Source organism: Dromiciops gliroides, chromosome 1 (genome assembly GCF_019393635.1).
Source record: "Dromiciops gliroides isolate mDroGli1 chromosome 1, mDroGli1.pri, whole genome shotgun sequence".
NCBI classification, from domain to species: Eukaryota; Metazoa; Chordata; class Mammalia; order Microbiotheria; family Microbiotheriidae; genus Dromiciops; species Dromiciops gliroides.
The window spans coordinates 60,538,508-60,682,686 of NC_057861.1; the positions used below are offsets into that span (position 1 = coordinate 60,538,508).

Here is a 144,179-nt window from a genome sequence, read left to right on the forward strand (position 1 = left end):
AGTGCTCTATCTACTGTGCCACCTAGCTGCCCCAGGATTAGGGCATCTTTAAGGGCTGTAGGGACAACCAGAGGTTGGAGATAAGAGAGGGAATGATTAGGAATACAATCTGCTGGTGAAAATGGGAAGGGAGGCAATGAATTATGGATGTTTGTAAAAGGGGTTGGCTTTTACTCTTAAGTACTTGGGCCCTCCATTACTAGAGATTTGGGGGGTGATATAAAGCAGTTTTTAGATTAAGATCATTTTTTTTCCTTTTTTCCCCGGGCAATGGGGGTTAAGTGACTTGCCCAAGGTCACACAGCTAGTAAGTGTCAAGTGTCTGAGGCCAGATTTGAACTCAGGAACTCCTGAATCCAGGGCCGGTGCTCTATCCACTGCGCCACCTAGCTGCCCCCCAAGATAATTTTTTAAAAACAAATAGAAGAAATTAGGGAGCCCAGTAATAGAACCCTTAAATATGAATGAATTAAACAATCCGGTAAAGCAAGCAAATTGCCAAATGAGTAAGAAAACAAAACCTAATAACAAGCTTTATATAAGAAACAAATCTAAAAGACAGACACATACAAAACGAAAATAGAACATAATATGCTATGCATACATTAGGTGATTTCAAAAAAGGAGGATTAAAATTATGCCATCAAAGAATTTAGACTGGAGAGTCAAAGTGCTTGAGTTTTCTTCAATTTTCTGTTGTCCTTTCTGGTCAGCAAACTAAGAAAATATAAAGAATTTCTTGGTTACCCCTTAACATCCAGAGTTACCCCAAGGAAGCAATCTAATTGTCTGTTAATCTATGAGTAAATGACATTTCACATAAAATTGCCTTGTACAGAATTGAGGGGGGAAATTTTTTGTGAATTAGTGTATGCCCATGATGAATGTTTACTTTTAAGTTCCCATGGAAAATGGAAGCATCTTGAAGACCTGTCCATAGTTGTCATATCATTCACATGACTACAGAAATTTAGATGATTCAATATGTGCAGACTGGTCTAATGTTTTATTGAAGTTTTTTGTTTTTGTTTTTGGTTTGGGTTTTCTTTGCAGGGCAATGGGGGTTAAGTGACTTGCCCAGGGTCACACAGCTAGTAAGTGTTAAGTGTCTGAAGCCGGATTTGAACTCAGGTACTCCTGAATCCAGGATCGGTGCTTTATCCACTGCACCACCTAGCTGCCCCTTTATTGAAGTTTTAAAAAGTGTAGTCATTGCCTATATAGCCAAATGAAAATTGTATTAGCCATAAATCAGTCTTATGCTGAGATTTCTTTACCCCTTTGAATCTGGAGGGTGTTTTTTGTTTGTTGTTTTGTTTGTGTTTTTTGTTTTTAGCACATAGCATGGAAAACAAATCTTGTGTTCCCCTAAAGCTTGTTTGCTAGTTCTGTTGCTTAATCTATTTTCTGGCATTCGTTTTAAGGCATGGGACATGTCTGTTTTCTTGTAGAAATGAATGTCCTTGTTCTCTTTTGTTTAATAATAATTAAATCTTTGGATATTTTACATGATATGGGTTTCGTTTGTTTTCAGCATCTGTTGTTTATTTCTCACCTGAAAATGCAAGTCGTTTTGATATAACAATCATTTCTATGACAACCAGTGAACTCTGGGGAAACCAAAATCCTATTTTCATGTGAATCTCTTTGGTAACAAGATTGGTGGAGGAATATAGGAAATTCAGTAAGTCATTACTGGTACTGGTGAGGAGATTTCACATTATACAGGTCAGGAATTTTATTCCTTATTCTCTAATATACTTTTTAATATGCATATTTTCAATTTCTAGGCACAGCCATAAAACTTCCATCTTAAAAACAATACCTAGTTTTCAGGCACTGCAGATTTTTTAAAAGAGTATATCTTGCTTAGGCACATTTCGGCATAACTAGAAATCAGAACTGTCGACCTGAATCATCTTGTTTCCTCTATGGGAATCTTTCTGGCCATTGTTGACAAGATTGGTCTTTGTTACCACTAGATGTACCTTAGACTTGCCTGGATACTCATTGCTCTTCTGATTAGAATACCCTCCCTCTTCTTCCCTGCTGAACCAGATCTTATCCATCTCAAATCATCTGCCATTAATCTTTCCTTGATCTATTTGGTTCAAAATCCTCATTTGGACCTCTGTCCTAAATATCAATACCTTTATAGGAAATAGATAATTAAAGATAGATATGACATTAAGCATAGTTTTCATTTGAGAGTTTCTCAGTTATAGAAGCATGGGAATTATATTCTAATCCCTTTAAAAATTTGGTTTTTTTCCACCTCTATATGATTTATTACATTGAAGCTACTTTATCCCAACTTAGATGGAAATTTTTTTTCTGGCACTCTGAAAGGAGAATATGTGGAATTGGTCTTGGTTTCCTTGATGCCGCGCCCCCCCCCCCCCCCCCCTGCGCAAATGGTACTATTTAATTTTTTTTCTCTTGCTAAATGAAAGATCCTATTCATGCTATTCATTGACTAGGGCACTCTGAGAGGTCTGCCCTTTTCCATCTTACTAAGGATTCTTATAGGCCCTCCTTGATTAATGTTCACTGTGCCTTTAGTTACCTTTTCAGATGTCAAAAACACATGAATGACAGCCTCTGGATGTTAGAGGTAACCAAGAAATTCATTATGGATTTTTAGTTTGCTGACCAGAAAAGGACAAGAGAAAACTTCAGAAAATCGAGGTATTTTGACCTTTCAGAGTGATCTTTGTTAAATTAGTAAGCCCCTATGATTGTTTATGTAAATCATGAGACATTGAAAATAATGTTCTGTTCATTTTTCCTAGCCAGAGAACTATTTCCTTTATCATTTCCTGCCACTTAAGTATTATATATATATATATATATATATATATATATACACACACACACACACACACACATACATACATTTGCCTCTTCCAACTCAACCACACTCTTTTCTAATCATCTTCTACCAATACCATCCATTGTGCCTTAAACTTCATGTGGAACCAGGGTTATAGTTACATTCTTGGTGCTGAAAGGGACCTTAGAATTCATCCAGGGGAACCTTCCAGGTGCTGCTTGAACATGTCCCATGACAGAATTCACTACCTTACAAGGTAGGACGTTTCATTTTCAGACTACTACTTAATAAACTACTTAACCTAAATCTGCCTCCCTGTAATTTCCCCTTTGTTAAGGTTCTACTCTACAGAAAAGGTCTGATCCCGTTTCCATATATAACAGCCTTTCAAATGCTGGAAGACAATTATTAGAGCCTCCTAAATTGTCACTTAACCAGGTTAAACTCAGTTCTTCCATAGTTTTGAATCCCATTGAAAACCTGGATATACTGTATTCCAGTTTGTCAGTGTCCTCTTCAAAGTGTCATTTCTAGAAATGGGATCTTTTCCAATTGCCATCTGACTTGTTTGGAATACAGTTAACTATCACTTCTGTTATTCTGCCTTCAAGCTCAATGATCTGTAGCTTACTTAATCCTTTCCTTCCTTTTTGGAAAATTGGATGATTTTTGCCCGACTCAATTTATACAGTACCTCTCTTGTTTTGGATAATTCTTCTGATATTACTGACTACAGTTGATAAAATCTGCAGTGATTTGAGCTTATACAGGGAAACTAGGCATTCCTTCATCTTGGATTTCTTTTTTAGCTTTTTCTTTTCTTTTTTGGGGGTGGGGGGCAGGGTAATGAGGGTTAAGTGACTTCCCCAGGATCACACAGCTAGTAAGTGTCAAGTATCTGAGGTTGGATTTGAACTCAGGTCCTCCTTAATCCAGGTTTGGTGCTTTATCCACTGCACTATCTAGCTGCCCCCTTTTTATTTTCTTAGTCTAAAAATTATTCTTCTTGATGGAGAAAATATTGCTTAAGAGTTTAATTCAGCTTTATATGATACATTAGACTTTTACTTCATTATTTTGTTCCCAGTATTGTTGTAAACTAAAATTAGCAAAAAAAAAAAAAAAAGGATTGTTCAGATATATTCTTTAAGATGTTTTTACCCTTTTCCAGCACCTGTTATGGCCCCTACCTGAAAGATAAATATAGTATACATATCCCTTCCATGTCATGACTTTCCCCATTGCGGTTTCAATATATTGTAGGTCAGTCAGCATAAAAAATAACTGTAATTGGGAACTTTTGGGGAGTTCTATGGAAGCTGTATTATTTTTACTTAACTTTGACCTACACATAGCCTATGACCAAATATTTAACCCAAATTTTACACTAAGGTACTGTAAACACCCCATTAAAAAAAAAAAAGAAAAAATCAGAGTTCTTCTCTGGTAAATAGGGAAGGCCAGAAAATTTTACATGCATTTTCCAGATTATAGGGAAGCACACCCCATCCTACAATGTGGAAGGGATAACTACGTTCTCTGTTCAATGGAAGTTTCTGACCTCAAGTCTGCAATTCTTTATGGTTTTAGTCACAAGTACTTATAATATCATACTTACTCATTCCTTTGTCAACTTCCTTAGACTGTTTAGCCTAAGTTCAACCAGTTATTTAGACCAGTGGTTTTTCAACTTTTGGGCAGGTACCCCCACTACATTTATGCACTATATATACTGGTTGAAAAATTATATGTATATGTTATTATACTATTGATTATGTACCTTATGAAACTTACCTAAATCAGAACTTAAAAGTATGAAATGCTTGATCCTGACACAAATAGGGAGTCATTAGAGTTCTTAGAGTTAGGAGAGTGACATGTTTAGACCTGTTCTTTAGAAAACCACCTGGACAGATGTATACTTACAGGAGGATGGATTGAAGGAGAAGAGTATTAAGGCAGGGAGAATAAATTAGGAGGCTGTTTTGTACCAGGTGATAGGGAATGAGTTTCTGAATGAGTAATGTAGGGACCAACTTTTAATTGGGGAGTGTTAGCTAAGCGGCTCACTGCAATATTGGGCCAAGGAAGGAGATAGACAGCCTCCCTCAAAACAGAACAGGATTTATTTAACAAGAATTGGGGTTAAGTGATTTTCCCAGGGTCACACAGCTAGTAAGTATTAAGTGTCTGAGATTTGAACTCATGTCGTCCTGAATCCAGGGCTGGTGCTCTATCCACTGTGCCACCTAGCTGCCCCCATTCCCTTCTTTTTACTCATGGCAACATTGATGCAGCTAGTTTGAATTCTATCCCTGGGAGTTTTCCAAAGGTGTTTTTTTTTTACCACTAAGAGTCATTAAAATGTCATGACTTTTGGGCCACTCTATGTTTGGCATCTTCTCTCCTTAATCAAAAATCTGACTTGAATTGTTGAATAGTTCTGAAGTAAAAGTTAAAGATAGTGTCCTGCTTTGTCCCATAATAACCAATTTGATTCTGATGCTTTAGGCAGCTTTTAAATAAATCTTTCAACTCTCAGATGCAGCATCCCTGTCTTCCAGCCCATGTGTTGTGGTAAGTCTACTGGCTGATGAAAGGAAGATAATTTTCCTTCAGTAGGGAATGGGATGCATAAACAGCACTGGGTTTAGAGTCAGAATGACTTGAATTCAAATCTGCTCTCATATGCTTAAGAAACTAGCTGTGTGACCCTGGGCAAGTTACTGCTAAATCTTGTTTGCCTCAGTGTGGTCCTCTTCTGTAAAATGGAGATAATAACACCTCCCCAGGTTTGTTCTAAGGATCAAATGAGATAATATAAAGTACTTATAACAGTTACTGGCAGAGTATGCACTATATGCGTGTTAGCTTTTATCTTTTTATTAGCACAAATGTTTCCATTTTGATCAAGACAACAGAAGTTCATTTGCATCTTGTCTTATTGGGCAGATTTATTTAATTTTGTATATTAGGATTAGTACTGGGTAAGAGGTCATGCCTTCATCTGAGAATTATGACATTCAATTTATCTCAGTTCTGGCTCTGGTCTTGTCACCAAGCTAGCTATGTGATGTTGATCACATCATTTTACCTCTCTAGACTTAAGTTTTTAATTTTGGGGCCTTTTGGTATTATCAGATTTAGAGTTTAAAGGGGACCTTTGAAATCATGTAATCTAAGGGTCCATGAATTTTTGGGTTTTTAAAAATTGTTTTAATAGCTATTTTAATTTTAACTATTTCCTTTGTGAACCTATGTATTTTATTTTATGAATTTAAAAATAATATTCTGAGGAAGGGCCCCATAGGCCTAGTCCCCCTTTTCTTCTATGTAAGAAGACAGAAACTCATAGGTTCAATGACTATGCAAAGTCATTAATTTAAACTCATTAATTTAGTAAGTAGTAGAGCTAGGATTTGAACCCAGATCCTAATTTTCTTCCCACTTATCATTCACTATGCTGTCTCATTTTCCTTATCTGTTAGATGATAAGATTTAGAGTATAGAAGTATTAAACCATGTTGCTATAAGGGACAATAGTGAGGTCTACACCAGACCCCTTACTTTACAGATTATGAAGACTGTTATCAATAAGGGAAAGTAACCCACAGTTGTATTTAATTACTAGCAAAACTGGAACTAGAATCCATATTCTCTGAAACTCATTCCACTGTACTCCGCTATTTGAATTCTATTTCAGTGTTACTTTTGTAAAACTGTCTTCCCAATTAATTTAGGGAATCCCCATCTCCTATGTCAGTATTACCAAAAAAACAAATTTCCCAGATTTGAAAACCCACAGTTCAGTTTTCTACTTTACCCTACACTTTTTACTTTACTTGAGATAATAAAAATAAAGTTTCCCAGAATTAACAAACTCTTCAGTTTTTCTGTACTCACAAATTAGCAGTTATTCATCAAACTTATTTCCCCTATTATCAGAATGAATATGATTTATATTTATAAATCTTTTATAAGTAAACCCAATTTTATTTTCCAATATATTAATCACAAACTGAATGATCAATCTCAATATTTGAAGCAAAGCAGGAATAGCTAATTAAGAGAACGTTGGTGGAAGGAGCATTAACTTTTAGAATGATTGATCTCCAAACATCCCTTCCCACTCTGTATTTGTCACTGCTTATGTCTGCTATAATTTCGAACTTGGCCAGGGTATATAAATTGTTAGGAGGGATGATGAATTAAATAGGTCTCATATTTTTGGTTAAAGCACTCCTAGTTTATACTGACTAGTATAATTTTTCAGTTCACCTTGCAATTTATTAAGTCTTTTATTGATAAAGTATACTTGGAATACATATATGCATTTAAAAACATTATTGAGAGAAGAGGTTCAGTGACTTGATTAGACTATCAAATTTGTCCATAAAACAAAAAAGGGTAAGAACCTGTGTTCCAGTAGATCAAGGGTTATTTATTGTAAGGTTGTTTCCAGTATGGTAGTACTTTATAACATGAGATTTGGAGCTAAAGGGGCCCATAATTGTCATCTTTTAAACTCCCTGTTTTATTTTGTTTTTTTTTAATAATAAAAGTATTTTATTATTTTCTAGTTACATGTAGAGATAGTTTTCAACATTTGTTTTTATAATATTTCTAGTTGCAAATTTTTCTCCCTCCCTCCCCCCTCCCCAAGACAGCAAGCAGTCTGATATAGGTTATATATGTACAGTCACATTAAACATATTTCTACATTAGTCATGCTGTGAAAGAAGAATCAGAACAAAAAAGGAAAACCTCAAAAAAAGAAAAGCAAAAAAATAGAGACAGTATGGTTCAAACTGCATCTAGATTCCACAGTTCTTTTTTCCTGGATTTTGAGAACATTTTCCATCATGAGTCCTTTGGAATTGAATTATCTTGGACCATTATATTGCTGAGAAGAGTTAAGTCTATCACAGTTGATCAGCACACAGTGTTGTTCATATTGTATACAATGTTCTCCCGGTTCTGCTCATCTCACTCAGCATCACTTCATGTCAGTCTTTCAGGTTTCTCTGAAATCCTGTTCATTGTTTCTTATAGCACAGTAATATTCCATTATGTTAATATACCACAAGTTGTTCAGCCATTCTCCAATTGATGGGCATCCCCTCAATTTCCAATTCCGTGCCACCACAAGAAGAGTAGCTATAAATATTTTTGTGCATGTGGATCCTTTTCCCTTTTTTATGATCTCTTTGCGATAAAGACATTATAGTGGTATTGCTGGGTCAAAAGGTATGCACAGTTTTATAGCTCTTCTGGCATAGTTCCAGATTGCTCTCCCGAATGGTTGGATTAGTTCATAGCTCCACCAATAATGCATCAGTGTTCCAGTTTTTCCACAGCTTCTCCAACTGGTGGTATTTATTTTCATGTTTTGCCATATTAGCCAATCTGATAGGTGTGAGGTAGTACCTCAGAATTGTTTTAATTTGCATTTCTCTAATCAGTAGTGATTTAGAGTGTGGCCTGTGTGTGTGTGTGGGGGGGGCGCCTGCCCCCATGAGGGTTAAGTGACTTACCCAGGGTCACACAGATAGTAAATGTCAGGTGTCTGAGGCCAGATTTGAACTCATGTCCTCCTGAATCCAGGGCCGGTGCTTTGTCCACTGTGCCATCTAGCTGCCCCTAGAACATTTTTTCATATGGCAATAGAGAGCTTTGATTTCTTCATCTGAAAACTACCTGTTCATATCCTTTGACCATTTATTTCTTAATTTGTAAACTCCTCTATTTTAAAGGTGAGGAAACTAAGACTCATTGTGGTTAAATGGCCTGCCCTAAATAACTCAGAAAGTGATAGCTTAGCCAGGAGTCAAAAACTCTGGTACTTTGATGGCAAACCCTGTGTTCTTTCTTTTGTATTACACTATCTCCCCAAATAGATCTTTTGTCTACTAAAATTAGCTCAAGAGAATGAGACTTTGGAATAGAAAAACTTTGGGTTCAAATTTTGATTTTGCTACTTAACTATGTGACCTTGGGCAAGTCCTTTAATCTCTATGCCTCACTTTGTTCTTTAATGTACAGTTGAAGTCAAGATTAAAACAACAGAACCGTTCCTAGTCCCCTTTTCCATTTGCTAGATCTGTTCAGACAAAACATCGAAACATTTTAAATCCATAAGGAACAAGTTTTATGAAAGCTGCATGTGCAATGTTCTCAGTTGATTTTAATCATTTATTTCTAATACTCCACATTCTCCATCTCTTCTTAGTCACAGTGAAGGTTAGTTATAAATATTAAATCAGAAGAACCCAACATAGTAAGTTGGATTTAAGTGCTTAATGCAGAAATCAGATAGGTAATTAGCTTCTCAGCTTTGTTCTTTTTAGAAGTCTCAATACTGTCATGCAGTCTCTTTCTTCATTCCTTGCCATGCCTCTCCCATCCCCTTTTTTTAAATTAAGCTTCAAAATAAAGGAAAGGACCAAGGGTCACAGTAATGAAGAAAAGTAAACTAAAACTAAATTGGGACTGCTAGGTGGCACAGTGGATAAAGCACTGGCCCTGGATTCAGGAGGACCTGAGTTCAAATTCAGCCTCAGACATTTGACATTTACTAGCTGTGTGACCCTGGGCAAGTCACTTAACCCCCATTGCCCAGGTGGCCCCCCCCCTCCCCAAAGTAAACTGAATAAATAAATAAGGTCAGTGATTCATCAAGGTGGGAAAAAAAAAGCCTCTTAAATCTTAATTTTTGCACCAAACTGAATTTTTTGGTTTTACCAGAATAGGTGTTTGGGAGTGAATATTGTTCTTCATTTCTCCAGAGGCTCACCTTTTCAGATGTTGTGGAACAGATTGCTTTTGTTAAAGAACCTGCTATTTTGTGAGTTATTATCAGTGAAGGATAGAATTGAGTTTTGACTAAGACATTTCCAACTTGTTACTTTTGTGCTAGCAATATTCTCTGAATTAAAGCTCCACTTTATCATTAGCATGACTACAGGAGGAGATTGAAGTGGAAGAAGTAGCAGTAGTAGAAGTAGTATAATTTTCAGTAGAAACCAGAAAAAAATTGACCTCCATATTGATGTGAATAAATGATTTTCCTTTGTTCTGTTTAAGGCAGTCTCACATGCCTAAGAAGTATCAGGCCTAGGTTTTTTAATTCAGAGTTTTACATTTAGTCCACTGCTTTTCAGTATAAAATGTATGTAATGTATGTGTGTGTAAGTATATACTAATACATACCTCCATCCTGACTTCACTTTCTTACCTTCCCAGTAGCATAATACAATGTCACAGTCTCCTAGTCTCAAATCTCTGTACCCCTTTGTCTTTTGGCAAACCTCACCTTCTGTCTCCTCTACTTTTGCTCATGTGCTACAGGAAAGAGCTGAGGCAAGCCACATAACTGCACTAACTGGTCACATTATAAAGTCATGTAACCCACCTTCAGTTGCAGCAAGATTTTATTCTTACATCATGGATTCCCTATATCATTCCCCACAGAAACTTTCCCAAGCCTTCTTTTTCCTCTTTAAGTTGTTCCATTTCTCCCACCACCATAATTAAGGATATTGCCTCTTATTTTGCGGAGAAAATGGAAGTTAGTCTATATGATGTAGGTCACTTTGTCTTTTTATGATAATCTCTTGACATCGCTCACCCATCCTCATCCCTCACCCTGTTCTTTCCTCCTTTCCTCCACATTATGACACAGATTTGACCCTTCTTGTCAAGGCCAACTTCTCTACATCCCCTTCAGTCTTCTCTAACATTACATCCCCAATCTCCCCCATTCTCCCAACCTATTCCTTCTTTCCCTTCTCTCATACTCTATCTCCTCTTTAATCTCTCCCTATCTTTTGTGATCTGAGTTCAAATCCAGAAGCAGACACTTACTTAACTGTGTGACTCTAGGCAGATCACTTAACCCTGTTTGCCTCCGTTTCCTTATCTGTAAAATGAGCTGGAGAAGGAAATGGCAGACCATTCCAGTATCTTTACCAAGACCCAAATGGGGTCACAAGATTTGGACACGACTTAACAGTAACAAAATAAACAATATAAAGGAAATAAGTAGGGTGAACTAGAGAGCCTAATACAAGCAGTAAAATGTAAACTCATTCCTATTATTGAAGTATGTCAAGATGCAAATCCATATGTGCCTCAAAAGAGGGTCTTGTCTTGTTTTTGTTTTTGTTTTTGTTTTTTTGCAGGGCAATGAGGGTTAAGTGACTTGCTCAGAGTCACTTAGCTGCCCCTAAAAGAGGTTATTTTCAAAAGGAAATAGGTAAAAATACGGGGGTGCAAGCTACTATAAATTAAGAAGAAATGAGGAGCAAGTCACTTAACCCTCATTGCCCCACACACAAAAAAAGAAGACGACATGTCAGAACCAGAAGTCAGAATGTTGTAGTAGTAGAAAACTTGGAAGAAAATCAGCAATCAGAAATGAAAGCGATATTATCCACATTCAGTCCAGTTGGATTAGGAGATAAAATAGATGAGTTTAAGAAGCAGGTCATGATGCTGACTTTGAGACATGATATTTGTATAACACGGTTTCCCAAGTATTCTAGCCATCCTTATCCTTCACCCACAGGAATTTGGACTCTGTCCCTTGAACACCTTGATATAGGTGTTCTTTTCACCTTATTTCACTGCAACCAAGCCATTTCCCAGCCATTTCTAAACCATGCCTTTACATTTGTCCATAACCACTACTCCCCTCCTTGAAGACAGTGACTATCTTGCTTAGTTGTATTTATATCCTCAGTAGTGTTGAACAGAATATTCATTATGGAGTAAAGCACTTAGTAAAATCTTCTTCATTCATTCATCTAGAAAAGCAAACTACAGGGAGCCAGCACAGCTTCATCATAAACATGCCATGCCATATTAAGCTCATTTCATCTTTTTTCCCCCATTCTTATACGGTAATGACACTGGGAACCTAGCAGAATGTCATCATTGTTACACTAGTAGCTATTATTTATGTAGCACTTCAATGTTTCCAAAATGCTTTGCAAATTATGTTACAAAAAGTGTCTCCTTTGACCATTACATTCCTAGGTGGTCGGTGCCCTTACTGTCCTCATTTTACAGATGAAGAAATTTAGACATATGAAATTAAGTGTATACAGTGTGTTCAGCTAGCAAGTGTGTGAAAGCACATTTGAACTCATGTCTTCTAGACTCCATGTCAAGCCCTCTTATCTACTAGTTGATTCTGTGAAAATAGAAAAGGCAGTCTTTCTTTTCTTTTTTTTTCTTTTTCTTTTTCCTTTCCTTTCCTTTCCTTTCCTTTCCTTTCCTTTCCTTTCCTTTCCTTTCCTTTCCTTTCCTTTCCTTTCCTTCCCTTCCCTTCCCCTTCCCTTCCCTTCCCTTCCCTTCCCTTCCCTTCCCTTCCCTTCCCTTCCCTTCCCTTCCCTTCCCTTCCCTTCCCTTCCCTTCCCTTCCCTTCCCTTCCCTTCCCTTCCCTTCCCTTCCCTTCCCTTCCCTTCCCTTCCCTTCCCTTCCCTTCCCTTCCCTTCCCTTCCCTTCCCTTCCCTTCCCTTCCCTTCCCTTCCCTTCCCTTCCCTTCCCTTCCCTTCCCTTCCCTTCCCTTCCCTCCCCTCCCCTCCCCTCCCCTCCCCTCCCCTCCCCTCCCCTCCCCTCCCCTCCCCTCCCCTCCCCTCCCCTCCCCTCCCCTCCCCTCCCCTCCCCTCCCCTCCCCTCCCCTCCCCTCCCCTCCCCTCCCCTCCCCTCCCCTCCCCTCCCCTCCCCTCCCCTCCCCTCCCCTCCCCTCCCCTCCCCTCCCCTCCCCTCCCCTCCCCTCCCCTCCCCTCCCCTCCCTCCCTCCCTCCCTCCCTCCCTTCCTTCCTTCCTTCCTTCCTTCCTTCCTTCCTGTGACTTGTCCCAGCATCACACAGCTAGTAAGTGTCAAATGTCTGAGTTTAGATTTGAGCTCAGGTCCTCCTGAATCCAGGGCTGATGCTTTATCCACTGCACCACCTAGCTGCCCAAAGGCAGTATTTCTGTAGAAATAATTTGCTTAAATTTTAGCAAAGCATTTTATAAAGTCTCTTACTCCATTCATATGCAAAATTTATTGACCAGATAATTGTATAGTTAGGTGAATTTCGAGGTAGTTTAATGGCCACATACAAAGTAATGATTAATGTTTCACCTTGGAAGGATTTACCTCATAGATCAGAACTTAAACCTGTGCTGTGTTTTTCTTTTTCTTTGGGGGGGGGGCAATGAGGGTTAAGTGACTTGTCCAGGGTCACACAACTAGTAAGTGTCAAGTGTCTGGAACTGGATATCCACTGTGCCATCTAGCTGGCCCCTGTGCTGTGTTTTTTATCAATAAGACATAGATTATGGGCATGTGACTCCACTCTGTGAGGGATAATTAACTTTGGCTATTACGAGATTCCAAAAAGATCCAGGCAGCCTAGAATGTTAGACCAAATCTAATAAGATGAAATTAAATAGGTATAAATATAAAGTCTTACACTTGGGTTCATGTACATAAGATGAAAGTGAGGGTGCTAGACTGTTGATCTGGTTTTAGAGGATTATAAACGAAGGATGAGTCAACAATTTGTTGTGGTAGCCATGAAAACTAATGCAATCTAAAATTACTTAAAGAGACTCCTAGTCCAGAACTAGGGAGATATTAGTTCTCCTATACTTTGTCATTACACCACATGTAACATATAGTGTTCAGTTCTGGATACCATGGTTTAGGAAGGAGAAACTATAAGCTGAGAGTGTGTAAAAAACAGCTGGAATGGGGGCAGCTAGGTGGCGCAGTGGATAAAGCACCAGCCCTGGAGTCAGGAGGACCTCCTGAGTTCAAATCTGGCCTCAGACACTTTACACTTACTAGGTGTGTGACTCTGGGCAAGTCACTCCAAAACAAAACAAAAACAAACAAAACTCACAACTGGAATGGATAAGGACCTTGAAATCATGTGAGGATAAATTGAAGGAACTTGGTATTTTAGCTTTGAGAAAAAGAAGACTCGGTAGTGGGATGGAATATACTGATTGAGTGCTATGAAGAGGGGCTAAACTTGTTTAATTTGGCCCCAGAGGGCAAGATTCAGTTTTTGTAGAGACAGATGCAGGTTAAAAAAGAAACTGTAAAAACAGTTACTTATGTTAAGTTGTATTTGGGTGCCTCAGTAAATAGTTCTTCCACATTGGGTTTCTTCTTCCAAGATGGGATGATCATTTGTCTTGTAAGTGTCAGAGGGATATTTCCATTAGTGGCCTGTTTGTTGTATTTAAGATCATCAAGTTCAGATTTCTGCTGGATATTGCAAGCTTGCCCTTTTAGGTAATTAGGGGTTTCCAAAAGAGATGTTGAAACAATTTGTATGGCAAATTTAAACCAGAGAAATGGGCCTATTCATTGTATGGTAAAATTGACTGAAAAAAACTTGTTGCTTTTAGAGTTCCATTTATTGGCTGAAAACTGAAGTGACTTTTGCATGTCTCTTTTTTGAAAAACTATCTTGATGGGACTCTGTACTGGGGGAAATACAGCTAATAGAGGTCAGAACATGTACAGCCTTCTGTGAATAAGGATTAAGGTTTCTAATTGCAGAATCTTGCATTATGATCATTGGATTGGATCCAGACAATGCAGCCTGGCTGATGACATGAATACTATTCTCACCAGTGGCCTGAAGCGGTCAGATGGAAATGTAATTCCATTTGTGCTTCCCTACTGACACATATTACACAATTAAAGTGGGGAAGATCTACTAAGAATATGAATTAGTTGTTTGTTTTTGTGCTCCTGCTTGGTTGAACTCTGAGAGCAGAATAGTTCAGGATAATTGGCATTATAAGCAGTGCATTGAGCATTTGAACAAGCATGTTGACTATGTAGCAATGTCATTGAGGAATTATTAGCCTGTAATCCTAGAGCCAGGGAATCCTAAACTTTCTTGTAGGTAGATATCTATTTTTTAAAAACATAAGGTAGTGGAATGTAGTGGAAAGTGCCATTAAACTTGGATTCAAGTAAACTTGGAGTTCAAATATTGTCTGCATTGCTTACTAAATCCTGTGCTTCATCTGTAAAATGGGCCTAGTAAGGCTTGTAATATATCACAAGGTTGTCCTCAGGTTGGAGACAGAAGATTATGTAGGAATCCTATTCCGGTCTAACAGGTTAAGTCTTTCTCATCAGATCACAGTGGTCTGTTATAGCTGGTTTTCTTTAAGTTTTATTTGGGTGTGTGTGTTTGTTTTTGTGGGGCAATGGGGGTTAAGTGACTTGCCCAGGGTCACACAGCTAGTGTCAAGTATCTGAGGTCAAATTTGAACTCAGGTCCTCCTGAATCCAGGGCCGGTGCTGCCCCCCTGAGGACTCTTTTAAGTAACAATTCCATTTATTCTCTTGCTTCTTTTTCTGTTTACTGGGGAAAGAACAGAATTAAATGGTATTATTGTATGTGGCATTTACATTCAGTTTTAAAATGTGTATTAGATGTACACTGCTTTCATTAAAGGCCAAGAAGCTTTGATAATAGCATCATTTTGTATAACATACATGTTTTTGCAAATATAAGGCATGATTGCAAGTCTGATCCCATTAACCACCAGAACGAAAGGAACTTGTTACAAGACTCTTTCATGATTAGACTTGTGACACAGTCGCTATTTGTCTCTGAAATTTTAGGATGAACTGTGCCCTGTACAGGTTGTTTCAACCTAAAAATACTATCCAAACTTCTCATTAGAGGGGAAAGCACCAGTAGCTAGGGAGACCAGGAAAGATGGACAGTGAGGTGTCTTAGTAGATAGAGCACTGGACTTGGAGTCAAGACCTTGCCTCATAAACTTACTAGCTGTGTGAACTCTGGGCATGTCACTTAACCAATCTCTGCCTTTTCTTCCATCATAACATGAGAATAATAATCTGCACCTACCTCCAGGGTTGTTGTTGGGATCAAATGAGATACTATTTGCAAAGTGCATGGCGCAGAATAGGCACTTGATGAATGCTTGCTTGTTCCTTCCATCTTTTCCTTCAGAAAATCGTGATGTGGGCAGCATATTGAATGATTTTTCCTCAGGAATGATGTTTAGTCATTGTATTGATTATGTTTCCCAAGTCTTTGAAAGTTTGAGTTTAATTTTTGAAGAAATGTAAGTGGAGATGAGGACAAGCCTTCAAAGGAACAGATGGGAGATATAGCATCTAATATGATGAAGACTAAATAGATTGTAGGACTGTTGAATAATGTGTAAGAAACTGGAAAATTAGGAGGAGATACACGCTGTGAATAGCTACTGGAGTTTAATGGGTAGTGATGTGATCAGACAGTCACTATTATGTAGATGATGGACTGAGGTGAGAAAAGTGTATGGGGCTAAAATTCTAGCTATACTGTCTGAAATATCTAACGAGTGGTCGCCAATAAATTATAAGCTTTAGCAAGAGTTAGACTTTTAAGCATTTATTAAGGAGAACAAGAATTTGGTAAAGAGAGAGAGAAAGGCCTGATTCATCTATCTATTAATGGGAGAGATCATTCCTAGCTCTGCTCTCTGCCAGAGTCCACAGGAAAGAGAGAGTCAGAGCACCAGCCTCCCCGTTCATCCTCCCACAAACGCCAAAGAAAAGATGCATGGTCTTGCCCTCAGAGGCCCTCTCCTCATGTTGGAGCTTTCCTACAGTAAGTCTCCAGCAGGTGGCATCATTCCAATCGTTACAAAAGGAAAGGAGACCGATTAGAAGGCTATTGCAGTAGTCCAGGTGAAAGGTGTTGAGTATTTGAACTAAAATGGTGACTTTGAGTGAAGAGATGTTGTGATGATAAAAAATGGATATGATTTGATATGTGAGATGAGTGAGAACTTGAGGGTGATACTAAAGTGTTCTGAACCTGGGTGACCATAAGGATGTTCATGCCCTTTGAGGGGTTTGTTTGGGGTGGAAAGCAGTTAAGTGTTTTTGTACAAACAAAATCAATGTTACCAAGATAAGAAAGAAGTGTCAACAGGAGAAAAATTGCAACAAATACCTCTAATGAGAGTCTAATATATAAGATATAGAAATATTGAAGTAGAAGAGGAATAACTGACAGCCTGTTCATGTATTGGAATACTTGGTATTCTTGGAATGTCAGAAGAACTTGAGGAACATTCCCCTCATGTGGGGTGGATCCTTTGGGGCAAACGTGTAAGTTTGTTTATAGATGATGCAAAAATCATATATAGGATAGACAGACGTGAATGTGTTATGATCTGAATCCTGGGAGAGAATACTGGTATTGAGGAGGTTACATTCATTTCAGCATAAGAGATGACCTCTTAAGTTAGTTTCAGGTTATCCATTGGGCCCTGCCCAGAGCTGGGCTTCTTTACAGAATGAGTCAGCACTTTGGTGTGAATGAGTCATAGTAATCACATGCCCTTACAGTAAGGGACAGCATAAAAGTAATTTGAAACTAGAGTTGTTTGTTTGGAAAGATAAAGTTCCAATGGACATTTAAGCACTTTGTTTTCTTATTCTTTTTAAAATTTCAATTTTATTTTTCAGTTCCAAATTCTCTCCTTTCCTCCACCTCTCCCCCCACCCATTGAGAAAACTTAGGCAAGTCATGCATAATGCATTTTCATATTAACCATGTTGTGCACACACACAACACAAATCACCCACACACACACACACAAATCACCCAAGAAAATAAAGCTGTTTCATTACGTTTTCATCATGAGTTCTTTAGAATTGTCATGGATCATTGTATTGATCAGAGTAGCTAAGTCTTTCACAGTTGATTATCATTATGATATTGTTGTTACCTTGTACTATGGTCTCCTTGTTTCTACTCAATTGACTTTGCATCACGTATTGGGGAAGGAGGTAAGTTGAAGGATGATTTCAGTATTTCAGAGAAATAAGACTTTGTTTTTCTAGCCCACTGTCCTCTAAGCCAGTGAGTAGCCTCCAAACTTTTGATCACATTCCTATTAACAAAAAGTATTTGAGCATGCAGCCTCAATATGTATATATTTATTTATAAATTATAAACCTGCCAATTCATAACTGCTATAAAATAACAAGTAGAAATTAATAAGGATGAGAAAAATAAAATACTCTTCAACCTTAAAGTTAATGAGTCACTGAAATTTGTTTAAAGTTAATGACACACCTATGCTTTACAAAAAATAAAGGCAGCTAATGTATTAGACAAAAGAGACAATTGAAGCAGGGAGGCTTTTGGAATAGTTCAGGTAATAGACAGGAGATGAGGTTTGAAACTATACTGAAGCCCGTGTGAGTAGAGAGAAAGGCGCAGATATGAGAGAGAAGTTGAGTTAGAAATGATAAGATTTGGCAAATGATTGGGTATCTGTGGTGAAGGAGAATAGTGGAAGAGAACACTGAGGTTGTTGTAAGAAACCCCATTTAAAAATTTCTGGGACTCTGGATTGGAGAAGTATCAAAGGTCTTTATTTATATTCTCATGAGAATGGGACTGTTCCCTAATGGAATGGCATTGAGATGTGGGCCCCTGAGCCCTTTTATCCTTTAACACAGCAGGCCCCTCCCTTCTTCCCCAGTTACAATTTGTGGGCCTTGGTGCCAAAAACTAGCCAGTCTGAACACAGTGTAGCCAATGGGGGGAGGTGACACAGAGACAGCCCTCTAAACTCCTCCCCTATGTGACCAGCCTTGGGTCTCCCTCGTGTGATTTGATTCGCTGGTGAGGCAGCCCCTTTCTAGACCGGGAGGTGCCTGGCCCCTTTGTGGATATTAGCATTTTCAACTTTTGAGGAGGGCCCCACATTTCCCACAATGGTGAATCAGGGTGCCTGGAAAGAGGCTGATGGCCTCAACAACAGTCTAAAAGTTTGACAATGAGATGGGTTTGGGTATAAGCATCTGTGATGCTGTAGGATAGTCTTAGTGTTGGATTTAAAGTCCAGGAGACCTTGTTTCCAATTGTGCTTCAGACATTTATACGCTGTATGACTCTGGGGATGTCTTTTAATTTCTATAATCCTCTTCCCTCATCTGTAAAATGAGGGCTCTGTACTAGTCCACTTCTAAGAACCTTTTTACCACTAAATCTATGGTTCTCTTATCCATCTATCCCTTCTTCTTTGTGACTTACTTTGAGCCACACTAAATGAAAAAGACACATGAGCTGTAACTTATTAGTCAATCATTGCTCTACAGTAAAATGAGCAGCTCACCCCTCCACCTGCTATAACCATTAAATGATGAGAAAGATAGTTTGTTTCCCAGTGCCACCTATGTAGTTGCTGTTTTAGGTCCCTGGGTTTCAACTTCCCTGATGTGCTATTAGCCAGACCCAGAAGAAAGAAATACACACAGCTAGGGGGGGCGAGGCGGCGGTGGTGGTGGTGGTGGTGGTGGTGGTGGTGGTGGTGGTGGTGGTGGTGGTGGTGGTGGTATGGGAGTGTGTGGATTTGGTTGTGTTGATGACAAGCCCTGCAACTGAGCTATTTCAGGGAAGGTGGGATTTGACTCATCTTACTACACTATGACTGGTTGATCCTAATGTATATAATCTTTGGGAGCAGGCCTAACACCTATTATATACAAAAGTCCCAATAGACACTACTTTGATTTGTTTGTTTTTTTTTGGTGAGGCAATTGGGGTTAAGTGACTTGCCCAGGGTCACACAGCTAGTAAGTGTTAAGTGTCTGAGGCCAGATTTGAACTCAGGTACTCCTGACTCCAGGACCGGTGCTCTATCCACTGCACCACCTAGCTGCCCCTACTGCTTTGATATTTTAAGGATCTGTGCTTAGTGTGGATACTCCCTCCATGAATTCACATAAACATTTCAATTTTGACAAACAAGAACGCTGTTTTAGCATTGTTTCTGTCAATAAAAGATCTGGTATGCATACTATATGGCTTTTTTGTACACATGTTTAAATGCCTACTGTGTTCTGTTACCTATCTTTGCTCTCTCCTTATTTTCCTTGCTATCTTACTGCTTCTTTGCTAGTCACTCAGACTAACCCTGGGTATCTCTCAGGGCTTTATCCTGGGCCCTATTCTCTACTCCCTCTATACTAGGGATCAGCAATATGACCTGTTGCCTGTTTTTGTACAGTTCAGAAGATAATTTTTTCTTTGTCTTTGCGGGGCAATGGGGGTTAAGTGACTTGCTCAGGGTCACACAGCTAGTGTCAAATGTCTGAGGCCAGATTTGAACTCATGTACTCCTGAATGCAGGGCTGGTGCTTTATCCACTGCACCACCTAGCCGCCCCCGATAATTTTTTAAAAAACAACTTTAATAATGTTTGGGGGGAGAAATCCAAGAATAATACGTCATGACATTTGAGAGCTATGTGAAATACAAATTTCAGTGTCTGTAAATAAAAAGTTTTATTGGAACACAGCCATACTTTTTCATTTAAATATTTCTATGTCTGCCATTGCACTACAATGGCAGAATTGAATGCATGAGACAGTAACTGAATATGACACTGGCATCCCTTCACACTACTTCTTGGTACACTACAAATCACAATGACACAGTTATACCTTGTCACTGTTATGTGAATTGCTATTCTGCAACATTTTATTTTTTTTATTACCAGTGCATACCCATCATGTCAAAACAGAAGAAGGGGGTAACATTTTTATTACTCCTTTTTTATCTCAAGGGCAAGATTGAAATTTTCCTAATAGAAAAGAACTATTATCAAACATGAATGCCTTTAGAAGTTAGCTTTCACTACATATTTGATAGTGTTTCCTTAATTTAATTTAAAATTACAACACAGAACAGCACTTATATGTAACACTTATACTATGGTAAACTCAATTCCTTAGCTACTAACATTTGGATTACAGTATGAATGTTTTATACAGTTATTGTGCCATCAGAAATTAAAACAGGAAGCCAGGTCTCCATTCCCACATAAAATTGCAGGGATTGTTTTCCAGCTCAAATTACAGTGCCAGCAGTATTTTTTGGACTTTGAGGCAAGTACAAAAGAAATTTCCGTATTTTAAAATCCATTTAACTGTGTAATTGAGGAGTTTTTGCCTAACCTTCCAACTGTTTACAATCAGTTTTGATGATAGGGAAAGTTAAGTAAAATGTACTGCCCAAAAAAGAATTCCATTTTCATTAGGAGAGCTATATTTAATAAAATTTTGTGGAAATTTGTTTTTTCTTGTCATTTAAGTATGAACATAATATTCTTGATTTTTGCCTCTTGATCCACAAAGCCTAAAATATTGACTGTTTGCCACTTTACAGAAAAAGTTTGCTGTCCCCTTCTTTAGAACTTTATTTCCCTTGCTGATTTTATCAACTCTCAGAGGTTTAAATATCATGCATTTGCAGATCATTCTCAGAACTATATCCTGCCCTGACCTCTCTCCTGATTTTTGTCTTGCCTTTTTTTTTTTTTTTTTTGTGAGGCAATTGGGGTTAAATGACTTGGCCAGGGTCACACAGCTAGTAAGTGTTAAGTGTCTGAGGCTGGATTTGAACTCAGGTACTCCTGAATCCAGGGCCGGTGCTCTTTCTACTGCGCCACCTAGCTGCCCCTTGCATTTTTTCTTATATAGTGGACATCTTAATCTGGATGTCACTTAGATATCTTAAACTCAACATGTCCAAAATTGAACTTAATATATATTTCCCCTCAAACCCTCCCTTCTTTGTAATTTTTCTATCACTATCAAGAGTACCACCATCCTTCCAGTCACATACTTGAAACCTAAATGTGATCCTTAAATCCTTACTCTCACCCAACATAGATAATTAATGGTCATGTCCTGTCTATTTTACCTTCATAACATCTTTTGTATATGTCTTCTCTCAGACTGCCATTACTCTGCATACCCTCATCACCTCAATTCTAGGCTATTGTTGGTCTCCCTGCCTAGTCTTTTTCCCACTTAGCTATCAAATTGATCTTTCTAAAATAAAGGTCTGATTATATCACCAGTCCTCATTCCCCTGTCAATAAACTCCAGTGATTTCCTGCTACTTCCAGGATCAAATAAAGTCTGGTTTGGCTTTTATAGTCCATCATCATCTTACCCTTCCTGTTTTTTCCAGCCTTCTTCCATCTAACTCTCCCATACCCTTATGAGAAAAATCACTCCAATAACTTCTGGAACTCAGTGTTGGTGATGTGTCAGAGGCTCGTTTATTGTCATTCTCGTGAGAATGGGCCCCCTTTGTCTATCTTGTGGAGTGACCACCAAAATGGAGGCTCAAAGGCCTTTTATCTCCTAAGTCCCTAACACAACTGGCCCCTCTTTCAAGGGTCATAATCTATGTGCAGAAAACTAGCTAATTGGAATGCAGCACTTCTTGGCCAATGGGGGAGGTGATATAGGGACAACTCTTCAATTCCTCCAGCACATGGACACAGCTCAGGAGCAGATCTAATTGCAACCAGCCTAGGGTTTCCCCCAATCATGTGACCTTGTTTGTTGGAGGTAGGGGGGAGGAGAAGCAGACCGCTCTCCTCAAACAGGTCAGGATTGAGAGGAGACCAGTACCCATTTCCTCACACCCTCAAGTGTATATACTCTGTGATCCAGTGACACTAGCTTCTTTGTTTTCAATTTCACATTACACTTATTCTCTACAATGGACATTTCTATTGGGCTAGAACTCTCCCATTTCATCTTTGCTTCCTGGCTTTCCTGGCTTCTTAAATCCCCAGCTAAAATCTCCCCTAATGCAAGAAGACTTTACCAATCCCCCTTAATTCTGGTAGTACCTGCTCTCTGTGATTATTTCCAGTTTGTCCTGTATATTTTGTTTGTGTATAGTTGTTTTCATGTCTCCTCCCCATTAGAATGTAAGCTTGAGTAGACCTCTTTTTTGCACATTGCACAGTGCCTGGCACATATTAAATATACTTGATAAATGGTGAACCAGAACCCTGGGTTCTCAGAGGTTGTGGAAGATCCCATCAACCTGAAAATTTTCACATTCAGGATTGTTAGGATAGTTAAAAGTAGAGGGTTATAATCAATAAACATTTGTTTAGTGCCTACTATGTACCAGGTACTGTGTTAAGCTCTAGGGATACAAAAAAAAAATGTTTAAAAATGATACTCTCTGGTTTTCAAGGAGCTTATTATTTAAAGGGGGAGACAACATGCTGACAAATATATATAGGCTATAACATCAAAGGGAAAGCACTAGAATTTAGAAGAGTTGAAAAAGGTTTCCTTTAAAAGATAAGATTTAGTGACAGGACTTAGAGGAAGCCAGCAGGCAGAGTGGAGGAGGGAGAGCATAGGGTATAGCCAGAGAAAATGTGCAGACTTGAGAGATGCAATGTCTTGTTTGTGGAACAGCCAGTGTCATGGAATTGTAGAGGATTTGATGGGAAGTAAGGTGTAAGAAGACTGGGAAAAGGTATGTATAAGGGGAGGGAGGTGTGTCTTAAATTATGAAGAGATTTGAATGCCAAACAGAGGGTTTGTATTGGCTCCTGGAGTCAATAGGTTGCTCCTGGAGTTTATGGAATATGGTTGGAGGCTAGGGGTTGGGGTGGTGGTAGGGTGTGTGTGACATGGTTGGACCTGTGTCAGCCACTTTTGTGGCTGAATAGAGGATAGATGGAGTTTGGAGAGACTTGAAGTAGACAGAGCCACCAACCGCCTAATGCATTAGAGTAATGTCAGTGTCAAAGGAGTAAAGGTACCTTATCTTAGGGAAGAGGTCAAATCAACAGGCAAAGATCCCTTGCCTGTGCAGAGTAAAATTTTTAGCACAAATAAATGTTACACATTGTTACACCTTTCCTGATTTATTGATATGTTGTCCAATTTTTAACTTTTATTACTTATTTTTAACATTCTTAAATATTTTTTTTGAGTTCTAAGTTTTCTCCGAATCATTGAGAAGGCAAGAAATATTACGTCAGTTATACATCTGAAATCATGCAAAACATTTCCATACTAGTCATGTTGTCTAAAAGGGGCGGGGGGAGACAAAAATAAAGTGGAAAAAATTACACTTCACTTTGCACTCAAAGTTCATCATTTCTCTTCTGGAGGTAGTTAGCATTTTTCATCATGAGTCCTTTGGAATCATCTTAGATTGTTGTATTGATCAGAGTACTCTAAGTCTTCCACAGTTGATCATTGTTAAGAACATTTCTCTCACTTTGTACAGTATGTGGTTTTTAATTCTTTTGCTTTAATATGTTTCAGTTGTTTTCCTAATATTGAATTGTCCTTGTATCCCTGGTAAAAGTCAGCTTGATTATAGTGAATTATTTTTGGAATAAGATTTTATTTATTTAAATTGATTTCTTTCCATTATTTGGTTCTCTTTCTTTGCTTTATCCTTCCCTGTTTTAAATATTGGAACTATGTTTGTTAGGGTGGTTTTCTTCTAGAGTAATTTGTGAAATGTAGATATTATATTTTTTACTTGAATTGTGATTTGAAGAAAGCTAAAGATTCTTTGGATTGCAAGAAAGGAAGGAATAAATTTCAGAGCATTCTCCCTCCCTTCTCTCCCCCCCCCCCCCCCGCCATTCTTTTTAAGAATGTGTATTGGCAGGAGATGAAATGCTCTGTACTAGATGTAGCTTGTAGCAGAAAATTTTGTCTAAAAGGGACAATGTGGAAATGGGAGTAATTTGGAATTGGACTGAAATAGGATAGATGGCAGCCAAATTGTAAAGGACTTTTTATGCCAGGCTGATATATTTGTATTCTGTCCCAGAAGTAGTAGGCACTAGGAAACTTGAAAATTTTTGAAAAGGGTAGTGACATGGTGATTACATATATTTTCAGAATTTGGTGACTGGTTTGATATAGAAGAATGAGAGAAGAGTCAAGAATGACCTCAGTTTTGAGTCTTGGTGACTAAAAGGATTATTGTGTCCTTACCAGAAATAGAGAAATTTCTAGTGGGTAAAATTTAATGAGTTAGTTCTGTTTTAGAACGTGTTTAATCTGAGCTATCATGGAACATGCTGGAAATTTATCAGAGCCTGGATTCACATTCCTGACTCATTTTTTTCACTCTTCCAGTGTGTCCTAAGGACAATAATTTAAATTGTATGTGTGTATATTAACTTAAATGAGTTATAATGTCACTGAGATTCTATTTCCTGGTCTGTAAAATGAGAATAATGCTTTTTTCTATGGCATCTCATGGGTATATTTGTGAGGATCAAATAAGATAATATACAAGAAACCACCATACAAATATACATATCTTACTCTGCCTCTGAATATCTTCTTATAGTAGCTACTCATCTGACATTTTTTTAGTTGAGTTAAGCGTTTTATTTAATGTTTCAAGGAAAAAAAAACCATTCAGTTAAACAGACCAAAGCCCATGTCACCATCAGACTTCTTGGATTTTTCTCTTTTTGCTGCTTCTTTCTTCTCAGCTGGAGCAGCACCTCCAGCAGGGGCAGCATCACCAGTTGCTGGGACAGGTCCACCAACTCCTACATTGCAGATGAGACTTGCAGTGTTTACGGTTGTTCAGGGCCTTTGCAAGTAATCCAGGCCAGAACAATTCAACATTTACACCTGCTGCTTTAATGAGGGCATTAATTTTATCCTCCCTGACTGTAACCTCATCATCGTGAAGGATGAGAGCAGAGTAGATGCACACGAGCTCGGAGACAGCCATTTTGGGAGATGGATGAGGAGAGACTTGTTTGTAGTGGTGCTAGTCACTGGCTGAAGTGAGGATTCACCCCAATGCAGCCTTAGCTTCCAAGGGAAGAACCGAGCACCTTACTGACAAAGACAACTCTGTTTTTTGGTTTTTGTTTTGCAGGGCAATTAGAGTTAAGTGACATGTCCAGGGTCACACAGCTAGCATGTGTCTGAAGCTGGATTAGAACTCAGGTCTTCCTGAATCCAGGACCGGTGCTCTATCCACTGCACCACCTAACTGCACCAGATGTTTATTTTTAGTATTCTGTTTTATAGAACAACACCTTGCCTTTCCTACCAATTGTGTATGCTCTAGGTGGCCAAGAACCTCTTGGTTATCTTTGTATTTCTCAAAATGACTTTCATGGGAATGTGTTCAGTAAATATTCATTTTAAATAAATATGGAATTAAGTTCTTTCTTTCCTTTCTTTCTTCTTCCTCCCTCCCTTCCTTCCTCCCTTCCTTCCTTCCTTCCTTCCTGGCATTTCTATTTTGAAGTAACAAAAGGCAATTGTATAACAGTAATAGTGGTACAAGGCTTTGATTTGGCCCCACACAACTATGAAGACCAGAAGCATGAATATACAGCCCAAAAAGTATAATCAGTAGTGTTGATGGCTTTCACAGGTTTCTTTATTTCCTAGTAATCTGTCCCCTTACTGACTTAGTACATTTCTGTAAATAATATATAGTCCCTCTCCCCACCCACTCCCCCTTTTCAGATTTTTTGATGAGAGAAAATGTATCAGAATTATTCTAAAGAACCTGTGAATGACACAATATAATGATTGTCAATGTCAACATTTCCTCCATTCATGTGATTCTCATCCTTGTGTTTATTTTACTCTTCCAAGAAAGATCTGCCAGCATACAGAAGGGTTTATTCTTCTTATTCTTTTAGCATTTGGGGTATGTTACTACGATATCTTTTTTCTGTCATCACATTGGCTGTGTTTAAAAATATACATATCATTCTCTACCTCAAGTTCATTTTCTTTGTACCAGGAGGTAGATAGTAGGATGTTTCTTTATCAGTACTCTGGAATTGGCAGTTAATCATTGCATGAACTCCTTCAAGCTTTCTTTAAAATGTTGCTGTATAAATTTTTATTGGGGTTCTGCTCACATCACCGTTTCAGTTCATATTAACGTCCTCAGGTTTTTCTGAAATCATCTCTATCATAATTTCTTAATGTTCAATATCATGTTACTTGTTAGCCTAATTTGTCTAGCCATTCCACAATCTTGGGTACCCTCTCAGATTCCAGTTTTTGGCTGTAAGAAAAAGATCCACTGCTATAAAAATTTCTGTATGAATGAAACCTTTCCTACTCCTTTGATCTAGTGGTGGTCAAAACTTAGCTTTTGAGGCTAAGATCAGTTATTTCACTCATCAGATTTGTAAAGTCATTTAGAATTTTGCTCACTTTGCTTTGTTATTGTGAATATTATGTAAATTGTTCTCCATTTCATACAGGTCCTCAAGATTTTCTCTGCATTCTTCATGGTTGTCGTTTTTATGACACAAAACATATAATTACATTTATATGATACAGTTTGCTCAGCCATTCTGTATTCTGTGCATCCATATCTTTCCCTGTAAAGTACAACACACATGTGATTCAGCCTGTTCTTGTAGTCATTTCTACTGAGTTTATTGCCTATCTATAAGTGTTCAGTACTGTCACAAAATCTATGAAAATTTCTGCTTTTCCTAAGCTACATTTATTAGTTAAATATGGAGCAATTTGATCATTACCGTAGAGGCATAGCCCTATAGATTTGGGGGAGGGGCAGGGCAATGAGGGTTAAGTGACTTGCCCAGGGTCACACAGCTAGTAAGTGTCAAGTGTCTGAGGCTGGATTTGAACTCAGGTCCTCCTGAATCCAAGGCCAGTGCTTTATCCATTGCGCCACCTAGCTGCCCCTTGTATTTTTTTTAATATATTATTATTATTTTTTTAGCCCTATAGATTTTAAGGTTGTTCCGTCTGTATGATAAAATTATTGCTTAATGTAGATGGACCTCTAAGGTCCCTTCTGACTCAAGTTAAACTTTAATTACTAGAGTCATAGAATCTCAAGCTGTTTACATATGGTGATAAGCCTTCTTTTCTTTTACAGAGTTCCTAGTGAAGAATGCAATGGGATCAATAGCATGTCTGTGGAGAGTGGCCCTGGGACAAGACTGAGAAATTTACCAGTAATGGGGGATGGACTAGAAACTACACAAATGTCTACAACGCAGGCCCAGGCCCAACCCCAGCAAGGCAGCACTGCAGGCAGTAATCCCCCACCCCCAGAGACTTCCAACCCTAACAAACCCAAGAGACAAACCAACCAACTGCAATATCTGCTCAAAAATGTGCTTAAGACGTTATGGAAACATCAGTTTGCGTGGCCTTTCCAACAGCCTGTGGATGCAGTCAAGCTGAACCTCCCTGTAAGTACTCTGACCTGAACATTTTCAGCTTGCCACATTTTGGCCAGTTAAAACAACTAGATTGGTTATTCTGTATTTATTCCTTGGCTCTTTCTCAGAGAAACACTTGATGTTGTCTAAGAATTTAGAAGTTTGGCCCTATTTATCTGAGTGGTTTTAGGGTGGCTTTCAAGGCGCTGTATTAATCAACAAACATTTACTCCTCTATGTCAGACATTTTTCTAGGCATCAGAGATAAGAAACAGGTGTTATACAAAATGATGCTATTATCAAAGCTTCTTGGACTTTAATGGTGCTTACAATTCTAATTGGAGAGTCAAAATGTATTTACAAAGTAAAATACAAAGTAACAATGAGTTAGTTTGGGAGGGAATCTATTAGCAGTTGTTTGTAAGAGTTCATATAGAAGCTGTCACTAGAACTGTATCTCAATTGAAAAGAGGTATTCTATGAAATGCAGGTGAAGAGGGAGTTCAAACCTGGAATAGCTAACAACCACTGTAAATCCAGAGATGGGAGATTGTATGAGGAACCAGTGAAAAGGCCAGTTGGCTGGAGTACAGTGTGCCCAGTGAGCCTAGAAGGATGGTTGAGGCATTGTTATGAAGGGCATTCGCAGACAAACAAAGGAGTTTATATTTTAATTTAGAAGCAATAGGGGAACTTCTAGAATTGATTGAGTAAGAGGATAACATGGTCAGATTTGTGCACAGTAAAAATAACTTTTTCAGCAATATGCCCAGTGGTCTAGAATGGTTAAAGATGCTGAGAACAATTAGGAGGCTGTTGCAGCAATCTAAGCAAGAGGTGATTAGGATGTGAACTAAAGTAGTAACTATTTTAGTTGAGAAGGGGATGGATGTGAGAAGATGTTGGTAGAAACAGCAAGATTTATCAACTAATTAGATGTATGGGGTGAAGATGGGTGAGAAGATGGTTCCATGCTTATGAACCTAGGATATTGGAAGGGTGATGTTGCCTTCAACAGAAATACTGAAGTTTTGAAAAGGGGAGACTCTGCTGGAAAGAAGTTAATTAGTTTTAATTTTAGACATATTTGCTTTGCTTGGGGGATACATCTATCCTGAAATGTGAAGTTCTTGGGGAGAGACTGGAGCTTGAATCCTCTCTATAGTGATAATAGTTAAATGTGAACTCATGAGTAAATTAAGAAAGAACCCGAGACAAGACAAGGCCTAGGACAGAACCTTGGCTAGCATCCACAATTAGTATCTGTACATGAATGATGAGCCAGAAAAGGGATGGAGAAGGAGCATACAGGTAGGAGAATAAGGAAAACATTTGTTTCATGTATACCTAGATAGGAGATAGTGGTCATACCTAAGAAGAGAGGGAGAGGTGGTCAGCAGTCTCAAATGCAGCAAATAGATTGAAAAGGACATGGCCTGAGAAAAGACCATCCAATTTTGCAATTTGGTGCATCATTGCTAATTTTAGAAAGAGCAGTATCAGTTGAATGTTGAGCTTAGAAACCAAATTTCAAAATAAGGAGTGAGAGGAGGGGGTTGGAAGCAGCAACTATAAATAGCCTTTTCTTAGGAGTAAGAAAGGGAGGAGAGATGATAACTTGTAAGGGTGGTAGAATCGAACAAAGGTTTTTAAGGTTAGAGAGGACTTGGACATATTTGAAAGGCAGTAGGGAAAGAAATAGGAAACAGGAAAGGGGTAGATTAAGGTTCCAGTCTCTTGGAGAAAGTGGGAGGGTATGGAGAGTGAATTCTTGAGAATATTGTTATCAATAGCACCGAGGCATGAAAATGAAAACAGAAAAAAATGAAAAGAGACAGTGTTCTGTTAGAATTGTAAATAATCTTTTTTATGTTTTCCTATGACTGTTGCTTTGGTTTATATTGTGTGATTTGCTGAGAACTCTTATGGTTTTACTACATTTTCCTCGTTTACATCCATGCAGATGTTTCCTGGCAGTGATAAGCAGGAACAAAAAAAGCCCAGGCAGGAAAGCTTTTCTTTGTATTTTAGGTCAAGGTGTTTTCCCTTCCTGGTTATTGTATGATCTCTTTTTTCAGGATACAGAGAAGTAGGATCCTAAGAGCTTGTGTTCTGTGTTAGCAACTCTGACAACCCAGAGAGGATAGGACTCTTTCTTTTTTAGTTGTATTGAAATCTTTTAGTTTAACAACAGCCATTGTTGAATATTTCTCACTCTACCTTTCATTGTATTTTCATCTTTTCTTTGAGGTCAGGGTCATTAATAGTATACAGTATTCATTTATTTTCCTTCATATTATTGTAGTAACTGCAAATTCAGGTTTGTTAGTCTGCGTATTTAATACTAATCTTAATATATTCCTCTGAGTTCTTCATTTTTATATCATATTTCATCATTCTTATAATACAATATGTTTTGCCATTCTACAGTTCTTAAGCACCCACTTGTTCCACAAAATTTGTACTTATGCAGACATATACACACATGCACATGCACACACATGTATGACTTTTTGTATTGGAGATCTTTAAAATGTATAACCAGCAGTAGAATCACATGATTGAAGGGTGTGAAGAGTTTAAACACTTTTTTTTTAACCTAATTCCATATTTTATGGAATGATCACCATCAGTATGTAACACCATAAAGTCTGTAAGAGTTTATGTTTTCTCAGCCTGAGAGCCATTCTTAATTGAAAAGGAAAAGCTAAAATTATCAGGCAGTAAAAAAGGAGAAGGAGGTAGTCAATGGAAATTGTTTACTTGGGGGCAAGCTTCAAGTAAGAGAATATATGACACTATGAGAAAGACTTTGGGAGAAATCTATTGGGACAAAAGTTGTGGGTGTTTGTTTTTTGTTTGTTTGTTTGTTTTGGTGAGGCATTTGGGGTTAAGTGACTTGCCCTGGGTCACACAGCTAGTAAGTGTTAAGTGTCTGAGGCCATATTTGAACTCTGGTCCTCCTGAATCCAGGGCCAGTGCTCTATCCACTGCGCCACCTAGCTGCCCCATGGGTGTATTTTTAACCCCCTAATGGGTAAAAGTTTTTTTCCCCCCTCCATATAGGAATTTGTTTATGGTACCAGAGGGTGCTGTTCCTTCATTCACTTTCGTATTGCCGGTCTATTATTTTTTAAAGCATTTTGTGTAACAGTTTTCCCTATAAAAGATACTTAACTATAGGTTCCATAAGCAGTTCTGTAAAACATAATCTTCCCTCTGTTTATTATCTCCAACTTTATATAACTTGTTTGTATATGGTTGTTGTTTTTTTACCCCCTCCATTAGATTATGAGTAGAAGGTACAACCTATTTTTGCTTTTTTATCCCTAGTACTTCCTAGCACACAGTAGGCACTTAATAAATCCTTATTAACTTGACTTCTCTACTGTTAGCTATCCCAAAGAGGTCATAGGTGAGGGAAAAGATATGTACAAGAATATTTATAGCAGCTCTTTTTGTTAATTTGAATAACTAGAAACAGTTGGTGCCTGTTGATTGGTAGATGACTGAACAAATTGGTATATTAATACCCTGGAATTCTGGTGCTATGAGAAATGAGGAATATGACAGATTGAGAGAAATATGGAAAAATTTATATGACCTAATAAAGTGAATTTACTAGAACAGGAGATTATGTTTCATGATGATCAGAGTAATATAAAGGTTATGACTAAATTAGAGCAACAGAGAGTTAGTGTAACTTCAGCAAATTTTATAATGAAGTATGCTGTCTACCTTGAAAAAAGCAAATGTGGACAGAGGGGCAGAAACAGACCACTAGAATACATATCCAAATATATTGGTTCATTGTTTTCTTATACACAGAACAAATAATTTTCTTATAGGAGATGGTTTCTACTTTGAATTTTAGATGGAGGCTGGGGGGTGGGGGGTTGGTGGTGCACCAGTAAAGCATTTTAAAACTTTCACAGTACGGAAGGTAGTGTAGAAGGGATTAAAAATAGAGCAGGTTTCTTAACTAGCTGTGTAACCTTAAATTTTATATATTAATTAAATACTCAAGACATTGTTGGGTTGTCATTGGACATGCACAGAGCAGGGAAAAATCGGAGTCAACTGACTACATGTTCCTTACCATGTTCAAATAAGATGACACTCTGCCTTCTGGTTTTAGCTCTTTAATTTTGTAAACAAATCTCTTTTTTTTGCCATCTATTTAGTTTTAAATCTTCCACCTTTTTTGCTTTTTGTTGGGATTTTCCTGTCTAAATGGCCCCCAGTTGTAGTGCTGAAGTGCTGTCTAGTGTTCTTCAACACAAGAAGGCTGTGATGTGCCTTATGGATAAAATATGTGTTAGTTAAGTTTCATTCAAGCATGAGTTATAGTGCTATTGACTTGAGTTCAGTGTTAATGAATAAACAGTATAGTACATACAGAAAAAGGAAGCTGGAATTCATCAATCTACATGTGAAGATGTGTGTACTAAGGTAAATATGACCAGAGGCTTGCAGGAATCAAACGCTTTGTTTTCCTTAGGAGCAATGATTCGGTTTTCCCTAATTTAATGTTTAGAGTCATTTCAGAACATAGCTAATAACAATTTTGAGAATTGACTATATATACATACCAAAAAACAAAACAAAAAACCACTAAAATCATTATTTGATAAGAAGTTTGCAGTTTCTTGAATGTTCTTCATGTCCTGAGAGGTTTGTGATTGTTGATAATTACATTTGGGGGCAGGGGCAGGGCAATGAGGGTTAAGTCAGTTGCCCAGGGTCACACAGCTAGTGTCTGAGGTCGGATTTGAACTCAGGTCCTCCTGAATCCAGGGCCAGTGCTTTATCCACTGCACTACCTAGCTGCCCCCATAATTACTTTTTTTTTTTTTTTTTTTTGCTGCAGGGGAATGAGAGTTAAGTGACTTGCCCAGGGTCACACAGTTAAGTGTCAAGTGTCTGAGGCCGTATTTGAACTCAGGTCCTCCTGAATCCAGGGTCCGTCCTTTATCCACTGTGCCACCTAGCTGCCCCTGATAATGACATTTTAAAAGACATAAATTCTAGGAAAATTTATGACAAGGATAGCACCAGGAATGGGGGCCTTCTGGGAAAGATATCACTTCAGCAGAATTTTGAAGGAAACAAGGATTTTTAAAACGGGCCGGGGGTGGGAGTGGGATTCCAAACATGGGAAAATTCAGTTCAATAGCATGGAGAGAGGGGATGAAATAGCGTAGGTGAGGAACAGCAACAAGTCAGTTTGGCTAGACTATAAGAGTGTGAGAAGAGAAGTGAAACAAAGACTGGAAAAGCAGTTTGGGGCCAGGTTGTGAAAGGCTATTTGGATATAGGGATAATAGGGAGGTGTTGGAGTTTTTTGTGTGGGGAAGTGACAGTGGTCAGACTTGGGCCTTAACAAAATTATGTTTGACAGCTGTACAGAGGATGAATTAGGGAAAAGTTTTAAGACTGAAGAAGCTCTTACCATAGTCTAGGTGAGAGGTGATAAGGCTTGAACATGGGTGCTGGATTTGTGACTAGAGAAGAAAATAAGATGGGGTTGGGGGAATATAGGTAGAATGTGACAAGATTTAGTGATCAATTGAATATATGTGGTGAGGAAGAATGAAGAGTTAAGGATAATGTGAAGGTTGTGTGTGTAGGGTAAATGAAAGGTGGTGGTTCTCTATCAAAACAGCAGATTTTGGAAGGATGGGTTTGTGTTGGTGGAAAGAAAGATGTTTGAATTTGAGATGCCATGGGGATATCAAGGTTTAAATATCTAGTTCGGGGAATAGGGATGAGCAGACAAGCAGTTATTAAGTGCCTACTTTGTAGGCTAAAGCTAAGCACTTTATAAATATCATCTCATTTTAGCTTCACAAAAACCCTAGTAAATAGATGCTATTATTGTCTCCATTTTACAGTTGATAAAAGTTAAGTCATTTGTACAGGGGCTGGATTTGAATTTGTTACCTAACTTTACTCATCTATTAAAAATTTGAGTTGGTGAGTGAATTTCCTGTATATCAAATTGGCCCCTTTTTTCCTAATTCATCATTGTTTTTCTTTATGACTTCAGATTTCATTTCCTCTTTCAAGATTGTGCCCTTAACTGACTTTCCCTGTAAAATTACTGAGTTTTAGATATTAGATCTTTTTTCTTTTTCTTTTTCTTTTTTTATAGTTAGGCAATTGGGGTTAAGTGACTTGCCCAGGGTCACACAGCTACTAAGCATTAAGTGTCTGAGGCGGGATTTGAACTCAGGTTCTCCTGACTCCAGGGCCAGTGCTCTATCTACTGTGCCACCTAGCTGCCCCCCAGGTCATTAAATCTTACTTGTACTCTTTTCTATGAAACCTATCCTAAAAACTAGCATGCGTTGTCAGATAACTGGACTTTCTTCCGTATCACAGATTCTAAGATAGAGTTGTCAACCTCAAGGTTCCCATTATTTCCTTCCTGGCAACCATTTCATTGTTGGTCAGAATCTGATCTAAGATAACTGTTCTCCTTCCTCCATTTTTGAAGAAATAAATAATCATTAAAACAAATTAAGAAATAGTAGCTCCTTTGCTTTCGTACAGAGAGTTCCAGCAGCCGTCTTGATAATTGAAATAACCCTGTCACTACTATAACATGCTTCCATGACAGGTTTGTAATCTGTTTCCTGAACTCCTATTTCTTTCTTCTTTCTGGGTGTTACTCTGACAGTAACATTGTTTCTACTTCCATTAATCTTTACCTCAGTTTTTTCTATCATGCTTCCCTACTCCTGTTTCTGGATTTATTGAAAGGAGCATAACTTAACTCTGTAGTCTATAGTGCTACTCGTGATCCCCTCCCCTTTCCCACCTCCATTCCTGCTCCCTCCTGGCCCTCCTCTCATTTCTTTCTTTCTCTAGCCAAACTCCATTTGTGGGTTAAATTTTAGCAATACCCAATGAAGTTTTGTTTTGTTTTGTTTTGTTTTGTTTTGCTTTGCTGGGCGATGAGGGTTAAATGACTTGCCCCTGGGTCACACAGCTATTAAGTGTCAAGTGTCTGAGGCTGGATTTGAACTCAGGGCCTCCTGAATCCAGGGCTGATGCCTTATCCACTGTGCCATCTAGCTGTCCCACCCAATGAAGTTAAATTCAGTTCTTTGCAATAGGATTTATTTCACCTTGTTTGTTACAATTAATTATGTGCATTTGTGTATAGTATGAGGCCATGGATTTTATTTAGACTTTATTTCTTTACCTTTATTGCTTACACTTTAGTTCCCTTTCTCCCTCCTTTTAAGTTCAAAGTTCCTTTAATTATATTTGTACTGCTTCAGTTAGGTGGTCTATTCTTCCATACAATAATTCTATCTTTCCAGTATTTTAAGCCATGGTCCAGAAATTCAAATCCAATTTTCAGTTATCATCTTTTTATTTAATTTGGGGGGGGGTAGTGGGGGTTAAGTGACTTGGCCAGGGTCCCACAGCTAGTAAGTGTTAAGTATCTGAGGTCAGATTACTCAGGTCTTCCTGAATCCAGGGCCAGTGCTTTATCCACTGCACCACCTAGCTGTCCCCTAGATATCATCTTTTTTTTTTTTTTTAAAGCAGGGCAATGGGGGTTAAGTGACTTGCCCAGGGTCACACAGCTAGTAAGTGTCTGAGGCCGGATTTGAACTCAGGTACTCCTGAATCCAGGGCCGGTGCTTTATCCACTGCGCCACCTAGCTGCCCCAAGATATCATCTTAAATAGCTCTTCACTTATACCAAATCTACCATCCTTTGATTGGAACTATAGCTGTCATTGAGCAACATAACAATTTTGATTTTCACATCTTCGTTCGCAGTGGGGAGGGGGGGGAAACTTAATTAACTTTGCTATCTATACTTTATACATGTAGCTCCTTGCTACAATAAAAAGGACTTCTAATTACAATTATGTTTTCCAGAATGGTTGTACCAATTACCAAAATGCATTAGTGTACTTATCTTTCCATATCCCTTTCTAGCACCTGACTTCTTTTTTGTTATATCTGTCAATTAGATAAGTATGGGGTGGTTTTGATTTACATTTCTCTTATTGTTAGTGATTTTTGGAGCATTCTGTCATGGTTGTTAATAGATTGTGCTTCTTTTGCTGATCATATCCTTTGATCATTTCTATTGGGGAAATGACTTTTGATCTTATATTTCTGGGTGTGTGTGTTTAAAGCCAGACCACCTTCTTTTTTTTTGTGAGGGGTAAGTGACTTGCCCAGGGTCACACAGCTAGTAAGTGTTAAGTGTATGAGGCCGTATTTGAACTCGGGTACTCCTGACTCCAGGGCCAGTGCTCTATCCACTGGGCCACCTAGCTGTCCCTAGACCACCTATTTTTGATGCAAAATAATTTTTCCTAGTTGACCTCTTCCCTTCTTATCCTAGTTACTTATTTTGGTTCTACAAAAGCTCTTGAATTTCATGTACTCTAAAGCAGGACATAAACTTTTCCCACTTGCAACCCCTTTTCACCTGAGAAATTTTTATGCAACTCTGGGTATATAGGTATATATAACCTTTTACTGTTGCCCCTATCCCCTAAGGGGTTAAGAATTCTTCCCTAACAGTTTCTGCTTTTCTCATTTTTAAAAAAGTTATCATCTTTACTATTTATTCTAGCTTACCCAACCCTTATCTAACCTCTCTTCTCTTTATATTTATATTCTCTTTGTCTCTCTCTGTCTCTGTCTCTGTCTCTCTAACACACGCATGCATGCATGAACAGACTCAACTACAGTTGAGTTAGTTCATAGTTAGAAGGGAACTCAGATGTCATCTTGTACAAATGAAATCCTCTGGGTAAAATCTCCAGCTAAGTGAATGTTTAGTACGTCTAACATAACCAAATTCTGTTGTGAGCTAAATTCTACTGGAGTGAGGTTCTAATATAATTGAGGTTAGTTTACTCTGTGTTTGTGTGTGTGTGTGTGTGTGTGTGGTTTGTACATGTATCATCATAGAATGCTAAAACTAAAGTTCCTGTGATAGATGATTTAGATTAGATGCCAAGAGAGTTAAGTTACTGGAACATCTGGAATTATAGAGTCTTAGACTTATTCAGATCTTGGTTTCACTTGTAGCTTTACCATGTTAAAGCCATGCATTCTTTTTTTTTTTTTTTTTTTGTGAGGCAATTGGGATTTTAAGTGACTTGCCCAGGGTCACTCAGCTAGTACATGCTAAGTGTCTGAGGCCGGATTTGAACTCAGGTCCTCCTGACTCCAGGGCCGGTGCTCTATCCACTGCCCCACCTAGCTGCCCCAAGCCATGCATCCTTTAACAAGTCACTTCCCCTGTTTAGGCCTCTGTTATGTTACCTATAAGATGTTAATTATAACACTACTTACTTTATGGTTTCTGTAAGAAAAATATGTAATATTTTTGATGCTTCACTTATAAACATGATGCTGTGCGGTATTTTGGAAAGAACACTAGATTTGGGGTCAGAAGACTCGGATTTCAATTCTGCTTCTTAATACCTTGAGAAAGCCAGTTTGCTCTTTTAGATACCAGTTTTCATATTAATAAAATTAGGAAACTGAACTTGTTGACCTCCAAACCATATATGAATAACCTTCCTGTTCCAATTCTCTCAGCAAGTAATTCGTTGTCTTCAATTCTCTGTAGGCTTTCCATTGTTGGTCTCTATCAGATTCTAGAAAGCGTTAAGTAAAGCATTCTATAACTTTAATATTTCATGTGTTCCCAAAGGTAGGAGAGTACTTTTTAATGCATTTTAAAGCAGTTAGTCACATTCTCTAGCTTCCCTTTTCTTATAAAATTAGAAATAAAGCCCAACTTCTAATAGTTGCCTATAATCTTTATTATTTATCTAAACTTTTCTGTTGCTAACCAACATGTAGACTGAACTGCAGTCAAGCCGGGTTTCTCACCATCCTACAAATACTCACTCCTTGTGTCTCCTTACTTGAAATTCCTGTCCCTTTTATCTCCAAATATCTCCATCTCTGTAACAACACTCTCCGTGCGATCTAAAAATTATTTTATTCATACTTTTATAAAAGAAATGACTTTAACTTTCTACCACTTCTCTAGTCTCTAGTAATAAGTAATTATAGTCAAGCAAAACAAATGAATACATGGGTCATTGATATCTGAGAGGGGCAGCTAGCTAGGTGGCAAGTTGGTAGAGCACCCTGCAGTCAGGAAGTTTGGCCTCAGACACTAGCCATGTGATGCTGAGCAAGTCACTTACCCATGTTTACCTCAGTTTCTTCATTTGTAAAATAACCTGGAGAAGGAAATGACAAACCACTCTAAACTAGAGTTGAAGTGACCTATCAAACTAGTAAATATTGGAGATGAAATTCAAACTAAGGCTTCTCTTAGAGTTCAGATGTCATGCTCTTTTCACTCTACTTGACTGCTGGTTTGGAGTAGTTTCTGTGTTTTCCTACAGAGACATGTATAATCATTAAAGGGTTCCTTTAGGAAAAAAATGATTGTGGAAAGTCAGCATTAGGTAGTACCATTATTTTCAAAGTGGAGTCAGCAAAGATCTAATCTCCCTTCAAGTTAGCTGTATTTGAGTCAAAAACACAGGAGAAGCATTCTTCATTCTTGAATATGCTGAAATGTTATAAAAATAAACATAGAGGACAGCTAGGAGGCATAGTGAATAAAGCACCAGCCCTGGATTCAGGAGGACCTGAGTTCAAATGTGATCTCAGACACTTGACACTTAGTAGGTATGTGACCTTGGGCAAGTCACTTAACTCTCATTGCCCCACAAAACAGACAAACAGAAACAAAACAAACATAGAATCTGTCCTCATAATTTCTCCCACCCAAACTATTCTTTCCTCCCCTCCTTTTCCTAGGGATTTCAACATAGGCCACTCAGAATGGGCATCGATAGACTAGGAAGTATAACCAGAATAACCTGTACTTTATGTTGCATTGACATTTATATCTTTTTATATCCACCAGGATTATTATAAAATTATCAAAACGCCTATGGACATGGGAACAATCAAGAAGCGCCTGGAGAATAACTACTACTGGAATGCTCATGAATGTATCCAGGACTTTAACACGATGTTTACAAATTGTTACATCTACAATAAGGTAGGATCTCCATGGCTATTTTCTGATGGAATCTCTGGGTCCATTGTCACTTCCATTTCATCCTATAGAGAGGTTTGTTCCTTGGGTTTCTTTGTGGGTTCATTTTCTTTATTATATCAGGAGACAGGATTACTAAGGGCTTAACCACTGATCTCACAGGTTCATTCAAATCGTCCTTCTTAGCACAATAGGCAGAAAGATGTTAAGTATTTAAAATAAATTTTAATGTGATTCCTTTGATTTTGGGTATCTTCTAGGGTAGGGTTATATTTGGTATGTTTTAATTATAGTCTGTGTGTATGTTCTGATGCCCTTTCAGTTCTGATTCCACCCCATTACTGTTAGGCTGATGCTAAGAGGAATACTGATAAAACTTTAAAATGATAGAATCTAAGATTTAGAACTGGAAGTAAGCTTAGAGATGCCCTAGTTCAACTCCTTCATTTAACAAGTTAATAAAGTTAATCTCAGAAAAGTGAAATGATTTGCCCATGGCCACATAAGCTTGTAAATGACAGGGAGAGGATTGGAACCTAGGCTGTCTGACTCCTTATCTAGTGTTCTTTGAAATATATTTCATTTAGACAATGTAATGTATCCAGAATTGCTCTTTAAAATGCTGTCTTTCTAATAAGTGATTTAACAGAAAAGAGCTTAAGCAGAGAAAGAGCAGGGGTGCTGAAGCAGAATTTCTAGCAGTCTTTGAGATGAATCTTTCCTACAGATTATTACAATTCCTATAGAACTGACCATTTTTTAATAATTTACTTGTCAGTGTAGTCCATCAATAAAGCAGGAAACTCAATTCCTTCCTGCCAGAGAAATGAAACTGCCCATTTAAATTTCATTTCATTTCAGGATTTATTGGGGAAAACTCCTGCACTCTACTTTTGGTAGTCTCCTTTTCAAGAAGAGTTAGGGAGGTGGGTTTGCTTGATCTATGGTATTTGAAAATAGTCCCCACTGAAAATCTTTCTCTACACTGGTAAATAGTCATGTTCTCCTACCCCTCTCCCCCCTCCCCCCCACACACACCCCAGTATTATTTTTAAACTCTGTGAGAGACATAAAGTAAGTGCCTCTTAGTTTTTTCAGAACTGCTTGTTACAGATTTAAAGTCATATGATTGCAAAATTACCAGATTGAGAACCATAGACTTTGGTATCTGTGCTAAGATAGTAAATATATACCAGAGAAACATTACTGTTTAGCACTTATCACTGAAGTTGAAAGAGACATTGAAACTCATATGGTCCAATCCCTTGTTATACAGAAGAGGAACCCGAGCCTTCTAAAAAGGGAAGTGACTTTCCTAAGGTTCTACACTAGCAAATGTTAGTGGTAGAACTTGAACCCAGATCTTGAAACTGCAAGTTCATTTCTCAGTTATACCAAGTGAGTTACATCTTCTCATCTAGAACCACTCTTCAGAGTCACAGATGAAGAAAGGGCACAGACATGAACTACAATGATAGGCTGATGGCCTTAGTAAGAACCCTAAATAGGACAATTAAGAAAAGAAAAAGAGTTTCTTAACTTGGGGTTCCTATTTGAAAAATGTTACTGCACAATGTTTAGAAAAGCAGCAGTGTAGGGTGCTGGATATTGGGGCTGTACACATTGGAGTGCTGGGTACGGAGCTGTCACTTGGTTTGCTATGGTGTGGACAGTGCTGCCTGACTCACTCACCATATGTGTCTCGTTAATCCAGCCAGGAGATGACATAGTCTTAATGGCAGAAGCTCTAGAGAAGCTCTTCTTGCAGAAAATCTCTGAATTGCCCCCAGAAGAAACTGAAATCGTAATAGTCCAGGCAAAAGGAAGAGGACGTGGGAGGAAAGAAGCAGGTAGAGTAACTGGTGCTGACCACCTCAGACACTCCCTTCTTTGCTCCAGGAGCGACCTCACATTACACATCTAACAGTCATTCCAATAATGCCCCTTGTTCTATGTGGAAAACTGGAAAGTCTAGTGCTTTTGGCAATCTGTGACCCATTTCAGTCATAAGAATTGGAAAAATAGCCCATCTGTTTCCTCTATCTTTTTTTTTCTATTATGCTTTACACAGTTAAATGGGGGGGGTGGGGGAGGGTTAGGAGGGATTCTTTGAAGGAGTTCTGGAGTATTTTCAGTGCCAAACGCTTGAGGGAAATTTGTTACCCCAAAATAAACATAATTATTGCCCTTGAAATCTTCTCTCTTTTTAAAATTCTTGGGACTGAACAATGATTTTGGTGCTCTCATTGCACCTACAAATTTTTTTCAAAAAATATATTATTGTCCAATAAAGAAAAAGGAAAAAATATATATATATTATTGTTAAATTGAGAGATTGGCCAAATTTGTGTCACTTTCCACCATTAATTTTTTTTTTTTTTAGTGAGGCAATTGGTGTTAAGCGACTTGCCCAGGGTCACACAGCTAGTAAGTGTTAAGTGTCTGAGGCCAGATTTGAACTCAGGTACTCCTGACTCCAGGGCCGGTGCTCTATCTACTGCGCCACCTAGCTGCCCCCACCATTAACATTTAATCTACTTATCAATCTTTGGTTGGTATTATGCTATTTTTGACAGACTGCTAGAATCTCCTACGACCAAATAATGAGCTACAGGTCAAAATAAAATTGGAGCTCCCTAATTTATTAAACCTAGTTTTATGGGGGTTTTGTTTTGTTTTTAAATTTGTAAATATGCACTCATGTATATTAATCTTTTCCCCTATTTGCTTTGGTACTCCATGCTGGCTTACCTCAAAACTCAAAAGTTCACCTGGAGGCAAAGAGTATTTTAAATTGTTGATTTTAGTTCTTGATTATATATGAAAGTTGTTTTTTAAATTGTTGCTTTTGTTTTGCCCCAACCAATAAAAAGTAACATTTTTGAAATTTTAAATCCAAGGGAGATTGGAATATATTTTATTCAACAATCATATGTTTTTCCCTTTTGAATTCAACTCTGTTCTTTGAAATATTTAGATGGAGGTGCATTAGAATGAACTGCATGGTTGAGGTGCAACTGGAACATCAAAAAACAGATTATAGGAATGACAAAAACAGACTCTTTTGCCATTATATGTTGACTTTATATGTGTATGTGCGCACATGGATACAGTTGATTCTGTATCCTACAATTCTAAAACTAGGGTAGCATAAGCTTGGGTAAAGGAGCATTTCATAATTTTCCAGGAGTTAGGAGAATTAGCCTTTTCTCCCTAGCATGACTAATGGAGAGTTTTATTCCATATGTCTACCTATGGAACTGGTTTACATAAATTGGAACTAAATTGTTTGTCGTGTCTTTTTTATTCAATATAAAAATGTGGATATTACCCATTTCCTTTCATTTTCCCCAGGTAAAGCTCTTAATTAAAAGCTTTTACCAACGTAAAGGGACATCATTACCTTTAAAGTTTTGCATTCAACAAACTTAATTACACAATTATTGTGTAGAAGATGCTGTAGTAGGTCCTTGCCATCAAGGAGCTTACTCTTCTGCCTACCAGGGAAGACAAGTATAAGTATAGATTCGTGAATAGACTCCTAATTAAGTTTTAATAACAAAAACTATGTTAATTGCCAGAGGAAACTCCATTCTTAATTGGGTTCTTTTGTTATAACCATCAAACTAAACTGAAATGAATGTTAAGTCTTTGAAATCAGGAATTGTTTGATTTTGTCTTTATACTCTCTTACTAGCCCAGTGCCTATAGTAAGTACTTAATAAATAGCTGTTGATTGATTCCTCCCAAAATTTTCTTTCTACCACAGTTTGTAGACAAGCACAGCCTTACAAAATTGTGACTTATCACTCTGCAGAAATTCCTGCAAAAGTTACTGGCTTTTTTATTTGGGACCTTTCATCATACAACTGATTCAGGAGTGTTTTTCAAAATGCCAACTTTGTGTGAAAGTATGCAGGATGTTTCTTTTTTTTTCTTTTTGGTGAGGCAATTGGGGTTAAGTGACTTGCCCAGGGTCATACAGCTAGTAAGTGTTAAGTGTCTGAGGCCTCATTTGAACTCAGGTACTCCTGACTCCAGGGCTGGTGCTCTATCTACTGTGCCACCTAGCTGCCCCAGGTTATTTCTTTATATACAAATCAAACATTTTTGGGCACAGTATACTCTGTGCTCTTACAGTCTAGATCTCAAGTAGCATGAAAGGATAATTCTATGAAATAACCTTAGGGAAAGTTACGATCATTGAGAAGTAGTGAATGTCCTGGAGGGGCAGTCACATACTTGGACATAAACTTTTGTAAAATCATGTATGATGCATTTTGTTGCTGTTTGGGGTATACTGAGAAAGTTAGAGGTGTAAGGCTGCATTTCAGTAATTTTTGTATAGTACCACCATATTAAGTACTGCTTATTTTTAGTATATTATTTGTTTATCTTTTTTTCCACACCTACAACCCAAAATTATATGTCCTGTCAATTGCATATGACCATTTTTTTTCCTTTATCTTTGACAGTGACATCAAAACCTGGAGCCTCAGTGGTACCAAACACAACTCAAGCATCAACCCCACCCCAAACACAGACCCCTCAGCAGAATCTTCCGCCTGTACAAACGACTCATTCCTTTCCTGCTGTAACCCCTGATCTTATCATCCAGACTCCAGTAATGACAGTGGTGCCTACCCAGACACTTCAAACTCCACCACCCCCACCCCCTCCCCCACCACCCCCACCACCCCAAGCTCCTCAGCCAATTCAGACACACCCTCCCATCATTGCAACTGCCCCACAGCCTGTGAAGGTGAGTGTGACTTGTTATTCAGTTATTAGAAAGTAAAATTAGGAAATTTAGAGATTGTGTTCTTATCATTTCAGGAACCTGTCTTGAAGTTTACAATGACAAATTTAGTAGATTGGGTTTATGCTGTCAAAGTTTTGTAATTCCAAAAATGTACAGATGATACCTAAATCTAGTAGAGAGACCTGGTCTGCTATAAATTCCAAAGAATTTGTAAAATCTTATTTTTGAGAGGTATACTTTTTAAAAGCTTTCATATGAAAGTGTATAAGGTAGCTGTAATTCAGTGCTTGCTTTGGAAATCATTTAAGTATATTAGGGATTTAACTCATTTTGTGGCCCATGTACTGAATCTCACATCTTATATTGAAAGAACTGTGCCCAGAGATGTGTCATACCATGCAGTGCTGTAGTAGGACTGATAAATGGAAAAGCATCTAGGAGGAGAGGGGCTTTTAACTGTAGGGTAAGAGTGACTCCTGTATTGACTATTTCTAACATTGTTACAGACAAAAAAGGGGGTGAAGAGGAAAGCAGATACCACCACACCCACCACCATTGACCCCATTCATGAATCACCTTCACTGCCCACGGAACCCAAATCTACAAAGCTAGGCCCCCGTCGGGAAAGCAGTCGCCCAGTGAAGCCTCCAAAGAAGGACGTCCCAGATTCCCAGCAGCATGCAGTAGAGAAGAATAATAAAGTGTCAGAGCAATTAAAATATTGCACTGGCATCATCAAGGAGATGTTTGCCAAGAAACATGCAGCCTATGCTTGGCCTTTCTATAAACCTGTGGATGTAGAAGCCTTAGGCTTACACGATTATTGTGATATCATCAAGCACCCAATGGATCTGAGCACAATCAAAGTGAGTAATTGTTTAGGTTATTAGAGTATATAGACTATTCGGGTGGGGAGAACTGGGAACTTGGAACGAAGGCATTTCATTGGTCCAGAATTATGTTTTTTACCTGTTGAGAAATTCTTTCTTAGTAGAGCTGCAATTACACAAATAATGTTGATCTATTACTTAAAGGTTTGCATATCTCTGGCCAAATTCTGCTATTACTTGAATTTTTTGTTCTCAGGAGCCTTCCTAGATTGGCCTAATTCAGTAATGTGGCAATAATGTTCACCAGTGACATTTTCTAGTCCTTGCAGTTATGCATAAAGTTGCTGAAATTTTCCACCTTGACATTTGTAGCTTGTTTGGCCCAGTTTCATTTATATTTTATTGTTATAACTGCCAGCTCCCCCTGCTGGCTATTTGGGATAGCTGATCTCTGTTTGAATACTGCACATTCAGAAAGGTGAAATTTTTTATTCTGATCTCTTCGTGAGATGAACTGACTTTGATAGTGCTTCAGTAATATGTCATAGATAGCTCACATTTCCTTAGTGCTTTTACAACATGTAAAGAGCTTCTAAAAAGCCCTGTAAGCTGGCCTAGCACTTCTCTTGCAATGTCCATTTTACAGTTAAGAAAAGAAGCGGTTTAATTTGCCCTGAATCATAAAAGTCAGTGTCAAAGCCAGGATTCAAACTTAGGTCCCTTGTAACTCCAAGTCTAGTCTACTATGTTAACCTCTTCAAAGTATATTTTCTTTTTACATACTGTGGCTCCTTTGACTTTGCCCATACTCGTAAATCCTTGCTGATTTGAGAGTTTTTGTTGCAACGAACAGCATTATTTCAGTTTTATAGGTGGAGAGACAGTCACAGCAAGATAAAGGAACTTGCCTTTAGTCAGATAGGTAGGTAATGGCCAATCCAGGATGTAGAGGTCATTTTCTAACTTCTAACCCAGTCGTTCTTGTGTAGTGCTCGCTATTCATCCATATTTCAGGAAGTAGCTAGCCAAAAGCATTACTGTGCTGGGCAGCTCAGAACAAAGTTTCGGAGTAAGTATATGGCAGATTATTGCCAATCTAGGTATCTTCTTCAAGTGATACTGCCTCTTCTGGAAATGCAAATGCAGACTACTAATATCAATTGTCAATATAACTTAATAGGCATTCCACATGCCTATATTAAATATGTGCTGGAAACTGACATACTCCCTCAAAGCTTTCCAGGGCGCATGTGATCTCGTGTGTGTGTGTGTGTGTGTGTGTGTGTGTGTGTGTGTGTGTGTGTGTGTGTGTGTCTGTCTTTCTGTCTGTGTTTGCATTCTATTAATTGTAACATTTTTCCTTCTAGTCTAAACTGGAGGCCCGGGAATACAGAGATGCTCTGGATTTTTCTGCAGATGTCCGATTGATGTTTTCCAATTGTTACAAGTACAACCCTCCTGACCATGAGGTAGTAGCCATGGCACGTAAACTACAGGTGAGGATTTTAGGGATTCTCACATTAATGATTTTTCCTGTTCAGTTTAAATATACAACTAAAAAACTCAGAAATTGAATTTTAATCACTCTATCCATACTCAAGAAGACTTCTTGTGAGTTTGATATTTCTTTTTTGCCTTATTGATTTAGAATAGAGAGAATACAGAATGAGAGGTAGCATGATGTAATGGGAAAGTGAATGAATTTTGAGAATGAGGTCATGGGTTCAAATATGAGCTCAGCTGCTTAACATTTGTGTGACTTTGAACAGAGCACTTCACTTTTCTGGGCCCCAGTTTCTTTATCTGTTAAGTGCGGGAGTTGTGCTAGATGGCTTCTGAGGTCCCTTCTCCAAAATCATGAGCCTATGAAATGGGAGAACTAGTAAAGATCAATATGTAATGAAATTCAACAGCAAACTTGCAGAGACGTGACCTAGCTTATATTTAATGTGTTTAGGTTTGGGAGTGGGAGGGTGGGCTTGAAGCATAATTGTTACTTAATATCAGACTCTTTGAATCATCTCTTCAAATTGGGTCTTCATAGAATGATTAAAAGTTTTTTAAGAAAGACAAAAAATAAGAGTTAGAACATTTATATCTTAAGTCTGGGTATCTTCTTTCCTGCTCATGTTTTAGGATGATATCTAGAAGAAGGGCCTGCTGGAGCACCTGAGTATTTGAAATTTTTACAGAGATTAAGCAGTGTTAGTCCACAGTCATTGCAGTGTTTTCTTACCACCACACTTCCTTTAGATGCATAAATCTTCCCAAGTAGAACCACTTTTAAAGTCCTTAAATGAATCCATGTAGATTTGCCATCTAGGTACATGCAGCCTTGGTGTCTAACTTCTCAGCATTTAGTTAAATTGGTTCTTCAGTGACAGGTACTTCATCTCTCCAGTGGTGTGAAACTCAAATAGAAATGGGCCACCAAACTGTACCTAAGGATCAGATCCTTGAGATCCTCATATTGACTAAGAAAACTATGTATTAACATTATCTATGTTCTGTTGCATTTTTATTTTTGTTAACTATTTACCAATTACGTTTTTAACTGGTTCAGCCACAGTCTGGGAGTGTTGTGGTTCACAGTTATGTGTTTGACATCTGAATCCTTCATAGAATCCTCTGCAGCTTAATAGACCTAGCCAAAGCTTAGATTGATTTAAACTTACTGAAAACACAGTGACCTTTGTTCTATCATAAAGCATTTTATATTACATACATACACATGCATATGTACATACTCACTGTTCTCAATTTTACATTACACAAATTGGACCTTATATAAAAGAATTCTGAAAGAAATCTTCATTTCCCCCCAAAATATTTAATGTTGGCTTTATTGTATCATACTGTGTGCTCTTGCGCTTGCGCACACTCTCTCTCTCTCCCTCTTCTTCTCCCTGCTCCTCAACTAAGTACTTCTCTTCTCCCCTCCCTCACCCCCCACCCCCCACCCACCCCCAAAAAAAAGTGAAAGCAGAAAAACCAGACAGATTAGATCCTTGGTTTGATACCTTTGGTACCAAGAGAAGAAACCTTTGTCTCACTACATCTACCTGCCCATGTGTCCAGGCACCTTCTCTCGTCTCTTCTAATCCTTCCTCGCCTGTGGGCCCCCCCCCCCCTCCCCAATGTCACCTGTTACTTTTTTGTCTGTGTCCATGTCTTCCTCCCACATGTATATTTACTCGACTGCATGTTCTTCCTTTAAGTTCCAGTCAGGCTCCAATGTGGCTGGCCTAGCCCTCACATGTTCCTCCTCCTGTTAGCATTTCTCTGTTCTTGGCCTCTTTATTTTCTTGAACCATGTGCCAGCCCCATCTCTCCATGAGCATATACCCTTCTTTCTGCCTATCTCCCCTACCTCCCTTCCATTTATGTCAAATGAGAACTGTGTGTGTGCCTGTCTGTGTGTCTGCCTGCCTGCCTCTGTAGAAGAGGACCTTTTATGCTCAGTGTTTTAAAATAACTAGGAATAAACAACTAACTCTTACCTGCCATCAAAGTTGCACATATACAGTGTTTTTCTCTTTTCCAGTTTGTTCAATACTTACTGGGTTTTTTTTTTTTTTTAAGGTATCTCATTCCTTTTTATTGTTAAAAGCACTGATTTTCAGTCTCTTTTTATTATGGTCAGGTGTGTCCACGGTCATAAAATGTATTCAGTGTCAGTTCTTGGCTATAGCCCATCCAGTCCTAAATCCACAAATTTCCTACTTATTTATACCAACACACAGAGCGAGATAGTGTCGTGTAATAAAAAGAATATTTGGAATCAGACTTAGATTGGAATCTCAGTTCTGCTTCTCAGGCTGAGGCACTGTCCAGGTGGTCTTCTAAGGTCCCTTCCAATTCTAATCATGTAAAATGGAACTTTATCTCAATGGAAGTTGACATAAAGAAAGGTAAGGCTTTGAAACTATTTTTTACAAGTAGAATTCCAGTGACTTGCATATTTTTTATCAGGCTTTCATTGATTTACATTGATTTTTCCTCTACTTATTTTATTTATTTATTTTTTTTTGAGGCAATTGGGGTTAAGTGACTTGCCCAGGGTCACACAGCTAGTAAGTGTTAAGTGTCTGAGGCTGGATTTGAATTTGGGTCCTCCTGAATCCAGGGCCGGTGCACCTAGCTGCCCCTCTACTTATTCTTTACAGGGAAAAAAAAAGCCAACCCATCCTGGACAATATCAAACCCTTAGAGTCCAAAGTAGCATTAATAACTTTCCTTAAGGTAGTAAGTCCTTCTAGATCACCTAGTTCAAAAACTCATTTTACAGTTTGGCAGAGCCCAGAGAAGTTAAGCGATTTGCTTATAACAGCCAGGGTTTAAACCTAGGTCTTCTGCTGCCAAAACCACCACCTTTTGATTAAATCCTGCTGCCTTCCAAAGGAAGGTGGGGGGGGGCAGACACCAGAACTAGGTAGCCCCCTGATTCTTGAAGCCCCTTCTTAGCAATGTACTAAGTACCTAGGACCAGTAGGAGAAAGGCTTCAGGTTTTTGCCACCATCTTCCAGCTTGCTCTGGGAATCTTCTTCCATCTAGGTAACAGTTTCTAGTAGTATGACCATTTTCCCACCTACTCCTGGCCCCATCCCCTCTTCAAAATCCCAAGCCTGCATAATGAAGCCTCTCTGGGCATGTAAGGAAAGCAGGAGAATGATTTAGACAGTAGTGGGCTTCCTTTCATGTCCTTGCAGTTGCAATGATTTTACTATTAGTCTTGTTTTTATTGACTTTGATTTAAACTTTGTTTTCAATTGGGGAAAAAGTAGTTATATTCAGGAATTATATTTGAAAATAGTAGATAATTCTAACATTCCTTCATCCCTTCACCCCACAGTTTGGAAAACTGCTTATGAAGGTTCATGTGTCTTTTCCTCTTCCTTATTTTTCCAAATTTCTCTATACAAACCAGTACCTAGCTTTTACTTTTTTAGAGAGACCAGTGTCCTTCATGTTATCCCCTACCTCCTCCTTTAAAAAAGTTATCAGGGTAAAAATTTAGCCACTGTTTTGTTTGCTTTTCCTAGGAGTAAAGAATTGCCCTTCCTCCTTGGTTTTCTATTTCTTATATCAAATAAAGTAACTTATTAACCAGTTATTAACCAGCTAATTTCTCTTAGCAACAATATGCAACTGACTTGTTAAACCTACAGTACCTCTAGTTTTAGTCCAGTGTTTATTAGCTCTTCTTTCTTTCATAGAAACAGACTTTTCATTGAGGGATTATCTCTAAGAGACCTCCTATATCTAAATCCTCTGACCTTTGAAATAATAATCCAGAACCCATCTCTTTTCATATGAGTTACCTTAAAGCTTTAGAGATGAATGTACGTGTCAGTGATCACAAACCTACCAAGCCAGCTCTGGAACCCATATTTTCTGATTCCCAGCCCATTGCTCTCTTCTGGCATTATATCATTGCACATTGCCTTCCAGTCTCATCTTTGGATGAAGAGAGGGATATATTTTATTCTGTATTTCAGAATTAATCATTTTCTTATATAGGAAAAATTTAATAACATAATACAAATGTTGGTTCCTATTTCAGTGACATTTATTGGATTACTTGCTGTTTCATGAGACTCTTCATGTTATGACCCATTGCCTCTGCACTAGCTTGTACCTCATGTATGTAATGCTCTTCTTCCTTACCTCTGCCTCATGTAATGCCTAATTTCTCTCAAAACTAATGAGTAATAAAATTTTTTTATCTGATATATCAAGTCTTAGACTTTTATTAAGTAGATTTCTGAAAAGGGGCCTATAACTTTAATCAAGTCTCATATTTTAAGCAGTTTACAATTAGACTACCTTCTAAGAATTTGAATTTACCATAGTTTATATGAGGAAATTATTTCTTCACTTTAAAAGGTTTTGTGTTTTTTAAATTACAGTAGTGTTTTTCCTAGAGCCCAGTAGAAGTCTCCATAAAGATCAGTTAAAGCCCACCAGTTATGAGCTAATTTGTGACTGCTTTTGGTTATACTTAAGTGGGTCACTGGGGCTATAGTGAAATTGAAAGGTTTGGGGTAGGGTAGTTGGAGACAGCCTGTTCTTAGAATCCTGTTTCCTGGTGACTTACTGCCCAAAGGTTTTTCTACTGCTGTTCTCTTATCTGCTTTGAGGGTGACTGTCACCTCTCTTTTGCTTGTTTACATAACACGCTCTGTATCTATCCACATCCTTTATTTTTAAATTTCTTTTTAAAGGAGAGATTGGTAGATCAAGAAGCTATCAAGAAACAAATCTGTGTTCTTCAGATCTCTGTAGGGGCTAGCATTATCTCAGGGGCAGATCCACACCTGCCCTTTGAACATTATTTCATTATCACTTTTCATTGTTATCTTAGAAGTTTAAGCCCAGATAGAATACTTCTTTTGGTAATTAAGACTTTAAAATGCCATGTTGGAGATTTCTTTTATGATGAAATTACAAATTCATGGTGGCTAGGATATTGTGAATTTATAACCAAAATAAATTAAAATGAGTCGTATTGGGGCAGCTAGATGGCGCAGTGGATAGCGCACTGGCCCTGGAGTCAGGAGGTCCTGAGTTCAAATGCGGCCTCTGACAGTTAACACTTACTAGCTGTGTGACCTTGGGCAAGTTGCAAGTCACTTAACCCGAATTGCCCCCCCCCCCCAAAAAAAAAGTCATCATCAAAAGTCTACAACAGAAATCTAGAAAGCAAGGTATATTGCTCTGTGGGTGTGTCCTTTTTAATTAGCTTTTAAGGAATATTATTAATATTATCCATTATAGAAGTTACACAAAAATTTACATACTATATTCCAATCAGTCAGTATTTTCTTTCAAAGTTTCTAATATGCAGGATTATGACCTTTCTCTTCTTTGACTTAGCTCATCCTGAAGCCTTTTCCCTATGAAAGGTTGCAGTTAGTGGACTGATTTCCTAGAAATTTGTTGACATTTTTTTAACTTTCTCAATGTCTAGCTGAACTAGTGTGTTGGTTCCTCTCTTTGTTTTGTTTTTGTTTTGTTTATTGATGAGGTAATTGGGGTTAAGTGACTTGCCCAGGGTCACACAGCTAGTAAGTGTTAAGTGTCTGAGGCCGGATTTGAACTCAGGTCCTCCTGAATCCAGGGCCGGTGCTCTATCCACTGCGCCACCTAGCTGCCCCGGTTCCTCTCTCTTATAGAAATTCATGGAGAGATCGTATTTCAGCAAAAGATATTAACTGGGAATATAGATTAAAATTGGAATTTCTTAACTCCTTTTTTAGGACATTTATAGGGTTCATTTGCAGGTGAATAGCTTTTCCTCATTGGTGACAAGTGGGAATTGTTGATCTTTTGACAATCTTAGCCCTCATCTGTTTCTGCAGTTCTACAAATCCTTCCTTGTGTGCTAACACTTAAAATCTGTGGGGAAAGAGTAGCAGTGCTTTCTGCTTGATTTGTCATGGTGTGAGAAAAATAATTTGACCTTTTTTCTTTTTCTTTTTGAAAATATAAATTTAATTTTTTTAAAAAAATTTATTTTATTTTATTTTACATTATAAGGTATTTTATTTTTTCCATTACACGTAAAGATAGTTCTCAACTTTTGTTTATACAACCTTTACAATTTCAGATTTTTCTCCTTCCCTCCCCTACCTCCCCCCTCCCCTAGACAGCAGGTAATCTGATGTAGGTTAGATCTATATATCTATATAGATATAGATATATCTACACACACACACACACATAATAACATTAATCCTATTTCTGCATTAGTCATGTTATAAGAGAATCAGAGCAATGATGAAAAACCTCAAAATAGAAAAAACAACAGCACCAAAAACAAAAGAAATAGTATGGTTCATTCAGCATTTATACTCCACAGTTCTTTTTTTTTTTTCTTGGATTTAGATATCCTCTTCTATCATGAGTTCCCTGGAACTCTTCTGTACCATTGCATTGGTGAGAAGAATATAGTCCATCACAGTAGGTCAACACTCAATGTTGATGATACTGTGTACAATGTTCTTCTGGTTCTGCTCAGCTCACGTAAGACCCTCCAGGTTTCTCTGAACTCCTCCTGCTCATCAAAAAATTTAATTCTAAACTTGAACACCACATAAAATGAGAATTTCCATATTCTGTAGTAGCACATTTCAAAAAAAAGGATTGTACTGGAAAATGCATATTTTTTATTAAATAAGGTCATTTTTTTTCAGTGGCAACCCCTTGTTCTTTGAGCAGTTTCCTTTCTCTGGAATTGTAGACCTATCTGGTGCAAATTGTTGTCCTCTTAGCACACATATACATCTGCAATCTATATTTCTTTAATCCTTGTTACAGTTCTAAGAGCCACTTAACATATTTTGTAAATCTGAAGTACAATGCATACAAGTGAATTTCTCATCAGTTATTTTAATTCTTTGGGTCTGATTCTGGAGCCAGAATTTACTCTTTAATTTTTCCCCAAGTATGTGTGTTCTTGCATGCATATACACACATATTTTATATAAATGTGAGAGAGCATCTTTAAGATGTAGAAAGCGCTTTTCTCACAACCTTGTGAAACTGGAAGCAGCCAGAAGTTTGGGTGGTGTTTTTGTTTGTGTTCAAAACTGCACAGATGCTATCTTCTGTATGAAGCCTTTCCTAATCTTTATGCCATCCTCACAAAAAGCTTAACTTGTTATGTGCCCGGCATTGCACCAAAACAGAGAGTGCCTGTCCTCAGTGAGCTTACCTTTTGATTAGGGAAAGTGACACATTTAGGGGAGTGGTGCAACAAAGGGAGTTTTCTTCTGAGAAATTACAGTTATGGTGAGGAGAGGCATAGGACAGTAAACTTGAGATGCTCTTTCCACAACTAATGGTACTGGTTATTTGATTATTTGTGTCCAGAGTAAATGTGGAAAGTGCAGGGGAAGGACAAGAAAGGCAAGGGATGATCTGGACAGGTGTCAGGATGACCTAGGTTTGGAGCCAAATAGCGAAGGTCAGTAAGTTCATTCTCATTCTCTCAGTCACCAATCAAGATAGCAAGGCGTTAGAGTGGGAACTCTAAAGGTGGTGGGATTGACTGGACCCTGATCTTGGGGTCCTAGATTCTGGAGGTGTGGAGAAAGCTAACCCAGGCAAAGCCACAGGGCTGAGCAGCTACCTGTAGTATAACTAAACCCAGAAAGCTGAAGTGTCACCCAGATAATGAAGGCCGGATCTGGCACCAGACCCAGATAATCTGATTTGAAAACTAGGACTTATTCTTATAATCTGTATTGTTGGAAGGAGCAGCCACAGTGTTAGTCACAGTTCTGTGAGATTTATATTTTGTTATTATTTTTATTTATTTTGGGGTAACGAGGAATTTTTGAAAAGGGATGAGGTCATTATGATGCAAGATAGAGAAATGGCAGACCTACTCAACTCGTTTATTTTGGGGTTTTTTCTTTGTTTTCTTTTGCAAAGGACTGACCTTGAGACTTTAAAAAAACAACAAAAATGACTAATGGGGAGTTTCAATTCAAGATTTGTACAATTATAGTTTGTCAGCACCTGCGTACCCTTGATGAATTCCATTCACTAGACGCAGATAAACTGAATTCCAAGAATTTAAGGAACTGGTGTGTGTAATTACTCAGTTACTGTCAGTTATCTTTGAAATGTAGAGGATGAGAGGAGCTTGACTTGAATTCCTTTGGGGTGGGGGGAGCAGGGCAATGAGGGTTAAGTGACTTGCCCAGGGTCATACAGCTAGTAAGTGTCAAGTGTCTGTGGCTGAATTCAAACTCAGGTCCTCCTGAATCCAGGGCCAGTGCTTTATCCACTGCACCACCTAGCTGCTCCTTGACTTGAATTCTAAAATGTTATATCTAGAGAAGTAAGCTCATCCTAAGAAACGGGTATGGTTACGTAAGAACTGGTCAGTTTTCCTTGCCCACCTTCATGTCCGTCTCTCCTCTCTCCCCACCCCCACCCCCCTTTGGGGGGGGGAGACAGGGTTATTAGAATGATAGATCCGTGGTATTCTACATAGAGGTTGCACCAAGATTGATTCATCTATTTAGTTAGTTGTTTTTGCCATTAAGGGCCATTTTTCTTTCTTTCTTTCTTTCTTTCTTTTTTTAGTGAGGCAATTGGGGGTAAGTGACTTGCCAAGGGTCACACAGCTAGTAAGTGTTAAGTGTCTGAGGTCGGATTTGAACTCAGGTCCTCCTGAATCCAGGGCTGGTGCTCTATCCACTGTGCCACCTAGCTGCCCCTAGGGCCATTTTTTAAAACAATTTGAGTTCTAAATTCTCTTCCTCCTTCTATTCCTTCCCCAGTTTATTGAAAAGGCAATTAGTAGGATACTCAATATATGTGAAGTCCTGCAAAATATTTCCATATTAGCCAAGTTCTAAAGTAAAGAAAATGAGAAAAGTATGCTTCATTCTGCACTCAAGAATTCATCAGTTCTCTCTCTGGAAGTGGATAGCTTTTTCATCCTTAGACCTTTGAAATTGTTTGGATCATTGCATTGATTAGAGTAGCTAAGTCTTTCAGAGTTTATCATCATTATAATAATGCTTTTACTATGAACAATGTTCTCCTGATTCTGTTCATTTCATTTCCTATCAGTTTATATTTGTATCAGTCTTCCCAGGTTTTTTTGAAACTATCCTGCTCATCATTTTTTTATAGTACAATAGTATTCCATCCCAGCCACATGTCATAGCTTGTTCAACCATTTCCAAATCATTGATACCACAGAAAAAGCTGCTATTGATATTTATTTATTTATAGGTCCTTTTCCTTTTATCTTTTTGGGATATGGACCTAGTAATGGTATTGTTGGAGCAAAGAATATCCACATTTTATAGCCGTTTAGGCACAGTTCCAAATTGTTCTCCAGAATGGTTGGACCAGTTCACAACTCCACCAACAGTACATATAGTAGCCCAATTTTCTCAAATACCCCCAAGCATTTGCCTTTTGCCTCTTTATCGTGTTAGCCAATTTGGTAGCTATGAGGTGGTACTTCTGGGTTGTTTTAATTTGCATTTGCCTAATCAATAGTGATTAAAAGTATTTTTTCATATGAATATTGATAGCTTTGATTTATTCTTCTGAAAACTGCTTATTCCTCATACTTTGACCATTTATCAATTGGAAAATAGCTTTTATTCTTATAAATTTGGCTCAGTTCTCTATATATTTGAGAAACTGTGTCAAAGTTTTTAACAAATTTTTCATGTTATCTTTGTAGACAAGGAAAATTATGGGCTAATATAATTGGATGCCTTTATAAATAATTTAGTGACAGGACCCAAAGAATAGTTATTAATGGCTTGTCCATTTGCAAGGTAATCAATATCAAAGTGCCTTGGAGATCTGTTCTTAATTTTGTGCTTTTCACCATTTTTATCAACACCTTGGGAAAAAATCATCCCTGACATACTTATCAAATCTTCAGATCAAAAAACTGTGAGGACCAGTTAATAGATTGAATGACAATGTTTGTGTCCAACAGGCAGGCATGAGTTAATTCTAAGAAGATGCAATTTATTTTTTTATTTTTAGTGAGGCAATTGGGGTTAAGTGATTTGCCCAGGGTCACACAGCTAGTAAGTGTTAAGTGTCTGAGGCTAGATTTGAACTCAAGTACTTCTGACTCCAGGGCTGATGCTCTATCCACTTCGCCACCTAGCTGCCCCAAAGATGCAATTTATTAAAGTACATGTAAAAGCTTAAACTAAAATCAGATTTCTCAAATACAAGATGGGAGACACATGGATACATAGTAAGTTTGTCCTGAACAATCTGGGAATTTAACTGTACTTAGCTGGATACAGCTGCTAAAAAATATAATATGTTCTTAGTCTATATTAAGAGGCATAATCTACATATTGATGCTAGGTGTTAACATTATCAACGTCCTCATCTTCATTATTATTAACTGGCAAATTCTCAATATTTAGGGCACAATATTGCAAAAGCCCGTGATATTTTTTGGGGGGGAGGGTAGGGCAATAAGGGTTAAGTGACTTGCCCAGGGTCACACAGCTAGTAAGTGTCAAGTGTTTGAGGCCGGATTTGAACTCAGGTACTCCTGAATCCAGGGCTGGTGCTCTATCCACTGTGCCAAGTAGCTGCCCTGCAAGCCCATGATATTTTGACATATGAACTTCCCTTACTGATAGAGATCATAACCTTTTAATTGATGATCTTTGAATGTTGGCATGACCAAAAGAAATTCTCACATGGTAGAAGAGGGCAATCTAATGAGCAACATCTCTAATCTTGTTTCTCCAGTACAGCCATATGTTCCAACATTGGGCGTGTACACCTGGAACCTTTTTTTTTAAATGTACTTTATCATTTTGAACTTTTATTTGCACAGCTGGAAGAAGAAGGAATTCTTTATGATGCTATGAATCTGTATTCCATACTGCTTGTTTTTAACTACGAAAGAGAATTCTACATTTTGCTTTCAAAAGTATCATGCTTTTTTGTACTTCTCTCTGGACTTCCTTTGTTTTCTTATATTTTCAAAAATATTAAAATCGCAATACCACTCTTACCCCCTTTTTCAGTATCAATATTCTCTCCCGTTACTGAAAACAAACAAACCAAGAACTCCTTTGTTAGAAATAGCATAGTCAAGTAAAATGAATCCACACAGTAGCCATGTCCAGAAATGTTTGCTCATCTCCTGTCTGTCAAGAGGTGAGTCATTTAATTTATCATAGATTTTCTGGAGACATGGTTTAGTCATTTCATTGATCAGTCTTTCTGCAAACTTTATTTTATTTTGTTTTCTTAAGAAAGTTTTTTTTTTCTTTATAATGGTGCTATCTTTTTACAAAATATTCTCCATATTCAGCTCATTTGACTTTGCATCATTTTGTAATTTCCTGAATTCTCCTTAAAATGTCTTTGTTGCATATGGTGCAGTAACATTCTATTACATTTCATACCTCACAATTTGGTCCGTGATTCCCTAATTGTCTAAAAATAAAATCTGAATTACTCCCTTTTTCCCTTGTCAGGCACAGGAATTTTATTTTGCTTTGGTCTATTCTCTCTGCAATATTGTCTACCCTCTCATTTGATTTGTTTATTCAACCAGCCTTTAAGCAGTTTGTATAAAAAGTGCAGTTCATCTGATACCTACCTTCCATGTTTGTGTACTCTTTTCACTTACTTTTTTTCCTATTTGTATAGTCCTTTCACCTTCCCATCTCCTTCAGCCTTTATAAAGCACCAATCTACCCACATGATCTGTTGGGTTTTTAAAATATAATTTCTTCAAAGCCCTTTGAATATATTAAAGTTTTCAAGGAACACTTGTTTTTTGTCCTCCCATCAGATGTTAGTAACATTTAGCACCTTCCAATTGCTTAAATAAATCTTCCTTTCTAGGTTTCTACAGATTCTTATATTTCCAAGTTTTTCTCAGTTTTAATTTTATCGTTAAAATTTCTTGAAAATTCCATTAAAGGCCCATTTTTTCCCCTTGTAGGATTTTGTCTTTGGCTTACTGGGATATCATCTTCCAAGATTTCCTCTCATTTATAGTAGATACTGCTAATTCTTGTGTGTCCTAACTCTGTACAGTTTGTTGGTATTTGATTTTTTTTTTTTTGCCTTCCTTTCCCCTTCCTTCTCCTATCTTCCTTTTCATCTTCCTCCCTTTCAATATTTTCTCTTTGTGTGGGTGCTTTGGATATTGGCTTTTATATCCTTAAGACTTTTCCTTTTGGAGTTTCTTTCACAATGTGATCTCATCTTTGCTGTTTTGATCTAATACTTCTAGGCATTTTTCTTTTATGATTTCCTAAAAATTATAGAGTCCATGTGGGTACACACCCTCACCCCCTGCTTTTTAAAATTCTCTCCTTGACCTGTTTCCCAGGTATGCTGTTTGGGGTTTGTTTGTTTTGTTTTTGAATATCAGTTGGCTTACTTTCTTTTTTCATTCTTTTGATTCTGTTCTAATATTTCTTACTGTCTTCTGGAGTCACTGATTTTTGTTTTGTTTATTCCAGTTGAACCTTTTCTTGGTTGAAGATTACCACTTTTACAAGCTATTTATTCTCCTAATTCTCTAGAGCTTGTATTTAATTTCTTTAAAAAACAAAAAACAAAAGAAAACCTCTTCCTTTCTTCTAGGTATTCATGTAGTCCTTATGAAAAATCCAGTTGTTGGGTTTTTTGGTTTTGTTTTCTGTATAGTCTCCTTGTAGTTGTTGGAGGATTTAATTGTTGTTTTTCTGCTTAACTTACATAACCTTTGTCCAGGCCCTCCAGTAGCTGTGTTTTACAAAGGTTCTATCCAACATGGTAGAGATTTATTTATGCACATGTTGTTTTGGAGAATATGATCTCCTTGAAGGCAGAGATTATTTAATATTTGTCTTTGTATCCCTATTGCTGGACACATAGTGCTTGGTGTTGACTGTTTTTGGAGAAAAAGAAGGGAAAAGGAGAATGTGTAATTGACTTGTACAGATTGGAAAATTTACATGGAAATGGCCTTTACTCCTAATGTGTAAGAGAGCCATTTAAAATCCATTATCACTAATTGCTTTGGCTCAGCATTCATATCCCTGTTATTCTTTGTCTCTTCCACTGTTGATTGTGGTACCACTCACTGCTGTTGTCAAGTGAAACTGTCAGCTCTTCCTCAAACATGCTTTCTATCTTACTCACACTAGAATCTTGATATCCCTTATCATCTGTGGAACTAGCAGCACTTCTAGTTGGGCATGCTCACCAGGCCAGTAGAAATAGCAGTATACAAGATTTGATACTCTAAAAATCTGAGTAGTGTTGACTAACTCTGCAACCAGTTAGTTATTGGTCCCTTTTGAACTGTTTTTATCTGCCTTTGATAGACTTGGAAGATGAACAAAAAAAAGTTATTTGTGTTCTTTAGGACAGAGTTGACTAGGCTGGCATTCTTAGATTGGTGCTCTTGTAAAGATAGCCCTGGAAAATCTTTTAAGGCCCATAAATAAGCTATACATTTTCATTTGGAATTGTTAATTTTTAGTGTACCCTTTGCATGCTTCTTTTCTGATTAGTAGTTGACACTATTTGGCTGCTCCCCACGTGATTATTCTTTCCTATTCTTATTCATACTCTTTCTGAATACACCTGAATGTCATTACCCATTTGGAGTTTTATATGAATGTTTTTGCTTCCTTAAAAAAAATTTCAGGCAGAAAACCAAGCGAGAAAGCTGAGAAGAATTGCTGTTTCTGGATGCTTTCACACAAGACTGGATAGGGAGCAACTAGGACCTCTGTCTGAATTGGGTGGCCTGACAGGCACTTATTCTGAAAAGGAACCAAACAATCGAGGTCAGACCTTTGGTGATGGAGTTTGTGCTTCATTCAAGTTTGGCTCTCACTTGGAAGAAGAATTAAACTTATTCTGCACAGCTCCAGAGGAGAAAACTAGTACCACTAGGTAGACGTACAAGGAAACAGATTTTGAGAACTTCCTATCAATTGTCATTTAGAAATGAAGTGCACTGTTTCAGATAATGTTTTTCCCATCGTTGAAGGCTTTCAATCATTATTTGGGGAGATCCAGGCTTCACGAATTGGTCAGGAGAACAGCTGAGAGTCTTTGATCCAATAAAAAATATGGCCATCCCATTACTTTGCTATGTCACCATCCATTGCCATTATGCACTTTTCAGCTCCCCATCCTGAGACTACAGTGGGGAAATGCCCTTCTTCTAAGATGAAAGTGTGACCAGAAAATCAACCCCTTTTTCTCAGCCTCTCTGCACTCTGTTTATCTGAGTCATTTACTGGATTTAAGAGAGTGTCCCTACAGAGATGGAATTATGGTCTACCTCTTATATCAGCCAAGTCAGCTTGGTTCCAATTGCAGAGCTGTTATTGCTGGGATGAGGTAAGCACAGAGCACAGCTGGATTCTTCAGCTCCCAGCAATGTTAGCAGATCAGGTGTTGCCTCTCCACTTTCCAGGTGTGTTGTGTGATTTTTTAGAGTATATGAATGAATAGGTATTATACAAAGCCTAGTGATGCAACCTCCAGGGTGGATTTGGGTACCATTTTCTCTTAGAATCTCAGGCTTGAAAAGGTTAAATCTTCTCTTCCAACTTCCCATTAATATTATTCAACCTCTACTTGAATAGGTCAAATCACAGGAAACCCACTCCCCTATTAGGCATCCCATTCCATTTTTGACAAGCCCAATTATTTGAAGAGAAGCAGCACAGAATACTAGACTTGGAGCCTAGAGGAGACTTAGATTCAAATTCCTTTTCTAACACTTCTTAACTAATTCCTTCTGATTCTGGCTTCCTTGTGTCAAATGGTGATTACTATCTGTACTCAAGGAGTCATTGTGAGCAAAGTGCTTTATAAATATTAAAGCATCATAAGTCAGGACAACAAAATTAAAGGAATAAACGTCAACTAAAGTGGAGACAAAATTATCTCTGACTATGACATAATGGTGTGTTTATAAAACCCTAGAGGATCACTAACTGAAGTGATTAATAGCTTCAGCAAGTTAGGGAAATTAGTCCATAAAAGTATTCAGCATTTTTGTACAGTCCAAGCAAAAATAGGAAAGGATTGAGAAGAAAAAAATAGTTTCAAACTAAGTATGCAGTAGTTATTATAACAAGATTAACATTTGATTTTTATAACTACAACTTATTACAAAATCTTTATAGGAATAAAGGAAAGCTGCAAGTAATAGAGTAATTTAATGGACTTTTGGGGAACATACTAATATAATACTACCTAAATTGTTTTATATATTTAGTGCTATACTAATTAAATTACATTATGGAATTAGTCAAATGAATGAAATTTGTTTCTAAGAGCAAAATGTCTAGAAACTGGAAGGAGTAAGAATGAAGAGGACATAACATCTCCAGACTTCAAACTTTATATTATAAATTAGTCATTAGAACTAATACTGCTGTTGTTTTAAAAATAAAAACGGAAGGGGGCAGCTAGGTGGCACAGTGGATAAAGCACTGGCCCTGGATTAAGGAGGACCTGAGTTCAAATCTTACCTCAGAAACTTGACACTTATTAGCTGTGTGACCCTGGGCAAGTCACTTAACCCTTATTGCCCCACCAAAAAAATAAAGTAAAGTAAAAACAGAAAATTGGTCAGTGGGATAGACTAGGTAAATAAGAAATAATTAGCTGAAAACAGTAGCCCAGTGTTTGACAAACTCCCAAAGAAATTACTAGGAAAACTGAAAAGCACTTTGGCAGAAATTAGGTTTAAGTCAGTATCTAATTACAATGAGCTTAAATTGGACATGCGACTTGATTTTAAAGAATTTAAAATTTTACTATTAAAAATGTTACCTACATGAAATTTTAGCATGCATCATTTTGATGAAGTTAGAATTAGATAAATGGAAGAATGGAGAAAATATCACTAATAAAAATTTGATTTCCAAATTTTAAGTACTTGAGACATATATAATATAAGCCATTCCCCAGTAGGTTTGTTGGCAGGGATATGAACAGATTTCAAAAGTTTGCAAACTATAAATGACCACATGAAATATATTATGTCTCACAAATTAAGACAATTTGCCAGTTAAATATCACACTATGCAAATTTGCATAGAAGACGAGGAAAAAAAGTAGGAACTATCCTGTTGGTGCGCTAAGGAAGGATAAGCACCCACAACGAACTGATGGTACATCTGAGAAGTGGGTCACCCATTGTGGATAGCAATGCCGAATTGTATAAGAAGAGCTACTAAACTTTCCATGCCCCTTTGATACAGTGATACTGCTGCTGGGTCTTATACCCTCCAGAGATACAAAGTTCTGTTTACCAAAAGTATTCAGTCATACTGTTTAAACAGTATCCAAAAAATGAGACAAAGTAATTGTTCTTTGATGATAGTCATTAAAACTATGTTACATTACTAGAATAGAATATTATTTTGTAATGAGAATTGAACTTAAGGATGAATTTAAGGAATTCATAAAGTTTAAGAAGAGTTATAAAATGATGAGAGTAAAATAAGCAGTGTATGTTTACACAATTGCCAAAACAACATAAATAAAAATTTTCCCTGAAGGACATCGAATGATGAATACTTGGAAAAACCACTCATGTTCCTAGAGCACTCTTCCAAAAAGATCTTTTATATATGACCTTATGTGGTCAATATAGTGTATTGTCGGGGGACAGTGGGTGGAGTGTAAAGTTAATTATTTTTAAATGAAGACATTTAAGATATGGGAGCTACTAACTACTAGCTTCCTTATATTAAGCCAAACTCTGCTACTTTATAACATACCCCCATTGTTATCATTATCAAAAAATGTTAGCACTGGACCCTGTATTCCCCAGTGGTGTATATCGCAGTTGTTACTAAATGATATGGGACTGTTCAAGTACGTATCTAATGATTAACTGTGTGTCTACCATTCGGTATAGTTTGCATTTTACTTAGATGTGTATATGTTCTCTCCCTTTAGAGAATGTAAGCTCTTTGAGGTCAGGGACTGTATGTTTGATTTTTTGTCTTTGTATCCCCAGCACAGTTCCTGACAAACGCAGATAAATGCATGTTGATTGATTCAGCCACTTCATTTTACCAAGGAATACACCGAGACCCTGGAGTTTAAAACCAAGGTCCCACACTGAGCTATTGCCAGAGCCAGAACTAGAACCAAAGTGTTCTGATGCAATCAAGTGCTCTTTTTCAGTACACCCTCCTAGCTTCTATTTTCAACAATTTTTTCTTTGCTACCATTACCCAGGGACAGCAATATGGAAATAGGAGCCAAAGTTCAGGGAACTGAGGTAGTTCCAGTATGATGTATCACTTAGTGATGCCCAAAAGTATAGGAACATGTTATCAAGAAAGAAGGAATTTAGTTCTGTCTTATATTCAATGTATCTTCCTTAGTTTTCATTAATTGATATGGGGGCGGGGGGGTATATGAATAAATATATTTCTGGTAAGTAACCTCATGTGAACAGAGACAGCAAATTAGGACATTTTGTTTAAATATGAGACAGAATTAAGAGCAAGAAAGATTGCCTGTGGACTTACAGCCAGAATCCATTTCTTCTTTTAATGTCCCTACTTTGGTGTGAGGAGTTTCCAAAAAACTATTCCAGGTGATTCTATTCTCCATTCATTTCTTGTCCAGGTCCTCAACCTTTCCTTAATTTTTAAAAGAGATTTCAAGGGGCTTCTCAGTCTTCTTTGGTGACTTCTGATAAGAGCAACTGCTCACTACAGCTAGCTGTTTTTACTCTAGTTTGTTACACTTGGGTCTTAAACCTAACCCATGAATATAACTATTTTTCTTTTAATTAGGATGTGTTTAGAGATGCGCTTTGCAAAGATGCCTGATGAGCCTGAAGAGCCAGTAGTTGCTGTGTCCTCCCCAGTGTACCAACAACCCACCAAGGTGGTGTAGCTCACCGTCATCTAGTGACAGCAGCAGCGACAGCCTCCTCAGACAGTGACAGCTCAACTGACGACTCTGAGGAGGAACGAGCTCGCGGCTGGCAGAGCTTCAGGAACAAGGTACTGGCATTCCAGCTGAAGAGTGCTAACTGCTAGTGAAATCTGGATTAATTCACTGGGTAGAGGTGACACCAGAGTGAGCTCCTTCTAAATAGAGGAGGTTTTTTTATTCTATAAAACTGTAACCATAATGTTTCTTTCCTATCTCACCATCTACTATGTCTTTTGTGTACTTTGCAGATTCTTTACCTGAGATCAAGTAAGGAAAGCCATTCTAAGATTAAAATGTGATCAGTGAAAATGTTCTTAAAAGTTAGGTCTAAGTGCTTCTTAGCCACACATTAAGTAGAGCCTTTTCCTCACAAGCTCTGTAGAATTCAAGTAGAACCTGGGTGCAACTTCCAGTGATAATAAAATTTCCAGTGTAATGAAGAACAGGAAACATGTACCTTGGTTACCTTTGACATTTTTGCTACTCCAGACATGTCTCCTTTATATTTTCCACTCCTTTAAAGCCATGACTGACCTACACCATCTCTGCATCTACTGTGCTCTGAATGTAGAGACTTTTTCACCTTTCCTGAGGCCTAGGAGAATTGTCATGCCTGACACTGACCATATTGGCTGTGTATTGAAAACTAATCTCACATTTTAATTCATTACCTGTATCTATATATGCTTTAAATTTTCTCTTGACTGTGTGTTCTTCTAGGGAGAGTAAAAACCAACTCGGACCTCTTTGAGGATTTGCTAGAGCAAAGCCACATCCTTTTGTGGAGATTCTAGTGATTCCCAGACCTATACAGTATTCTTCAAGTTGGTTCTTTTTGGAATGTCACTGTCCTCTCTGGCTTTTGCCACTTGAACAGTATACTGGGATTCTAAATAGGCCATCAACTTTAGATACTGCCTTTGAGGAACATTTCTTGACATCAAATATGAGTCAATATGTTTTTAGATTTATCTCCAACTGATTATGTGCAAGACAGGGGTAGAGAGAAGAGCATGTCAGGACAATATTTAATGATAAGCCTGTTTGTCTGTCTCTTAGCTCAAGGCAGTGCATGAGCAACTTGCTGCCCTCTCCCAGCCTCAGCAGAACAAACCAAGAAAAAAGAGAAAGACAAAAAGAGAAGAAGAAAAGAGAAGCACAAAAAAGAAGGAAGAAGTGGAGAAATTAAGAAAGGCAAAGCAAAGGAACCACCTCCCAGAAAGGCAAAGAAAACTAACAGCAGCAACAACAATGCCAGGTCTGTGACTCAGGCCACTGGAAGGAGCAGGAAGGGATCCCCCTTGAATCACGAGAGCCATTGCTCACACCAGATGGTTGATTTTATATAGACTCTCTCTTTGGTTTTTTGGCAAGTTTAGCCAGTTTATCGGTTGTCTCTTGGCCCAGTTCAACTTTGCCAAGGTTGACTGTAGAGGAAATTCCTACCAGCCCATTACCTATTCACTGCCATCTCTCTTTGATTACTTTTCAACCCTGAAATCCAGAGAGTATCAGAGGCTATTCCATGATATACCTCCATGGGCACTGGTGCAGGAGGTCATGAGTTTGAGTGACCGTTTGTTTCTTGGGGTTATTCTTGTTTAAAGGCCCTAGTTGAACTAGATGTCTTTTGAGTTTCCTTCCAACTCTGATTCTATAATTATATACTGAGAGGATTCTATAACTTGAACTATTATTGCATTTTTCATTTGCATACATAATTGTCCTTAAAATAAATGAACAGAGAAAATTGTTTGAGATAGTCATTGAGGTACAGAAAAACCAGGGTTCATGAAACCTCTTTAACTAACCCTTCTTACCCCTTGAAGAGGCCGCTCCTGAATAGCTGTTAGGTGGGCTGTCTTCCCCTCTTTAGCCAAGAAATGAAGTTAGAGGTTAAGTACATTTCACCGTGTGGGTAAACAAGCAAAAGGTCCCTGCCAGTTATCAATGTAGTCTATACTGACGTTTAAGATTGAATCCTTGGACAGTGCATTAGAGAAAAACAGCTTGTATATAAAGATCGCTGCTTTTTTCTCTTCCTGTGCTTTCTTCTAACAATGTCTTTTTGTTCCTAAGTAGCAAGAAAGAACCTATGCCTGTGAAGAACAAGCCCCCTCCCACCCTATGAGTCAGAAGAAGAGGACAAGTTGTAAGCCAATGTCCTATGAAGAGAAGAGACAATTGAGTTTGGATATTAACAAGCTTCCTGGTGAGAAGCTGGGCCGGGTTGTTCATATCATCCAATCCCGAGAGCCCTCACTGAAGAACTCCAACCCAGATGAAATTGAAATTGACTTTGAGACATTGAAACCTTCTACTTACGAGAATTAGAGCGCTATGTCACTTCATAGTTTGCGAGAAAAAGAGGAAAACCTCAAGGTATCTTTTCCAGTCCTGTAGCTATCCTATACTGGAGTAACAGGCATATAGAACAAATGGGGTCACAAACTAGCCTAGGAATGTCATTACTTCTTCAGCCAAGTCAACAGTTTCACTGGTGAAAATAATACTTTTCAAGTCAGCTTGTGGATAACCTGATAACATTTTGGGGGGGTATCTGACAGTCTCTTGCTCTTTTGGGGATCTCCTTCACCAGGGATAACTATGTTGGTCTACTTTTTAGGAACTTGATAAGTTTCTCTTTGAACCTCTTATTACAGTTCCATTTTTTGTCTGAATATTTGATAATCCTTTCTTCCCTTTAAAGTACGCTGCAAAATTACCTTGCAATAGGAGAGGGGTATAGGGGTATCAAGGCAGATGGACAATATATGATATTGTAGCTACTTCCCATGCAAGTTGACCTCACTGTTGAAGTATAGAAAATTAGCTATCCTAATTTTCTGTACCCAGACTGATTTAGTCAAGTAAATAAGTAATTTATTAAAGTGCCTCATGTATGCCCGCTATGAACAGATAGTGGTACATTGGATAAGCTGTAGACTTGGAATCAGAAAGAGTCACCTTCATCAGTTCAAATCTGGCCTCAAAACACTTTCTGTGTGATTCTGGGCAAGTCACTTAACTCTGTTTGCCTCAGTTCCTCATCTGTAAAATGAGCTGGAAAAGGTAATGGCAGATTACTCCTGTGTCTTTGGCAAGAGAAACCCAAATGGAGTTCTGAAGAGTCAAACCAATTGAAAAATGACTGAACAGAAACATATGCCAACCACTGTGCTAAAGAAACCACCCCTCCCCCATTCATTGCTCTCACAGAGCTCATACTGAACTGTATATAAACAGGTGTTACCAGGCAGATAGAAGCATTGTGCTGATATCCTTTTAATATGTTTCTAAGGGAGTTCTTCATTATTGTTTTGAGGTTTTTTTAGCTTAGAACCTCAGCATTTTGTTTTAAATATCTTATTGTCTTAGCTCAGAGAAAGATCTTGTTTTGATAAAGGCCAACAGGATGAACTCCCATCCACACCCCCCCCCCCCAAATTCTCACTTAGACCCAGATCCAAATTTATTATACACACAGGTTATATTTGTAATTACCTTTAGTGTCTTGCTAGAAACCTTCAGCCTGATCCAAAGTTCAAATTCATGTGATGAAAAGACTATTTTTAAGAGGTTAGATTTCCTTTACAAATAGAGAGCAGGTTCCTTATTTGATAGCTACAGGCCCTGAGTGATTTCTAGGTTGCTATTACCTGTAATCTGTGATAGCAGCATCCCAGAAATTTAAATAACTCAAAATCTTATCTTGTTTTTATTTACTTGGTTAAATTGAGGGGTGGGGCTTCCCCAGAGTTAGACCTAACTCCACTTTTCCTCTGTTCAAAGCAGTAAATTGGTGTGGAAGAGCATCAGTTTTAAGTCAGGGAGAAATTCTCGATCTCTGAAAATGCATGGTTTTTTCCTATACAAAATTGGTCACTTTCTACTCTTTCAAAAGTATTTGATAGCAAAGAGGCCTTTAAACACTAACCACAAAAAACTAATTCTTTCTACACAGCAACCTGTTAAAATTCCTGAATCCCCAATAAAAAGAGAAAATTAGGAAAAAGTTTTTGAAAATTAGGGGAAATATTATGTACCTACTTGGCTCCAACAGCAATCACTCTAATCCAAATTGCAACAAATGAATTCAGTAACCATAACCTTAGCTGAAATTTTAGTAACTTCATATTGTTTGTGTTTTAGAGTAATGCTTTTTTCTTTGCCAATTATTTGTCTATGACTTGGTTTAAATATGCCCCCCTTATTTACCTTCCTATCAGTTTATTTAGAAAGGCATATGTACACATAAAAGATACTGAATTGTCCTCTACCCATATTGGACACTATTTTACTATTGTCTTATTGCAGCTGAGAAAGTGATATGATTGCGGGTTCCTCTAAGATGAAGGGGTTTTTCATCTTCAGAGTCTGAGAGCACCAGTGAATCCAGCTCTTCTGACAGTGATGACTCAGAAACCAGGTTAGATCCAGCTTTTCTAAAGGTTCCCAAGCTTCTAACCATGCCTATGTCGTATACAAATGTTTTCAGTATTAACTTGATACTACTTTTGAGAGGATGACGGTAATAGAATAGGGGCAGAAAGTAAACTGTTAACACATGTGTATTTCTGTTCACCTATATATTATTTCTTGTATGGGGACATTAGAAACATGCGCCTCCTGACAAATGATTTCTCCCTGCTGGCAGTTGTGGTGTCGAATTTTCTTGAACTAGAAACAAGAGACCACACTTTAAACCACCATTAATTATGCCATCCATATTAGAGAGCTCCAAGATTCTGGTTCTTTTTTAGCTTCTGACTATCTGTGTATCTTGGCTAGGCCGGGGAAAATACTTGTTTTATCTACCTCACAGAATCATTATGATGAAATGTCTTTGTCAGGCATACTAAACATTATATAAACCATGAGATTATCGTCATCATTAGAGTAATGATCAAAGTATGCCACCATAAAATGCTTATTAAATTAGAAGGGCCTTTACAGATAATATTATCTGCATATCCTCGAACCTCATCTACTACCTCCATCCCTCCATTTTACAGTGGATAAAAGTAAGGCCAAGAGAAGGTAATTATGACAGTAGTTTTCAGTAGGGCTATATATACCAGATGGGGGGGTAAGTAGTGGGCGGTTGTAAGGACACTTTTAAGTTTAATCTTCATTATTAACATTTTCCTCCATCATTTTAATTAAGTCTAGACATTCAACAAAACAATATATCAAGTACTGATTTTTGATCAGTATTGTGCTGATTATCCAAGGAATAAATGCTCACTGAAAATTTAAGAATCAGCTTTCTCAGCTGGTCCACACCATTGACTTCTAATCAAATAGAAATCTCTATTCAACTGGATATGGACTCTTCCTTGCAATCTTTTAGGATTTGGTAAGCTAGCAACTGCCCCCATTTGCTGTCTTCAAACTCGAAGCCATTGTGCTGGACTCAGCCTTTGTTTGTAGGAAATGGAACAAGGTAGCCTCCTTAAAAGAAAACCGGGAGGGGCAGCTAGGTGGCGCAGTGGATTAAACACCGGCCCTGGATTCAGGATACCTGAGTTCAAATGTGGCCTCAGACATTTGACACTTACCAGCTGTGTGACCCTGGGCAAGTCACTTAACCCCCATTGCCCGGCAAAAAGAAAAAAGAAAAGGGGCAGCTAGGTGGCGCAGTGGATAGAACACTGGCCTTGGATTCAGGAGTACCTGAGTTCAAATCTGGCCTCAGACACTTAACACTTACTAGCTGTGTGACCCTGGGCAAGTCACTTAACCCCAATTGCCCTGCAAAAACAAACAAACAAAAAAAACCAAAAAGAAAAAAGAAAACCCTGTCACTCAGATCTCTAGGTGTAGGTATTTCATGAGGTCCTCAGTATAACTTTGGACATACAGCTCAACCTGTGGGCCTTGGGGCAAGAGGATAGCTGTCCCAATTTGCGAATTCTTCATTCTGGATTATCACTACTATAAATTCTTAATTTTTAGTAGTATTTTTATACTGTTATTTTCTTTTTATTTTAGACACCATATAAACACCATTTAAAATACCATATAGAAAGAAAATTTCCATTTAGAGTTGAATAGAACTGGATTGTACATCAAACTATGTATTTCTTATTATAGAACTTTTATTTTTCAACAGAATGTATTTAACATGCTGCTATAAATTATTGTACACAACTCAAGTGGGACTCTCATTTTACTTTCTGGACAAGCCTTCTCTTGTGCCACTCTTGGTGCCTAAGTTTATTTCAGACTTATTTCATGTCATCTCAATCAACCCTAACCACTTCCCTGTACTTCATAGTTAATGTTAATGACCTAACTTCCTGCTTCACTGCGAACATTGAAGGGAGCATTTGTGGATTCTCTTTTATTTCTCAAACTGTTGACAGTATCATTCTTATTCTCCAATCACAAGATATCTCAACTGTTCACTGAGGTCAATCCCTTTCATCCATTCCTTTCTGACTCTCATAGGGACTGCTAGTAGTCATTCTCTTTGTCTTCTTCATCTTCAATATCTTCTTACTGGCTTCTTACCATCTGCTAAACTGTTTTTCTTTTTTTTTAGTGAGGCGATTGGGGTTAAGTGACTTGCCCAAGGTCACACAGCTAGTAAGTGTTAAGTGTCTGAGGCCGGATTTGAACTCAGGTACTCCTGACTTCAGGGCTGGTGCTCTATCCACTGCGCCACCTTGCTTCCCTGCTAAACTGTTTTTCTAAAACCTTTTGTACCTGGTGCCTCCATTTCTCAATACTCGCCTTCTTTTCAAACTCTTCCATTCAATTTTAATCTAACCTTACCATTCTACTGAAACTGCCATCTGATAAAACTCATTGTTTCTTTTTCAGTCTCCATTCTCCTTGCCCTCTGAAACTTATTACATTCCTGACTTGTGGTAAAATTTCCTTTGCTAAATAGCAATCCTCCTTGTATACCCATTTGTATACATGCTATATCCTCCCCATGAAACATAAGCTGTTTGTGAGGATAGGTAGGGAGAGTTTTGTTTTTGACTCTGTCTGTCCTCTTTGGTGGCACACAGTAGAGACATTAAAAGTATTTGTTAACATGATAACACCACCAAAGTGCCAGGTTCTCCTTGTATCTCCATTGACTCCAGATCATCTTAACACATGAATATGGGTTTTTCTCAAGTTTCTGTCATCAACCCTTTTCTCTTTTTTTACATTATCTTTTCCGTCTCATTCACTCTTGGTGTGTCAGCTACCAACTCTATGGAGCCAAGTCCTCTAACTTATAATTCTAATTCTCCTCCAGAGATAGTGAAAAGAGCTCTGGGCCTAGAGTCAGGAAGTTCAAATCTAGCCTCATAAACTAACTAACTAGCTGTGTCTGGGCAAGTCACTCAACCTCTGTCTGCTTTAGTTTCCTCAACTATAAAATGGCACCTACCTCACAGGGTCGTTGTGAGGATCAAATGACATTTGTAAAAGTGCTTACCATGGGACCTGATACATAGTAGATGCTATATAAATACTTAGTCTCCCTCCATCCCCCCTTTTTGAGGTCCAAACCTGTATCTTTCTCAAGGGAAATAGGAACAGGGCAACAATTACCTCATGTTCAACACATCCAAAACTTGGTTCATTATCTTTAACCCTAAATCTTCTGTTGTAGCCTCTTTTTTTTCGCCCACTTACATCTGTGATAGTACCTTTCACTTGGAATTATACAGGTAATTCTCTTTTCACTTCCAGTCAGTTATTAGTTTCTTTCTATTACATCTCAACAATATCTCTAAACTCTGCCCCATCTTGACATTGTCACTACCCTACTAATAATGGTCTTCATATATACTAGCTTCTTCTAAGGTCTTCAAGCTTCTGCTCTGGGGTTATTTCATTCATTGGTACTTAGTTTCCACATTTTTTAAAATTCAGAGGTTACACTAAATTGCTTATAAGGTTTATTCCTACCTTAAAATCTGTGAATCGTTTTTTGATAGCTTTCTTTTTTTGGTGAGGCAATTGGGGTTAAGTGACTTGCCCAGGGTCACACAGCTAGTAAGTGTCTGAGGCTGGATTTGAACTCAGGTACTCCTGAATCCAGGGCCGGTGCTTATCCACTGCGCCATCTAGCTGCCCCTTTTGATAGCTTTCAATGCTGATATGCTTACATACCCCTTCTTGTGAGTTCCATAAGGGTATGTACTCAGTCTTATTTAAATGCTTTGTCTTTCCTAATACACAACGTCTTAGACACTGTTCTCTTCTTTTCCAGTTTTAGCACCACCACTTTATATAATATAGGCCCTCATTTCCTCTTGATTGAATTACTGCAATAGCTTCCACATGTCTCCGTATCTCAAGTTTCTCACCATTTCAATCCATTTTTGTGCACACCTGACAAAGTAATTTTCCTAAAGTAAGGGTCTAACCATGTCACACTCCCCACCCTTTATTAAACTCTACAGATTTCTTCTTACCTGTAGTATCAAATATAAAATTCTTTGTTTGGTATTTAAAGCTCCCTTTACAACCTGAGCCCTTCCTGTCTTTTCAGTCTTCTTATACTTTACTTTCTTCTACACTTATCTATTTCCTGTTATCAAACACAATAGTCCTATTTCCTGACTTTGTACTGGCCATGGAATGCTCTCCCTTCTTACCTCTTCTTCATAGTTTCTCAGGCTTCCTCTTAATATTTGAATCAAGCTGGGTGGGTTTGCTGTTGGGTTTTTTTGTTTTTTTGTTTTTGTTTTTAATTTTCTTTTTATCAGCAGTACAGTACCTGACTTAATGAATACTTGACTGTCAAAGAACAGGTCCCAGTCTTCTTGTTTCATTCCAATTGTAGGTGCCAAGCTGCTTTGATGTAGTTTTCTACCTTTGCAATTTTAATTCCATCACTTACCAAACATTTATTGGGTATCTTCTTTATTTTGAATCTGTGTTTCCCCAACTGGGCATATAGGAAAAATCTTTTATGTTTTTTCATAATACTTTCTTGTTGGAACCTCACCAGCTAAATTGAGCCCTTTACAACACAGGGATTTTGGGAAGTTCTAAAATATATTCCATTACCGTGATCTCTTTGATCCAAGGTGGTCTCTGAATGACTTCTTTACCAACTGGAGGTTTGAAATACAATGTTTGTTTTTTTTTAACATGTAATTGAACCCTTACTCTCACACTGGACACCCAGTCCTGTTTTGGGAAACCATTATGCAACTTCATTAGATATGTCTCTGGATTTTGTAGTAATGTTGTCAAGCACTATAACTTAAACCACTTCAGCCATATTGTAATTTCATTGTTCCTAAACTAGAAGTATACCTTCTTCTGGTGCCAACTCTGTCCAAAAACAAAACAAAACAAAACAAAACAACCTCTGGTTCCACTTAGCATGCTTCCTATGGAACCAGCTGTCCCCTAGCAAGATGGTTTTCTCAAACTAATATTTAAATAGCTTTTAAGTGAGGTATATAGTGCATCTGTTGTTTCATGTTATAATTCCATTTACTTGCATATAGATTTAAGTTTCAGGAAATCTCTCCCACCCCTGCGTGCCCCCCCCCCCAAACAAACAAACATACAGAACAAAACACCCCCCCCCCCCAAAAAAAAACCCCACAAAAACCATTGCATTTTGAGTATAAACCTATCAGAAAATATTTTATTAGTATTATTCCCACTTAAAGACACTAAACTGACAGAATTCCCTTATGCCCTTGAAAATCTAACATACCATTTTAAGTTACAGTATATGGCATTCTCAGACAATAGACACATTCCATATTCAAAATTGAGCAAGAGCTCAGGATTTACATAGTTCAATTATCAGTTTTCTTCATCAAACCAAACTAGTCATTTAATTTTTGGTCCATCCTTAGAAAATCACTTCCCTAAAACCATTCAATCATTTTTTGATCACAGCCTCCAGAAGATAGTCCCCTTTCTAGTTGGTCAGAGCTTACCTCAAAATAATCTGACATCTTTCCTTCTCTTTATTGTTTTCATTAATCTAATGTTTCTTAAAGGCCGGGGGGGGGGGTCTGAATTTTGGGGTTTGTTTTTTTAATACTTTGATCGCTGTATTTCAGTATAATTGGGGGGGTTGTGTATTTTTATTTTATGCATTTAAGAACATTTTTAGAAGATATATAAGATTCCTCAGATTGCCTGAAAGGGTCTATGACACAAAAAAAGTTAAGAACTTCAGCTCTAATTGGTTACAGCATGGAAAAAAGAGAGTACTGCTCTTAATTAGATGAGGTAAGAACCCCATTTTGTTCCTTAAGGAAAATAGACTGACTCCCTGACCTTTCACCCAGTGTACCTTTAGTAAAGAAGAAAAAAATATTTAGGGCGTTTTAAAGGAATTTTCAGTTAAAATAAACACTGATAAGTATTTCCCACCAGGGAATGACCAAGAACTTTAGACTGAAGTACTGGCCTAATATTGTTTTATATTATATGACCTTAGGAGAGAGCATGGTGGTTATGCCTCAACACAGAAAAGATCCTGAAAGGGAAAGTAGATGTTTTCGTATTTTAAAACATTCTGAGGTGATTCTTTCTTTATATACAATCTCACATACACATCTTTGGGGGATATAAAATGTCTTACTGAGGAATTTAGGATTCTAGGGATTTTTCCAGCTGCCACTTAATGTATAGAGTGACTCACAAGTCATATTCTTAGTCTGTTTGTGAAATATTAAAGGTTTTTCAATATTTTTTTTAGTTGTGTATACAATTGTGTAGCACTCTTGATATAAGGTGTTGCTCAGATGTGAGGTTCAAAACTTGACAATCTTCCTTACAGGATTATAACCCTTGTGTTTGTTTTAAAGATCACCCCACTTGCTTCTTGGTAAAAGAGAGGCTTGGCAACTTAAATAAGTGGCCCAAAGTCAAAAGCTTAATTAAAACTGTTCCTCCTTGTTTCCAAAAATTAGATGATCATACAAAATAGCACACATCCAATGATCTTTTCTCAATCTTTGTTGTTCAGTGGAATTTGACACTATTGACCACTCCCTCTGTCTGGATGCTCTCTTTTCATGGATTTTCATGATAATGTCCTCTTCTGTTCTTCCTTCTTAGTTCCCTTTGCTCAGTCACCATTTGATCATCTTAACCTGCAGGTCCTATAGTTTTCTCAAACCCAATATGTCTAAAACAATTTAATGTCTTGCCCCATATCTTTCCCTTTCTTGATGATTTCTATTGAGGATGCCATCCAATCTTCAGCCTTCAGACTTGCAACTTGAGTCATCTTCAGCTTTTCCCCCTTCCATCCCTTTCTTTCCACTTCATACACCTTACTTCAAGCCCTCAACACCTCTCTAGACAACTGCTATTGCTTCCTATTTAGTCTCCTGGTACCCTGCAATCCATTTTCCATACATCTGACAAATTGATTCTGCTAAAGCACAGATTTGATAACTTTTGCTCCCATGCCCAGGAATCTTCAGTGGTTCCCTATTGCCTTTAGAAGGGGAAAAAATACAACCTCCTCTGATCAAATGAGATAATATTTGCAAATCACTTAGCACAGTGTCCGGCACACAGTACACACTTAATAAATGTTCATTCTCCTCCCTTTATAGTCTTTCTCCATTTTATCTTTCTAGATCAATTTCCCACTATTCTCCCTCATGCACACCATGTTCCAGCCAAACTGGTTGCCTTGCTATTATCTATACATGACATTTGATCTCTTTTCTCCATGTCTTTACAAAAGCTGTTCCCTATTCTTAGAATACTCTCATCCATATTTCCTCCCCCTTAGAGTTCCTAAACTTCCTTCAAGAATCAGGGTCAAGTACTATATCTTTTTTTTTTTTTTTTTTTGTGAGGCAATTGGGGTTAAATGACTTGCCCAAAGTCACACAGCTAGTAAGTGTTAAGTGTCTGAGGCTTGCTTTGAACTCAGGTCCTCCTGACTCCAGAGCCAGTGCTCTATCCACTGCGCCACCTAGCTGCCCCTCAAGTGCTATATCTTAAGGGAAAGCTTTTCCTGATTGATTTTACTAGTTAGTTCTCTACAACCCCACCATGATATTACTTTGTGTTTATTTGAACAAGTTTTTGCCCCCCTATGTGCCTGCTTTCTGTGTGCACTTATGTGACTTAAGCTTCTTGAGAGCAAAGATTTAAATTTTGTCCTTGTTTTTCCCTTACCTAGAACAGTTCCTTGCATGTAGTAGGTATTAATAAATGCTTACTGCAAATGAATTCCAAAAAAGGGGATCCGCTGGTGACTCTTTATGCAGATAAGGAACTTCTTTTGTCACATAAAACTTTTTGAGTGGTAGTAGAGAAAATCAGTCCCAGATAAGTTCCAACAACCATTTCAGTCCTTCTCAAATATTTGACGTTTCTTTTTAGGCACATTTTCTGCCTGTATAATTTTTTTTTAATTTCTAAAACTTATCTTGAAATCTTAAAGTGAGGCTTCTTTTACAAGTACATTTGTGTTTTGGGTAATAGTCAAATCCCTTCTGAGTCAAACATAGGGTATATTATTTTCTTTTCAATACAACTCTGCTTTATTGGAAGTAGAGTTTCTTTTTTGCTCCTAATTCTCAGTTATCTTTGATAATAAATAAATTATGATTAATACCCAAATTACACTGTATTTCAGATTCAGGACTTTCTTAATAAATTCATTTTACAGTAACATTGTTAAACATTATATCCAAACCCTACTATAAAGTTATGAAATCCTTATGAATCTTAATAGTGACCAGTTTATAATCTTGAGACAACTTCATAATGTAATGGAAAGCACACTGGATTTGGAACCAAGGCACCTGGGTTTAAATCTCTGATCTGTGACTTATTACTTCTGTGAACTTGGACAAATCACTTAAGGAAACTGAGGCCCAGAAGAGTTATCTGTAAAATGAAAGTAATGTAATAGATGACATCTAATATCCATTCTCTCTTGAAATATGTTATCATCTCTCTTCACCAAACTATCCTCCACTTAATCTAGATAGAGTAATCAGCCTTGGTGCTAGCAATGTAAATATCTTGCCACAAGCAACTGTCTGCTCTGGGTTGTCCTCAGTAGTTGGCAAATCTAATCATTGATACTTAATGTTACCATTATTTTGGAATCAGTCCCAAAATACTCCTCAGTAGTAGTTATATACATTTAAGTCAGGTCAACAGGCATTTATAAGTACCTACACTATGTTAAGGGACAAGTGTATGGCGTTGTATTTGTTAAATATTTTATATCTTAAGAATACTGGTGATGGATCATGAAATACAATTCAATAAAAAATAATGAAAGCATTTCTCTGGTCAACACTGTCCAATCAGATTTCACTGAAATTCTTGGCCATCTACTTAGATATTTCAGTGAAATGCCATTGCATATAGATCTATAAAACATTTACTAAATTCTTATTATGTGACAGGCACTTTACTAAGTACCTCTTCATCACCCCTAGGAAAACTAATCTCCACAAGGCATATCCTTATGGTCTTAATTCTTAAATTTATCTAGCCCTATCAGTGACAAGTTAAAGGCTTTCTAGACTCACCAGCAGATGGAGCCCTTGCCAAGACATCAGAAATGAATTGTACTATTTAAAAGCTGTGATTCTTTCTCAAGGATTGTGGCCTGCCTTTTAACCCTCTACTCTTAAGTCAGATTTTAGGATTCAAGAGTGGCTTTTTTTTTCTGTCTAGTTAACATTCTTGGCAGTACCTGACTCTAGCTCTTATTCTAGTCAAATCTTACATGAGCTTTTATTCTCATTTTTAGCACCTATAATGATTCTGGTAGCTCAAAATAAACTTTGTAGCACCTTCTTTCTCTGAAGGACTTCAAATTACTTGAAAACATTCAAATCTATAATCAGCAGGATACTTGATCCTTTTAAAACTGCATCTTTTAAACTTTATGGACAGTAGGTATAAAAGATTTGTTGCTTATTAGCAAACCAAGTACCTTGTCTAAGTTATAAACTTCTATCAGTTATATCCATAGAATATTGCCTTTGTTCTATTCTCTGAAGAGTCCAATTTTGCTTCCCGGTAAGTTCCTTAAATAGTGCCTTCCCATGGAATAATATTGTTTCTGCTGCCTTTCCAGTGATAGTTGGCATTGAAGTTCATCTTTCCTACCTTCCTGGTCCAATGAAGACCTTGCTTTCCATCAGCATCAGGGAAGAGGGAGGAGATTTGGCACCTTACTCAGAGCTCTTATGGCTGCTTGCACAATTTTTTCTTTTTTTTTTAAAGAAAGGAAAAAAGATTGTGCAATAAGTAATCTGAGAATCCTGGGAACAGCTGTCCTGGCTTGTGGAAGAGAATGAGATTTATGATCTTTCAGTTATCATTAAAACTCCCAACAGCTTTAGCTCAGAACCACTCACTGCCTTAAGATCCATTTTTCTTCCTTTTTCTTGGGACAACTGTCCCCATTTTGGTTTTCTCTGGCTTTATGTAGCTGTTAGCCACCTTAAGCTTGTCTTTGGAAGCTTTTTCATATGAATTCTGGTTATCTGCATTTGTCAATAATACTTAGAGCAGTGACAGATTTTATCATTTGTCTGATTAAGTGTTGCATAGTGATTTATGCTACCCAGCTTCTAACATTTCTAATCCAAAGCACTCTCATTATACATGTATTAGCCAGAGAGGGACCTCACATAGCACAAGATGGCATGCTCTAATATGAGTAAAAATGCCTCCTTTTAAACTAAGCTTCCCTGTAGGCCATTTGTAGTTTTTTTCTGAATAGAAATTCTAGCAAGTTTGTCTTTCTCTATCTGTGGGTAGTTCATGAGAGTTCTAGTTGGAATTATTTTCCCCTACAGTTCTCCTTTTGTTCAAGAGCTTCTATCCGGATCAGAGCTGAAATTCCTGAAAAGGAATATTTGTCTCTTAGGCTAGGGGTCAGCTCTACTGACAAGGCCCCCAAGAGACAGATCATTAACATTAAAAGAGCAGAGGCACAAAATGGGGTGGGAGGGGCAAACTATGCTGAAAGTCTCTTGGCAAATTTAGACAAGAATTGAGTGCAGCAGATTACTCAGGGCAGTAAGAAATTTCTGTCCAAGTTTCAGTCTGTGATTTGGAAAGCCACACACAGAGGCCAACAGTCAGTGGGAAGTTCTTTCCCATCCCAATTCCTTTGCCTAGCAGCATGAAATATCATTGGCCAACTCTACCACATCCTCCTAAACCTAGTTATTACCTTGATTATGATTCATCAGTTAGATGTGAAGTCAAGGCTCATGAGTATAGCACCAGCAGGGATGTTAGAATGCATAATCTTTCCCATGTCTTCCACTACCCCATTAGACACTTGGAGACCTTCTGGCTGGTATGTAACAACCTGACAAGGTTACTTAAAGCTACGGTGAACGGGGCTTCCTGCTTAATGAGTAAAGGGAGGGGGTTGCCAGCTTGATGACCTATTATGTTCCTGGCATTCCGTTCATAATCTAAATAAATTCAAGGCTGGCGAATCAAAGAATGGCTGTTGTGAATTTGAATTTGCATTGGGAGGTATTTCTTTCTCTTCTCCTTTCCTCCCCCCAAGGAACTTATTCTCCTTTTGAGTCTCATCATTTCTTCATCATGTTTTCATTCTGCACTGAATTGTAGCTTCAGCAGAAATGGGTAAAATTCCCAAGAGAGGAGAAATGCAGTAATCTTTAAAATGTTGATAATGATACTTTTCTCTCCTTCTCTTACTCTCTCACACATTCTAATTGTGAGGAAAGCACTTTATATAACAAGAAAAAGTATAATTTGACCAATCTTTCTGTGACTCGTTGATTCAAAACCTTTTCCAGTTGTTTCTAAAGGTGTGTTCTACTCAACTGAACTTCTGCCCCAAACTACTATGTTTCTTCACTGTTAATATCTTGGATATGATTTGGCCAGCAGTGAAAGGAGGAGAGACATTGACTTTTTGTACTAAATTTATGTTTGTAGGATGCAAGTATAGTGCAGCTATTTTCATCTTCTGCTTTCCTTTTCCCACGGGTTGGGGTGGGGGTTGTGGTGGGAAAAATGGAATTCTTGATATTTTGAAAAGATTTGAGCCAAAAGTACAGCAAGAAGATGTGGTGGGTTCTTATGAAAAAATCATTTGAAATCCCCCACCAGGCCGAAGGATTTATAAAGCTTCTTTTCCTCCTAAGCCCCCTCTTAATGTATGTGTGTACATGTGTGTGCAACCTGTGCTCACCTGTGTTGAGTGAGTCCCATGGGGTAGCCCGGAAGGGGATGGGGGAACAATCAGTCTTCCCTCACTAAACTAAATCAGACTTTATGGCATTTGAAGTGGTTTAAAAGGCTAAAGTTAAAATATATTCTCCAGTTACATATTCCCATAGGATATAAAAGAGGAAGGAGAGGAAGAACCACTTAAGATTTGAGGACCAAGGAGTATAATACTGACCCAAGAAGTATAATGGAGAATTGTTACAGAAAACTCTCTTGAGTTCTGGTCACAAATAATAAACTACCACTCACTTGAATTTCTTTCCAAGGTTCTTTATTTATTTTGTTAGTATTTCCCAGTTATATTTTAATCTGGCTCACACCTCATTCCAGAGGATTGGTCCAGTGTTTGACACCTCTGTCTAGAATAGGGATTCTAACCTTTATCATTTGAAGCAATCAGGTAAAGAGTATGGACCCATTTTCAGACTGTTTAAAATGCAATACATAGCACTGCAAAGGATACTAATGACATGAAATACAGTTATCAAAATTGTTTTGTTAAATTCACAAGTCGAGCTTAAGAACTCTCACTCTAAATGTACTTACATAGTATATCTCAGATTTCTACTTTAGTAGTAAATATAATATTGCTTTTTAAAATTATTTTAACTTTTTTTTTTAAGCAAAATACTGGCTTCATTCTAGTTTCATGTTGTTTTCAAATAGGAGTGGAATTTTGAGTTTCCCTCCAATCATAAGGCCCAATTCATAGAACCTGACTTCTTAGAGTGTGTAATATTTATGTATTTTCTTAGCAAATACATATTAATTATGAAAGTTCAAGAGAATGACTGATCAATAATAATTAATACTGAATGGACAAATCAACATGTGGCTGTAAGTAACATTGGTTTTTTTTTGATGCATCTTCTGTGTGTAGTTCTGATCTCACTTTTAATGTGAAGAACATAGTGAAAAAAGCACAGTCAGTCAATAAGTATTAAGTTGCCGCTGTGTGCCAGGCACTGTGCTAATAAGCACTATTTGTATTGGCAGCAGCTGCATGCTGCTGTTGGTGGTGGTCCTGCGTTCATGAAGAGGACCACAACTCAGGGTAATGTCTACAATCTCACTTTCCCTCCAGAGCCATGTGGGCCCAGTGACAAGATATACGCCAGGACAACTGGAAATGGCCCGGATATTTAAGGCAATGGGGTTAAGTTACTTGCCCAGGGGTCACACAGCTAGTAAGTGTTTGAGGTGAGATTTGAACTCAGGTCTCCCAACTTGAGAGCCAGGACCACCACCAACAGCAGCAGCAGCTGCTGCCAATACTATACCCTCCAAGACAATCCCTGTCCTCAAGGAACTCACTATCTGATTGGGAAGACAGCACACAAAGTACTAAAAGGGACATTGGAAAAGGGAGGGCCAGACAACACCCACTGGGACAAATGAATCTGGCTAGGTGAGAAATGAAGATGTGGCTGGCCTCAGAACCCTATTTAAATAAATAGCGGCATTTAGGAAGAGTTCTTCACTCTGCCTTCCACTTCTTCAATTAGAGAGGAGCAAAGGGTACATAGAATACTGATGGGAGCATTAGTAGGTTGTATAATCTCACAGTATGAGTTTTCCTAATGTTTTCTGTGGGCAGAGGGTGACTTACAAGATGCTAGGTGTGGAACAGTTTCTATGAAGATGGAATAGTCCTTCATTCAGCAACTAATGTTTTTTAAATACATTTTTTTGCTAGGTGTGGTACCTGTAGTCCTTGCCTCTCAGGCCAAAGGTGCTATATTATTTAGTACAGAAATTCTGAGCTTCAGGAGGGATAAATCCCGTCAGTTGTCCACATTAATTGTACAAATGTAGTCAGCCACAGGAGTATAAGGCTAATAAGCTGCTCAAAGAGGGCCAAATCAGTCCTAGTTGGAAAAACAGCTGTCATAGGGTCATTAAGCAATGAATTTAGGCTAATGAGTGGCTGCTACACTTCAGCCTAGACAAGATAGGGACATTGAAATGAGATAAAGTAGATTTTTGTTGATCTTTTTATTTGATGTTGCCTATATTTTACAATCCATCCTTCCTCCAGTCTCTCAGAGGGCCATCCATTTAATAAAAAATTTAAAGATTCAGCAAAGCTATACAACAAAGAATATGGGCTTTTTAGTGACACTATTTTCATAATTCCACATTGCATACCAAAATTACTGGACCACTTACAGTTCTTTGAACAGTGAACATCTTTCTCTACAACATCTCCTCATCCAACATTAGCTGTTCCCATATTTTGTTATCTTTGCTCATTTTGGTATGCAATTTGGAATTATGAAAATAGTGTTACTAAAAAGCCCATACCCTTGGCTCAGAAATTTCACTGCTAGGAGAAAGGTGTTGGGGCGGTTTTGTTTATTTGTTTTTCTTTTGTGTTGCAAACTATAAGGCGGGGGGGGGGGGATCTTTTAAAGTAAATTTAATATTTTATTTTTCTCAATTAAATGTAAAAACAGATTTTTAACATTTTTTTATTTTGATTTCCAAATTTCTCCCTCCATTGAAAAGGCAAGGAATCTTATATAATTTATACATGGTTATGCAAATCATATTCCCACATTAGTCATTGTGAATGAAGACACGTTCCACAAAATTTTCTTAGAAAAATAAAGAGTATGCTTCAGTCTGCATTCAGCCTCAATCACTTCTTTCTCTGGAGATGGTAGCATTTTTCATCATAAATCCTTCAGAATTTTCTTAGATTATTGTATTGCTGAGAATAGCTGATCATTCACAGTTGAACACCACTACAGTATTGCTGTTAACTGGATACATAGTTCTCCTGTTCTGTTTATTTCACTTTGTATCAGTTCATGTAAGTCTTTCCAGGTTTTTCTGAGAGCATCCTGTTCATTTCTTTAGCACAATGGTGTTTGATCATAATCATGTACAACAATTTATGCAGCCATTCCCTAATTGATGGGCATCCCCTCAATTTCCAGTTCTTTGACTCCATTAAAAGAACTGCTATAAATATTTTTGTACCTATAGGTCCTTTCCTTTTTGTTTTTTTACCTCTTTGAAAGATGGACTTAATGGTATTAGCTTTGGCCAAAGGTTTGCATGATTTTAGGCCTTTGGGCATACCTTCCTAATTTCTTCTCTAATTGATTTTCTTTCTCTTTTGCACCATTCTGGAATTTCTTTTCCCATGCTATCTTGGGGTGCCTTAGGATTTTGTGCTTTTGTAGCCATTGGTTCTCTTTCCTTTGTCATATATATATATATAATATATATATATATATATATATATATATATATATATAGTTTGTCTTATTTGGTTTTGTTTCAGGTTTTTTTGGGGTTTTTTGGCAGGGCAGTGCAGGTAAGTGACTTGCCCAGGGTCACACAGCTAGTTAAGTATCAAGTGTCTGAGGCTGGATCTGAATCCAAGGCCACTGCTTTTATCCACTGAACCACCTAGCTGCCCTGTCTTATTATATATTTTAATAAGCCTTGTAATCTCTTTGAGAATTTAACATACTCATCCTTCTAGTTTTAGTATCTTCTCTGTTGATTTGTTTGCACGTGACTTGGGATTTTGTTATGGAGTGAGGTGTGATAGCAAAGTTTATGCAACAGAAGAGGGTTCCAGTATAAGCCCCTGGCATAAACACATCAGTCAGTTTGTGCTCCCTGCTGTTAAACAGGAAGGGTTGGCAGGGAAGGTATCCTGAATGAGTTTCCATTTCTAAATTCATGAAGAGTTTACCTTATCATAGTTCTCTCTCCCTCTCTACCTTTCCCTCTCATCCCATCTCTCCTCCTTCTCTCCCCCTCCCCTATCTCTTTATCTATAATGTCAACATGTGCCCAATAATTCTTCCCAGTAGTGGCAAAGGGGGGAGGTGAAAATTCATGGGGACTGGAACTATCTTACCTGCCATCTAGTTGGTTTCATAACCCAAAAGCCTCCACTAGCATTTATTAAGTGCAAAGCACATATGTATTAATGGAAAATATAGTTTAATTAAAATATGTGTTCTGCCTTCATGGGCCTTACAAATAGGGGATACATAGAATAGTATGGAATAAAATCTACTACCCCATGCTGATACTTTGAGAACTAATATGCAAAGTTCAAGAATAGGTCATTGCTTGCTGAGGATGTAGGTCTGAGTTTCATGGAACAGATGGCATTTGAACAGAGCCTCAAAAGATCAGTAGATTTCATCAGACACAGACTGGATCCTTTTGTATCTTCCATGCCTAGGGAGCAACAGTCCTCTCTTAATTTTTTTTTTTTAACAGTCTGCTCTCAAGGAGGGTTAAGTGACCTGCCCAGGGTCACACAGCTATTAAGTGTCGAGTGTCTGAGGCTGCATTTGAACTCAGGTCCTCCTGAATCCAGGGCCAGTGCACTGTACCACCTAGCTGCCCCAGCAGTCCTCTCTTAACACAGAAGGAAACATAACAGAGGTTATGTGACTTGGACAGGCTCACACAGATAAGATAGTATGTAGCAAAGCAAGGACTTTAATCCAGGTCTTTTCAACCATACCACAGTTCCTCTAATTGAAGGCTAATAAAGGAATGATGTGGGTTTTTTTTTTCTTTATTAGAAAAGTTAATAAGGCATCATCAAGAATATACTGAACAATCCAACAGTGGTCAGTACTAAAGTGGTGGCAACAGGAAGGGGGAGTGGTGGACAAAGAGGCTTTATTAAGCCAATATATATGCAAAGGATATACAAGAGAAAATGACCAATAAGCAATTAGAAATGTGAGTCTGGATCCTAGGAAAGAGGTTAGAGCTAAAGATAGAGACTTGGGAATAAATCAAGTAGGTGATAGTGAAAGAAAAGGGATAATTTGTCTACCAGAAAAAGAAGCTTCAGCAGCCCCATTGATAACATAAGAAATCCAATGAGATTGTATAACCAGAAAATATAAATATGCTCAAGCAAAACTGAAATGACATCATAGATCTATCACTAGTTATTAGGGGAAATCAGAACACACACACCCAGTCTTTTGATATTTGTAGATGAACTTGCAACTATAAATGCTCTCCTACATGTCACTTGCTACTTCTTTCAAGTATAGTACATGGATCTGATCTGCTCTGGAAATTCTTTTGACCTTGTGGAATTTTCTATACTACAAGACAGAGATGTCTTATTTTTCTTTCCCTCATTATAGGTTCACTTAACCTGTTCCTCATTGTGAAGTGATCTTATGGATAATGTGTACCTTCTAAAAAGTGCTTATCCCTACATTTTTTCTTCATTTGAAGATGTGTGGTCCTTACCTGACCCTCCCATATTGAACTTTAAGACATTCACAGTGGTGGGGTTCTTGAGTAGGGAGCTTCGTGCATGGAAAACTCTGGAGTCTAGCTACTCTCCACCTATATTTTCCAGTGTTACTATCAATTAGAGGCAATAGACAGCCAGACTCTGGCTAAGAATTTACATTCTTAGGGATGCTTCAAGTCATTGTCCTGTTAAAGTCTACTCTGGAGAGATTGTGGAGGAAGTTACTCTATTTACTACAAATGGAATTGGCATACTAGTTAAATATTTTGGGAAAGCAGTTTGGCAAAATATGGTAAAAGTTATAAAGATGATGACCTAAGTGTTTGCAGTAGGAAAAAAAAATCTGTTCAAGATATGACCTCATTATTTGCAATTGTAAAAAACTGGAAACAAACTTTGTAAAATCTATTTAGAAGAGACAGAGGCTCTCTAGCCCAACCCATTGGGGAGTGGGGAGTGTTGTTTGTCTTTAATTCACTTTTATTTTTCAGTTCTGACTTATCTCCCTCACCCATTGAGAAGTGGGAAGAACCATTACAAATATGTATAGTCATACAAAACAAATTTTCACATTTTCCATGTCTGAAAGATAGATAAGAAAATAAGCTTCCATCTTTACTTTATCAGCTCTTTATCTGGAAATGGATAGGGGTTTTTTTGTTGTTGTTGTCGTTTTGGTTTTTTTTTTTTTTTTTTTGCAGGGCAGTGAAGGTTACGTGACTTGCCCAAGGTCACACCACTAGTGTCATGTTCCTGAGGCCAGATTTGACTCAGGCCCTCCTGAATCCAGGGCACCACCTAGCTGCCCCCAGCCTAATCGATTCTTAAACAAGGATCCTTTCTATAATATCAACCTTGGTTTTAAGTAAGATCCTACTACCTCTTGAGGCAACCTATTTATTTTTGTCTCATTCTTCTGAGATCCCTTACCAGTTCTAAATCTTGGGTGCTATGATAAGTGTCAAGTATGTTGAGGAATCTGAAACGATCTGAAAAAGATTACATTGAGCAAAAAATCTTGATAGTTTTTATGGCAGTAACACTGAAAAGTTGACATTTATGTCTTTAAGCATTTGAAATTTATTTTTACCAGCCAGGTTCATTTGCTTATCTTAAGGTTTTAATAAAGTGTTATGAAGCAGTTTAAAAAATAAGAGCGTGATTAGGGAGCCATGTCCTAGGTAGCAGTTTATCTGACAAAGATCTGGAGGGCTTTAGGGGACTAATATTTAATAAAGGTTAGTATACAGTTTTTGTTTTTGTTTTCTTTTTTTAAAAAAGCTAACATAATCTTCTTGTTGAGTCATGTCTTCTAACTCTTTGGGACCCCATTTTGGGGTTTTTCTTGCAAAGATACCAGAGAGATTTATCATTTCCTTCTTGTAAGAAAATAATGGGCTTTGCCAACACCCAAATCTGATTGGATTGACTGAGATTAACTGACTTCACTGATTAACTCACTTAAAGTTAATTCAGTTGAAGCCACACATGCATGGCCCTCAGGAAGGTGTGTTCTCAGAGACTGTGGACTCTAACCTCTACATGGGACCACCCTCAAGTCCAGTGAACCAGTGGATTTGGGTGATGCTAGCCAATTAGTTTGAAACTGTGGAAGGACTGCCTCTCCTTGGGATGCAGAGGAAGCTTCCACGCTCAGTTGGCTCTGGAACAGGCTGGTGAAGGAGGACTTGAGGAAAAACCAAGACAGGCTGGAATGCTAGGCTAGATAGGCCTTTTCTTAACCTACTGACCCGGGTGTTCTCTTTTTACTAATACCTGGTATACTTTAATAAATGCTTAATGCCCCAAACTGGAGCTAAAGCTTCTAATTTATAAATAAACCCTCCTAATTTTCCCTATACTTGGGATAGGAATAAGGCGACCACACATTAGATTTTACTCGTCACAGTCTCCAGCTCATTTTACAGATGAGGAAACTGAGGCAAACATGATTAAGTGACTTGTCATGGGTCACACAGGTAGGAAGTATCTGAGACCAGGTTTGATTGAACTCAAGTAGATGAGTTTTCCTGAGTCCAAGTCCAGTGCTCTATCCACTGTGCCACCTAGCTGTCAGTGCAATGTTCGACTGCTTTATAAAAGAAGTGTGGTATTTAGCCGGGAAGGCATGATAGTTTCATTTTTTAAATTCTGGATATAACTTTTAAGAAACAACATTGATAAGTTTGACACTATCAGAAAAAGGCTATTAAGCTGGTCTTGATCATGTGAGGATCAGTTGAAGGAAAAGGGATTTGGAAAGAGTATAATAGCTGAATTATGGCCAATATGTTGGGTTTATTTATTGATACTTCTTTGATTGGGGGCGGGGGGAGGTTCTTAGGGTAGAGTGGTAAAACTTTCCCTGGGATATGGCCTCAATGTAAAAAAATAAAGCTGTTTTTAAAATAGTACTACCTGTCTTCAAGTATTAGGTCTGCTACATGAGAGATTAGACTTGTTTTACTTGGCTGCAAAGGTGACATTATTAGGAGCAATGGGTAGAGAAGCTGCCAAAGAAAGATTTAACCTCAGTGGCAGTGAAGACCTAAGAATTAGAGCTCTATTTGGAAATGAAATGGATTGCCTCAGGACATTTAGTAAGTTTTCTTCTTACTAGCAGTCTTAAAGCTGCAGCTGTACAACTGCTTGTCCACACAGCAGTGTTGTAGAAGACACTTTTGTTGGGGGGCAGCTAGATGGCGCAGTGATTAAAGCACCGGCCCTGGATTCAGGAGTACCTGAGTTCAAATCTGGACTCAGACACTTGACACTTACTAGCTGTGTGACCCTGGGCAAGTCACTTAACCCCAATTGCCTCACCAAAAAAAAAAAAATAAATAATTTTAGAAGGTATAATCTTGGGGCAGCTAGGTTGTGCAGGGGATAGAGCACTGGCCCTGGAGTCAGGAGGACCTGAGTTCAAATCCGGCCTCAGACACATAACACCTACTGGCTGTGTGACCCTGAGCAAGTCACTTAAACCCAATTGCCTCACCAAAAAACAAAAACAAACAAAAAAAGAAGAAGACACTCTTGTTCAGGGATCACATGTGAAGAGATACTTTCTCACTGGATCCACCATCACCCTGGGAGACAAGCAGGGCATGCCTATGAGAAGAGAAGTAGCTTGTCTAGTGTAGGCATAGGCTCTGAGGATTTAGAGCAGAATTCTTCCAGTCTAACAGGCCTAGAAGAAAGAAGTGGCTGCTGCAGCATCACAATTAGGATCCAAACCCAGCTTTACTATCTGCCGTTCCTTTGCATGAAAGAGAACATAGTGAACTAAAGTTTTGAATACCAAGTCTGTTTCTGACACTGTGAGCAAGGAACTTCCTCTCTGTGGACCCCACTTGCTTGTTTTCAGAATGAAATGGGTTGATCTACATCATGAGACCCTAAATCTAGAGTCTTTCCTTATTTTACAGATGAGGAAACCAAGACTCGGCAAGGTTCAGTTATTATCCCAGGTCACAAAAATAATGTCACAGGCAGGATTTGAACTCCTAATTTCTACCTCCAGAACCATTGCTCTTCCTCTTCCCAATTTATCAGATGATCTCTAAGGTCCCCTTTCTGGATAATTTGTCCAAGGTTTTATAGTATATTAGGTGACAAGAAACCAAATTTTCTGACTCGTAGTTCTCAATGCTATTGCTACTATACCACATTGACTTCAATCCTGAAATAGTAGGTAAAATAAAGCTCTTTTTCCCTCTATCCTCTACATAAATGGAGTTTAAAGGACCAGTGTTCTGTCATCTCCTTTCATCCCATGCTATACTGCTTACGCTTCTGTGGATAACTTGTATTATTGTATTTATTTACTTTGAAATACGATAAATTTGGTTAATAATTTCTTGGTTCCCATTTTTTTAATGTGATACTTTGGAAGGAAGGCAGCTATCACTTTCAGCCAAAGGGATCCACTTTTTCCTATTTTTGAGTCCGTAAGAAAACATTTTCACTCTAAAAATAAATATCAACCCTTTTATGGTCTTGAACCTAGCATCTGATGGGAAAACCTTAAATTCCTCATTCATGTGGAGGGGGGGGGGTCTGTTTTTGTACGTGTATTATTAAATGATGCATTTCAGTACTCTTGGGATCCTCTTTTTGGCTCTTTTTCCTGTGTACTTTAGAGTTTGCCATCATTTGGTCTTTAAAGCATTGCCTTCTTTTTGTATCAGGAAGGTTAATTTCCCAGTGGCCCTGATACAGTATTTCTGTAAAAGTCTCCTGCAAATTTGCCAAGAACAGCTTTTTTTAATTGTTGTTCTGAAAGGTGTATCTACTCGACTTGCTTACAGAAATCCATTTTTATGTAGCCCATCCTTTTGCAGTCAAGCCTCATTCCTCAAGTTCTCAAAGCACCAGTACGTCATTAAAGCTGTCGTTTCCTTTTAAGTAATGGCACAAAAGAGAATTTCTTCATCTTCTCAGTACTGAATGCCCCAGATAATTGTAGTAGGTGAGCCTCTCTTCTTTTGTGTTGTACGTAATGGATCTCCTCAAACTGATCAGATCGTTGGATAGGAACTTGGCTTCCCTCGTCCTATAGCTTTGAATATTATAGTTTTGGTCTTGCTTCTCCCCAGTATTTTGTGCTTCTTTTTCTAGTTTCAGGTGTTATCTTATATATTTCCAGCATAAATTGCTGACACTCCTGGAACTACCCTAGATTCTCTTTTTAATGCATCTTCCAAATAGACTATTTTCAGCTTGCCCTTTTTCCTGTGTAGAATATTTTCCCACTGCAACTGTGTTTTATGCCTCATACATTCCCATAGAACTAGGAATAGGAAACTATAGTAGCTCGTGAATTTGTTTACTTTCAATACCATTCTGTTAACATTTTCTTTTAGGAAATGGCCTTTCACAACTTCTATCAGCCCTTTCCTACAGGAAATATTCTACATAGCCAACTTAGTTCTGCATCTGTACTCCTCTCCCCCACCCCACTCACCCAAATTTGGAAAGCCCAGCTTTTCTGCAAAGGGTTTATTAGGTGAGAAATTGCTAATCTACTCTTTGTGCCACCTTAGACTTTATTCATTCACGGAATATTTGAATGCACGCTCTATCTCTGGGACAGAAATGTGAGATACCAACATCTTCTTTGCATTTAGTTCATTCTCCCTTTTGTTATTTATTGTTTACATACCTTCTCTCCACTAGGCTGTAAATTTCTTCAGAATAGGACTGGTCTTATAGCCATCTTTATTACCTTCAGCACAGTGTTTTACACATGAGAAACACTTAACAACTGTTCATTGCACTTACCTGGAATGAAGATGAAGATTTGTTTCTTATCTCCAGAACCTCACAACATATTTAAAAACTTAAGATATACAAACAGGAAGTGAGAAATAGCAGTGTGGTACATACACATAACTGGTAAGCCCAACGAATGGATGACCATATCATTTGCATTGGTAACATTTGAGAGAAAATTGGAGCTATAGTGAAGTATATTGCTGAAGGAGGCTTCCCTTCTCCTTACCAGTCTACTTTTGACTCAGTTAATCTCTACATTTCATCTGATGAATCATAAGCACAGTAGAGCTGTTCTATTCCACAGTAAGACCCTAGGCCAATGGTTCTTACCTTGGAATACATGAACTTGTTTTGTTTAATAAATGCATTTCAAATGAATTGGTTTTCCTTATAATCCTATGTATTTTATATATTTAAAAATTATTCTTAAAGGCTGGGGGCATTGGGCTTTATCAGATTGCCAAAAGGTTCCATGACAGAAGAGCAAGATTAAGAATCCTTGCCTTAAGCACCTTTAAATGGCTCTTCTTTTTTTGCTTTTCCTTTGTTTCTAATCATCACTTGGGTTAGATAAAATGAAAGACATTTTTAGGCCATAGGCATCATATAAATGTGAGGTTATTATTGTTTTCATTAGGGTTAAAATCAAAGTTTATCTATTATATGTATTGAATCAGTGAATGGAAAACTCAGAATAGAGGCCCTGGGCTTCTATTTGGTATAAAATTAGAATCATAAAATGTTTCATTTTAGAAGTCATTTCCAAACCATATACTTCAACTCCTTATTTACAAGTTATAGTGCTGAAATCCTGGGAGGATATATGAGTTGGCAGGGGCCACACAAGTTATATATGCTAGCCTATATCTGAAAATATAACCCTTTATTACTGCATCTCTTAACAAAGTTGCCTAATGTCTAGTTAGACTGGAACTCACATTTTCTGAATTCCATTGCAGTACTCTTTTTACCCACTTAATTTTATTGCTCACATGTATTTGTTTTGTTTTAGTTGTGAGAACTGAATGTTAAAGTATTCTGAAGTTTTTAATGTTAAAATTCAAATATATTATAGTGGAATAGTAATATTGTAATCGGATAAAGATTATACCTGCTTTTTTTTTTTTTTTTTTTTTTTTTTGGTGAGGCAATTAGGATTAAGTGACTTGCCCAGGGTCACACAGCTAGTAAGTATTAAGTGTCTGAGGCCGGATCTGAACTCAGGTACTCCTGAATCCAGGGCCAGTGCTTTATCCACTGCGTCATCTAGCTGCCCCAAGATTATACCTTCTAATGAGGAAAAGATATCCCAAAAAACTTGGAATATTTTTGGTGTCTTTTTTTTTTTTCTTTACATCAGTCATGTCCTAATACTACCACCTTGCCTTCCTTTGTGACACAGAAAAAGTTAAGCGGAAATATTCTATATAGAAACTCTGCCTCTTTTGTGTTGTTGTAGTCATTGTATTATATTGTTGGACATCTCTTAAGGGGAAAGAAAAGATGAAAGGCTATTTTCTATACTCATTTTGTTTTCTTAACCAAAAATTTCAATTCTGCCCCGCTTGGGCCAGTCTTAGATGGTGATGATGACTCTAACATCGGCATCTAGCTTTCATCTCTTTGTAATGCCATAGAGAGGTAGATAAAGATTTTATATTTTTCATTTATGTTACTATTGTACAGGGCTAAAATTCTAGCTAAGCTGTCTAAAAATATTTAATGAGTGGTTGCCAATAAATTATAAGCTTTAGCAAGAGTTAGACTTTTAAGCGTTTATTAAGGAGAATAAGAATTTGGTAGAGAGAGAAAGGCCTAGATTCCTATCTATTAAAGGGAGAGCACATTTCTAGCTCTGCTCTCCACCAGAGTCCCCAGGAAAGAGAGTGAGACGGAGCGCCAGTCTCTTCCATCCTCCTCCCACTAGCCCGCGTCACTTCCTGACGCCAAAGAAGAGACTCCTGGTCTTGCCCTCAAAGACCTTCGCTTCATGGGCGGAACTCTTCTACAGTAAGTCTCCAGCAGGTGGCGCCATTCCAATCGTTACACTATATAATATTTTGTAGTGTGTGTGTGTTTGTGTTTGTGTATCCACTCTTTTCCTATAGCCATCACTGTATCCATCTCACTTTCCTCAAGGTTAGATCATACTGCTACTAGACAAAAAATGTGTCTAAATTGGAGATTAGGCTGGTGAGACTAAAGAGTTTAAAAGGGGACAACAGGATTTAAGACAGAAAAAGGTAAATTAGAGGCTAAATTAAAGGTTGTAAACAACCTTATATGCCAGGCTTACAAAACCCTATGTTTTCCCCTTAGCTCAGAAACCTTTAGTACCTCCCTGTTGAGTACTAGAGAAAATCACAGAACTTGAAAACTAAGCAAAATTTTAAAAGTCTTCCTTTCTACATGACAATACTTCATTTGTTTAATGATAGCTATTATGTCCTTCAGTTATTCTTCAGCTTCCTTTCTCTGACATTTGTGACTCTTGCCTGGACAAATTCTAGTTTATTCATTCTCTCTCTTATAACCAGAAGTACCCAGAAGTAAGCATACAAGTGACTTCAGGTTTGCACTGGACTATTATTTCCTTTGAACTAGACCCTATAGTTCTCTTAATGCTACTTAAATGGACCTCATCTTTTTTAAGCATATAGGTTATACCATTTGGTTTATATTCATGTTGTGCTCAGTTAAATACATGAATCTCTTTTCTTGTGCCTTCTTAATGGGTTATTTCCCCTCTGCCCATAAATTTTTTTTACCTAAGTGCAAAATTAAAGTTAAATATGATCTTGTTGGGTTTTGCCTATCGTTCCAGCTTAGTGAAATGATTGTTAATCTGTTCCCTTGACTATTTTTCCATAAACATCTCACATACAATCTATACAAAGTATATTTGTCTTGGGGTAGATAAGGCAGCTGCTCAATTTTTATTTTGTTTGTTTTTCGCCCCAAGAAAGAATAATCTTTACTCTGGAAATTTTAAAATTAAAATAACAGGGAACTGATATGTCAGATAACGGGATAGTAAGAGAGCACCTACCTGCTTTGAATAAAGTCAGCTCAACTGACCCACATGAACTACCACCCCCAGGTTCTGGGAGGGGGGGACAGCAAATGAGATTGCTGAGCCACTGTGAGTACTATCTGAATGGTCATGAAAAATATTAGAGGTACCATAAAATTATAGAAGGGCAGATATTGTTCTGATTTTTAAAAAGAAGAGAACATTCTGGAAACTATAGGCCAGTGAACTTAATTCGATTCCTGGAGAAAAAGTTAAAATGAATCATTGAAGACATGACTAGGCTAGAAAGGGAAATAGTAATTATAGTTAATCAGCATGGCTTCTTCAATTACAAGTCATGCCAGAATAACCTTTTTCTTTTTGACAGAATTATTAAACTAGTTGGTGAGGGGAGTGCCTTAGATATAGTATAAGTAGTTGTAGCCAAACTTTAGGTATGTTAAGGGTTAAAATTCTAGCTAAACTGTCTAAAATATCTAATGAGTGGTCGCCAATAAATTATAAGCTTTAGCAAGAGTTAGACTTTTAAGCATTTATTAAGGAGAATAAGAATTTGATAAAGAGAGAGAGAAAGGCCTAGATTCCTATCTATTAAAGGGAGAGCGCATTTCTAGCTCCCTTCTCCGCCAGAGTCCAGAGGAAAGAGCGTGAGACCGAGCGCCGGTCTCTTCCTTCCTCCTCCCACTAGTCCGCGTCACGTCCTGATACCAAAGACTCCTGGTCTTGCCCTCAAAGACCTTCGCTTCATGGGCAGAACTCTTCTACAGTTAGTATCCAGCAGGTGGCGTTATTCCAATCGTTACAGTCCCCCCTGTTGTTCCTCAAGAAACAAAATGTTTCCTTGACGGAACAGTAAAAAGAATATAATAACTATTGCTAACTAATAATATGTGAACAACAATATAGAAAAGGAAGAGAGGAAAGTTTTGTCCAGAGGGGCGATTTTTTTTTTTTTTTGTCCTCATGAACCGACGCTTTGACATTAGTCTTGCAAAGGGAGGGCCTCTGCAGAGAATACATGTTACAGATGGTGTATATTATAACAGAAAGAAAAAAACAACAAAAACAACAAATCAAAACTGTTCATTTAAAGTCTCTGAAAGTCTTTTCTTAGATGTCCTCTAGGTGTAGTCGTGGAATGGAAGTCTTTTCAGGGGTTGAGGTGTAGATGCTGGTAATCAGCCAGGAAAACTTCCTACAAAATTGAGCTTAACACAACTTTAAAATAGCTTTGTCAATAATCAAATCAAACAATGAAAGTTCTCAAAAACATGTCTAAGGGAATACAGAATCTTAGTTGTTAACATGTGAAACATACAATAAAACAAAAATTGAACCATTCTTTAAAATTATAATATTATTATAGTCCCCCCTTATGGAGGGTAATTGAGAAGACAATTGCTGCAACATTAATTATTGAAAATAATTTTTATCTTTGTTTCATCACTTTTTGCATCATCTGCCTAATTATCCTCATGCCATTATGAGAAATTAAAAATCTAATATAATTGGTAACAGATGTCAAGTCCAAATTCAACAGTGTATTTATCATGACACCTGAGATAATTATGGGTGTTACCATAAAAGAACAGAGAAATGATGGGATATGAGCACTCCCACACTTGAGCAGTATATACTGTCCATACAGTATGCCAGGCTTAAAATAGGTGGATGGAATATATGTCCATGCCACCGAACATATTGGAGGAAACTGAGTCAGACTTAATCAGATGCATGGGATTGAGATGTCCATGGCATCAGGCATATAGGGAGCATAGAAGCCAGGTGTAGAAGTGAGATGGGTGGGATCAATACTTCCAGCCATCTGTACAATATTGTGGGGAAAAATAAAATAAAATATTAAACCAAGAGAATCCAACCTCAACATTAGTCAAAAGCCGTTCCCTCGGCCATACCTTGATTTCATGCATGTCTCCCCTCATGTGACAGTTCAGTGTCTGCTCTTGCATGTATTCCTCTTGTGATTGGATGGCATCTTGGCCAACTGGCATCTGATAACTCAGAATAAAGGCAATTAATGTCTTAAATGATAAGTTCCCATAATCCAAGTCTCATATGGATTTAAAATTGAGGATAATAAATGATTGCAAAAAATGCGAATACATCTTGACTCAGAACACAATATATAATTATGCAACAATTTCAAATAATACCCCCCTTTTTTTACTTAGTATACAATCACTTTTGTGAAAAATCAGAACATATTTAAATATAAGTTAAAGCACAACACAATCTCAAAGAAAACTTTTACAAATGTTCCCCTCTTTTTTTTTTTTTTTTTGGAATATGCTTATCAAAAATAATACTTCTAGAATCAATTTACACTTGCCATGGCAAACAATTTGCCAGGGAAATGCTTTAAAGAGTTTGATCAAATAATCAGTTGAGAAAAAATAGCAAAAACAAATAACTCAGAATATGGGAGCACAATACTCCTAGAATTAACATTGTATTATGAAATCAAAACCATGTTTCAAAATTAGATAGATGAATGAATAGAAGAAAATACATGTGGAATAATAAAAAGACAATGAAATTCAAACTAGGGAAATCTAAATGAATATGAACTTAATATTAATAAGAGTATAACAAAATATAAACTTGATCGCATGACTATAAAAAGCTTTTACAAATATTCTCCTTGTTTTAGAAACTAAGTATAAGACACAATCTCAAAAAGCATTAAAATCTCTATGAAAATAAACCTATACCATTAATTCCAAAATGTATATGTAATAGCATAGAAATCCTATGTAACCTCTGAACTGACATTAATAATCTGAGTGAATTCAGAACACTCTTGATTCCAATATCTAAAATCCCCAATACTCATATCAATACCTTGCTGCTTACTTCTACATTTCTGTAAAATATATACCCTTCCATGGCAAAAGAAGCAGAGTCTTGAACTATGTTGATTGTCATTCTTATTCAGCCTAAGTTTTTCTTCTTTAACCCCTCTATATTGTCTGTCGGGGCTTTTCACCATACAAATGCTTTATAAGATTACTAATTAAAGACAAAAGCAGGTTAGCAAAATTATGAACAAAACGAGCATATCTGGAATTTAAAGAGTTTTCTAAGATTGTCTCAAAAGCACAGCCAGGCCAGGGAAGGGCTGAGCCTGAAGCTGCAAATGCAGGTAGAAAAAAGTTGAGCATGCGCATCAGATCTCTGGACTTCCCAGGCAGGGGAAGCTATGGGCTTGGCCATAGGAGGAGTAGAGGGTGGGGTCTGGAGAGGAGGGGAGGGACCAGAGCAATTTGAATCAGACTTGATTTTGAACTCAGGCCTGGATTCCTCTTCCCCCACTTTGCCTCCAGGTGCTAGGGGATTAAAAGCTTCTAGAGGGTGGGTCATTGCCTCCAGGCATGCAAAATTAAAGCAACAATTAGTGTTAGAACTGGGAAAAGCTGCGGGAATCTCTTCAGGTTTCTCTGAAAAAGCATGGTTGGGAGAGGGAGAGATATTTCCTTGTGTGAGTAAGTTGCTGGCTCTTTTAACAAAAAATAAAAAGAAAAATAGAAAATCCACAAAAACAAAGCATTAACATGATCTTATCTCCCATTTGTCTGGTTAAACAGACTAAAATCAAAAATAGGATAATTAGGGAGTTTAAAAGGTCCATTCGAAAAAATTTAAAGGAAAAACACAGCCAGTACACCAGTACTTAGCAGTTAAAGGGAGAGGGAGGGGAAATTTCTTACCCAACCAGAAGATCAGAAGAAGACTGAGGTTTAGCTTTCCTCTTCGTGGTCAGCCATCTGTTAAGGGTTAAAATTCTAGCTAAACTGTCTAAAATATCTAATGAGTGGTCGCCAATAAATTATAAGCTTTAGCAAGAGTTAGACTTTTAAGCATTTATTAAGGAGAATAAGAATTTGATAAAGAGAGAGAGAAAGGCCTAGATTCCTATCTATTAAAGGGAGAGCGCATTTCTAGCTCCCTTCTCCGCCAGAGTCCAGAGGAAAGAGCGTGAGACCGAGCGCCGGTCTCTTCCTTCCTCCTCCCACTAGTCCGCGTCACGTCCTGATACCAAAGACTCCTGGTCTTGCCCTCAAAGACCTTCGCTTCATGGGCAGAACTCTTCTACAGTTAGTATCCAGCAGGTGGCGTTATTCCAATCGTTACAGGTAAAGTATCCAAACCCATTTTTGTGGAAAAGATGGAGAAAGAATACTTAGATTCAGAATTGTTGGGTGGCTATACTCCCAAGAGTAGTTGTAAACTGTTCAGTGTTCATGTGGCAGGAGTCTCTAGTGGGGTCCTTCAGGGATTGTGCTTTATTTGTATAAAGGCGGGAATAAAATGTGTGCCTATCAGATTTGCAGATGACAAAAGTGGGAGGGATGGGTAATACACTGGTATGATAGTCATCATCCAAAAGGGTTTTGACAGGCTAAAGTATTGGGCTAAATCTAATAAGATACAATTTTATAGGGATAAATATAAAGGCTTGAATAGGAAAAAAATCACCTTCACAAGTATAAAATGAGACAGCCATTCTGAAAAAGATCTGGAGGTTTTAGTTGACCTCAGGCTTAATATTATTCAGTGGAGTGTTTTAGTAGCCAAAAAAGCTATTGCTGTCTTGGGCTTCATTAGAAGGGCCATAACTCCCAGGAATAGGAAGATGATAGTCCCACTGTGCTCTGGTTGAACCTCATCTGGAGTTTTTTTCAATTCTAGGCATAATGGTTGAAGAAGGTTTTTGATAAACTGGAATGATCATGATATTGGATGATAGGTTAAAATAACTGCGTATGACTGGCAGGGGGTAGGGGGCAGGCAGGCGCTCAGTAAGAGCATGAGATTTGTCCTCAGATATTTGGAGGAATGTTATATGAGAGATTAAATTTGTTCTATTTGGCCTGATAGAGTTTGGGTAGAAGTAGCAAAGAGAGCAATTTAGGCTTGATGTCAGGAAGAAGTTTGTAGCAATTAAGAGCTGTCCAAAAGTAGAATAGACTTACTTGAGAGGTGGAGAGTACCCCATCCTTAGAAATGTTTAAGGAGATGCTGGACAAACACTTGTTGGGTCCCATCTTCTGTAAGAAACCTTTCCCAGCCCTCCTTAATCTTAGGGCCTTTGCTCTGAGACTACTCCCAATTTGTCCTGTATAGAGCTTGTTTTTACATTTTGTTTACATGTTATCTTCTCCTTTCCCCCTTCTCACATTAGATCATGAGCTCATTTAGAACAGGAATGACCCTTCCCTTTCTTTGAATCCCCAGTGGTTAGCATAGTACCAAGCACAAAGTAGGCATTTGCTAGGATCTTTCATGTGGGTGTTGAATGAGATTAGTGGTTCTTAGAACCTTTTTTTGTGTTCTTGATCCCTTTGTTAATCTAAAACCTATTGGCTCCTCAAATGCATAGGATTATGAAGGAAATCACTTTTGAAATACAGTTATAACCAAATTTAGGCCCTATGTTAAGAACTACTGAACTAGATAGTTGGCTACCTATCAACTCACATTCTGTAATTCTGTAATCTTTCCCAACAAACCCACACTTTCCCTAAACATCCCTATTTCTTTCAAGGTCACCACTATTCTTTTAGTCACCCAAGCTTAACCCTCATTATTATCCTTAATTCTTTTTTTTTTTTTTTTTTTGGTCAGGCAGTTGGGGTTAAGTGACTTGCCCAGGGTCACACAGCTAGTAAGTGTGTAAAGTGAATGAGGCCGGATTTGAACTAAGGTCCTCCTGAATCCAGGGACGGTGCTCTATCCACTGCGCCACCCAGCTGCCCCAATCCTTAATTCTTTACTTTCCCTTACCCTACATATTGTGGTAGGTAAAAGATGAAATGACTGAGGAAACAAAGGTTCAGGCTTCCAAGCATATCAGTTTATTAAGCAGTGCATGCCAATTGCATAACAGATAGGTTTCAGGCTTTCCTCAGCTTTCATACTGGACCACAAATACAGGGGGGGAAAACAAACCTTTATGCATTAAAGACAATCAAATAAGAACAGTTAATCAAAAGAAAACAATTAACCAGGATATAAAATTAGGAAATCTCAATTTTAATTTGAGGAAAGATTAAAGACTTTTACAGTTTAGGTGGAAGAGAATAAAAGGCTGTGACTCCCTGAACTCAGAAAAAGCGGTTTCCCACTTCCCCAGGTATCTGTATACAATCCAAGGAACATGGAAACAATAATCGATTGACTAGTACAGGGACAGTTTTCAGATAAGACATAGGGGTTGCTTGGATCTATAATTGTAAGAAAATTCCTCGCGTTGGTCTTTGGGTCTGACTGGGTTTCTTGTCAGCATAACCTAGGTCCTTAGTAAAGGGTCTCTAAGCAGTAGGTAGAGATGTTCCAGCATTCCAGCCATGCAAAGCTAGGCTCAAACAATGCAATAGTTTTCTCACAATTCACACAGTCAAATAAAACAAATTGTACTAGACTTATCATTGAATAGAAAGGGAACTTGGCCTCTTAGTGCTACACTATCATGAGATCTGCCTGGGAACCTTATTAATATCCAAGAAAATCAAGGGAAAGTTTGTGGAGCAGGTGGCATGTGAGTTGAGCTTCAAAGGATGGGTAGGAATTTAAATGGTGGACAAGAGGGAAAGGAACATTTAAGATCTAGGGGGATGAGAGCCAAGTGCATTGGATCACCATCCATTTTGGCTGATTATTAGGTGGGAATAAAGGAAAAGGTTGGAAAAGAAAGGAAGGGCCAGGCTGTGCAGAGCACTGAGCTGAGAACTTGGGAGATAAAAGCAAAATAGAAGAATGTCTCTGGCCTTTTAAGTGTTTGATGTCTTATTGGGAGGATAAGAGTAGTGAGACAAAACAAGGAAAGCAAAGAAGGATGTCACTGTGGGGCAAAGGGAGGATAGGTTCAGACCAGCCTAGAGTTCAGAAAAGGGAGAGATGTAAATTTCCAATTCTTTTTTGGAGTGGTTGTCCCATTTTATACTAATGAAGATTTTTTTCTCCCCTGCCCAAGATTCTGTACTGTATGATCTAGCTACCTCTCATACACGATACTCTATCTCTTTATACTGCCTGTCCCTAGTACCTGATGTGTATGGGTGTGTGCATGCACATGCTCATGGATGTACTCCCTCCTCACCTCCACATCGTAGAATTCTTGTTTCCTTTAACATTGTGTTTATATAACACCTTACAACTGTGTAATTTAAGATTCTAAATGTGTATTCTAATCTGTTCCCCCAGTTTTGGGGGAAACTGACTAAACTCACTGATAAAACAAGTTTAGGTTTTTAAGGGTTTGTTGGAAAATAGAAAGAAAAAGATTGAGAACAGAATTCCAACATCCTGGCATTCCTATCTTTCCTCAAATTTCCTGTGAAGTCCTCTGCTGCCACCACCATCCCGTCAGGAACCCAAAAAGCCCCTGAGCTCTCCGCGCAGGCTCCCTTTCCTCCTTCCTGTCTCCTCCCAGACCATAGGAGGCTCCTCAAGTTGATTGGCTGGTAGCCTTGATAGACAGCACCCATGAGCAAACGTCATTTCCTGACGCCAAGGAAAAGCCACAATGCCTCTGAGGCATTTTCCTCATGGTGGAGCTTTCCCACAGCAAGTCTCCAGTAGGTGGCATCATTCCAATCATTACACACCTGAAGCTTTTCCTTATTTCCCAGTTGCTAATGCTTTCCCCCTCCTCTACATTTAACTTGGATTTATTTTGTATATGCTTATTTATGTGTAGACTTTAGCTTGACCATTCTGGAAGCATTTATTTGGGGTTGCCTGGAACATGGGAGTACAATATTTCAATGAAGTGGTTTCCAGAACTCCCTCAAGTTTGAACTTATCCTATCTAAACTTATGCCTCACTACTCCTTATATCAGATTCTACCTCTTTCATGAAATCTTCCTCACCGTAGTTCTATCTCATCATTAGTATTTCCCTTTTCTGAGCTCTGTATGGTCTGAACTTATCCTACCTTTGCCCCACAGTTACATCCTGCTTTGCTTGTCTTTCCTTGTTTTGTCTCACTACTCTTATCTTCCCAATGAGACGTCAAGCTCTTAAAGGCCAGAGACATTCTTCTGTTTTGCTTTTATCTCCCTCAGTTCTCAGCGTAGTGCTCTGCACAGCCTGGCCCTTCCTTTCTTTTCCAACCTTTTCCTCTATTTCCACCCAATCAGCAACTAAAATGGATGGTGATGCAATATACTTGGCTCTCATCCTCCTAGACTTTAAAGTGCTCTTTTCCCTCTATCTACCATTTAAATTCCTACCCATCCTTTGAAGCCCAACTCATGTGCCATCTACTCCACAACCATGATTTTCTTGGATATTAATAAGGTTCCCCGGCAGACCTCATGACTTTTTTTTGTTTTTGTGGGGCAATGGGGTTAAGTGACTTGCCCAGGGTCACACAGCTAGTAAGTGTCAAGTGTCTGAGGCTGGATTTGAACTCAGGTCCTCCTGAATCCAGGGCTGGTGCTTTATCCATTGTGCCACCTAGCTGCCCCCAAACCTCAACCTTTTTAAAATTGCAAGATAATGTGTCATATCTATCTTTTTTGGTGTCTTATCTCCTACTAGACTCAGTCATGTGTTCTTCTCAGCACCAAATGCATATGTTCTACCCATAGTAGACCCTAAATAAATAGGGATTATTAAAGAATAAGAGTAACCATTTCTGTAGGCTTAGCACTGGGACTTTATGGATGACATTTTAAGCACCCAAATTTCAGAGTTGGTAATGGAATTTTTCACAAAAGTTGCCCTTGCCAGAAGAGCAAAAGCCCTTCCCAGCTTAGAAAGATTTTTAGATGCCCAACAACAGATTATAGAAAGTTTACCAGGTAATAAATGTTTTTTTTTAGCCCCAACAGCCCATTAAGACCATCTGCCAAGGGCCTGTGATTCATCTACTACTGGCAACCCAGGCTATAGAAAGAATTCTTTCTCATTTAGGATCAGTCCATTCTAGGCTAACTATCTGTATTCATCCCCATTTCCAAGTTATTTATGGTATTTTAGTTTGGAGTAGTTCACTTTTTTTTTTTAATCTTTTTAATATAGCTAAAATTTGTTTTGAAATGTTAAAAATAATAGTTTTGGGTGGCAGCTAGGTAGCACGGTGGATAAAGCACTGGCCTTCGATTCAGGAGGACCTGAGTTCAAATCCAGCCTCAGACACCTGACACTTAACTAGCTGTGTGACCTTGGGCAAGTCAGTTAACCCCAATTGCCTCTCTCTCTCTCTCCCCCCCCCCCCAAATGTTAGAAAAATATTCAGACTGCATGAACTTTATATGTTGAAATGATTTAATTATGTTGATGTAGAATTGGATTAGCTCTAAGACTAGGAGCAGATAAGGTATGGTAGTCAAACTGAATGCAGCAAGAGGACACTTAATATTATATTTTATAGTGCCAGAAACTTATTCCCAATCCCTTGTGTGGTTTATTTTGTGATATGTATTACAATGAAAGCTCTAAATCTTTATTGTATGTTGCGCAATTTTCACACCTTGGCCAGAGCACCAGAAATGACTTTTTTGAGCTCTGTACTTAATATACATAGCAGGAATATGAACAACAGAGTTTAATGGATTTGAGAAAGGTGACTTTTTTATAAGGATCTGTTGCCATTTAAAAGCAAAAGCATCTTTCACTTGTCTAATGTGGTTGTAATATTAATCTGATGAATCAGATTGCTGCTTTAAAATGTGGTATCAGCTAAAATAAACTTATTTTTCTTAGTTGCATGAGAATTCTAATGTATCTTATTTTTAAAACTAATTAAATGGAATCTCATTGGTGGTTGTCAGATTGACATTAGTTCAATGGATACTTCAATTTGACTGTCACACAGCTGCCTTTTTTTTTTTTTTTTTTTTTTAGTGAGGCAACTGGGGTTAAGTGACTTGCCCAGAGTCACACAGCTAGTAAGTGTTAAGTGTCTGAGACCGGATTTGAACTCAGGTACTCCTGACTCCAGGGCCGGTGCTCTATCCACTGCGCCATCTAGCTGCCCCACACAGCTGCCTTTTTAATAGTCGAGATCAAACCCTTTAGGTATGCTTAGCCTCTTAGGTAGCTTTAGGTTCCCCATCCATGAAATGAAAGGTTTTAGACTAAGAGTTCTTTAAATCTTATGATCAATTCTATTCTTGTTCTATTTTTCCCTTCTTGTCACACATGTTAAGTTCAGTGGCCTTCTTCATAAATATTGCTCAGGTCAGCTGTGGGTCAGCTTCTGACTAGCAGCAATATGCCTAGTGTGGAGTGTGAAGTCCTCTCTGGACTGCTGAGGTGACAAATCTTCTGGACCCAGCCAGTCTGCTCATAGTATAGGCAAGAGGTATCATACTCCACCTGGAGTGCCAGTGAGCTAGATTAAACTAGAACTGAGAAAACTTTGACAAAATAAATGAAAATACAGTGCGGCATAGTTCATATGCAGCCCACATAGATCGATTTCTCTTTGAGTTTGAGCCCACTAATGTAGGCCAGGGGGCTTCTCATTAGTAGGCCCTTAAAGTATTATCACCAACATTTATAAAAAAGACGGGTTTGAAGAAAAAAGAATGTAGGTTTGGGCACACTGAGGACAACGAATACCAAAGGGGATATCAGTCAATAAATATTTATTAATTGACTACTAGACACTGTCCTCTGCACTAGGCATAGAAATATGAAGACTAAAATAGTCCATTCTTGAAAGGTGCTTGTTTCACTGGGTGAGGAAAATAAGAGTGAGGAAAATAAGAGTTCACTCTTATTGGGAGTGTAGGAACCTTTCCTACTGTATCAGAAAGCAGAGATAAAGTTGTGATCTGTAGCCTAAAGTGACAGGGGGGGAAGTTTCACAAGATTTTTTGAAAATCCCATGACTCCTCAGTTTCAGCTTAATTCTGTCACACATTTCTTTCTCTCTGGGTCTGGGAAGCTTGCTACTTTTACTTGGAGGCCTTATAGCATTCCTGTTTGTCAGCCTCTTTCCTGTCCTTGCCAGACTCAGATTTATGAGGCCCTCTCAGAAGTAGCTATTTGACTCCCATGACTAAGGAACTGGCTGACAGTGGCAGGTATTTGGAGGCCCTTATCGGGTGTTGTATAACCCAATGCACAAGCTTCCTTCAACATGGATTTTTGGTCTTCTTCAGAAAAGAGAGACAATAAAAGAAACTAGGGATGAGGGTTGGGGGAAGACAGTGGCTGAAGATACTGTGTCAAGACTATAGAGCTCTACTGTAGAATGGAGCTTGAGCAGAGAAGATGGGAGCCTGTTCTCTCTGTGTCCCACTTTGGCAGGTTCCTGGGCTTTTGTTGAAATTTTAAAAAGGAGGGGAAAACAGATAAAAGAGGAGGGTGAACTGAAGAGACCAACTGAAGCAGGGTGGAGAAAAGGGAAGGAGCCTTTTTTTTTTTCTGGTGGCAGTGGTAGAAGTGTCCTAAATCCTTGGTTAAATCTCCTTATCTACTTTTCTGGAAGCTCTGTGATCTAACCCCTCCCTCTTCCAGGTGGTCTAGGAAGGTTAATGACTGTGGTCTCAAATGTGGTCTGTGTTCAATTGCTTAGCCATACTCATCTGGACAGCTTTTTCTCTCAAACTCAGTGACCCAACATTTTTACTGAATGCTTTGGCTACTCACCACCACAACCAACCACCCCAGCTGATAGTGGCAGATTTTACCTCAGCCAGAGCCTTACCTTCTTTTCTCCTCCACAGAGATGGCACCAAAATCCAAAAAGAAAGGGCATCCTGGGCGGGAACCAAAGAAGGTAAGTAACTGGAGATGGGCCGGCTTTGTGCACAAAAAACCTTTTCTTAGATTTCTGGACGGAAGGCTACTATGCTTCTTCTGTCCATTGAAGAAGGATAGATCCCACAATCCACTGTGGACTGGGTTAAATTAAGCTATTCTTTCCTTAAGTCTTTACCTGTTATATATTTTTTCAGCACCACCATCACCACCATCAGCAGGCGACACAGCAGCAGCCTCCTCCACCAACTACCCAGCTGCCACAACAGCAACCCCCAGCCCAGCAGCCACAGCCACCGCAACAGCAACCTTTACCACCCCCAGCCCCTCCCTCAATCCCTCAACAGACAGCCCCACCAATAAAGTCCTCCCCGCCTCCCTTCATCCCTGCCCAGGTGCCAGTCCTCGAGCACTCACTCCCAGGGAGTGTCTTTGATCCCATCACCCACTTTGCCCAACCAATCATACACCTCTCCCAAACTGAGCTGCCTCCCCACCTCCCCCAGCCACCTGAGCACAGCACTCCACCTCATCTCAACCAGCATGCAGTAGTTTCTCCTCCAGGTAAGCAATGGAGCAGAAGATAAGGGTGGAGAAAAGAAATAAGTTGTGAAATAAGGTTCCCTAGGGATCTTGTCATAATGGTACTACCCGTAGAACCAGCTGGCTAGTGAGAGCTTACTACTCTATAAATTTTGTTAAGCAGCAGGGCCGAAAACAGAAAGTGTTGTTAGCTATATGTTATCTGAAATTGAATTTTGCTTCTTTCTTTCAGCTTTGCACAATGCTCTGCCCCAGCAGCCATCCAGGCCTAGCAATCGAGCTGCTGCCCTGCCCCCCAAACCAGCCCGTCCCCCAGCTGTGTCACCTGCACTGTCTCAGCAGCCCCTTCTCCCTCAGCCACCCATGCCTCAGCCACCCCAAGTCCTGCTAGAGGATGAAGAGCCACCTACCCCACCTCTCACTCCCATGCAGATGCAGATATACCTACAACAGCTACAGAAGGTGCAGCCATCCACACCTCTCCTCCCTTCTGTGAAGGTGCAATCCCAGCCTCCCCCTCCCCTCCCACCTCCAGCCCATCCTTCTGTGCAGCAACAGTTGCAGCAGCAGCAGCAGCAACAGCAGCACCAACCCCCGACACGGCCCTTACACATGCAGCCCATGCAGTTTCCTCCCCATATCCAGCAGCCACCCCCCCCTCCCCAGCAACCGGCCCACCCACCTCCAGGGCAACCACCACCACCACCACAGCCAGCCAAGCCTCAGCAAGTCATTCAACACCATCCTTCACCACGGCACCATAAGTCTGATCCCTACACAACCAGTAAGTGGGGGGGGGGGGGGAGATATTCAGTGGCTCTTAGGCATAAGGGCTTCTATCAAAGCTCTGTTTGGGTTTTCCCTGTGACATTGTCATGTGTCTTACTTATCGACTAGTAATTCTAGAGTGCATATATTCTTATTCTTATTGGGGTTTTTTTTGGTTTTTGGTGAGGCGATGGGGGTTAAGTGACTTGCCTAGGGGTCACACAGCTATTAAGTGTCAATTGTCTTAGTCCAAATTTGAATTCAGGTCCTCCTGAATCCAGGGCCGGTGCCTTGTCCACTGCCCCACCTAGCTTGCTTTACGAGACCCCCCCCCCCCCATATACTCTGCATTTTCAGCCTTTGTTTAGATAAGATTTCCAATTTTTATCCCTCCCTTCCCCCCTCCTCTAGACAGCAGGTAATCTGATATATAACATTAAACATTTCTGCATTAGTCGTGTTATACAAGAAGAATCAGAGCAAGAAGGAAAAACCTCAAAAAAGAAAAAACAACAGCACCAAAAAACAAAAGAAATAGTATGGTCCAATCAGCGTGCATATTCCACAGTTCCTTTTTTTTCCTGGATTTGGAGAGCCTTTTCCATCATGAGTCCTTTGGAACTTTCTTGTACCATTGGATTGGTGAGAAGAATCTAGTCTATCACAGGTGATCAGCACACAATGTTGTTGATACTGTGCACAGTGTTCTCCTGGTTCTGCTCATTTCACTCATTATCAGCCCATGCAAGACCCTCCAGGTTTCTCTGAACTCCTCCTGCTCATTGTTTCTTACAGCACAATAGTATTCCATTACATTCATATACCACAACTTGTCCAGCCATTCCCCAGTTGACGGGCATCCCCTCAACTTCCAATTTCTTGCTACCACAAAAAGAGCAGCTATAAATATTTTTGTACATGTGGGTCCTTTTCCCTTTTCCATGATCTCTTTGGGAAAAAGACCCAAAAGTGGTATTGCTGGGTCAGAGGGTATATGCATATACTCTTTTGTTTTTTTGTTTTTGTTTTTGTTTTTAGTGAGACAATTGGGGTTAAGTGACTTTGCCCAGGGTCACACAGCTAGTAAGTGTTAAGTGTCTGAGACCGGATTTGAACTCAGGTCTTCCTGAATCCAAGCCCAGTGCTCTATCCACTGCACCACCTAGCTGCCACATGCATATACTCTTAATAAGATCCATGAGTGTAAGGACAGTGTCTTAGCTTTGTTCTCCAGACTCAGTGCTTTACTCGTGATAGGCACTTTTGAAATACTTAGTGAATCACATTTAATTAATATCCTGGGTCCCTGCTCTTGAGCTGGATCTGAAAGGAATCATTTTAAAAAGAAAAAGTGGAAAATTTTTTCTGGGAGAAGAAATGAGCATAGACCATCTAAATCAGAAAACACAGTCTGGAAATTAGGCTAAAATGTAGGGTTTATTGAAGTGTAATGAGGGTAAAGGAATTTAAATTGAGATCAGAATATAGAGAATTTTGGATGTCAGGTTACAAATGCCCATGTGATCACCAGGTTCATCTGTTAGGCCTGTTATTTTTCTTCATGTGAAGAGCAGCAAGTGTAACTGAATGATAGAGTATGTGGAGAGGAATACTAGAAAAATAGGAAGGGGTCAGGTGGCTGTAGGGTTTTAAATGCCAAAAAGGACTTTTATATTTGATAGCGGGGGGTAATAAAAAATAAAATTCGAGGCCAATCATAGTTAAATCTGCACTTAATAGGAAAATTATTTTATCAGCTAAGTGGAAGATGGATTGTATTGGAGACATACTTAACACAGGGAAACTAGTCTGCTATGGCAATATTCATGAGAGAGTATGGTGAGCAGAGAAGTACCTCCCAATCTTTATTTTTTTGTATCACTGGGAATAAAAGCAGATTTGTTGTGGAGGTGTGCCCAGATGTTTTGCCTGGCTCAAAAAGTCATTCCTGTTAAGGGTATATGAACTGTGAGATAAAGACTAGACAGGATAAACTTTGTACTCTAGTGTTTTTGTTTTCTGAATAGAAAGGCAAAATTTTAAGTAATGATGTCTGGTAAATGGGACCAAAAGGTGAACTGCTTCATGGTAACTCAGGTTTACTAGATGAACACAGCTACTCAATCCAACCCAGAAAGAAGTAAAATCAGTAAGGAGGTATTTAACCACCTGGGGAAAATTGGTATATTGACTACTTGCTACTACTGACCTCATATATATATAATCTCTAGGCAAAGTTCAGTAGTTTCAAAAAAGCAAAATTAAATTCATCACTTATGTCAGTACTTCCGCTAAAATTCCTGGTTTGTCAGCAAAATAAAATACATAATGTAAGATAAATGTATTGAAATTGAAGAATGGGCCCTGGCCTGCTAAACTATATATTGTGTATATGGAAAGCTTCTGGGCTTTTCATGGGGCAGCTTCAAATTAAGAGCAGTTAGCTATGTAGTCAGTTTTGTACTTTATCACACCTTTTCCCCTGTCTCCGGATTTTGTAGAAGGGATTCTTTGTTAGGGATGGCCTCTGAGGTCTCTTCTGTCTCTGGTAATCTGTAATTCTACCACAACTGGATTAGGGCCTTACTTTCTGGAATGTTTGCTAATAATTTAGTCACCTGCCCTACAGTTTAACTCACAACTGCCATAGGATATTCACAAGCTAAGGAACTGGCTCAGTCACACAAACAGTATATGTCAAAGTCAAAACATAAGCCAAGTCTTCCTGATGGTCTTTTTTCCATCTCCATCATTCTTAACTTCACTGTAGTTATTTGATACTTTGACCACCCTCTCTTCCTGGGTAATCTTTCTTTTCTGGATTTTCCTGATAGTGTCCTTAGTTCTCCTGTTTATCCGACAATTCTTTCTCAGTTCCTTTTGCTTAATCATTTTCTATATCTTGCCCCTTAACTGGGTATTCACCAGGTCTCTATTTCAGACCTTCTTCTATTCCTACCTTTTCATTTGGTGTCCTCATCAGCTTCCATGCAATTTTCTTTTATGCAGAAAATACCAAGATATATATATATATATATATATATATATATATATATATATATATATATATATATGTATATATATATATATATAGCGCCCTACTCTCTCTCCTGAATTCTAATTCCATATCACCATCCATTGGACTTTGCAAACTGTATATCCCATAAACATCTCCCATTCATCTTTCCCTCCCCAGACTCTTCCCTTTTTTCTATTTCTTTTTTTACTTTTTCCATCACCAACATTCACATCTCTATCTCATTCTCAGATCCTCATCCTCAATCCACCATCTGTTCCCTTCTCTCTCCTCACTTTCCCTTCACCTGTCACTGAGACTATTGTTATGGACACTAGCTTAATGCTAGGTGTTGATCCTCCTGCCTCATCTCTTCCCTATCCAATCTATTATACTGTAGCTAAAGTGATTTTCCTAAGGTGCACATGTGACTGTCACTCCCTTTACTCAGTAAATTTCCTGGTTTCTTTATTATCTCAAGAATCCAATATAAGCTCCCGCCTCTAAAACAATCTGAACCTAAACTGTCTTTTCAGCATATAGCCATACTAGCCTATTTGCTTTCCTTCATACTTCTCCCATCTCTGCACTTTTTGCACTGACTAAAGCTTAGACTAGAATACTCACCTTTTTCTCTATCTTACAGAATCTTATTTTCCTTTTAAAACTCAGCACAAGTGAAAGTCCCCCATATATATTGAACTATTTCTCCCAGTATTTTTTGTGTGGGGAAAAAAGTAGATGCCCATTATTTGCAGGATGACTTAAGTCTTGCTGTGTTATAAGAAATGATGAATACAGAGAAGCATGCAAAGATTTAGATGAGGATTCAAAGTGAAGGAAGCAAACAACATATAAAATGATTACAGCAGTGTAAAAAGAAACTACAAGTAGCAAAAAATTGAAAATTAATATTGCAAAATTACATAAAACAAACAGACCAAAGAAGAGATATGAGAAGATGCCTCCCCAGCTTTTTTGCAGAAGTGGGTAGTTCAGGAGTGTACAACATTGCATATACTTTCAGATGTTTTTTTCCTCAATATAATCAATTTTCCTGGGGTTTTTTCTTTTCTTTCCTCTTCCTTTTTTCTTTAAGATGCCATGGATGGCTCTGTCAGAAGGGTGTGGGGGGAAAGAAGGGATACAAGGGAAACTTTTATGTCATATTAAAAACAAAGTATATCAATAAAAATTAGTTTTAAAAGAAGACTTGGCCCAAGTATTACCTTCTATATGAAGCCTTTCTTTATGAGCTACCTTGCATATATTTGGTATGTATTCAGTATACTGTGAATATATGTAGACCCTGCTTTATCAAATAGAAAGAAGGTCTTTGAAGGCAAGTGTTGCTTCATTTTTATCTTTGTAACCCAACTGAGCATCTAACACAGTGCCTGGTACAGATATTCCTACCTGACTCCAAGGCTAGATCTGTTCTCTACTGCCCTGCTCTCCCCTGCCCTGCACTACACTACACTACACTACATTACACATGTGGGGGGGGGGTATTATAGTGGCTATAGGGGTTCCCTTGGAGTCTATAAGACCCAAGTTACCCTCTTAATGCCTTAGGGAAGTCTCTCATAACTATAAGTTAGTTGTCATTGTGGGTTTTTTTAATTTTGGGTAGGAGTTTTTATGTATGTACACTACATATTTCCCCTCCACTACCTACTCCCAGAGAGCCATCTCTTACAAACAAGGAATAAGGGGATGTAGGGAGAGAAGGCAATTTAGCAAAACTAACCAATATACTGAAAAAGTCTGAATATATGCTGTGCTGAATCTGTAGTCCCCAACCTCTGCACAAAAGTCAGGGAGGTATCCTGAATTTCTTCTTTGGGTCCAGGCTTAGTCATCATTAAAAAGCACCCAATTTCCAGTGTTTTGTTGTTCTTTCCAGTCATTTTATATTGTTTTCCTGGTTCTGTTTGACTTATTTTACATCAGTTCATATGAGTCTTCCCATGCTCCTCCTCTATATTGGTTGGGGGGGGGGGAGGCAATGAGGGCTGTGACTTCCCCAGCTAGTAAGTGTCAAGTTTCTGAGGTCGGATTTGAACTAAGGTCCTCCTGAATCCAGGGCCAGTGCCACCTAGCTGCCCTATGTTGGGTTTTTTTTTTTTTACAACACAGCAATATTTCATTCATCAGTTTTTTTAGCCATAACCTAGTCAATAGGTAGGTGCTCTTTTTTCCAGTTTTTTACTTCTACAAAAAAGTGCTGCCATAAATATTTTGGTATAAATGAGTCCTTTTCTTTCTTAATGAGCCACTTTTCAAAAAGGCAAAAGTAACAGCATCAACAGTACTATCTCCTTGCTTTTGGACACTATTGAACTTTAAGTGTTTTGTTTGTGTTTTTTCCATAGTATTTAAATAGGCCACTCTAGTACCAACCTCCCCAGAGTGGCAGAGATAGACGTGGCCTCAGAGGCCATCTACTCCACCCTGTAGCTAAACATTCTTGTCAAGTAGTTACCCAGTCTAGCCAGCTTTGACCTGAAGATCTAGTAAGAAGGAACCATACTACCCCTAGAGGCAACCCATTCCATTTTGGCATGGCACTGAATCCTGGGAAAGTTTTGACTTGCTATTCTTGTTTTCATTCTGCCCTGTCTGGATGCAAGAAAGAGAAGTCTGATCCCTTTTCCCCATGACAATCCTTCAAATACTTTGAACATTTATTCCCCTTAAGGCTTTTTAGTTTAAACATTCCTAGTTGTTTTTCCTTCAAGCTTCATGTGGTGTAATTGGGAAATCTCATATTGAATGACATCCTACTGGACAGCACCATTCCAAAAAGATGACAATAGTATTTGAATACAATCCTCCAGATAGTGTGTGACAGAGCTTTGGATGTCAGCCTCTCCTTCATGCAGCCAGAAAATATGTATTTGACTATCCTATCTTTTGTCTAGCCATGGCTCTCCTGTCTTATACAGAAGAAGAGGAGGCAGCTAGGTGGCACAGTGGATAGAGTGCTGGCCCTGGAGTCGAGAGGACCTAAGTTGAAATGTAATCTCAGATACTTACTAGCTGTGTGGTCCTGGGCAAATCACTTAACCCCAATTGCCTTAAACATCCAGGGCTATCTCAAGTTGTCTGGATCTATATCTTACCACTGGGTCCAGATGGCTCTGAAGGAGAGAGTGAGGTTGGTGACCTTGCACAGCCCTGGCTCACTTAAATCCAATTCACTGCAAGTTATGACATCACCCTGATGTTTTGGGGAACAAAGCATAAAAACAACAGCAACAGAAGTCATTTAGTTGAACTAATGTCAAACTTTACATTTGTCTGATAAGTTTTATCTTAATTAGATTTAGCCTGATATTCTAGATGGTTAAAATTTTTTAGGATCCTGACTCTTCTCCAGTGCATTAGCTATCCTTCTTAGCATTCCGTCATGTATAAATAAAATAAGTATTCAAATTATCTTTGCCTTTATTGATCGCATCATTAACAAAACAGCTAAATTCCACAGGGCCAAGACCTAGGGAACCACCTGACTAAACTCTTAGCCTGATTCAGAACTTGTTATTAACCCCATCATTTATTCATTGGCTTCTCTCCTTGGATTTCTGATTAGTACTGAAAAGTGACACAGCTAACCTTGTAAGACAGTGATACTGATAAAGTTAACCTTCTGGGATTAGGGAAATATACCAAATGACCTGTACACCACTAGTTTATTGCTGACCATCTAGTCTCTTGTTAAGAAAAATGAGATATGAGCTTTAACCCTAAATGAATGACACTGGTATCTTGGTCCACCTGAATCTCAGAGTTAGACTATGTGTGTTCTTATAAGGTCTGCTTCTGTCTACCATTTGTTTGACCCTGGCCAAAATGCATAACCTCTTTAGACCTATTTGCCTATTTTTTAAATAAGAATTGGAGTAGGACCTTCTGAAAATATTTCAGTTCTATCTCATCAAATGTGATACTGTCTCTTTAGGGCATATGATGTTTTAAAACATAGGCCCACCTTTCGACAGTATCCATTGCCTTATACATTCCTAATTCTCATCTGTCAAACAACATAGGAAGCATCAAGGCATTTAACAGTGAAACTACTAGAGAACGAAGACTATGAGAAGTTGTGCCACCTTCCATCAGGCCTCTGGAATCAATCCTGGGTGTGTTTGAGGGGGGGTGGGAAGTGAATTTTCCAGGACTGGTTCTACAAGATGTTGCATGCAATGAAAATAAGTGATGAGTTGTCAACAGCACTTCTCTGGAGACTTGGTGACCAAGTTACACAACTGTAGCAAGAGAGGTGGTAAGATACAGTGTCTTTTAACCCAGGTCTGGCAAGATTAATTTGAAATCTAAAGCCTATGTACCATAAACTGCATTGGCTGGCTTCACCTCCATGATGAAGAGGGCTTTCCAAGCCAGGCACTGTCATACATACAAGGCCCTGCTTCCAGCTTTTGAAGGCCAGCCAGTACCACAGTCATCACCAGGGTGCTGGGCCCTTTCTGATTTGTGCTTATTGAATCTTTGAGTGGGAGACCATAAACCTCTTCAGTGGCTTTATTTGAAAGAGCCTCCCAAGAGAAAATGGAAACAAAGCAATTGTTCTGGAACTTAGACCCCTTGTAACAGCTCACAGACTGAGTAGATGGACCAGCTATTTTAGCTAATTGGAGGTGATTTTCACTTTCTCATGTAGTTAATAAGCATTATTAATTGTCTACTTACCATATGTAAGGCTCTGTGCTTAGCAACTGGCGATATAAAAATGAAAATCACCACAGTCCTTTCAAGGAGCTTCTAGACAACTAGCTCTGGGGACTTTCAGGAGCATTGTCACGTGTGCACGTGTGTGTGTGTGTGTGTGTGTGTGTGTGTCCATATTAATATGAAACAACAGTGAATATGGGCAAAGGAAGGATACATTTAAGCTGGGTAGTAGCTATTTGTGGATCAGTGAGGCCATCAAGGTTCTTGGGTCTGCCCCTCCAGTCTCATAACAGATGTCTTACTAGCTTAGAAGCAGGCTAAAATCCATTATATGAGTTATCTTAACTTTTACTGGTCACATCTTCATTTCTTCCTGTCCTAAAGAGTCTTCAGTTTCTGCCAGATGTGCAGTCCTAAAAGTTAGCTTGCCTTGCCAAGGGATTGGAGTTTGAGTTGTTTTGTACCCAGAGCTTTATTCAGAAATGCCAACTCAACAATCTGATGGTTTATTTTGTTTTATTGTGAAGTACAGTCACTACTACTGGAGTGAACACAGTGCAGGGGTAGGCCAGTCAGCCAATTTTTAACCATTCCTAGTTTTTCTGCTTCCCTGTGAAAGGTGGTTATCTTAGGGAGTTGTTTTTGAGCATGTGGTCCTGACCTATAGTAAATGTCAGCATGACTGTCATATTTATCTGCTTACCCTTACTGATTTTTATGTGTCCCCATTGTAGGTCATCTACGAGAAGCTCCCTCCCCACTCATGATGCATTCCCCTCAAATGCCACCATTTCAGGGGCTAGCTCACCAATCTCCACCACAACAAAACGTCCAGCCCAAGAAACAGGTAGGTAATAGTTGTTGGTCAAGAGCCCAAGGTTGGGAGCTGATGTGGGGGTGACAAGCTCCTTACCTTCCAAATGGCAATGCTGTTTCAGGAGCTTAGAGCAGCCTCAGTAGTGCAGTCCCAACCCTTGGTGGTAGTGAAAGAGGAGAAGATCCACTCACCCATAATCCGAAATGAGCCCTTCGGCCCCTCCCTTCGACAGGATCCCCCCAAGCATCCTGAGAACATCAAGGCCCCTGTCCACATCCCTCAACGTGAGTTTGTTTGCTACTTCTTTCCTGCCCCCTCCCTCTAATCAAACTAAAGTTCACCACCACATCCTAAGCACTGGCCCTTCAGACTTCCCCTCTGTGTCTCAGGGCCTGAAATAAAACCATTAGATGTTGGCAGACCTGTGATCCGGCCTCCTGAACAGAGTGCACCCCAACCCGTGGGGCAAGACAAGGACAAGCAGAAGCAAGAGCCCAAAACCCCAGTTGCTCCCAAAAAGGTAAAATAAAGCTCCCTAATAATCATGACTCCTTAGCTCACATAACTCTTTCCTTCAGTCCTGAACAAACCTTTGGGATTGGCCCCAGGGTAGAGAATTGCTTAGTCTTGGAGTAACAGTGGTTTAGTCTAAATCACCTCTTAAGTTTCTTCCTTGTCTTAAAATTTCATGGTTTTGTGAAACCATGCCACCACTGAAATCAAATAGTCTACATTTTGATCATTTGTATAAAACATTATAAAGAAGGAACTTCACAGGTCCTGTCTTTCCTTTCCTCTGAACTTAACAAGAAATAGGTCTGCATGTCATGGGATGGAATTATTCTTCCTGTCCCTAATCAGATTTTTTCTTATTTGACTAGGATCTTAAGATCAAGAACATGGGCTCCTGGGCCAGCCTAGTTCAGAAACACCCCACCACTCCGTCCTCCACAGCCAAGTCATCTAGTGACAGCTTTGAACAGTTCCGCCGAGCTGCTCGAGAGAAGGAGGAACGCGAAAAGGCTCTCAAAGCCCAGGCTGAGCATGCTGAGAAGGAAAAAGAGAGACTAAGACGGGAACAGGAGAGGATGAGGTGAGGAGAGAGAGAAAAAAAGACAACAGTATTTATATTGTATTTATTATATGCCAGATACTGCTAAGTGCTTTACAAATATCTCATTTGATCCTTATGATAATCCTGTGAAGTGCTTTTTACAGTTGAGGAAACTGAGACAAGAAAAGGTTAAGTGACTTTCCCAAGGTCACACAGTAAGTGTCTGAAATCAGATTTGAACCCAGGAATGAAAATTGGCAGTTTGGGTGGGGTTTGAATATCTCCCATTTTTGTCCCAGAGAGAGAGAGTTCCTAGAGAAGTCCTCCCTCCGTCTTATTAGTATCTTTTGTTACCAACAGAAGCAGGGAGGAGGAGGATGCCCTGGAGCAGGCTCGGCGGGCTCATGAAGAAGTTCGGAGACGTCAGGAGCAGCAGCAGCAGCAGCAGCGATCAGAGCAGCAGCAGCCACCGGTGGCTGCAGCCTCCTCAGCTCCCCAAGCACAAAGCTCTCAGCCCCAGGCCTCCCAGTCCATGCTGGATCAACAGAGGGAGTTGGCCAGGAAACGGGAACAAGAGCGAAGGCGCAGGGAGGCGGTGAGTTGGTTGTAATACATTCTAGAGGACAGATAATACTGTATCCTGGTTACTAGGCTGTCTGTCCTCAGAAATCACAGTGACTTAAACCGAGAGCTGTTGACCTGTGTGTTTTTAAAATATGTGTATGTGCATACACACACACACATGCGCAGAATTAAGCTGGTCACTTGGGAACCATGGGTAGAAGTAGAAGACATGGCTCCTATCCTTATAAGAAATTCAGTCTTTTTGAGGAGATAGACCATGAACAGAACTGGAAGACAGGACAAATACAGAAGCATCTCTGAGAGGAGAGAGATCAGTGTGGCACAGGGGAAAGAAGTTTGCCAGAGGCAATAGGGTTTGTGCTATACCCTGAAACAGCAAAATGTGGAAGGGAGCTTTCCATGAAGCCCCTAGGCTGAGCAAAGTCGGGAAATGCCAACACAGCTAAGGGAGCAGCCTTGGGTACAGGAAGTGGCTAGCTGCTGGAACATGGTTTCTAATTCTCCTTTTCTCTCTCTTTCTAGATGGCAGCTACCATTGACATGAATTTTCAGAGTGATCTTTTGGCAATATTTGAAGAGAATCTTTTCTGATAGCGCCTGGGTTTCTTCTGACTCTGATTTTCTGGCAAAACTGACTCTGCCTAGTGTTACTGGCGGCTGGGAGGGGGTGTTCCTTGGGCCCGGCCCTTGTGCATGTTCCACCCGTCGTGGGTCTGTCAGCCAAGGATCAGCAGAGTCTGCCTTACTGTTGGACTTCCCCACCCCCTGCACACACTGAAGTCAGACCCAACCTCAAGCAAGCGCTGGACCAGATGGTTCTTAGGCATGAATGAGGTCCTTCTCTATGCCAGACGTATTCACAGTATATCCAGGATGTCACATTCTTTACCAGTTTTCTAACCATGAGAGGAGCCCCATCAGGGGCCCTGTCTCCCTCCCTGGTATGGCTACCACTATCTCTACCCCACACTGTAAGACCAGGGGTTGCACAGGTAGCCCATGGAGAGCAGGAGCCCACCCGTGCTGTTGGGATTTGGGGGGTAGGGGGAATGACAGTTGGGACCAGCCCCCAGCTGTCTAACGTCCCTAGTCACTGGCTTTGCCTTGAACAGAATCCCATCCTGCCCTCATCCCCTTCGAGCCTTTAACCGAGAGCCGTTCTCTGTAAGTGTTCGCTTGTGAAAAAGGGAATAGTCCAGTGGAGGTGTGTGAGTGTCCATGGCCATTTGGAGTGAGGTGGTCGTCATAGCACGCGTGTGTGGAGGCCTCGCCTGGGAGCGAGACTACCAACCAAAGTCAGTTCCTTTCCGCCTTTGTTTTTTTTTTTTTCCTTTCTGCCTTCCTTCCTTTATGTTCTTTTTAAATTTTATTTTTTAATTTTCCTTCAGACACAAAGGCACTGCTTAACTTGGAATGGGTGTTATCGTCTCTCCTTTGAGTGGTGGCAATGGGGGTGGGGGGAGGGGGCGCCGCACTGTGGGTAGTGTGTGACCGTGGCTGTATTGTATAGTGAATATAGTTGGCATATATTTGTTTGAGGTTTGTTGGTGACTCCACCAAACTTGGTGTAAAAAAAAAACAAACACAAAAAAACAAACAAAATACAAAACACAAAAAAACTGCTTATATTTTACTCAATTTCAAACTTTATTAGTCTATATTTTTTAATTGTAAAACCAGAAAGCTGCATCTCTCTCTCTCTCTCTCTCTCTCTCTCTCTCTTTTTTATTTTTTTTTGTTGTTGTTGGGTTTTTTTTTGTTTGTTTTTATTTTTTTGTTTTTTGGTGTGTTTGTTTTTTCGTTTTTTTTTTTTTAATGTCATATCTGTTTCAAGTTGTTTTATACCAGGAAGGGAGTGGACCCAGGGCTGGGCTGCGTGGCACAGCAGAGATGGTGGGCACCCCCTCCACCATCGGTGGTCCCGCCCCTACCCTTACTCCCCACCCATCGCCCAGCGTGTTTTTCTCTTTACTTTTTTTTTTAATTTTATAATTTGAACTGTTCACAAGGTTACGTGCCATGAGTACCCACTATACAGTACAATACTGGTGCCTCAGTGTTGGCCAAACTCTGGAGTAATTAACTGGTTTGACTTTAATACGGTGAATATGCATTTGGTCTGTACTGATCATGGAATAAACGCATCTCTTTTTTTTTAAAAGCTTGCGTCTTACTGATATTTCTTTTGAAATCTCTCCTTGTGATAGACCTGGGCCTGCAACACTAGGGTAACGGCCACACAGGTGAGAGAAACATTTCAGTCGGCCAGGTCCTTGCTCCTCCAACTGATGCCTCCGACCTTCCACCAGTTCTGCCTTCTGTGAATGCTGGGCTAGCCTCCAGAGCCACTGCCTCCCAGTTAGTCATCACTATCAGCAGCCCAGGCAGAGGTGATTGGGGATTGGGCAGAAAAGGATCAAAGTATCCAAAACCCACCTAAACATAGAGAAGAGCTCAGTTGGGTGGCCATGGCTCTCAGGTCCAGCTGAAGCAGCAAGAACAGGTGGGATAGTAAACAGAAAAGTATTCCCTCCTTTTGAAACTGACATCACTTCTGGGGTGATATGGGGAGAAGCTTTCTTTCTCCATTGCATGAGGCAGCAAGACTCCTCATACTGTTCTAGGGTGCTCAAGTCACAAGGTGTTAGCCAGAGGATTAGCTGCAGGTCAGCTTGGCTCTGGACCTCAAAGAAAGTAAAAGCAAAGGCCCTGCTATCCCCAGGCAAAGCTGTAAGGAGGTGGGTTCTTCCCCACAACTCCTATGGAGACCCATACCCAGCTTCCTTTTCTTAACACCATGGAGGTCTGACCTTCAGACAGTATTCCTTCTTTCTCTCCCTTCTACCCCCTTTGTGAAAGCACTTTGGACATTTTCTCCCTCCCTTTTCCTCAACCCCTACCCCTTTCCTTTAATTTTAAGCTCAGGGTTTACTAGGTACTCTTAAGTGTACATCACCTGAAAGACACACACACACACACACACACACACACACAACACACAGCACACAGCACACCGGATCTTCTCCCTTCTTGGGATTGTATATAAGCCTCCATATCCCTGGCCCCACCCATTTAGGGGCCCATACACACATACACATGCACACCCAGCTGGGACTCAACTGAGAGTGGGCTCAAGGATGTAAGATACAAATATTATAATTTATATGTATGCAAAAAGACATGTATTAGTAGCGATATTTAGTCTTCCCTGTTTTATTTTTTAACAACCAAAATTTTAAATGACCCTGCTTTTACACTTTTCTCTCAAATTCAGGATTTGCCAAATTCTACAGGCTGAAGCCTGGGGGTAATTGCTTCTAGCTAGGGAGCAGGCCATGATCATCCCTGAGCCCAAGGTGCACATCTCTCTGGGGGGGGGTTGTGACTTTGAAGGCATTAAGGCCCTGTTGGTTCCCATGTTCAATTGATCTTTCTTTGCTCTTTGATTTGGTTTTTTTTTCCCTTATCTTTTATTTTCCTCTCATTTTTTGTTCTGTTTTGTTGGAGCATTTCCTAGGCCAGACAGTGCTGGAGGAATGGTTGTGTGTTTTGCCAAAGGTATTGCTATCCAGAAAGTTTTTTCCCTGTTTGACTCGTCTGTGCACTTATAATTGGGTTGCAATTAGGATGGAGCCACTATTTAATTTTTTCTCCTCACCCTGCCCTTCCCGTTGTACGGATTCCCTCCCACTGCTTCCCCTCCCTCCTCTAGGAATCTAGTCCCCAAGATGTACTTCTGGTTCTTCCCCCTTCTGAGTCCTGTACAGGAGGATGAGAGAGAGACGTGTACAATCTCTCACTGTACTTGATGCACGGATGGATCGCTTGGCCAATAATTATGTCAGTGAATTTGAGGCTTGTATTAAACACTTTAGACATTTGTAGAAGGAAATTAATAGAATTTTCACTTATATACTAAAGGTTTTTTGTGCAGTTCTCATTGCAAAATAAACATTTGTACTGAATATGAAGTGACCCTTGAGGCGGCTTTTTTGGGGGATGAAGAGTACCGTGTTTGAGGGGTTCGTGGAGGCTGTGGAAGAACAGGAGCCAGGAGGGGACTGGGTTTCTGTAACTGGAAACCCAGGGCGGGCGGTCACCTTTTGTTTTCAAACCAAATTTGTATCGATTGTTTTGTCATCATATTACCCGCTGTGTGGCCCTCTCCCTCCTAGAGAGCATTGAAGGGAGACATGCCTCCGGTCGCTCGGCCCCGAGGCGGTGCGCCACCCCTTGGCTTCCCGGACGACTCCGTATCTCCCGAGAGTTCCCCTTCCGGAATTACGGAGGGCGTTTCATTGGCTGCTGGAGCCGAGGCTCGGGCTCTGCGATCCTAGCCATTTTCATTCCTTCGATGTGACCTTTAGGGGTCTCCACTATCCAATCAGAGCTAAGAAAGGCTAGGAGAAGGGCAGGGCTGGGAACCCATTGAGTACGGGGAGGGCGGGAGCCAACGCTGTGGAGTCGAAGTGAGTTGCGTGTTACCCCGCCCTCAAGAAGGGTTTGGGGAAGGGGTGGGCAGAGGCGCGGGCTGGGGCGCTTCGCTGTGGGCCGGATGGTCCGGCCCACGAGGCTCCGCCCCCGACTTTGAGCTCTTACTTCCTCGCTCGCTCGTTCCCTAGATCCCTCCTTCCTCCCTCAGCTGAAGCTAGAGCGGCCAGCTCCGTGTGCGCGCTGGAGCCTCCGGAGTCCTCACTTAGCCAGGCGCCCGAACAGCAGAGCCTCGCTTCCGGGCCACCGGCGCCAAGCCTCGCGCTGTCCCCCGAGCCCAGCGACCTACAGTCCGCTTCAGCGGAACAGGCCCCCGGCCCCGAGGCCCCCGGCCCCGAGGCCCCCGGCCCCGAGGCCCCCGGCCCCGAGGCCCCCGGCCCCGAGGCCCCCGGCCCCGAGGCCCCCGGCCCCGAGGCCCCCGGCCCCGAGGCCCCCGGCCCCGAGGCCCCCGGCCCCGAGGCCCCCGGCCCCGAGGCCCCCGGCCCCGAGGCCCCCGGCCCCGAGGCCCCCGGCCCCGAGGCCCCCGGCCCCGAGGCCCCCGGCCCCGAGGCCCCCGGCCCCGAGGCCCCCCTCCCACCTACCATGCCTAATTTCCTGGTGTCAGCGCTGCTGGCGCCCTCGAGGGTATCGCTGAGACTGATTCGCTTCTTCATGTGGATCCTGGTGTACTGGGGCGCATGCTTGGCGGCCCTGGTCTACTCTGTGAAGGCCCTGGGCCACGTGCTGGGGCACCCTGGGCGAGGCTGCTGTGGCCAACCACGCCGAAAGGCCCCGACGTGCCTTCGAGACCCCTCTTACGGGCAGCATGGCTTCCTTGACCTCAAGGTGAGCTCTGCCTCAGGGAGGTGGGGAGGGAGGGGGCAGCCCGTCCTGGCCCAGTGGCCCTCTAACCCTCTCCTCCTAACTGAAGGCCGGGAGCAGGGGGGAGCTTCCTACCGGCCTGCCTCCTACCTGCAGCCCCCTTCCCAAACAGTATCTGCCCCCAGATAATGGGTCCAAGGCAACCCCTTTCTACAGCCTGCCCATCCTACATTTAGTGCCCAGTGGAACTTTAGAAATTGGGGGGGGGGGACAATGTCATCCTAGATACTGAAGAAATCCCTTTTGGGCAGAAATCCCTTGGAGTTCCTGTAGGCACAGACATGCCTGGCCTCCCTGGGACCTCCACGAGGGGTTGGGGAAAGAACTGAGCTGAGTCCTGCTGGGTAGAGCCCCTGACTCCAGCTTCTTTCCTCCCAGACCTCTGGCCTGCGTCTGCATTACGTCTGGAAGGGCCATGGGCCACTGATGCTGCTCCTTCATGGCTTTCCCCAGATCTGGTATGTGGCAGGGGAGGGGACTGCAAAAGAACTGGAGCAGCAGCAGCCCTCCCCTCCCCTCTCCTCACCCTACCCCCACCCTTCCCCTAAAACTTCCCCCTGGAACAGGTGGGGCCCTTCATGGAAACCACCTCTTGCTCTGGTTGAGCCAGTCCCACTGGAAGGCTTAGGGAGGAGGGGTAGAGAGGGAGGTGATTGATTCAAGCATCACCTTCGTCCCCTTACTGGCCCCACAGGTTTTCTTGGCGACATCAGCTTTTAGAGTTCTACCACCATTTCCATGTGGTAGCACTGGACTTGAGGGGCTACGGGAGCTCAGATTCACCTACCAACCTGAACAGCTACACCATCGAAGCCCTGACAACAGACATCAAAGACGCTATTGAGGCCCTAGGTACCTTAAGGCTAGGCAAAGAATTGGGGTGGGTGCCTGAAAGGGCACAGGAATAGATTGGCCTTTTCCTCCCATCCCTCATCCCCCACCTCTACCTTCTGTGACACACTGGATGTGACATGGCCCCAGCACAGGCCCATAGTCTCAGTCTTAAACCAAGCTTTTGATGAAGTTTCAGATGGGCCACTAGGTATGAGCCTAGAGCTTCCCTAAAATCTGGTACCTTTTCAACGTTCTTATCATTCCAGAGTCTTCAGCATTTTTCCTAAACTTCTTCATAAATAAGATTTCAAGTTGGAACAAACCTTAGAGATCATCTAGCCCATTCCTTTCATTTTACAAATGAGGAAAACAGAGGAGACATGGAGACTTAGAGCTAGTAGTCACCCGAGCTAGATTCAAACCTAAGTCCTCTGACTCTCAATTCAGTCTCCAATCCAGCAAACATTTCTTAAATACTCCCATCATCATTGTTGTCATCATCAGCGCTCACATTTATATAGCACCAGGCACTGTTCTAGGTTCTTGAGTTACAAAGACAAAATGAAAAACAACCCCTGTCCTAAAGGAGCTTTTATTCTACTGCAGTGATATCATGTATAAATACATGGTTTTGTACATATAATATACATGTGTACACATATACATGTACATGTGTTAATTTGAGAATGGAGAGTTCACTAAAAGCTAGGGAAACCAAAATGGCACGTGACCTGAGTCTTAACTGAAACTAGAGATAGAGAGATGACAGGGTGTATCTTTGGCCTAGGGAGTCGAAGACATGAATTGAAGGGGAAACAGACTTGAAATCATAAATTCATTTAGAAGTCTGTTGTAATAATTCCAGGCAAGAGGGGAAGAAGACCTAAACCAGGGTGGTAGCCATTTGAGTGGAGAAAAGAGAATGGATGAAACTTGTTTTGAATGTTAAATCAAAAAACCTGGCAAGCAATTAGATGAGGAGATGGTTAAGAAGAGAGTTGAGTATGATTCTGAAGTTGTATAACTGAATGACTGGAAGGATTCTGATGCTCCTAACAGAAATAGAGAAATTAGTAGGAAGGGATCAGTTTTGGGAGAAAGATAAGGAGTTTCATGTTGAATTTAAAATGACTTTGAGTTTTCCAGGTGGAGATGTTCTGCAGGGAGTTGGTTAGTAACATGAGACTGAACCTCAGGAAAGAACTGGATATGTAGATTTGGAAGTGTGCTTAGAAAAGATCATGAGAGCTGATGAGATTACTAAGTGATAGAAGAGAAGAGGACCTAAGATAAGATGAGTTTGATTATGATCAAACTAAGAATCCAAAGCCAGTAGAAAAGTAGATTCAGTAGAGAGCAGTATCACAAAAACCTAGGGGCTGTCCAGGCCATCAGTCAATAGTGTCAGATGCTTCCGAGAGATCAAAAAGGATAAAAACTAGTATAGGGCCTATTAGATTTTACCAATTATGAAATCATTGGTAACCTCAGAGCAATTTCAGTTGGTGAGCTTTATTGCATGAGAAGGTAAGAAATAAATAAGAAAAGAAGATGTGATGGCAACAGGTGTTGTGGGTGGCTTTTTCTAGAAGCCTACTTATAAAAAGAATAGATACAGGATGATATATCCTTAAGGAGATGACAAGGTCAAGCAAAGGATTTCTTAAGGATTTGAAAACTGGCCATGTTTAGCATCAGAGAAGGTAGTAGATAGAAAAATCTACAATTGTAGGGGGAGCATGAATGAATGAAAGAGTGAGCTCCCAAAGGAGATGTTAGGGGATGGGGTCAAGTGCACAAATAGAGGGGTTAACCTTAGAAAGGAAACAAAGTTTAGTTTGTAGTTGAACTTACTAAAAGAGTGAGATTTGAATAGTGGTGACACACTGGGAGGGTTAGAGTGACTGGAGATCCCAACAGGAATAAAAAATAGATTTTAATTACAGGAGTAAGATAAAGGGCAATGTTGGAAAAATAGAAAGTCTTGGTTATAGAGAGGAAATTCAGAGTTCTGGATCAAATCATAGGAATAGGGGATTGATTACCTGGGAAGCCATGGTGTTTGGGGTCATGTATATTGAAGTTCCTAACATGAGGATAGGTGGCAGAGGGAGACTGAAGCCATTGAACTCTTTGAGAAAATAGGGAGGGTGATCTAGGGGCCGCTTGTAGATGACTTGCTGCCGGAATCCAGATAGAAGGATATATATAGACAGATGTCATGACTTGCACCGAATTGGGTGATTTAAGTGAGGAAGGGCTGTGCAAAGTCACCAGCCTCACTTTCTCCAGAGCCATCTGGGTCCAGTGGCAAGATATGTTATCAAGACAACTAGGAATGGCTCCAAAGATTTAAGGCAATTGGGGTTAAATGACTTGCCCAGGGTCACACAGTAAGTGCCTGAGGTGAGATTTGAACTAAAGTCTTCCCAACCTCAAGGCCAGTGTTCTATCCACTGGACCACCTAGCTGCCCCTTTAGGAGGAATGAGGAACGATACAATGAACAATAAGAGGTCACTACAAGTCTAACCATGTCACTCCCTTACTTAATAAACTCCAGTGGCTCCCTTTTACCTCTCTTTGGATTATAAAGCTCTTCACAACCAGACCGCAACTTACATTTCCAGCCATTACTCCTTGTCACACACTATATAGACTATTTGAAGTAACCTTCTTACTGTTCCTCATACATTTCCCATCTCCATGCCTTTGCACTGGCAGTCCCTCCTCCTGGAATACACCCGTTCCTCATCTCTCCTTAGAATCCTTAGTAGTGGGGGAGGCAAGGTTATAAAGGTCTTTGAATGCCAAACAGAAGATTTTGTATTTGGTCCTAGAAGTAATAGGGAGCCACTGGAGTTTATTGTGTATTTGGGGCTGTTGATTTTGTTGGTCAGTTGTGTCTGACTCTTCATGACCCCATTTGGGGTTTTCTTGGCAAAGATACCAGAGTGATTGGCCATTTCCTTCTTCAGCTCATTTTACAGATGAGGTAACTGAGGCAAACAGGGTTAAGTGACTTGCCCAGGGTCCCACAACTAGTGTCTAAGGCTGGATTTGAACTTGTCTTCCTGACTCTAGGCCCTCCACTCTGTTCAACTAGCTGCCCTCAAAAGTATGAGAGTGGTATGGTCAAATTGGCACTTTAGGAAAATCACTTAGAATCACAGGGATTAATGTAGCAAACAAGGAGAAGGAAGTACTGTTTGATTGGGGTGATTGCCTACAAGTATGATGCTATTATGTATACTTTTCAATCCCAGGTAAGAAAGATTGGAATGGTTACCTGGAGTAGTAAGGAATTGGCAATCAGATCCCTGAGAGTCTTATTGAATTCATTTCCAGCCAGTTTCTTTGCTGCTTCCTAGGATAGTAGAAGATGATTGGTGCTATTAGACGTTTTCCTCTAGGATGTGTTAGATACTTGATTCATATGGAAGATCTGAGACTGTTTATTCTCTGATTCTTCCAACATGGCAGCTTCTCCTACCTTGGCTTGGTGGTAATGGAGGGCTATAGAGTTGTGTTGATTTACTTGCCCTCCTTAGTGGATGAGGCTCTGTTTGTCAGGGTCCTTGTGGTAAGAGTTTCTATGAATGGTTAGGGAGGGTTGTCATTGATTTTCCTTGCCCTTTCCCACTCTAGTGCTATTTTTATTGTCTTCTACCTTAGTCTCCTAACTTTACACCTATCCTACCCCACCCCTACCCACACCCAATTCCCTGCACCATTGACAGGTTACTCCAAATGTGTCCTGGTGGCCCATGACTGGGGAGGAATCTTGGCCTGGAATTTCGCCACCTACTACCCAAGTATGGTAGAGCGGCTGGTGGTGGTGAGCGCCGCCCCTATGTTTGTTTACCAAGGTAAGTGCTAAGATAGGAGGATATTTGGAGGGAGGGCAGACTGGCCAGGCTTACAGGTAGGGGGTGGGTATAGAGTTTTGAGCCTGGAGTATTATCTCCAGGGGGTTCAGTATGGATGGTTCCCTTACTTTTTCTTTCCCCTTTCTAGAGTATGTCCTGCACCATCCCAGCCAGCTCTTGCGCTCTGGTTATGTGTTCTTCTTTCAGCTACCCTGGTTGCCTGAGAAATTGCTTTCTGTCTCTGACTTTCAGGTCCCATCCCTTTTTTATTGGGGAATTGTGGAGGAGGGAGGGCAATGATGTGGAAGTGGGGAGGGGAGAGGGTTATAGTGAGATGGGAAAACTGGTTCTCAGAAGTATCTGGGGGGCATTTGTAATGAAGAGGGATGCATATGTGCAGATCCTGAAGAGCTCTATGACGGATCCTGTGACCGGAATCCATAGCCTTACAGATGAGGAGCTAGAGGCTTTCCTATACAGCTTCTCCCAGAACCAAGGCCTCATTGGCCCCCTCAACTACTACCGCAATCTTTTCAGGTGATGCCTTGGAGGAGTGAAAGCAAGTAGAAAAAAGGGAAATTGATTTTGGGAAGAATGATGGAGTGATTTTTAAGCAGAATGCAGGGAGGAGGAAATTTGAGAAAGTAGGAAGAGGGGACAGAGGCATAATTAGGAACAAGAAGGGATTGAGGAAGTCATTGGCCTTAATGAATATAATCCATCCCTTTGCCTTACAGTCACTTCCCGCTAGAGCGTCAGGAGCTGTCAGTACCAACGTTGTTGTTATGGGGAGAGAAAGACCCCTACCTGGAGACTGGACTTGTGGATAGTATTAACAACTACTTTGTGCCAGGCCGCCTGCTGTCCTATATCCTGCCTGATGCTGGCCACTGGATCCCCCAGTCACAACCAGAGCAGATGCACCACTACATGTGGGCCTTTTTTAGGAGGTTCAAGGTGTAGTTATGACTCTTCCTTCCAATATGAACATTCTGGTTTTGTGCTCCCCCCATGGCCCACTAAGGACAAGGGAAGAAATGGAGCAGTACTTGAAACTCAGCTTGAAACAAGCCAGCTTTTGACTAGGCGTGTGGAAGCATCTTCCCTCTCTAACCCCTATGGTTTATATCCCTTTCCACATTTCCCCATAGGTGCCCAACCTAATCATCCCAACCCCTGATACTTACATTGTCTTTTCTCTCTGTCCTCTCAATTCCTTGCTGGCTGGTCCCAGTTGAGCCCCTATTAAATTCTGGAAACCTTTTCTGTCACTGCTACAGAGAAAGGAGCCCTGTGAAAAGAAAGGGGCCACTGTAGTTGTGGTGTGTGCACAGAAATAAACCTCCCACTCCCTGCCCTGCTGTGCCTCTTTCCTTCTGTCTGGGGCCTCAGCTCAAGGACAGTTTGGGATCAGGGGCAGGGGCAAGGAGTGAAAATGTGGCCAGGTTCTCCTCAATGCCTCTGACTTGCTCTTTAAGACAGAAACCTGTTTTTCTCTGGAGTGTCTTTAGGGTGCCCTCTGTCCAGCTGCTTAGGTTTGTTCTGCCTGAACCTCCCCATGACCCTTCCTTGTCCCTGTTTCTCAGGACTTTTACTTTTCAGCATGGCAAGAAAAACAGGCCTGGGGCCAGGAGTGTTGGAAGAAGGACTTTTAAGAACTCCCCCTCCCACAAAAGTAGCTGGAATGATAATAGGAGAAAATCACATATGGAAGTGGGATGGGGGGGGGCGGTGCAGTGGGGAGTAGAATAGAGAAAAGGATGGATTAACATCAGAGTTAGGAGTGAATTAAAAGCACTAGACCCTTGGTCACCTTGATTATATCATTTACCATGCAATTTAAAAGTACAAAATGCAGCTCATTTGAGATTCCCCAAATCAACCTCTTCTGGCTAGGGGATGACAAGAGCCAGTTGGAGGGGAGAAATTAAAGGGGATATCTGAGGTACCTTAAAGAGAAGCATTGTTATGTGACAGAACAGGGCCAAAAGGTAATGAAGTGACCACAAAAAGGTATTTGAGCTTCAGTGGGAAGAATAATCTGAAATTCCTGCTTGAGAACTTCACCCAGAAAAGAGTCTGGAGGAACTGTTTCCATTAGATCTTGGCAGAAAAGTGTTATTTTCCAATGAAGGACAGCTGAGTAAGATTCTCCTCATGAAAATCATATTATGAGTCTATGACAATAAATTCAGCCTCATTTAGGAACTCATAGTACAGGAAACAGGCATAGCAAATATTTGCTATTAGAGCTTTAAGGACTGCCAACAAAAGTGACAAAGGATTTGAAGAACTTCAAGCCAGTTTAGAAGACAAGATTTTTGCTTTGATCTGAAGAACATGCAGTGTTTGGAATTATACTAGTACCAAGTAGCTATGTTTGCACAAAATACAGATTGTTCTTTTGTGTCCTAGAGAAGGCAAAAAAACTGGAGGAAAGCATCTCCAGTCTTCAGGTTTCCAGGAGAATGAAGTCTTCTTTGAAAGAATGGAAGAAATACTTCCAAAAAGAAAGACAAAGGAATACTAATGATCAGCAAGAAGTTTCAAGGTGGAAGAATAGTATACACAAGAAAAGAAGACAGACCACAGTGGTGATTGGTACCTCTTCCCATAAAGGGGACAACTGGACCATCTCAGTAGAAAACAGTTTCTTGTGCTCCAAGGGATAGATACCATCTGGAGAGAGATTTTCCAGTAATCGTGCTTGATGGATATCTGCTTGGAGGAGGGGTAAAGCAGGTACTTGTTTTCTTTACATAAACAGAAGTGTGCAGTGTTAATGGCTTATAGATTTAGGAGTATCCTGAGATGTGGCAGTCCTGATGGCTAATACCTGCTCCTGGCAGTTCATGTGGGAATAAATGATATTTTCATAATCAACCTAAGAAGCTTTCCTAAAGATTACATAGTCCTATTCAAGAAAGTGAAGAATTTAGGGGCACAGATTATGGCTTCATCACAGTTGCTAAGAATCAGTATTGGAGCAACAGAGGCAAAGGTGGGTGCTCCTATGGATTCCACTGTCACTATACTGTCTCAGATTGAGTGATTAAGGTGTTCAGTGATGTGATGGTTCACAAGTCTTTAATGCCAGAAGAAATTTTAAAAAACAAAAACAAAAAATGTAAGAAGGCTGTGTTCTACCTGAGTAAAGACAAGAACATTGTGCTGAGAAAGAGTCAAGAGACCCCTGTGGGTAATGTGAGACAAACTATACTAATCCACTTTTATTAACATTCTGCCAGATAAGGGCCTATCATGATACCATCTATGAGACCAGGGAAAAGAAAGAGGCCCTAGTGATCTTTTTCTGGGCCCCTCAAAAGCAAACTCATCTATAAGTTCAAGGATGCCATTAAGAAGAAAGACAAGTATGCATTTTTTTTTTAAGGCAGGGTAATGAGGGTTGTGACTTGCCCAAGGTCACACAGCTAGTAAGTGTCAAGTGTCGGAGGCTGGATTTGAACTCAGGCCCTCCTGAATCCAGGGCTGGTGCTTTATCCACTGCACCACCTAGATGCCCCCTACAAATATGCATTTTTAAATTTTTAGTTGTCCGTTGAAGATAGGGGCTTCTGAAGAGAGGCCAGTTTGAGGAGACAACTAAGAAGATGGAACCTGAGAATGGGGTTTTAATTTCTTGATCATGGCTTAAACTACACAAAGGGATAGTCTACTCACCACGGGTGGGAGTACACCTAACAGATTGATAGAAAATATTTTTGGCCAAAATATGAATCTCATCAAGATGGTTTTAAACTAAAAATGGATATGGGAGAAAACTTCTTTCATGCATATGTCAAGACAGCAATGAGATCCATGACCCCCAATGACAGTACAGAAATGTGCAAAGTATAGATAAATTATAGGGTGAACTAGAGATCCTAACAAAAGGAGGTAATTTTAATTTCGTAAATATCACTTGAGACTTAGAAAATGAAAGTCATAATTAGAATGCGACTCTAGAAGTGTATACTATATCCAAAAAAGGAGGAAAAAAACCTTACAGAGCAATGAAACAGTATAATAGCATTAGATGTTATTATTATATGCTTGTATAAAGGAATCTAAGAAGCCAAGTTGGTAAATCATGCTGGAATGCATTGGGGTGATAATCAGTGAAAGAAAAAATTGATATTCTGAGAGTATACTGTAAATCATCTGGGCAAAAGGAAAATGTTTTGGAATCAAACTTATCAGTAAAACCTCATGTAGTAATGTGAGACTTCAAGTCTGGACATCTGCTAAAGCTTTGCCAAAAGCAGAATGCTATCTATATATTTTTGACTTGCTTTAATAGTGATAACTTCATTCTTCAAAAGGTGGAAGAAGTGGGAACTACTTTTCCAGAGCTAATTCTGGTCAGCAAGGAAGAATTGGTTGTTAAAAGTGGAAATGGACCTTGAGAGCAAATACCATCTTGGAATTTATAAGAAAGAAAGAGAAACCGGCTATATAGGTTTTTTATATATCTTAAATTTTGAGAATTTGTGAGTTTTAAGAAAAAGGAAAGGTTGGGGGGGGCAGCTAAGTGGTGCTCTGTGGGTAGAGCACTGGCCCTGGAGTCGGGAGGACCTGAGTTCAAATCCGGCCTTAGATGCTTGACACTAGCTGTGTGACCCTGGGCAAGTCACTTAATCCCAATTGCCTCACCAAAAGACAAAAGGGAAATGTTAGAAACCAATGTTCTAAAATTCTACAAAAGAATTTCACTTAAGAGAGTTAGGAAATTCTGTTGACAAATGTCACCATTTCTATAATTTGTTTTCATCATCAATGACAACTGAACCCTTGCACCTAGCCCCTAACACATGAGATTTCAGGTACATTGGGAACAAAAGTGTGATTGCATTGGCTTGCGTGGTATTTCAACAACGAGCAGCTGAATCAGATCAAGTATATACCAAGGAAAACTGTTCTGAAGCAACACAATCTTGAAAGCACTGAGATGTCTTTTTAAAAGCTGCACTAAGAAGGAGGAAGAAAGAATGGGAAAAGTTGTTCATGATATTAATACCCAAATAAGATAAACAGATGGAGATACCAAACAATTGGTAGCTCCCAACCTGTATGCTGGCTTTTTTGTGCTAATAAAAATTATGATCTACAAATATATAATTTATATCTGAGGAGGCAGACAGGTTTCTGCAAATATTTATTTTTCTACAGTAAGTCACATCTTTGCAATACACAATGGCTTGAAAAATTAAGCATATAAGATTTGCATTTTCCATTTCATTAACAAAAACAATTTGCCTAGAACAGAGTACATTCTTGAAGATACTAATAATGATCCATGACCCTCTTTTTAATGCCCAAATGCCTATTGTCCAGAGTAGGGCATTTATTTGGATTGTTGATCCTTGGGTTAGTCCTTTAGAAATAGTTGTGAGACGGGTACTACAGATGGCCAATTACTCAGGCCCAAAATTGGATGAAAAGACCATATTGCTTCTGAAAAAATTGTGCAGTGCTTTCAATAATTCATACTGATTTCGAGCACAACAAAAGGGTCACACAGCTAGTGTCAAGTGTCTGAGGCCAGATTTGAACTTATCCTCCTGAATCCAGGCACCACCTAGCTGCCCTGAAGTCTATTTTTTTTTCTTCCCAACATAAATGTTCTGGTTATACTGCATGATTGTGAAACAGTCCCTACTGTCCAAGAGCTTGCTGTTGGGGGTGATTTGGGAGTCAGACAATGGAACATGTACACAATTAAATTCCAGGAAAAGGGTGGATCCAAAATGGAAGAGTAGCAGGACGTATATAGCAAGATTCTTGTGTCCCTCACCCAACTGAAAGAAAAAGAAAACTCCAGAGCTAGAAAACATGAGCCTGAATCCAGATTGGGAAATGCAATAGCTTTTCTAGTCTAGGTTGGCCAAAAGAGACAGGTTTTGCTGATACTGGGAAAAGAGCCAGGAGCACACTGCGGAGCGGGGAGAAGCTGTGCAGTAGGGCAAGATCCCAGAGCTAGCATGGTCAGAGGGCCTGAACTTTTGTAGGATGTAGAACAAGAGCCTATTGGCAGCTCTTTTGATCACTACCCAGGTTCCAGTCAGATCTAGGATGGATTGAGGAGGGGAGCTGCAACTGGGGATGCCATTCCAGGGTATGGAGCAGTTGTGGGACCCAAGTCTATACTGAGTAAGGAACAAATTCAGAAGCAGGCAGCAGCTGTGTGGCTCAGGGTTGGAGGTTATGTCTCTTCCAGGTTCTAACTCAGCCTGAAGGCTATAGAAAAATAACCAGGGCAGGAATCCAAGACCAAAAGTAACCCTATAGTTTGGTCACTCAACCAGAAAAGTTTCCCAGGTAGCTGATAGTGGCTGGATGCAGCAATAGTCTCTAGTCCCTAGATAGAGCTCTGAAAACGGTGCAAAAACCTAAAGACTGAGACATTAACCCCCTCCTACACACACATGCATGCGTGCATGCACATACACACACTTCTCTCTCCAGGAACTTAGCTTGATCCTAACAAAGTTAACAACCAAGAAATAGACCACTTAAAAAATCAGTAAACAGAAAAATATCTTGACTATAGATAGTTGCTGTGGTGATAGATTAGGATTCTAATTTAGAAGAAGGCAATAAAGTCAAAACAGCTACTTGATATCTTCAAAGAAAAGTATAAAATGGTCACAAGCCCAAAAAGAATTCCTGGAAGAGCTTAAAAAGAACTTTAAAAACCTACCTTTAAGAGAGGTAGAGGAAAAATTTAAAGTAGAGTAGGGCAAGAAAATTATGGAAAAAAAAGTTAATCAATTGGAAAAAGATCCAAAACCTTATTGAAGAAAATAACTCCTTAAAAATTAGAATCAGGCCAAGGGGAAGACATCAAGAAATAAAATCAAAATACTAAAAAAAATAGAAGAAAACATGAAATATCTTATTGGAAAAATAACTGACTTGGAAAATTAGTAGGACATAAAATAAACCCACATAAATCACCAGCATTTCTATATATTACCAACAAATTTCTGTAAGAAGAAATAGAGACAACAGATTGCCTGCCAAGACAAATTCAGGAACCATATAAACAATTATTTAAAAACTATACAAGTAAAATTGATTGTTCATGGGTAGCCCAAGCCAAAATAATAATAAATTCATGTAAGTCCAGGTTTTTCTACAACCAAGCTGTTTGTCATTTCTCATAACACAGCACAGCAGTATATCATCAGAATCGTACCACAAATTATTAAGCTATTTCCCAAATTGATGGGCATTCCCTCAATTTCCAATTCTTTGTCACCACAGAGAGCTGCTATAATTTTTTTGTTTGTTTGTTTAGAACATATGGGTTCTTTTCCTTTTTCCCTGATCAGTGGGGGAAACAGACCTAATTGTGGTATTGCTGGGTGAAAAGGTAGACACAGTTTTATAACTCTTTGAGCATAATTCCAAATTGCTCTCCAAAATGGATGATGGATCAGTTCACAATTCTACCAACAGTGTAATTGTGTCTCAATTTTTCCACATTCCCTCCAACATGTCATTCTGTTGTGGAGGAATGATATATGTGTCCCCTCTGAACTTAATCATCACCAGGGATCATTGTCTAATAGGAGTGGTTCCATTATGTCTTGATAATCTTAAATTTTTCTTAATTTTTTTAGTCTTTTGATTTTGTTTTAATATTTCTTGCTGTCTAATAAAATAATTTGCTTCTATTTGGAAAGGAAGGGGAAGAGGAATATACTATGGTAGGAAAGGGAAAACTTTTTTTTTTTAATGTATAAGGTATTTTATTTTTTCTGTTACATGTAAAGATAGTTCTCAACTTTTGTTTATACAAGCTTTACAATTTCAGATTTTTCTCCCTCCCTCCCCTCCCTCCCCCCTCCCCTAGACAGCAGGTAATCTGATATAGGTTACATCTATATATCTACATATATATAGACATATAGATATAGATATACACACACATATATATACACATAATAACATTAATCCTATTTCTGCATTAATCCTGTTACAAGAGAAAAAATCAGAGTAGTGATGCAAAACCTCAAAATAGAAAAAAAAAACAGCACCCAAAACAAAAGAAATATTATGGTTCAATCAGCATCTATACTCCACAGTTCTTTTTTTTTTTTGTTCTTTTTTTTCTTGGATTTGGAGATCCTCTTCTATCATGAGTTCCCTGGAACTCTTCTGTACCATTGCATTGGTGAGAAGAATATAGTCAATCACAGTATGTCAACACTCAATGTTGCTGATACTGTGTACAATGTTCTGGTTCTGCTCATCTCACTCATCATCAGCTCACGCAAGACCCTCCAGGTTTCTCTGAACTCATCATTTCTTACAGCACAATAGCATTCCATTGTATTCATATACCACAACTTGTCCAGCCATTCCCCAATGGATGGGCACCCCCTCAACTTCCAATTCCTTGTTACCACGTAAAGAGCAGCTATAAATATTTTTGTACATGTGGGTCCCTTTCCCCCTTCCATGATTTCATTGGGAAAAAGACCTAAAAGTGGAATTGCTGAGTCAAAGGGTATGCACAGCTTTATCGCCCTTTGGGCATAATTCCAAATTGCTCTCCAGAATGGTTGGATCAGTTCACAGCTCCACCAACAATGCATTAGTGTTCCATTTTCCCACAGCTTCTCCAACATTTATCTTCCCTTTTTGTCATTTTAGCCAATCTGATAGGTGTCAGGTGGTACCTCAGAGTTGTTTTAATTTGCATCTCTCTAATCATTAGAGATTTAGAGCATTTTTTCATATGGGAATAGATAGCTTTGGTTTCTTCATCAGAAAACTGCCTGTTCATATCCTTTGACCATTTCTCAATTGGGGAATGACTTGGATTCTTATAAATTTGATTTAATTCCCTATATATTTTAGAGATGAGGCCTTTATCAGAAGCACTGGCCTCAAAAATTGTTTCCCAGCTTTCTGCCTCCCTTCCAATTTTGGATGCATTGCTTCTGTTTGTACAAAAATTTTTTAATTTAATATAATCAAAATCATCCATTTTGCATTTGATAATATACTCTATCTCTTGTTTGGTCAAAAACTGTTTTCCTTTCCAAAGATCTGATAGGTACACTATTCCTTTCTCTCCTAATTTACCTATGGTATCACCTCTTATGTCTAAATCCTGTATCCATTTTGACCTTATTTTAGTATAAGGTGTAAGATGTTGCTCTATGCCTAATTTCTGCCATACTATCTTCCAGTTTTCCCAGCAGTTTTAGTCAAATACTGAGTTCCTATCCCAGAAGCTGGAGTCTTTGGGGTTATCAAACACTACATTACTAGTGTCATTTACTACTGCATTTCCTGAGCCTAGCCTATTCCATTGATCTACCACTCTATTTTTTATCCAGTACCAGATAGTTTTGATGACTGCTGCTTTATAGTAAAGCTCCAGGTTTGGTACCGCTAACCCACCTTCCTGTGAATTTTTTTTCATTATTTCCCTGGATATTCTTGATTTTTGTTTTTCCAGATGAATTTTATTGTTATTTTTTCTAGCTATATAAAATAATTCTTAGGTAGTCTGATTGGTATGGCACTGAATAAGTAAATTAATTTAGGCAGTATTGTCATTTTTACTATATTAGCTCTGCCTATCCATGAGCAATTGATATCTTTCCAATTATTTAGATCTGATTTGATTTGTGTGAAGAGTGTTTGGTAGTTGTGTTCATAGAGTTCCTGGGTTGTCTTGGCAAGTAGACTCCCAAGTATTTTATATTATCTACCGTTACTTTAAATGGAATTTCTCTTTCTATCTCTTGCTGCTGGACTTTGTTGGTCATGTATAGAAATGCTGATGATTTATGTGGATTTATTTTATATCCTGCTACTTTGCTAAAGTTGTTAATTGTTTCAAGTAATTTTTGAGTTGATTCTCTAGGATTCTTTAAGTATACCATCATATCGTCTGCAAAGAGTGATAGTTTTGTTTCCTCCTTGCCTATTCTAATTCCTTTAATTCCTTTCTCTTCTCTGATTGCTAAAGCTAACATTTCTAGGACAATATTAAATAATAGGGGTGATAATGGACATCCCTGTTTCATCCCTGATCTTATTGGGAAGGCCTCTAATTTATCTCCATTGCATATAATACTTGCTGATGGCTTTAGGTAGATACTGTTTATTATTCTAAGGAAAGCTCCACCTATTCCTAAACTCTCTAGTGTTTTTATTAGGAATGGGTGTTGTACTTTGTCAAAAGCTTTCTCTGCATCTATTGAGATAGTCATGATTTGGTTGGTTTTCTTATTGATGTGGTTGATTATGTTAATAGTTTTTCTAATGTTAAACCAGCCCTGCATTCCTGGTATAAATCCCACCTGGTCATAGTGTATTATCCTGGTGATCACTTGCTGTAACCTCCTTGCTAATATCTTATTTAAGATTTTAGCATCAATATTCATTAGGGAAATTGGTCTATAATTTTCTTTCTCTGTTTTTGCTTTGCCTGGTTTTGGTATCACCACCATATTTGTGTCATAAAAACGAATTTGGTAGAACTCCTTCACCTATTTTTCCAAATAATTTGTATAATATTGGAATTAATTGTTCTTTAAATGTTTGGTAAAATTCACCCGTAAACCCATTTGGCCCTGGGGATTTTTTCTTAGGGAATTCATTAATGGCTTGTTCAATTTCTTTTTCTAATATGGGTTTATTTAAGGATTTTATTTCTTTTTCCGTTAACCTGGACAGTTTGTATTTTTGTAAATATTCATCTATTTCATTTAGATTGTCAAATTTATTGGCATACAGTTGGGCAAAATAATTCCTAATTATTGACTTAATTTCCACTTCATTGATGGTAACATCACCCTTTTCATTTTTGATACTGGTAATTTGGTTTTCTTCTTTTTTTTAATCAAATTAACCAATATTTTATCTATTTTATTGTTTTTTTTTCATAAAACCAGCTCTTAGTTTTATTGATTAATTCTATAGTTTTTTTGCTTTCAATCTTATTAATTTATCCTTTAATTTTCAGGATCTCTAATTTAGTGTCTAATTGGGGATTTCTAATTTGTTCTTTTTCTAGCTTTTTAAGTTGCATGCCCAATTCATTAATCTCCTCTTTCTCTTTTTTATTCGTGTAAGCATTTAGAGCTATAAATTTTCCCCTAAGCACTGCTTTGGCTGCACCCCATGGATTTTGGTATGTTGTCTCATTATTGTCATTCTCTTGGATAAAGTTATTGATTGTTTCTATGATTTCTTGTTTGACCCATTCATTCTTTAGAATGAAATTATTTAGTTTCCAATTGATTTTCATTCTACTTTTCCCTGGCTCTTTCTTACATGTAATTTTTATTGCATCATGATCTGAGAAGGATGCATTTACTATTTCTGCCTTTTTACATTTGACTATGATGTTTTTGTGCCCTAATACATGGTCAATTTTTGAAAATGTGCCATGTACTGCTGAGAAAAAGTTATATTCCTTTCTATCCCCATTCAATTTTCTCCAGACATCTATCATGTCTAACTTTTCTAGTAATCTATTCACCTCATTCACTTCTTTCTTATTTATTTTTTGGCTAGATTTATCTAATTCTGAGAGGGGGAGATTCAGATCCCCACTAGTATAGTATTACTGTCTAATTCCTCTTGTAACTCATTTAACTTCTCCTCTAAGAACTTGGATGCTATACCACTTGGCGCATACATATTTAATATTGATATTACTTCATTATCTATAGTACCTTTAAGTAAGATGTAATTTCCTTCCTTATCTCTTTAATGAGATCTATTTTTGCCTGCACTTTGTCTGAGATAAGGATTGCTACCCCTGCCTTTTTTACTTTAGCTGAGGCATAATATATTCTGCTCCAGCCTTTTACCTTTATTCTGTGTGTATCTCTCTGCTTCAAATGTGTTTCTTGTAAACAGCATATTGTAGGATTCTGGTTTTTAATCCACTCTGCAATTCACTTCCATTTTATAGCAGAGTTCATCCCATTCACATTCACGGTTATTATTACTGTCTATTCGCCTCCGTTCTATTTACCCCCTTTGTACTTTTCCCCCCTTCTTTCACCCTATTCCTCCTCACCGACGTTTTACTTCTTACCCCTGCCTCCCCCGATCTGTCCTCCCTTTTTATCACCCCCCTCTCTTTTCTTTACCCTTTTCTCCCTTAATTTTGTCCTCCCTTCTATCAGTTCCCTCCCCTTTCCCTTCCCCTTTTGCTTCCCTAAAGAATGAGTTAAGTTTCTTTATCCCAATGAACGTATATGTTATTCCTTCTTTGAGTCAAATCTAATGAGAATAGGGTTGAAACAATGTTCCCCCTCCTTTCTTTCCCTCTATTGTAATAGGTTTTTTTTTCCACCTCTTCATATGATATAATTCATCCCATTCCACCTCCCCTTTCCTCTCCTCCCCATAGACTCCCTTTTTAACCCCTTAATTCTTTTGTATCATCACATCAAAGACAATTTATATTTATACCCTCTATGTAAAGTCCTTCTCTCTGCCCAAATACATTTACAGTTCTTAAGAGTTATGAGTATTATTTTCCTGTGTAGGGATATAAACAGTTTAATAGGGTAACCTTTTTTTTTCCCCCCTCTGTTTACCTTTTTAAACTTCTCTTGAGTCTTGTATGTTGAGATCGAATTTTCTATTCAGTTCTGGTCTTTTCACCAGGAAAGATTGAAAGTCCCCAATGTCATTAAATGTCCATCTTTTCCCCTGAAAGAAAATGCACATTTTTGCTGGGTAATAGATTTTTGGCTGAAATCCAAGCTCCTTTGCCTTCTGGAATATTATATTCCAAGCCTTGCGGTCCTTTAATGTTGAAGCTGCCAGGTCCTGAGCAATCCTGACTGTGGCTCCATGATATTTAAATTGCTTCTTTCTGGCTGCTTGGAGTATTTTCTCCTTCACCTGATAATTCTGGAATTTGGCTACAATATTCCTTGGAGTTTTCCTTTTGGGGTCTCTTTCAGGAGGTGATCGGTGGATTCTTTCAATGATGATTTTATCCTCTGATTCTATGATATCAGGGCAGTTCTCCTTAATAATTTCCTGGAATATGGTGTCTAGATTCTTTTTCTGGTCATGGCTTTCAGGCAGTCCAATGATTCTCAAATTGTCTCTCCTCGATCTGTTTTCCAGATCAGTTGTCTTCCAATGAGGTATTTCACATTTTCTTCTATTTTTTCATTTTTTTGATTCTGCTTGACTGATTCCTGGTGTCTCATGGATTCCTTATCTTCCAACTGTCCCACTTTAATTTTTAAGGCATTGTTTTCTTCAGTGAGATTATGCACCTTTTTTTCCATTTGGCCAAGTGAATTTTTTAAGGCAGTGTTTTCTTCAGTGAGAGTATGCACCTTTTTTTCCATTTGGCCAGATGAATTTTTTAAGGTATTGTTTTCTTCAGTGAGATTATGCACCTTTTTTTCCATTTGGCCAAATGAATTTTTAAGGCTTTGTTTTCTTCAGTAAAATTATGTGCTTCCTTTTCCAAGCTGCTGATTCTTTTTTCATAATTTTCTTGTTTTGCTTTCATTTCTCTCCCCATGTTTTCTTCTACCTCTCGCAATTGATTTTAAAATCCTTTTTGAGCTCTTCCAGGAAGGCTTTTTGTTCTTGAGACCAATTCACCTTCCCTCGTGAGGCTTCAGATGTAGGCAATTTGAGGCTATTGTCCTCATCTGAGTTTGTGTTGGCTTCTTCCCTATTGATACAGAAGCTCTCAATGGAGAGGGCTCTTTTTTGCTTACTTACTCATTATTGCAGCTTATTTATTTATTTTTTAAGTTGAGGTCTGCTCTGGGGGCACCAGGGTGCCCTGTTTTGGGCTTCTTGTGCAGGGGTATAGGTGCTGTGTGACCAAGTTTTTACTCTGAGGCCTTTATGGTGTGTGGAGATCCCCCACCCTGCACTCCTGTCTGATTGTGCTCGGCCAGCCAGGCGCCGGACCCCGGCGTCTGAATGCCGCCTGACCCGTTCGTGGCCCTCTCGGCCGGTGCAGGTAGGTTTTTCCACTGTCCTTCTTGGCCACCAGATTTTTGAACCAGGTTCCAGGGGTCTCAGTTGTTCGGCTGTGGCCCGCAGCTCCTGCTGACTTGCCCAACCCCTCGGCGCTGGGTTGCTGCCCTGCACTGGGCCTCGCCTTTTGCCCGAGTCAGACCAACCTTTTCCTGAAGTCTTCTAAATTATCTCTGGTTGGAGGACTATGTCTCTCTGTCTCTTGCAGGTTCTGTAGTTTCAGAATCTGTCCAGAGGCTTGATTTAATGTTTGTTTTGAGGGAACAGAAGGAGAGCTCAGGCAGCTTGCTACTTCCTCTCCACCATCTTGGCTCCGCCCGGAAAGGGAAAACTTAAACTGTTGTCCTAGTTAGCTTTCCCTACACAAGGGACAGGTAAGGTGACCATACATATTTAGTTTTACCCGTCACAGGTAGGAAAGGGAAAGGTTAAGGAAACATCTCACATAGTCATAAATGAGAAGAAAGTGTAGAGAGCAGGTGACATTCATCTGAACTTGTCAAAGAAGGGAGAAATACATACCTGTGTACAAAGATGGGTACAGAATTGCATTTCACTCACCAGGGAAACGGAGGAATTAGAAGGACGATAGAGTAAGGGAGATACTAGCCCTAAGCAAAATAAACTCTAAGAAAATTAAAAAGTATAGCTCTTTTCGAGATAGCAAAGAATGGGATTATGAAGGGCTATCCATTTGAGGAATTACTGAAAAAGTTGTATATAAATGTGATAGAGGGGCAGCTAGGTGGCGCAGTGGATGGAGCACTGGCCCTGGATTCAGGAGGACCTGAGTTCAAATCTGGCCTCAGACACTTAACAATTACTAGCTGTGTGACCCTGGGCAAGTCACTTAGCCCCAGTTGCCTCACAAAAAACAAAACAAAACAAAAAATGTGATAGAAAACTTTTGTGCTGTAAGAATGATAAAGGGATGGTTTCAGAGAGACTTGGGAGAATTGTGTGAATGCAAAATAAAGTCAATTTATACAATGACAACAATTTATACAATACAAGAACAATTTATAAAATGACAACAATATAGTAAAGACAACATGGAAAGACTTAGGAACTCTGATCAGTGTAATGATTTATGAGGATTCTTGAGAACTAATAAGGAAGCATGCTGCAAATTTCCTAATAGGTGAAATAATCAGTATAAAATGACATACTTTTTTTTTTTGACATGACCAATATGGACATTTGTTTTGCTTGATTATTAATGGATTTTTATTTTTCTTTCTTTTCCGGGGGGGGGGGGGAGTAGGAAGGAGAAAGGGTAAATTTTTATTGAAAAAATTTTAAAGGAAAAGAAAAAGCCTGCCAAATTTTCAAATAACTGTCATCCCAACCTGTTAGCTACCTATCCTAGTTTTGTGTCAAGATCTAAGATCTTCAGAAGCTAAAATGATAAGCTGAATAAAATAAGGACAAAAATTGGATTCAAATAACCAAATTCATAAGTTTGAGGTTATGGAAGTGTGGTTACATGATAACTCATGTTGGGAGAAAAAAGATAAAAGGGTGGGCAGGGGTCTGGCCTACAAGCTCAAAATGAGTCAATGATATGACATTGTGATCCATTATATTATGAGCTGTCTTGTGTAATTTTATATCCCAGAGCTTAGCATAGTACCTGAAAATGTAGGTACCTAATAAATGCTTATTGACATGTTTATTGACTCACTGATATATCCCCCCTAGTACACAAATTATTAAAGATAGGACTTTTAAAAAAAATTACACCAATCAAGAACCTTATGAAAATGCTCAAAATTACTCAGGAAATTGAATAATTATAAACTTAATGCTTAGCACCTCAAACCCATACATACATTGTCAAAGATGATAAAAGATGGCAATCGTCAGTGTTGGAGAGATTGTGGGAGGTATACTTTTTTTTTAAATTTATTTATTTAGAATTTTCCCCAAGTTACATGTTTTAAAAAAAAAAACAAGTTTTTTCATATTGATTTTTTTAAAACTTTGTGTTCCAAATTCTGCTCCTCCCTCCCTCCTTATCCCTCCCAAAGAAATCAAGCATTTCAATGTTATACATGTGTAGTCATGCAAAACATCTTCATATTAGGTTGTAAAAGAAAACAGATAAAATAACTTTAGAAAGAGGAACTAACAAAATTATACTTCAATATGTATTCAGATACCATCAGTTCTTTCTCTGTTGATGGTTTGCATTTTTATACGTCTCTCTGATAGCATCCTGCTCATTTCTTTCACGATTACTATTTAACTGTATCACCCTCCATCCTATTCCCTCCCCTTGATATTTACTCTATTTTCTATCTTCTTTCCCCCTATCCCTCCTCAAAAGTGTTTTGCTTTTTACTGCCCCCTCCATCAATCTGCTCTCTCTTCCTTCACCACTTCCTCCTTATTCTCTTCCCCTCCCACTTTCTCACAGGGCAAGATACATTACTATACTCACTTGAGTGTGCATGTTATTCCCTCTTTGAGCCAATCTTGATGAGAGTAAGGCTCACTCACTCCCCCACTCCTTCCCCGTCGTCCCCTCCACTCCATAAACTTTTTCTTGTTTCTTTTATGTGAGCTACTTTGCCATATTCCACCTCTCCCTTTCCTTTTCTTCCAGTGCATTCCTCTTATGCTTTAACTTTATTTTAAAGATGTTATCATGGGGCAGCTAGGTGACACAGTGGACAAAACACCAGCCCTGGACCCAGGAGGCCCTAAGCCCAAATCTGGTCCCAGACATAAGCCACCCCACCCTGCCTGCCCACAAAAGACAAGGATAAGCAAAAAATAAATGTTTTACAGATATCATCCCTTCATATTCAATCCACACCTGTGTCCTCTGTCTAAGTATATTCCTTTCAGCTGCCCTAATACTGAGAAAGTTCTTATGAGTTAGAAGTATTATCTTCCCATGTAGGAATGTAAACAGTTTAACCTTTTAATATCCTTCATGGTTTCTTTTTCCTGTTTACCTTTTTATGCTTCTCTAGGGTCTTGTACTTGAAAGTCAAATATTCTATTCAGTTTAGATCTTTTCATCATGAATGCCTGAAAATCCTCTTTTTCATTGAAGTCCCATTTTTTTCCCTGAAAGATTATAATCAGTTTTGCTGGGCAGGTGATTTTTGGTTGTAAT

At 39.1% G+C, this 144,179-nt stretch overlaps 3 protein-coding genes across 3 annotated transcripts; 2 read left to right on the forward strand and 1 right to left on the reverse strand.

Annotated features, from left to right (window-relative positions):
- Nucleotides 1-25,109: 25,109 nt before the first annotated feature.
- On the reverse strand, nucleotides 25,110-25,434 carry LOC122745262 (60S acidic ribosomal protein P1-like). Its single transcript, XM_043990433.1, has 2 exons — nucleotides 25,332-25,434; nucleotides 25,110-25,246 (listed from the first exon to the last, which is right to left on the reverse strand). Exons 1-2 carry the CDS (start codon nucleotides 25,432-25,434, stop codon nucleotides 25,110-25,112), a joined length of 240 nt encoding a protein of 79 aa, XP_043846368.1.
- A 2,154-nt stretch (nucleotides 25,435-27,588) lies between these two features.
- Nucleotides 27,589-119,155, forward strand: BRD4 (bromodomain containing 4). Its single transcript, XM_043988886.1, is given in 26 exon segments — nucleotides 27,589-27,907; nucleotides 38,820-38,957; nucleotides 40,669-40,804; nucleotides 43,430-43,716; nucleotides 44,223-44,582; nucleotides 45,914-46,042; nucleotides 63,858-63,870; nucleotides 63,872-63,957; nucleotides 63,959-63,994; nucleotides 63,996-64,070; nucleotides 65,062-65,116; nucleotides 65,119-65,260; nucleotides 66,085-66,127; nucleotides 66,129-66,152; nucleotides 66,154-66,322; nucleotides 66,325-66,384; nucleotides 68,320-68,426; nucleotides 105,479-105,535; nucleotides 105,714-106,080; nucleotides 106,292-106,843; nucleotides 115,273-115,385; nucleotides 115,477-115,639; nucleotides 115,745-115,875; nucleotides 116,237-116,448; nucleotides 116,770-117,004; nucleotides 117,517-119,155. Coding segments are annotated over 26 exon segments (4,044 nt in total). The 5' UTR covers nucleotides 27,589-27,622; the 3' UTR covers nucleotides 117,586-119,155.
- A 2,874-nt stretch (nucleotides 119,156-122,029) lies between these two features.
- Nucleotides 122,030-128,488, forward strand: EPHX3 (epoxide hydrolase 3). Its single transcript, XM_044000220.1, has 7 exons — nucleotides 122,030-122,310; nucleotides 122,725-122,804; nucleotides 123,041-123,198; nucleotides 126,920-127,048; nucleotides 127,197-127,300; nucleotides 127,449-127,585; nucleotides 127,786-128,488. Exons 1-7 carry the CDS (start codon nucleotides 122,068-122,070, stop codon nucleotides 128,009-128,011), a joined length of 1,077 nt encoding a protein of 358 aa, XP_043856155.1. The 5' UTR covers nucleotides 122,030-122,067; the 3' UTR covers nucleotides 128,012-128,488.
- Nucleotides 128,489-144,179: the final 15,691 nt, after the last annotated feature.

What these genes read in the sequence shown, in the direction of transcription:
- EPHX3 (XM_044000220.1), top strand. Translation starts at nt 122,068, where the DNA reads ATGCCTAATTTCCTGGTGTCAGCGCTGCTGGCGCCCTCGAGGGTATCG. An exon ending in CCCTATGTTTGTTTACCAAG is followed by an intron (nt 127,049 to 127,196) that starts GTAAGTGCTAAG and finishes TCCCCTTTCTAG; the next exon opens with AGTATGTCCTGCACCATCCC. An exon ending in TACTACCGCAATCTTTTCAG is followed by an intron (nt 127,586 to 127,785) that starts GTGATGCCTTGG and finishes TTTGCCTTACAG; the next exon opens with TCACTTCCCGCTAGAGCGTC.
- LOC122745262 (XM_043990433.1), bottom strand. Translation starts at nt 25,434, where the DNA reads ATGGCTGTCTCCGAGCTCGTGTGCATCTACTCTGCTCTCATCCTTCAC. An exon ending in TGCCCTCATTAAAGCAGCAG is followed by an intron (nt 25,247 to 25,331) that starts GTGTAAATGTTG and finishes TCTGCAATGTAG; the next exon opens with GAGTTGGTGGACCTGTCCCA.